The 114688-nt window shown below is 52.6% G+C and overlaps 8 protein-coding genes, 2 long non-coding RNA genes, 3 other non-coding genes and 1 pseudogene across 25 annotated transcripts; 5 read left to right on the top strand and 9 right to left on the bottom strand.

Annotated features, from left to right (window-relative positions):
- Window positions 1-13450: 13450 nt before the first annotated feature.
- On the bottom strand, window positions 13451-13950 carry LOC123578688. The gene is made up of 3 exons (XR_006702454.1): window positions 13818-13950; window positions 13670-13729; window positions 13451-13549 (listed from the first exon to the last, which is right to left on the bottom strand). It is a non-coding gene; the product is annotated as an uncharacterized LOC123578688 (long non-coding RNA).
- Window positions 13951-18276: 4326 nt separating this feature from the next.
- On the top strand, window positions 18277-22952 carry ACP4 (acid phosphatase 4). Of its 2 annotated transcripts, XM_045441706.1 has the most exons (11): window positions 18277-18526; window positions 18598-18702; window positions 18809-18895; window positions 19943-20089; window positions 20434-20532; window positions 20636-20731; window positions 21408-21540; window positions 21624-21706; window positions 22147-22271; window positions 22515-22693; window positions 22772-22952. In XM_045441706.1, the coding sequence occupies exons 1-11, from the start codon at window positions 18428-18430 to the stop codon at window positions 22885-22887; spliced, it is 1269 nt and encodes a 422-aa protein (XP_045297662.1). In that variant the 5' UTR covers window positions 18277-18427; the 3' UTR covers window positions 22888-22952. The 2 variants fall into 2 exon arrangements, with proteins under 2 accessions (XP_045297662.1, XP_045297661.1); XM_045441705.1 differs by having other exon boundaries at window positions 22515-22952.
- A 2035-nt stretch (window positions 22953-24987) lies between these two features.
- LOC123578681 (Friend virus susceptibility protein 1-like) lies at window positions 24988-30136 on the bottom strand. Of its 4 annotated transcripts, XM_045441697.1 has the most exons (4): window positions 28888-29947; window positions 28537-28573; window positions 26766-26808; window positions 24988-26396 (listed from the first exon to the last, which is right to left on the bottom strand). In XM_045441697.1, the coding sequence occupies exons 1-4, from the start codon at window positions 28939-28941 to the stop codon at window positions 25460-25462; spliced, it is 1071 nt and encodes a 356-aa protein (XP_045297653.1). In that variant the 5' UTR covers window positions 28942-29947; the 3' UTR covers window positions 24988-25459. The 4 variants fall into 4 exon arrangements, with proteins under 4 accessions (XP_045297653.1, XP_045297655.1, XP_045297652.1 ...); XM_045441699.1 differs by lacking the exons at window positions 28537-28573; window positions 28888-29947 and adding an exon at window positions 30113-30136; XM_045441696.1 differs by lacking the exon at window positions 28537-28573 and having other exon boundaries at window positions 28818-29947.
- On the bottom strand, window positions 26464-26554 carry LOC123579490. The gene has a single exon (XR_006702795.1). It is a non-coding gene; the product is annotated as a small nucleolar RNA SNORD88 (small nucleolar RNA).
- On the bottom strand, window positions 26893-26989 carry LOC123579492. The gene has a single exon (XR_006702797.1). It is a non-coding gene; the product is annotated as a small nucleolar RNA SNORD88 (small nucleolar RNA).
- LOC123579491 lies at window positions 28426-28516 on the bottom strand. The gene has a single exon (XR_006702796.1). It is a non-coding gene; the product is annotated as a small nucleolar RNA SNORD88 (small nucleolar RNA).
- A 1428-nt stretch (window positions 30137-31564) lies between the features above and the next one.
- Window positions 31565-36998, bottom strand: LOC123578680. Of its 4 annotated transcripts, XR_006702452.1 has the most exons (6): window positions 35850-36993; window positions 35158-35435; window positions 34447-34593; window positions 33047-33178; window positions 32623-32750; window positions 31565-31706 (listed from the first exon to the last, which is right to left on the bottom strand). XR_006702452.1 is itself a non-coding variant. In XM_045441694.1 (5 exons), the coding sequence occupies exons 1-5, from the start codon at window positions 36764-36766 to the stop codon at window positions 32683-32685; spliced, it is 1539 nt and encodes a 512-aa protein (XP_045297650.1). In that variant the 5' UTR covers window positions 36767-36995; the 3' UTR covers window positions 31714-32682. The 4 variants fall into 4 exon arrangements, 3 of the variants coding, with proteins under 3 accessions (XP_045297650.1, XP_045297649.1, XP_045297651.1); XM_045441694.1 differs by lacking the exon at window positions 31565-31706 and having other exon boundaries at window positions 31714-32750; window positions 33050-33178; window positions 35850-36995; XM_045441693.1 differs by lacking the exon at window positions 31565-31706 and having other exon boundaries at window positions 31714-32750; window positions 35850-36992.
- Window positions 36999-37024: 26 nt separating this feature from the next.
- On the top strand, window positions 37025-47310 carry LOC123578684. 4 transcript variants are annotated; one of them, XM_045441702.1, is made up of 6 exons: window positions 37025-37074; window positions 38458-38536; window positions 39344-39544; window positions 45689-45835; window positions 46242-46370; window positions 46562-47310. In XM_045441702.1, exons 3-6 carry the CDS (start codon window positions 39349-39351, stop codon window positions 46762-46764), a joined length of 675 nt encoding a protein of 224 aa, XP_045297658.1. In that variant the 5' UTR covers window positions 37025-37074; window positions 38458-38536; window positions 39344-39348; the 3' UTR covers window positions 46765-47310. The 4 variants fall into 4 exon arrangements, with proteins under 4 accessions (XP_045297658.1, XP_045297659.1, XP_045297657.1 ...); XM_045441703.1 differs by lacking the exons at window positions 37025-37074; window positions 38458-38536 and adding an exon at window positions 38543-38849; XM_045441701.1 differs by lacking the exons at window positions 37025-37074; window positions 38458-38536 and having other exon boundaries at window positions 38886-39544; window positions 46278-46370.
- Window positions 47311-47599: 289 nt separating this feature from the next.
- On the bottom strand, window positions 47600-51859 carry KLK1 (kallikrein 1). Its single transcript, XM_045441704.1, has 5 exons — window positions 51776-51859; window positions 50188-50347; window positions 48672-48958; window positions 48419-48555; window positions 47600-47802 (listed from the first exon to the last, which is right to left on the bottom strand). The coding sequence occupies exons 1-5, from the start codon at window positions 51819-51821 to the stop codon at window positions 47647-47649; spliced, it is 786 nt and encodes a 261-aa protein (XP_045297660.1). The 5' UTR covers window positions 51822-51859; the 3' UTR covers window positions 47600-47646.
- Window positions 51860-52590: 731 nt separating this feature from the next.
- Window positions 52591-64673, bottom strand: KLK15 (kallikrein related peptidase 15). Its single transcript, XM_045441361.1, has 6 exons — window positions 64669-64673; window positions 63558-63666; window positions 55214-55460; window positions 54666-54965; window positions 54409-54545; window positions 52591-53766 (listed from the first exon to the last, which is right to left on the bottom strand). Exons 1-6 carry the CDS (start codon window positions 64671-64673, stop codon window positions 53602-53604), a joined length of 963 nt encoding a protein of 320 aa, XP_045297317.1. The 3' UTR covers window positions 52591-53601.
- Window positions 64674-66170: 1497 nt separating this feature from the next.
- On the top strand, window positions 66171-78899 carry LOC123578499 (annotated as a pseudogene).
- Window positions 78900-90361: 11462 nt separating this feature from the next.
- Window positions 90362-95856, top strand: LOC123578678 (kallikrein-1-like). 2 transcript variants are annotated; one of them, XM_045441691.1, is made up of 5 exons: window positions 90362-90436; window positions 91418-91577; window positions 92830-93110; window positions 93268-93404; window positions 95144-95856. In XM_045441691.1, exons 1-5 carry the CDS (start codon window positions 90391-90393, stop codon window positions 95342-95344), a joined length of 825 nt encoding a protein of 274 aa, XP_045297647.1. In that variant the 5' UTR covers window positions 90362-90390; the 3' UTR covers window positions 95345-95856. The 2 variants fall into 2 exon arrangements, with proteins under 2 accessions (XP_045297647.1, XP_045297648.1); XM_045441692.1 differs by lacking the exon at window positions 93268-93404 and having other exon boundaries at window positions 95144-95256.
- A 7034-nt stretch (window positions 95857-102890) lies between these two features.
- KLK4 (kallikrein related peptidase 4) lies at window positions 102891-111468 on the bottom strand. Of its 2 annotated transcripts, XM_045441688.1 has the most exons (7): window positions 111356-111468; window positions 106966-107076; window positions 106278-106349; window positions 104838-105000; window positions 104170-104420; window positions 103947-104083; window positions 102891-103326 (listed from the first exon to the last, which is right to left on the bottom strand). In XM_045441688.1, exons 2-7 carry the CDS (start codon window positions 107051-107053, stop codon window positions 103174-103176), a joined length of 864 nt encoding a protein of 287 aa, XP_045297644.1. In that variant the 5' UTR covers window positions 107054-107076; window positions 111356-111468; the 3' UTR covers window positions 102891-103173. The 2 variants fall into 2 exon arrangements, with proteins under 2 accessions (XP_045297644.1, XP_045297646.1); XM_045441690.1 differs by lacking the exons at window positions 104838-105000; window positions 106278-106349; window positions 106966-107076; window positions 111356-111468 and adding an exon at window positions 104614-104742.
- On the top strand, window positions 104185-111462 carry LOC123578679. The gene is made up of 3 exons (XR_006702451.1): window positions 104185-104313; window positions 108048-108190; window positions 111358-111462. It is a non-coding gene; the product is annotated as an uncharacterized LOC123578679 (long non-coding RNA).
- Window positions 111469-114688: the final 3220 nt, after the last annotated feature.

Here is a 114688-nt window from a genome sequence, read left to right as displayed (position 1 = left end):
ACATGTGCAACCATCACCACGGTCAATGTTAAAGCATTTTGGCCATCTTAAAACAATCAAAAACCATCAAAACAAAAACAAAAAGCCCTGTATATTTTAGCTATTACCTCCCTATTTCTCCATCCACTCCCAGCCTTAAGAAACCACAAACCTATGGGGCCCTTGGGTGGCTCAGTCAGTTGAGGGTCTGACTTTGGCTCGGGTCATGATCTCATGGTTCATGAATTTGAGCCCTGCATCAGGCTCTCTGCTGTCAGCACAGAGCCCACTTCTTCTTTTTTTTTTTTTTTAATGTTTATTTTTGTGAGAGGGACAGAGACAGAGTGTGAGCAGAAGGGAGAGGGGCAGAGAGAAAAGAAGACACAGAATCCGAAGCAGGATCCAGGCTCTGAGCTGTTAGCACAGAGCCCGATACGGGGCTTGAACCCAGGAACTGCCAGATCATGACCCAAGCTGAAGCCGGACGCCCAACCAACTGAGCCACCCAGGTGCCCCTCAGCTACCCAGGTGTCCCAGCACAGAGCCCACTTTGAATTCTCGGTCTCGCTCTCTCTCTGCCCCTCCCCTGCTCTCTCTCTCTCTCTCAAAAATAAGTAAACATTAAAAAAAAAAAAAGAAAAAACAAGAAACCAAGAATCTATTTTTGGACTTTGTAGATCTTCCTGTTAGGGATATTTTGGACAAATGGAAGCCTGTAAATGTGTGATCTTTTGTGACTGGCTCCTTTGACTTACTGTGACGTTCTCAAATGTCATGGAGGTCGTACCGTGGATTAGCACCTCATTCCCTCTATGGCTGAATAACATTTCGTTTACATGGATATGTCACCTTTTGTTTATCATAATGCTCCGTGAAGAAGTTGACACATCTTTCTGTGGACATTCGTGCCTCTTGGATATATATACCCAGGAAGGGGATTTGCTGGATCACACGGCAACCCTATGTCTATCTAACTTTCCGAGCAGCTACCAGACTGTTTCCCACAGCAGCTGCACCATTTCCCATTCCCACCAGCGGTGTGTGAGGGTTCCAATTTCTCCACATCCTCACCAACACTTGGTATTCTCTGACTTTTTAACTTTAACCATCCTAGTGGATGTGATTTTGATTTGCGTGTCTCTGATGACCAATGATGTCAATATTTTCATGTGCTTTTTGGCCTTTTGTATATCTCCTTTGGGCAATGTCTATTCGGATCTCTTGCCCATTTAAAAATTGGGTTCTTTGTGTTTTTGACATTGAGTTGTAAGAGTTCTTTACATATTCCATTTTTTCTTTGGTTGTTGCTTTGGGGCTTACCATATACATTTTAATTGATCAGAATCAGGTTCCAATTTATACGAACTTAATTCCAATAAGATAGAGAATCACTACTCCTCTAGAACTCTATTCCCTTTTCCCTCTTTCTGTCGTATTATAGTCATACATATTAATATTACAAACCCGACAATAATTATTATTACGGTACCATCCATAGTCATTTCCTTCGCTCAACAGAACTTTCCTCCCACCCACCTCCTTTGTGCTGTTAATGACAAGTATATTACAAATACGTTACATCTCGGGGGCGGGGTGGGGGGGGGCGCCTGGGTGGCTTGGTCGGTTAGGCGTCAGACTTCGGCTCAGGTCATGATCTCACGGTCCGTGAGTTCGAGCCCCGGGTCGGGCTCTGTGCTGACAGCTCAGAGCCTGGAGCCTGTTTCAGATTCTGTGTCTCCCTCTCTCTCTGCTCCTCCCTAGTTCATGCTCTGTCTCTCTCTGTCTCAAAAATAAATAAAAGTTAAAAAAAAAATAAAAAAAACCAAATACATTACATCTCTATGTGTTATAGGCCAGTAATATATACATACCATTTTCTACAATCGATTTTAAAATCAGTTAAGAGAATAATGGAGAAAAATGATGCCTGAATACTGTCTTCTAAGGGGAGCCTGGGTGGCTCAGTCAGTTAAGCATCCGACTTCGGCTCAGGTCATGATCTCGTGATCCGTGAGTTTGAGCCCCACATGGGGCTCTGTGCTGACAGCTCAGAGCCTGGAGCCTGTTTCAGATTCTGTGTCTCCCTCTCCCTCTGCCCCTCTCCCGCTTGCATTCTGTCTGTCTATATGTGTGTCTCTCTCTCAAAAATAAACATTTAAAAATTTTAAAAATTAAAAAAAAAAAAATTAAAAGTACATAATAACCGGGGCTCCTGGCTGGCTCGGTTGGTGGAGCGTGTGACTAACAATCTCCGGGTTGTGAGTTCCAGCCCCACTTTGGGTGTAGAGATTACTTAAAAATAAAATCTTCAGAAAATAAAATAAAAGAAAATGACATAATTACCATAACTAGTTTTTCCTGTGGATTTGCATTCTCATCTGCAATTACTTTGCTTTGAGCTCAAAGAATTTCTTTTAGTATTTCTTCCAAGGCAGATCTGCCGGCAACAAATTCTCTCAGTTTTTGTTTATCTAGGAATGTCTTTACGTTGTCTTCGCTTTTTTAAAAAATGTTTATTTTATTTTATTTTTTAATTAATATTTTTTATTTATTCTTGAGAGAGAGACAGAGACACAGAGAGCAAGCGGGAAAGGGTAGAGAGAGAGGGAGACACAGGATCCGAAACAGGCTCCAGGCTCTGAGCTGTCAGCACAGAGCCCGACGTAGGGCTTGAACCCAGGGACTGTGAGATTATGACCTGAGCCGAAGTCGGATGCTTAACCGACTGAGCCACCCAGGGGCCCAAAATGTTTATTTTTGAGAGAGAGAAAGTGTGAGCGGGGGAGGGGCAGAGAGAGAGGGGGAACAGAGGATCCGAAGTGGGCTCCAGGCTGACATCATCAAGATGGACACAGGGCTTGAACTCACAAATTGTGAGAGCAGGACCTGAGTTGAAGTCAGACGTTCAAGCAACTGAGTCACCAGGCGGCCTTGCCTTCACTTTCGTAGGATTATTTTGCTAGGTAGAAGATTCTTGGTGGTGGGGCGCCTGGGGGCTCAGTCGGTTGAGCGTCTGACTTCAGCTCTGGACATGATCTCGCGGTTGGTGGGTTCGAGCCCCGCGTCCGGCTCTGTGCTGACAGCTCAGAGCCTGGAGCCTGCTTCCATTCTGTGTCTCCCTCTCTCTGCCCCTAACCTACTTGCATTCTGTCTCGTCTCTCTCTCAAAAAAAAAAAAAAAAAAAAAAAAATTAAAAAAAAATGAAAGATTCTTGGTTGATATTTTCATCCTTTGCGCACTTCAAGGGACGCCTGGCTGGCTCAGTTGGTAGAGCGTTCAACTCTTGATCACAGGGTTGTGAGTTTGAGCCACACACTGGGTGTAGAGACTTCTTAAAAAAGAAAAAAAAAAAAAGGGGTGCCTGGGTGGCGCAGTCGGTTAAGCGTCCGACTGCAGCCAGGTCACGATCTCGCGGTCCGTGAGTTCGAGCCCCGCGTCGGGCTCTGGGCTGATGGCTCAGAGCCTGGAGCCTGTTTCCGATTCTGTGTCTCCCTCTCTCTCTGCCCCTCCCCCGTTCATGCTCTGTCTCTTTCTGTCCCAAAAATAAATAAACGTTGAAAAAAAATTTAAAAAAAAAAAAAAAGAAAAAAAAAAAAAGGAAAAAAAGAAAGAAAGGTTTTTCTCCTTGTCTTTATTCCTCTTAGGGGACTGGCAGGGCTGGAGGGGGCCACACGGTGTCTCACCAGCATAACCACTACCTTCCACGCACCCCCTCCTGGAGAACAGTGGGATTCCAATGAAGTTTTAAATTTGTATTGATTTTCTAATGAATGTGGTTAAATAGCCTTTCAGGAGTCTCTGTGGTTTTAAGAGCGCTTGAGGGCTGGCCCCTGGGGGATGGTGGTCTTTGGTCGGTTTGGGAAAGCCCGCAAGGTTGGTAAGGTGGGTTTGAGACCCAGAGGGGGTGCAGTTTCTTGGCAAGGCCAAAGGAGGGAATCAGCATTTCCTTGGGCAACCTTCTCAGGAGAAGGTTGTGGAGGGTGGGCCTGAGCCTCAGATGTTGGGGACTGAAAATCCCTCTTTGATAAGATTTCTATGAGAACCCAAGAAGGCGATTCACACCTTCATTCATCAAAAGGGCAGTTCACAGGCTTTGATCGTGTCCTGTGCACCAGGTCCTGTCCGGAGCTTTATAAACACGTGGACTCCAGAAATCGGCATCTCGACCCGACCAGGGTGGTTTTAAGATCATGCCCATTGCACGGAGGAGGAAGCTGGGGGCTCAGAGAGGTAAAATCAGTCACCAAAGGTCACACACTTGGAAAGACTGACCCCACTAATCCATTCAGTCGTGATTATCGAATGCCTGTGAGCTGAACAGCACGGTTCTAGGCACTGGAGACAGAGCAGTGACGGAGACAAAGATCCTTATTTTGGAGAGACCGACATTCAAGGGAGAGGGGCTGACATTTGAGAGGGAGGGGTGAACCTTCCGAAGGCAGGAAATGAAGTCCCAGGAGGGAGAACTGACACCCCAGGGGAGGGGCTGACATCTCAGGGGGCGGGGTTGACTTTCTGGGGGAGGGGGAGCCATCCTGGGGGAGGGGCTGACACTCCAGGGGAGGGGCTGACATCCTAGGGGGAGGGGTTGACATCGCAGGGGGAGGTGTTGACTTTCCGGGGGAGGGGGCCTCATTCTGAGGGAGGGGCTAACAGCCAGGGGAGGGGTTGACATTCTGGGGGAGGGGCTGACACCCACAGGAGGAGGGGCTGACATCCCAGGGGGAGGAGCTAACATCCCAGAGGGGAGGGGCCGACATCCCAGGGGGAGGGGCCAACGTCCCATATTATTCAGAGCCTACTCTGTCCCTTCAAGTGCTGACTGAGCCCACGGTACAAATCTCTGCCACCCTCTGGATCCTTGTGCCTGAACCAGAACAGGGCCTCTGCCCCCACGGAGCCCGCAGCCTAGGGGAAGACGGTCCTGAAGGAAAAGATCCTGCAGAAGGATATTTACCTCCCAGGCAGGAGGGAGGCAATTACTCGCTCTTAATCACTACCTCTGTTTCTCTCGGCACGGAGAGAGGGGAGGCGGCACCCTCAATCTGGCCTGGTTTGAGATGTTCTCAGCCGTGGGAGACAGACAGACTGTCATCAAATGTCGGGAAATAGCTGTCATGAGACTCCTCACCCCCTGACACCACACGACACCTCTCCCTTCCCGGAGCCAGAAGCCCTCCTTCTGTGACTGCAAAGTCATAGGTTCTATTCTTTTTTTTTTTTTTTTAAGTTTATTTATTTTTGAGAGAGAGAGAGAGAAACAGAGCGCGAGCGGGGGAGGGACAGAGAGAGACACAGAATCCGAAGCAGACTCCAGGCTCCGAGCTGTCAGCAGAGACGCTGCGCTGTGGGGCTCGAACTCACAAACCGTGAGATCATGACCTGAGCCGGAGCGGGATGCCCCCACCGACTGAGCCACCCAGGCGCCCCTCGTAGGTTCTGTTCTTGTTGACTGAGTGCCCAAAGGCTTCCTAGCCCTCGTGCATCCCTGCTGGGGTACAGACCCACTTTGACCGGGGCTCCCAGTGCGGGGCAGGATGCCCAGAGTCCAGAGCCCAAGTCCCCCCGGAGACACACGCCCAGCTGTGTCCCAGGTCTGTGCCCCGGGTCTCCTGGTTCCCATTCTTGTCCATGTGGAATCAGACGAAGAGGGGTCCCTGTGACAGTCTTCCTTCCTCCCTTGTCGGTTTCATTTGCTTGTGTCTCAGGCTCCTGAGACGGTGCCTGTCATGAATGAGATGCTGCCCCGCCCCTTGGGTCGCCTGCTGCCCGAGGCCAGGGTTTATGCAGTGTTCATGATGCACTTCTTTGAAAATGGGGGCCTCCTGCGTGCTCCCCCTGTGGCGGGTGATTCTGGGGACCCCAGAGGAGTCAGACCAGGACACTGATCTCAAAGAGGTGGCAGGCTGGCCACAGAGACAGGACGGACACAGTCAGTGAGCAATGGAGGCGGTTACGTCACGGCAGTGAGCGACCGAGCAGGGACCCGGTGTAAGAGGGAGGCTGTAGAGATGGGGTGGAGGGCTTTGATGGGGCCCGGAGGGGGCGGAGGTCAGGATGAGGGGCACTGGGGAGCCATGGGAGGTGTGTGAGCAGGGGAAGTTGTGGAATCAACACTGAGTGTACAGAGGTCCTTCTGGGGTTCCATGGGGGGGGATGCAGAGAGGCCAGGACAAGCTGGAGGTGGGGGTCCTGGGGGAGAGGAGAGAGCCTGGGTAGGAGCCAGGCCACGGATGGAGAAGACAAGACTGAAGGGCTCGTGTGGACTCTCATCCAGGACCGCCCCTTCTCCCCACCTCCTCACAGGCTGACATTAGCGTGTCCCCAACGCTAACCCCCCCACCCTGTCTCCCACAGCCTGGCCACGCCCTGCAGGCCTCTCCTGCCCATCCTGGGTCCAGACTCCTCTCGACTCCCTACCCCCTTGCCCTTCCAGATGCAAACTCACTGAGTGCGCGGCCTTCAGAGCCCCTCCATTTGTCGGTCTATAAAATAGGTGTGTTAGCTTCTAATGGCTGCTGCAAGTTTCTAATGTTGCCGCGAGTCAGAGGGGAGGGGAAGGGTGTGGGCAAACAATCAGAAATTAAAACAACACGCGAGCATCGCTCTTTCATACTCAAAAGAGGTGACCCTGAGTAGAGACCTGGCCTGGAGGTGGGGGTAGCTGGGAGGTTAAGCAACCGTGGGGACGGTCTTGAGGAGGCCCCAATATGGCCACGTTGATGGTGCGCCCTATCGTTCCCCACTGAATTGTTGATGGGACACCGCGTCCCCCAGCCAGAAAAACGGGGCTCTGAGATGCGCAAGGGATCGCCACTCAAGGAAGGGAAGCGGGGTGAGGGCATGAAGGTGGGTCATCTCTGGACTCCTCGTATAGTGCTTTTTCAGCCTGCCCCGTGCCCTGCAGACCTGGCCACCTCTTTCCTGGAGAACGAGCTGGAGGGGTTGGTGTCTTTCTCGTTGTTGGCTTCTAGCTCCTTCTTCCTCGTTTGTCTCCAGGCCATTAACTTCCCTGGAGGGAAATATGTCCTGAGGCCTCCTGTGGGCCTGGTCCTAAACTGGGTAATATTGGGGACAAAGATAAGAATCAGCTTGTTAGGAAGGGGGGGGGGCAGGGTTTCCAGCCTGGTGCTGGAGACAGTTCTAGCCTGAGGGTTTTAAGGGAATCAGAGGGAGGGAGAGGGGCTGTAGGGGGACTCTGGAAAAAGTCAGGGGGGGGGCTTCCCAGAGGAGGGGGCATTCACATTAGGAATTGAGATATGAGTAGGAGTTTGCCAGGGGGGAGATGGGCTTGGCACATTCATTTACATACATGTCCCGAGTTCTCCGCTGGGCTGGTTGTTCAAAGATGACATTCATTCATTCATTCATTCATTCATTCATTCATTCATTATGTATTGGGGCAAGATACAACAGGTGGGCGCCTGGGTGGCTCAGTTGGTTAAGCATCTGACCTCAGCTCAGATCTGGATCTCAGGCTTGTGAGTTCGAGCCCCATGTTGGGCTCCGTGCCGGGCCTGGAGCCTACTTAAAACGGACAACAACAAAAAGATAATCCAATGGGTGAGACTTCAGATCCTGGAGTCAGTCAACCTGGACTTCTTTCTGAGGTGTTTTATTTACTGGATGGCCAAGTAACTTAACCGTGCTCTATGCCTCAGTTTTCCCCTGGATAAAACGAGGACAGTAACGGCATTGTCCTCACAGGGTTCTTAGAATAAATTAAAAGGGCGCATGTGAAGGGCATAGCACACTGCTCCGTACATTGTTGATGCTTAGTTCCTGCCCTTGACTTAGCTTGAACTCCATCTCAGAGACCCTGCACACAAGGAAAGTGATGCCTGATCCAGTCTGGCAGGGTGAGCAGAAGTCAGAGAAGGGTTTCTGGAGACGGTGGCTCTCGTTTGGGTTTTGAAGGATGAGTAGGAGTTTGCCAGCTGAAGTGACAAGGTGAAGCAAAGTGCTCCAGGATGAGGAGATAAGGACGAAGGCTGGGTGTGTCCATGTGGCCATGAAAGCACGTAGGTTGTTCTAGAGACTCCAGAGGAGAAGGAAGCGGTGAGCTACGCGGCTGGCCGTGTGGGCGGGGCCACGACAGGCAGGGATGCAAATGCTAGGCTGAGGGCTCAGACCTGGTCCTGGGGTGGGGGGGGGGGGACGTAGGAAGGCAGTGCCCAAGCTAACAAGCTATCCTTCAGTTCACAGACGGGGAAACTGAGGCCCATACTCAGACGCTGCTTGGAAGCCCCTCTGATTTCCTGCCAGTCCCAGGATTCCACTTCCTTTCCTAGCCACTTGTGAGCGCCCACATACCCCATTTTGAGTCCTCGGGAGCAGACCAGGCTACGAGTTCCTGAAAGACACCTGCCCCCGAGCTGCTGGTGAGCTGAGGACGATGAAGGAACGGAGTGGGTCAGCAAGCCTGTGAACGGATCAGGACCTCAGTGTGGTTCACTTAGGTCTCTGCTTGGTCTTTGATTTTGAGCAAGGGAATCACCCCCTCTGAGCCTCAGTTTCCCCACCTGAAAGGTTGACCTGTTAATAGCAGCTCCCCCTCCCCATAGGGGCCACCTGGTGGGCTCAGTCGGTTAAGCGTCTGACTCTCGGTGTTAGCCAGGTCATGATCTCACAGTTTGTGAGTTGGAGCCTCACATCGGGCTCTGTGCTGACAGCTTGGAGCCTGCTTGGGATCCATCTGTCTCTCTCTCTCTCTCTCTGCCTCTCCATTGCTTGAGCACTCCTCTCTCTCTCTCTCTCAAAATAAATAAATAAACTTAAAAATAACATAGGAGCTGCCCCATAGGGTTTGCACAGCAACGGTCCCCCAGTCCGGGAGGGGGAGAGGGAGAGAGTCCTCTTGGGGTCTCGGTGGAAGGTGGGCCCCAAGTCCACTTGGGGTCTGGGTGGAAGGCGGGTTCCGCCCTGAGATGAAGGTCGTGGGGAAGTCTGGCGGGGGGGGGGGGGGGACAGGGACGGGACTTGCTATCATGGAGGTTTGTGGGTCCCAACAGCACCATCCAGTTCACGGAGGACCCCTCGGGGAGTCGGTGGCTGGCACCGGCCGGAGCCCTGCGCCTGCTGGGGCTGCGCTCTTCCTCCTCTACTCCCTGGCAACCCTCACCTCTTACCTCCTGGAGGCGGCCGGCGGATGCCTGCCTCCGGGTCTGACGGCTGCCTCCCCTCTCTGACTTTCTACGCCAGTGGCTGCCAGCTGTCCCACGAGGCTGCCCCCGGCTACCCTCAGTGCTCGCCCCCCTGGGTGGGGCAGTCTTCTGGGCCGGCGGGTTCGGGCTCCTTCTGCTGGTCCTGGATGGCCCCGCGACCTCGGGTGCCACGGACCGGGCAGACCTTTGTAACAGGAGCCCCGCTGGGGCCCGGCCCCGCCGCCCTCCAGCCCCGCACCGAAGCAGCCTCCATTTGGCTTTGGGATGCCGCCGGGGGTGCTGAGCCCCTTTCACAGTCTCACGAGGACCAGGCTGCAGCTGGCAAGACTGGGGGGCGCTGTGGGCCCCCGGAGGAGGGCACGTTGTTTCTCTGCTGGCTCCCCTTCCACCTGCTGCTACTGCTGAGTCCGGGGGAGCTGGGGGAGCCCAGGCTGGACGTGGTGGGGGTGGGGTGCTGCTCAGAGTGCTAGAGCTCACCCTGGGGAGGGGGGCGGCGGCTGCCTCAACCCTCTGCCTTGCGCAAGCGGGGACCAGGCCTTCAGGCAGCGTCCCAGCCAGGCCTTCTTGTTCTGCCAAGGGGGAGAGTCTGAGAAGGACACGAGTGAGGGGTCCAGCCATCCTGGGAGCATCTGGAGGGAAATTCCTGGGGGTGGAGACAGTATGGGGGAGGGTAGAGGATGGGGGGGGGCCTGTCTCCTCAGACTCTGGAGAATATGAGACGTGGCGATTCAGTACAAGGAGGAGGCGGAGAGAAAGAGAGAGAGGTGTAGAGAGAGGGACAGAGACACAGCGAGAGGGACAGAGATGGGAGCGGACAGAGATCAGGGCGGAGACACAGAGACCCTGAGAGAGAAGTGGAGGGAGCAGAACAGAGATGGTGGCAGGGGGAGCGTGGAGTCGAGACCCTGAGAGACACAGGAGCACGGACAGCTCTAGAGAAAGATGAAATAGCACGGGCCTCAGCCTGGGGAGAGGGTGGGGAGACAGAGAGACAGGGGGACGGACATGGAGAGAGGGCCGTGGGCTGCATGTAAAGGCAGGACCGAGGACATGGCGTAGGAATGCGGAATGAGGGTGACCAGACGTCCCGATTATCCCGGGACTGAGCGATTCTTGGGATGTGGGGCTCTGGGGGCTAAAAGTGGGAAGTCCCACGCGAAGCAGGACGCCTTGGTCCCCTAGGTGGATCGGAGCACCGCAGGGCAGCACTGAGCCACCAGATTTTCTGGCTCACTGGGGTGCTGGTTCTTCTTCTCTTGCTGCCTCCCAGCGGATGGGATTTTGGGGCGATGGTGGGGTTCGGAGCTGAAGGCCAAGAAAGAATTCTTGAAGACGTCGTTGGTGCAAAAAGGTGATTTTATTAAAGCACGGGGACGGGACCCGTGGGCAGAAAGAGGGGCACTGGGGTTGCGGAGAGTGACTGATTATACACCCTCAGGTTGGGAGGGCCTTAGGGACAGCGTAAGTCTCTAAGGAATTTTGGAAGCCGGGTTTCTAGGACCTTGAGGGGCGAGCTGTTACTAGGAAAATGTCGTTTATTACGGTTTAGTAAAACCTCAGTCGTGAGACCCCTCAGATGTATATCAGGGACCACATGCTTAGAGTATAATGGCCAACATATACTTGGGGGCTAAAGATCAAGGAGGTTTGCAAAGGAATCTTTATGTATTTAAGGAAACTCACAGGATCCTGGATAATATGAAGCCAAGATCGCCTTTTGCCCCTAGCAAAGTGTCATCATTGAGGCAGCCGAGCTCCTAGAGGAAGGTCACTCTGCCTGTTTCAAGGACTTTGTCAATCGGCTGTAGGCGGTAAGGGAAGCTTTCACTGGTCTTTGTTTCCCACCTCACCCCGGCAAGCACTTAAACCCCCTCCATCTTGATAAGCGTGATATTAGGGCTCCAGGAGACAGAGTCTATAGGTTTCTGGAGATTAGGCTCTGGATAAGAGTGACTGTTTCTTGCAGTGACTAGGTCATCCGGAAGCTGAAGGAGACGCCTGTCCTGCATGACTGGGATCTCCATCAGTCAGACACTTGCTTTCTTTCCATGTCCTTGGACAGCCAGGAGAGTCCGAGGGCTATCACACACACCCCACCTGGGGGCGGGGTGCTGTTAGCCTGTACTTTGTCCTCGGTTTCCCCCACGCTCCCTCATCACAGCCACACTTCCAGTGCCCCTTGGTCCGGGCAGAAACAACATAGCTTGTTCTCTTTGGTTTTCAAAACTCCCAAATGTTTCTAAACCAAAGGTTAATTTTTGCTCCGGGATCTGAGTCTTTCGGGAGCTGCCTCAGAAATGCACCAAGCTCCAAGAGGCGGGGTGGGGGGGGGGCGGGTGTGGGGAAATCTATCTTTTCTGTCTTCAGAAAACACATTACAGAGATGTCTCTGACCCTGGCTGCACATTAGACTCTCCGGGGGAGCTTTTAAAATCCAATCGATGTCCAGGCCCCAACCCCGGGGCATTGTGGTTTAAGTGGTCCGGGGTGGAGCTGGGCTCTGGGAGTTTCAAAAGCTCCCCAGGGACCCCCACGTGGCCACGGGCTGAGCCCCATCTATCCCAAGTGCCTGTGGTTGTGGAAATGGAAGCTTAATAGCTCCCAGGGGACTGAGAACCCCAGCACTAAGTGGTTGAAAACCCAGGATTGGTGGGGGAGGGGGGGGGCGCATGCAAAGACCGACTTCTTTGTCTATATTTGGTTGTTTCACAAGCATTAACAGCCCAGACCCAAGCTGGGGGTCCTGTAGGCGTCAGATCCTGTTCTGTTGCACCCCACCCTCAAGCTCCCAGTCACAGCCAGGAAGGATGGGAGGGGAGAGCAGGCAGCCTCACTTGGATCACGTGGGGTTTTAGGAAGCCTTCCAGAGGAAGCTGATGCCAATTTGGGTGGCGAGCACAGCATGTGCAAAGGCACTGGGGAGTGGCATTTTTTACTATCTCTGAGTTATATGTGGTTAAGGATATGCTGGGGGGCGGGGATGTGTAGGAGGTAGGTGCGATTGAGAAAAGAAAAGAAAGGGAAAGCAAAGCAAAGCAAAGCCAAAGAAAGGAAAAGAAAAAAAAAGTAGAAGGAGTCAGGTCGGAATATAGCCTCCAATGTCAGGCTGAGGGGCTGGGACTCTTGTCCTCGAGGAACCTGGGGGACACGGGAAGGCTGTGAACAGGGAGCGACAGGGTCAACTCTGGGTGTAGCAGGATCCCTGTAAGAGCTGGAAGAGGGAGACAGGGAGCAAGGCGAAGATCCCGGGAGAGAGAAACCCTGGGCCGGGAGGGGGAGGAAGCTCTCCAAAATTCGGGTTTTCCCTCACGGAGCCCTGCGGACTGGCTTCTGGCTGGGAACGTGGTCCAACACCGCCCCCGTGTGGTTGCTCCTGGTTTTGCAACCAGGGCCTCCTGTAAGTAAAACTATCAGGCCGCTTCCGAGGATTGAAGAGGGCGTTATTACCACTTACGTTGCAACGGGCCCAAAGTGTTTGCCGTCGGCGAGCCCAAATGGTAGCGAGGCTGTAAATCCGTTCCCAATCAAAATTTGTTAGGCCTTTGCTAAGAAGCCCAGGATGTTCGGCCACCCTATTCAGAAGCTGCCTTTTCAGATGTTGCGTTGAAATGAAATGGTTTACCAGATGAGGAGGAGGGGGAAGCTCCATCACAGGCTGGGGCGTCCCCCAGGGCATTCTGTCTACTGGGGATGAGGCAGGGAGTGGGGAGGAGGAGGGTCGTAAGGGAGCCGGGGACAGACTCTCGGCCTGGAGGTCTGCACACTTCCATAGGAAGGGGCATTGGCATTGGGTACTGAAGGCTGAATAGGAGTTTTCTAAGAAAAAAGCAAGATGTGTTGATACAATACAGCAATGAAGATGATAACTGCCGACTTTTTGCGGCTGACAAATTCGTGTCTTTGATCTCAAGTTGTTCTGGCTGTGGCCTGGGCCCACTGGACAAAGATTTTTACCTTTGTCCGATTGAGAAGAAAACCCAGGTTCAGAGAGGAGTATATCTGAAGTACGCCAGTCTGTGCTGATGCCAGGTGAATGAGCCCTGCTCTCTCTCCTCTCTGTGCTTTTGCACGCAAAGCTCAAATGTCCTTCCTCTTCTCTATTTTTTCCTGAAAGACTCCTACTCGTCCCTCAAAACCCGGCTCAGATTCTGGGTTCCTGGCCTCAAATGGGAGAGTCCAGCCCTCTAGCCCTCTCCTTCCTCAGACCCAGGAGACTGGACCCTTGGCCCCTCCTCCCTCTGACTCGGAGACTCAAATGGAGCCCGGGAGGCTGTGCACCAGCCAGGGTGGTACCCTGGAACAGGATATGCTGATGCAGTCACATTTATTGGGTCTCAGAGGCCAGGGTCATGATCCAGGGTGGAATGCTCTTGGATTAGGCGTCCCATGTCTTCTCATCGCTGAGCCTGAGGGAGGAAGACTCAGAGATATACAGAGGCACGGGAGAGGAGGAGAGGCTAAGACAATAAAGTAGGGGCCGCAGAGTCAGAGATTCAGTCGGCCACCTCTGCCCTCTGCCCACTCACCTTGTTGAAGAAGTAGATGGAGGCAAGGATGGTGATCACGGCCATGGCCAGGGTTACGTTCTGGGGGGGGGGGGTCAGAAGTCAGGGCCTACCTCCTCCCTTCCCTCTCCCCAGGCCTCCCCCCACCCCCTGCCAGCCCCCTCCTCACTTCCTGAAAGTTCATGGCCATGGCCTTGAGCTGCACAGTTGTTTGACCTCCCTCTTCCTTTCCTGGACTCTGAGCCAGAGGCAGCTGATCAGCCACCAGAACCTCAGAGGGGTTGCCTGGGAGACCAGAATGGTGGCCGTGGTGACGAGAGAAGGGCATTCTGGGTAGGGGGGGGCATTGGGCAGATGGTTGAGGGTGGGGGGCTCGGACGCAGAAAAGGACCTGTAGTGTCTGAATTTGGGATCGGGACACTTGAGACTGGAGAATCCAGACCTCCAGCACTGAGGAGTTTGTTCCCCCACCCCCCCCCCCCCGCCCCGGGGTGCTGGGGAGCCACGGGAGGCTGTGAACAGGGGAGACACCCAGTCAGCTCTGAGTGTCGGTGTCTTGGAGCAGGGAGGAGGCTGGGAGCCTGGAGAGGAAGTGAGGCGGCCCAGACAAAATTTCCTCCAGCAGTGGCTGCCGGACACAAGGGTGGGAGAAGCAGCAGTCGGACGCGCATTCCAGAGCTTCGTCACCACCAGTTCTAAGGGTGGGAGCGCCGGCCGCCGCAATTTGCCCACCTCTGGGCCACAGGCCCGCGCCTCCCACCGCCCCCTGGCGGTCTCTGACTTTTACTCCTCCAGCCTCCCCGCTAGTATCGTAGACATCTAACCCTTCGTCCGTGACGCTTTTAGAACTCACTCCCAGGTCACCAGAAATAGGGAAAGAAACGAGTATAGTCGCCCGTCGTTACCCGCGGATTCCATCCTTGCGAATTCGCCTACTCGCTACATTATCTGTAATCCCCCAAACGCAGACCCGCTGCCCTCGCGCGGTCACCCATGGACATGCGCAGAACGGTAACATTTTCAGTTGCTGGATGCGCTCATGTTCCCAGCTAAGGTCAGACGAGGTGGCAGAGGTGACACTGTACCCTTCCGTTTCAGCTCTCAGACAGAGAGATGCCCAGAGGAGGGAGCCGGGCGCGGGCAGTGCAGCGCACGGACCTCCCGCTGGACGAGTTTGAGTCCCAACTCTGGCACTTGCGAGTGGGGTGACCTTAGACAAATTTTCTAGTTTGTAAAATAAAGAAAATAGGACCTCCCAGGATCTATCTATCTATATATCTATGTATCTATCATCATCTATATCTCTATCATCAACATCTATCTATCATCAATTATCGAACATCTATATCTATCTATCTATCTATCTATGTATCTCTCATCATCTATATCTCTATCATCAACATCTATCATCTATCATCTATCTAACATCTATATCTATCTATCTGTCATCATCTATATCCCTATCATCAGCATCTATCTATCATCTATCTATCATCTATATCTATCTATCTATCTATCTAACATCTATATCTATCTATCTATGTATCTATCATCATCTATATCTCTATCATCATCTATCATCAATCTATATATCTATCTAATATCTATATCTATCTCTCATCATCTATATCTCTATCATCAATATCTATCTATCTAACATCTCTATCTATCTATCTATGTATCTCTCATCATCTATATCTCTATCATCAACATCTATCTATCATCTATCTAACATCTATATCTATCTATCATCATCTGTATCTCTATCATCAACATCTATCTATCATTTATCTATCAATCATCTATCTAACATCTATATCTATCTATCTATCTATCTATCTATGTATCTATCTATCATCTGTATCTCTGTCATCAACATCTATCTATCATCTAACATCTATCTAACATCTCTATCTATCTATCTATTTATCTATCATCTATCTATCATCATCATCTATATCTCTATCATCAACATCTATCTATCTATCATCTAACATCTCTATCTATCTATCTATCTATCTATGTATCTCTCATCATCTGTATCTCTATCATCAACATCTATCATCTATCTATCTGTCATCATCTATATCTCTATCATCAACATCTATCATCTAACATCTATATCTATCTATCATCATCTGTATCTCTATCATCAACATCTATCTATCATCCATCTATCTAACATCTATATCTATCTATCTATCTATCTATCTATCTGTCATCATCTATATCCCTATCATCATCTATCATCTATCTATCTATCTATCTATCTATCTATCTAACATATCTATCTATCTATCTATCTATCTATCTATCTATGTATCTATCATCATCTATATCTCTATCATCAACATCTATCATCTATCTATCATCTATCTAACATCTATATCTATCTATCATCATCATCATCTATATCTCTATCATCAACATCTATCATCTATCTATCATCCTATCTTCCTATCTATCTATCTATCTATCTATCATCTCACCTTTGGAGTTCCTGCTGAGGCCAATCGTTATCCAGAGATCAAAGGGCTGGGGTCGGCCAGTGGGTGAAGAACCAGGGTGTTTCCCCATGTTTACTTGCGTGGTTGGCTGAATAATGGCCTTGAAATGCCTTAATCCCCAGAACCTGTGAACACCTCTCACATGGCTAAAGTGACTTTGCAGAGGTGCTTCAGTTGGGTTCTTGACACGGAGAGGGTGTCATTCCATTCATTCTGCTACAGCAGAGTATCATAGAGGGGATGACTTATCAAGAACACACATTTATTTCACACTTTCCTAGAGGCTGGAGGGCCAAGGTCCAGGCATTGACAGATCTGGTGTCTAATGAGAGCCTGCTTGGTGGTTCACAGTCAGCCAGCTTCTGGATGTGCCCTGTGGTGCTGGAAGGACAAGGGAGCTCCTGGAGTGTCTTTTATTACAAGGGCACTGATCCCACTCATGGGGGCTCCTCCCTTAGGGGACAGGACTGCTCTGCGAAAACAACGAAATAGGGTGGGAATAGTGGAGGAGACTTCTGAGGTTAGGCTACAAGAGACACTGCTGTCTCTTGGTCAGTCACTGTGGGAGGAACCAACGGCCATGTGGTGGTGAGTTGAGGCCTCTGGCCAGCAGCTGCCCTGGTGAGCTCAGAAGCGACTCGAGTTAGGGGCGCCCCGGTGACTCGGTCAGTTAAGCGTCCGACTTCGGCTCAGGTCATGGTCTCGAGGTTCGTGAGTTCAAGCCCCGCATTGGGCTCTGCGCTGACAGCCTTTGGATGCTCTGTTTCCCTCTCTTGGCCCCTCCCCTGCCCCTGCGCTTATAGGTTGGGCTCTCTCTCTCTCTCTCTCTCTCTCTCAAAACCAAATAAACATTTCATTTAGAGAGAGACAGAGCATGAACGGGGGAGGGTCAGAGAGAGGGAGACACAGAATCCAAAACAGGCTCCAGGCTCCGAGCTGTCAGCACAGAGCCCGACGCGGGGCTCGAACTCACGGACCGAGAGATCATGACCTGAGCCGAAGTCGGCCGCTTAACCGACTGAGCCACCCGGGCGCCCCCCCAAATAAACATTTCAAAAAAAAAAGTGGCTCAAGTTTCCAAATGACTGCAGCCCCAGCCACAACCTGACTTCAATCTTGTGAAGACCCTAAGCCGAGACCACCCAGCTATGCCACTCCCAAATTCATGACCCACCAAAACTTCAAGAAATAAGTGGCTACTGTCGTAAGCCACTAAGTTTTCAGGTAATTTGTCACACAGCAAGAAATAACTATTTAGTAGTTGGTCCGCAAACCCCTGTTCTAAGTGCTAATATATTTGAACTCGTTAACCCTCAAAGCAACTCTCTGAGATTGTACTCGTTCCCATTTTATGAATGAGGAAACTGAGGCACAGAGAGGCGCAGTAACGTGCTGATGGTTGCACAGCTTGTAAATGGTGGGTGAGGTTAGGGTTGGAACCCAGCCTGTCCAAATCCGGGGTCTGGGTGTTCAACCACTGAGCCCTGCTGGCTTGGGCCAGCTGTGGGCGGCACCGGAAGAAGGTGACATCTCCAAGAAGCCCGAGAGAGCTACAAAGAGCTCCAACATTTAAGGGGTGAGAATAGGAAAAAACCGATTTGTGGTGGTGGGGAGGGAGAAGAAGGCAGAGCATGTGTCTAGAATGCGGGGCTGGGTGGGGGTGTCGCTGCCTTCCTCTGCATCCAGGTTAAGGGCCCCTGGTTCAAATCCCAGTTCTGCCACTCACTGCCTGTGTTCCCTCAGGCAAATGATTTTTTTTTTTTAATTTTTTAAATGTTTATTTATTTTTGAGAGAGAGACAGAGTGTGGGCAGGGGAGGGGCAGAGAGAGAGGGAGACACAGAATCAGAAGCAGGCTCCAGGCTCTGAGCTGTCAGCACGGAGCCCGACGCGGGGCTCGAACTCACGAAGCGTGAGATCATGACCTGAGCCAAAGCCAGAAGCTCAACCGACTGAACCACCCAGGCGCCCCGCTCAGGCAAATGATTTAACCCTGCCGTGCCTCAGTTTCCCCAGCTGCACAATGGGGACGGTGATAACCATATCACCCCCTGCTAGAGTCGCAGAGGAGATTAAATGGGTTAATCCACTGGCTAATCCAAAGGCCTGGGGGTGCGGTGGGGGGGGGGGGGAGTCGATCCCAGGAGCCCGCCTTGGCTCCCGGGACAGGCATGCCGGGACCTGCGTTTCTGGGGGTGCTGAGGCAGGGGTAATGAGTGGGTGGGGCTGCGGCACAGACAGTGGGCTGAGCTCAGCGTCTGGGCTGTGTGGAGATGGCCGGGCCAGGGTTTTGGGGCCTCCCTGCTGGACCTATCCTGCTTCTGCTCCTGCCCCAGGCCCTGCCGGAAGGACCCCTGGTGTTTGTGGCTGTGGTGAGGTGTCCCCCGCCCCGGCCTGGCCCCTCGCCTCTCCCAGGCCGGCCCTGACCTGGTCCCGTCCCCAGGTGTTCCGGCACGGCGACCGGGCCCCGCTGGCCTCCTATCCCACCGACCCGCACAAGGAGGCGATCACCGTCCTGTGGCCCAGGGGCCTGGGCCAGCTGACTGGGGTGAGAGGCCGGGGGGGGGGGGGGGGGGGGGGGGGGGGCAGGCGGCGGTGGGGGGGGGGAGTGGGCGGGGCAGGGAGGGGTCTGCTGACTCCTGCTCTGTCCTCAGGAGGGGGTCCGCCAGCAGCTGGAGCTGGGCCGCTTCCTGAGGAACCGCTATGAGGCCTTTCTGAGCCCCGAGTACCGGCGGGAGGAGGTACTGCCCACGATGACCCTCACCTGCCTCCTGACTTCTGACCTCCACTGACCCCAACACTCACCGTGGGCCTCCGCCTCTGGCCTTTGACCCCCCCATAACCCAACCTGCACCCCAGTTCTGATCGCTCACCTCCAAACCATTGACTTACTCGTGCTGACCTCTGACCCCACCTCAGCATGAATATGCTTCACCTCTGACCTCTGACCTCCGTCAACCCTGACTTTTTCTTTTTTAAGTTTATTTATTTATTTTGGGAGAGAGCGCACGCAATCAGGGGAGCGGCAGGGGCAGAGAGAGGGGGAGAGAGAGAGAATCCCGAGCAGACTCCGCATCATCAGCACGGAGCCTGACACGGGGCTCGAACCCACGAACCGTGAGATCATGACCTGAGCTGAAACCAGGAGTCTGGCGTTTAACCAAATGAGCCACCCAGGCGCCCCAACCCTGACTTTATTTTCCTGCCCTCACCTCTCTCTTCTGACTCCCACCAACTCCGTCCAGATTTTCTGACCTCTGGTTTCTGATGCCAAAACTTGCTGGTTGTGACTTTGACCCTTACGGGTTCAATTTGCCCTCCCAACTTCCCATCTTTGATCTCTGCCCTTCACCAAATCTGAATTTCCTCCCTGTCTTTTGACACCCCCCAAATAGGAGCATTCCTCCTGACCTCTGACCTCTGATCCCTGATAGACATGTACTGAATTCTGGTCCCATGTCCTTCAACCTCCCCTCCTAACCTTGAACTCCAACTTCCAGCCACCAGCAATTCTGATCTTCCTCTCTTTCAATGAGGCCACTGACCCCTCTGGTCCCACATGTTCACCCAACCTCTGACCTCCAACCTGGCTGCTCCTGACATTGACCTCTGACCCTTGATCCCAACTTCCAACACTGAGAACCAGACGCTCCAATTTGCCCTGGGTTTTGACTCCCAACCCCTAACCTTCGACCCGGAACCGAATCTGAAGCTTTTGGTTTGCTGCTGCAGCTGACCTGTGACCCGACCTTGGTCCCCTTGCCTGTTTTCTCCCCGCCACCCCCCAGGTGTATGTTCGCAGCACTGACTTTGACCGCACGTTGGAGAGCGCTCAGGCCAACCTCGCAGGGCTGTTCCCTGAGGCTGCTCCGGGGCGCCCAGAGGCTGCCTGGAGGCCCATCCCTGTACATACAGTGCCAGTCACCGAGGACAAGGTCAGGGGGCTGGGCAGGTGCAGGGGGGTGGGAGGGATGGAGAGAGACAGACACCTCTGGGTGGAGGGAGCCAGTGGCTGAGAGAGGCAGTTTGGCCCAGCTGAGCGGCTCCCCCCCGGGGGGCGTGTGCTGTCTTGGGGCAGTGAGCCCTTCCCCCCGGGGAGAGCTGTCTAGGTGAGGTGACCCGCCATCCCCGTGTGGCGCGGCCAGATCTGGGAGGGACCGCGTAGTTTGAAGAGAGATTTGGACCAGAGACAAGGCCTCCGCAGCCCCAATTCTCCGCGCCCTCTGCTGTGACTGGGGTCCCAGTCAAGCTGTCCTCTCTGAGCCTCAGTTTCCCCCAGCTGCTGAGGTTCCCCACGCGCAGCTGTCCCCGATACCATGAGCTGCTCAGGGAGGCCACGGAGGCAGCGGAGTACCAGACCGCCCTGGAGGGCTGGACAGTGAGCGGGGCCGGCGGGGCGGGGCCCGGAGGGGCGTGGCGGGGAGGGCGGGGCAGGGAGGGGTGAGGAGGTCCGTTAGACTCACCCAGCCCGGTGCACCCAGGACTTCCTAACTCGCCTGGAGAACTACACGGGGCTCTCGTTGGTCGGAGAGCCGCTCCGCAGGGCGTGGAAGGTTCTGGACACGCTGATGTGCCAGGTGAGCCCTCGCCCCACCCACCCAGCCAAGGCCGCAAGGACACCCGGATTCAAATCCCAGCTTTGCCGCTCCCTCCCCGTGTTCCCTCGGGCAAGTCCCCTAACCCTGACTGCCTCAGTTTGCGCATCTGCACAGTGGGGACAGCAGCGCACATATCGACACCTCCTGGGGTTTCTGTAACGATCGAGATCCATGCCATGTGCTTAGAGCAGTGCCGGGCATACAGTGAGGCCCGCAGGGAGGCCGGAGGCTGTGTGTTTGTCATTCCTCCTGTTAGTTTCCTTGCGGGGAAAAGCGCCCGAAACCGACATGCCGGTGAAAATCATCCTAGTTGCACGGTGGGGATAGTTTGCACTGGGCGTGCTCTGGTGTAGATGGTGACGCCACCATCGGACCCTTCTAAAGTCCCAGACGTCTGAAGTTTGAGACACGTCTGGGTCCGTGGGTGAGGGCTCCTGGACGGTGATGGTCGTTGTTAATTAATGATCGTTATCGGCCGCACCATAGCTTTTTGACCAGATCCGGCCCATGAGGGGTTCCGATGAGGGAGCTGGGGGAGAGGGCTGCAGCTAACGGGACAGCACAGGCACTGCAGGGGTGGGGGGGCGGTCTGAGGGGAGCATGGAGAGCTCAGGATGTCCTGGTCACTTTGTCTCCTCTCCCTGTCTCTCTCCAGCAAGCCCACGGTCTTCCCCTCCCATCCTGGGCCTCCCCGAATGTCCTACGGACGCTAGCGCAGATCTCAGCTTTGGATATTGGGGCCCATGTGGGTCCACCCCGGGCAGCCGAGAAGGCCCAGCTGACAGGGGGTGAGGCCATGGGGCTGGGGGGCCGGGAGGCCAAAGTGCCTTCCTCTGGGGGCTTCTCCAGCGCTCTGTTCTTGCCCTCTCAGGGATCCTGCTGGATGCCATCCTTGCCAACTTCTCTCGGGTCCAGCGCCTAGGGCTGCCCCTCAAGATGGTTATGTACTCAGCTGTGAGTCTTTGGGAAGGGGGGCAGTGCCATGTGGGCACAGGGATGAGGGGAGGAAAAGCCGGTGGGGTGGTCCCAATGGAACCTCCGCCCGCTGCCTTGGGTAGCTCATCTCCAAACCATACTCTCAGACCGTTTCACTAGAGGTACACAGTCTGGAAGGAGGGAGGTGATGGTGTTGTAAGAGAGTTTAGCTCTTCTGGAAGGACAGGCTGTTTAACTGAACTACTGCCCGATCATATTTTTGCGTCTACTTGACCGATCTTCATTAAATGATTACCTGCAATTAGTGGGATTGCCTCCAAGGTGAGCAGACTTGGGGGGGGGGGCGCTAAAGGGAACTGCGGGACATCTGGGAGGCAGCTGGATGCACCAGCCTAGAGTTCAGGAGAGACAAGACGTGGAGAGAGAAGCCCTGTCTCAGCCCTGGGATCCACCCGCAGCACGACAGCACTCTGCTGGCCCTCCAGGGAGCCCTGGGTCTCTATGACGGTCACACCCCGCCATATGCTGCCTGCCTCGGCTTTGAATTCCGGAGGCACCTCGGGGACCCGGACGAGGATGCTGGGTAAGGAGGGGGTGGCGCCCAGGAAGGGACAGGACAGAACTGTCGCGGGAAGAGACGTGGGGTCCCGGGCAGTGGGCGTGGCCCGGGCCCGGAGGGGTATTTGCCCCGGATGGCACTTGGAGGTTGACAGGTGGGAGTCAGGAGCCCAGTCTCCCCATTCGGCTCCTCTTCTCCAGATTTAAGTCAGTGGCAGGGGGGCGGTGGGGAGGGGCTCGGGTGCCACCACCTCCTGTCTCCCTCCAGGAACGTCACCATCTCCCTTTTCTACCGCAACGACTCCTCCGGCCTGCCCCTGCCCCTCAACCTCCCCGGGTGCCCGGGCTCCTGCCCACTAGGCCGCTTCCGCCAGCTCACCGCCCCCGCCCGGCCTCCGGCTCACGGGGTCCCCTGCCACGGCTCCCGCGAGCCTGCCACCCCTGCAGGTGACGGCCACGGGCGTTGGGTTGGGAGCGTGGGGGGGCCCGAGTCCCACGACTCACATTCCCGTGTTCTCCCCGCAGCCACGGTGGTGCCCCTGCTGGCCGGGGCCGTGGCGGTGCTGGCGGGGCTCAGCCTGGGGCTGGGCCTGCTGGCCTGGAGACCCGGCTGCCTGCGGGCCTGGGGCGGCCCCGTGTGAGCTGGGAAACCGGGCGCCCCCTTTCCCGCGCTGCCATTGCATCCCAACATGTCTGCTCACCCGCTGCTCTGGCTCCCGTGACTTACTGTGTGCGCCTGGCCCCGTGGGAACCGAGGGGAGGGCTCCCGGGCCCCGGAGCCCCGGGCGGGTCTGCGTGCGCACGCACGCGCGTGCTGTTACCTGTGTGTGTGGGGGGGGGGGCCTGCGTGAAGGGCGGCTTGCGCACACGTATGTGGCACGTGCGTGCACGTGCGTACAGACACTTGTGCGAATGTTTCTGCGCTTATTTGGGTGCCTGTGAGGTGTCTGCATATACGTGTTGGCACAAGAATGCGCGTGTCCGTGTGACAAGGCCTCTGTGCGTGCGTGCGGTGCGTGCGCAGCCTCCATCTGTGCATGTTGTACGCGTGTGGGCGTGCCTGCATGTGCGGGTGTATTTATGCGGGTGCATGGGAGCGGACGGTAGGTGAGTGCCTGCGGGAACATGCATTTGTAGGTGCAGCACGCGACGCGCGCACCTGGCGGGCATCAGAGCCGCGCCTGCTCAGTGAGCCCCTCCGTGGGTCACACACTCCCTTGAGAACTGGTTCCCGGCAGTCACCCAACCTGGCTTTGAGCTGTCACCTTTAGTCTTCTCCACCGCCCCCGGGGGGGGGGGGGCGGGGGTTCAAGCGCAGGGGGACAGCTCACAAGGAGGTGCAAGGGCCAAAGCCACCGGCAAACCTGAGGCTCTGTGACTCCCGGCACGTGACTGGCCTCCGTGCTCCCATCTCCTTTGGCAGAGCTGAGACTCCTCAGACCCCACATCCCTTGCCATTAAACTCCTGCTGGAGGCCAGCAGAGCGGGCGGGGCCGGTGACGTTCTCATTCTGGGGGCTGCAATAGTTTGCAGGGGGTGGGACCTGCCTGTGTGCCCAATGGCTCCCATGGGGCTATTTAAATAAAGTGGAAAATTCAGGTCCCAGCTGCACTGGCCACACGTGGCTGGCCGCTGCCGTACTGGGCACACGGCAGTTTCCATCCTCGCAAATGTAGCACCGGATGGCACTGAAGACTAAAAAATGCTCCTGCAGACCTACTAATAAAACAGCAGGCCCTGTGGGGGCACCTGGTTCCAGGCCCGTTCCGGTGCCCCTGCACTTAACCTCTCAGACCGGGAGGGGAGACGTCACTCTCTCCACCACGTGGCAAGCACTGGGTGGCCTGGGCCGAGACACCAATCCCCTCACTGGCCGTAACCCACATGCGCCACACTGATGAGCATGCCTACATCAGCTGGTCTGTGTGAACCCACCAGCACCACCAGTGGGGAGCCTGGGACGCAGGAGGTGATTACAGGTGGGAGGCGGGTGCTCATAGCAAGAAGCTACTCCTAGCCACCGGGACCCCAAACCTCCCCCCCCAGGGGGAATAAGGTGCAAGCCCCTCGACCTTGGGCGGAGGGTCCAGAAAGGGCTGGGCAGGGTTGGACTGGGGTCAGCAGCCCTGTCTGCACAGCTTGGAAATGCCGGAGAACCCCCTGTCCTTTACGTGGAGACCACCAACAGACCCATCCATAAGGGCACCTCAGAAGGTCTTCATGTATCCCTGGAGAGGCGGGCACTTTCTTGCTTACATTGACTCAAAGAACTTGCAGGTTCTTTGTTAAGTGGCTCCAGCAGGAGGACAGGAGCCCAGCCTTCAGCATACTGAGATGGCCTGTGGAACGATGGGGGCTCCTCTGCGTGACCCCTGCCCTTGCCCCGAGAGGGTTCCGGATGCAATCTCACACCAGGACCACACCACAAACCCTGTCTGTTAGGACAGCCCAGACACAGCGACACGCACATTCAATGGGCGCCCCTGTGCCTAGTGCTGACCATCCGGGTGGTCTGTCCCCACGGAGCTGTGATTCTTGGCCCCAACACTTTCAACCCAGGTGTGACAGACACGGCCCAGATGCCACACATCCAGCTAGAAAGCAGAGAGGACTGACTGCCCCCTCTCCAGGTGAGCCAACAGCAAAAGTCCGCTTTAGAAGGCAGGTATTGCATACGCACATGCACACACACTCGAGAGAAAATCATTCCAAGCCAGAAAGAAGCACCCGGAAAACCAAAGTGTTGTACATGCTTAAGTTATTAGGTAAAAACATTGCATTTAAAAATAGCTTAAGAAAAAGGGTACAAACTTCAAGGTGCTTTCAAGTTGTGGGCTGTGCGGAGATCCCACTTGGCCTGTAGTGCTTTGGGGGCCAGTGGGGCAGGGTGGGGGTGCCCGCCCACCATGCCAATGGGCCTGAAGTGTAACAGACTGAAATGTAATGGGATGTGCCCCTGGGGATGGGGGCACAGGCACCCCAGGGCTACTGGCCGGCTGGCTTCCGTCCACCACTCTGGCTGGTGACACCGATAGGGTGCCAGGGGGCAAGGGCACCTCAAGCACTCAGAGAGGCCTGGGAGTCCAGAAAAGGGCAAATGAACCACCCCTCAGTCCCCCCTGGGGGTGCTCAGGAGGCATGGACTGTCTCTCCTGGAATCTAGCACCACCCACCCCGCAGAGTAGCAGCGGGGAGGCCGTGCCCAGGGGGGGCCTAGTCATGGCGCACGGGTGCGGGCGGCTCCTCCCCACAGGCCTGGTCTGAGTAGGGGGGAGGCGGGGGCTGCTCGTCCCCCAGCACGTAGGCAGGGTGGCCGCGGCTGCGCTTGGCCTCCTTGATGTACAGCTCCAGGAGGACCTTGGTGGGCTGCTTGTCCACCCTCTCCTTGGGGACGCCATGGCTCAGCAGCCAGCCCGTGAGGTCCTTGCGCGTCGGGTTGGGTCCCAACATGAGCTTGGCGCGGCCCGGCTGGCTCTGGCGCCACAGCAGGCCCACGTCGGCGATGGTCTGGATCTCCATCACCGCCTCCAGCACCGTCATGCCCTTGACCAGCAGGCTGACCAGTGAGAGCCGCAGCTCGGAGGGCGCGGCCGTCAGCAGGCGCCGCTGGAGGCCCTGCGTGAAGGGCACGTCCTCGGGCGCCGGCCAGGGCCCCTGCTCGGGCGCGGGGGGTGAGGGCGGCTCGCGGTAGATCCAGTCGAGCATGCCCAGCTCACGCACCAGCTGGATGCCCTCCTCCATGGTGGTCCAGGGGCGGAAGGGGAGCTCGGTGGCCTCAAAGTGCAGGAAGGACTCCCAGCGCTGGCGCCAGGCCAGCAGCAGCCAGGTGAGCAGCGTCTGGCAGCCACCCCGCAGCGTCTTGCAGTGGTAGTTGAAGATGGCATCGCCGGTCAGGTCACCCAGGAGCGCCAGCTCTCCAGAGTTCAGGGACAGGGCCGGGCCCCCCTGGTCATACACTCGCAGGATCCAGGTGATCATGAGCTCGTTGGGGTTCTGCTTGAAGCGCCGCGAGATGGCCAGGAGCTCGGTGTACGTGTAGTAACGGTCCCCCCGCCCCATCTGGGTGGGGGCCAGGGCTCGCTCGGCCATGACGATGGCTGTCCCCTGCGAGGAGCAGCAGGAAGCCAGGAGGGGTGCTGCTGGGCAGGAGCTTCAGGGAAGGGGAGAGGCCGTCAGGTGGGAAAACAGCCACACCCCCCAGCACCTCCCCCCCACCGGGACCCCTCAGATCCCCGGGTGTCAAAGGTCCCGGGGGGCACCATGTCCTCAGGGGAGGTCAGAGCCCAGTGCTAGACATCATGGGGGTCCCAAGCCAGCCCCTTCAGGAGCGCTGACAGGGTCGCTGCAATCTCTCCTGTGTCCTCCCCCTCACCGCCCCACACTTCATCCAGTGCTTAGCACGGGGCCCAGCTCTGGGCAACCACTCGGCATTTGCTTTTGTATTATTACCAGAATCTACATATTTCACGATAGATTTATTGCTATGGTACGGCCAGTAAGGAGCCTCTTCTGTTCTTACCAAGGGCAGGGACAGCGGCGCTGTTTGACTCTGGAGGAACCACCTGCAGACAGGAAGGAGCCGGAGGGGAAGAGCTGGTCAGCAGGACGCAGGCAACCACGGCCCCCAGCCCTCTGTCCCCAGAGTGGGGCCCCCCAGACCCCCTGGGTGTCAAAGGTCCCGGGGGGGGGGGCACCATGTCCTCAAGGGAGGTCAGAGCCCAGTGCTGGACATCATGGGGGCCCTGGTGCCCTTGCCCTCCTCACTCAGGTCACAGAGCCACTTGGCTCCAGCCCTAAGGGGGAGGACAGATGAGAGCTCACCCAGGCAGGACAAAGGACCACAATACCTGGCCACTGGGGTGCCAAGAAGCCCTGATCACGTGTCTTTTGATGCCCCTTGACCAAGCCTCACTGTGGCTTATCCTTGGCCGTCACCTTGTATGATCCGCCACAACTGACTTCGGCACCACCAACCCCCACCCCGCCCAGCTCAAAGCAGTGCCCCACTGAAGACACCCCCACACCTGCTCAGCCTGCACCCCAGGTCTGTCTTCCCTAGCTGCCTCCCAGAGCCTCCAGCTCTGCTCTCCCCTCACATGTCCCTCCACAAATGGCAACTTCCTACCCCATCTTCCCGGAAACGCCCTCCCCGCTGCAGCAAACATTCAGAGCTCCGCAGAGGACGCCTCAGGCGAAGAGCACAGGCCCTCAGACTGAGCACCCCCCCCCCATCATGGAAAGGAGCTTCTCCCCCCAAAGTGCCAGCCAGCGAGAGCGGACACCCCTGAGCTCTCCCAGAGAACATGCCTGCATCCTACTGCACCACGGCCATCGTTCTGTCCACTCCCGACATCCAAGGACCAGGGACAAATCGCCCCAGACCAGAGAACACTGGCTTCTTTTCAGACAACAGGTCCCGTGCCCATTTTATGACTGGGCTCTTTGCAACATTTGTGCAACATTCTCTAGATAAAGGGTCACTTTAAACAATGGTTAGTGTGTAAAGTGGAGGGTAACTTTACTAACTGTATCAGTGTGTCCATCCAAGGACGGCTGTCCAAGTTCAATCTACAAACCCCTCAGTGTGCACAGTGAGAAGTGCTGACAGCTTGTTTCTTTTCTTCTGCTGACTTTGAAAATCAGCTTTAATTAGTCCGTTTCCTTGAAACCCAAATACACGTTCGGTTTTTCCTGCCACAATCCGTGTATTCTCCATCTTGTCCAACCCTTACCTTTAGGTAGGAAATATCACCACCACCTACCCCCAACCGTGCAGAGGATTCGGGCCCATATGCTGCTGGCTGTGCTGTGCCTGCTCTACGGATACAGAAACTGAGGCTCAGGAGACCAGCTCTCTGAGCCCATGAACAGCAGAGCTGGGATTTGGACCCGGCCCAATTCTGGCTGGATTTCCATTGCTATAAATGAACAGGGATTTGCATGTAAATCTCCAGCACAAATGCTGGCACATAAATTAGGTCCCAGAGCTATCTGATGTGAAGTCATCCCAAACGAAAGTAAGGTTATTTTAGATGGGGGGGGGGCGGAAGCAAGAGTTCTCACTGAGAGGGGATGTTAGTGGCCGGTCCCTCTGCTTGAAGACACATGTGCAACACAGGAAGGACTTGGTAAGGGTGGAGGAACAGACAGTCTGGGAGGGTCCAGAGACATCAAAACCAGGGCTCCTCAGATCCCCAGGTGTCAAAGGTCCTGTGGCGCACTGAATCCTCAGGGGCGATCAGAGCCCAGTGCCGGACATCACGGGAGCCCAGGTCCCCACGGCCACTCACCTTCAGGAACAGAGGCCCAACTAACTGCACTTAGAGACTGGGAAGCACAAAATCCACCGGGAGGGTATCAAAGTCCACAATTCTTCCTGTGCAGACCCCAGGCGACCCCACCTCCCCAGTGTCACCGGTCCACAAGGGGACCGTCGTCAAACCCCCTACATGGAGAAAACCCAGTGTCTACCTCCCCTTGCCTAATTTTACAGACTTCTGGCACTGGCTACACCTGCTACTAACCCTTGACAGTGAAAGCTGCTAAGGTCCAAATCCCTTGAAGAACCTACCGGGGTGGCAGGAGGAGGGAGCTATCCTAGGGGGAAAAAACCCTAACCCTAACATAGAAGCAGCACTCACGATGAGCAGAGACCCTTTTCTGCAACCATTTTGGAACAGACCAGAGGAAGACATTTTGGAGAGGGCTCAGGAACCACAGACACAAAGCACACAGGAGACCCCATTATTTCTGATGAAATTAAAAACGTGCTTTCAGAACACCAGGCAGAAATAAAGCATGCATGGCAAAATGTTAAACTTATGTGTATTTCCCCGCACGTGTGAGGATTTTAACAAGTAAAAAAAAAAAGGGGGGGGGGATGAGAAAGGAATACATTGGAAAATGGCGAAAAGAGGGCGCGCCAGTGATGGAGGGAAAAAAAAAAAATCCTTCCACTTGTGACAGGGCAACACTTGGGATGAAGTTCGACAGATTTTCAGGTGGCTGCCTGAAGTGAGAAACTCAGGGGGGATTTTTGCTGGGTCTTGGTGGGGACATAGACTATCAGCTAGCTGCCCGGGGCCGGGCTTCCTCGGCGATGGGGAAATGGATGTCCAAGACCTGAATTAAGGACCAATTAGCTCAGAAGTAACGTTTCCCGAAACTCGTGCATGGGGTGAATACAAAACTCTGGTATTTGGAGGGACCGTGTCCGAATGATTCCTGAGGCTAAAGGCCCCACTTGCTGTCTCCTAAGACCGCACCCATGTGGTTCTCAGAAACCCCGTAATTCATCTAGAGACTCCACACTCCCACTTAACTCTTGGTAAACCCTGAGATCCTGCCTCTACCTCCCCCGTATCTTTATTGCAGGTTGCATAAAATGCCAGCCACGTGGAATGGAAAAAAACAGCGACTTCCTAAGGGAAGCTTATGTAGCCAGCACAGAAGTGGAAAACCTCAGCAAGAAAAACTCAGGGTCACACGCGCTCCCCCCCCCCCCGCCCCCAAGAAAAACGGACAAAATGGCGGAATTCTGCGACGTGGGAAACAGAAATGGCGCAGCCCAGCTGCGGGGCCAAGGAGCGCTGGCCTTGAAAACCCTCATTCGCTCCGGGGGCAGGAGTCCTCCCCACCCTGAGAGCCCCTAAAGGGCCGCCAGCCTCTTCGGACGCCACTGCCCACCCCGCCAAGATCCCCAGGCTCGCCTCGGAGCGCGCGCTGGGGTCTCACAAGGGCCTGACCCCTTCCATGCGACGACGTGGCCGCCCCGCCGCAGCCCCGGGCACATCACGACAGGAGCGACCCAGACCCCAACGCCCGGCCGCGCAGACGGAAAAGAGCCATAAGACAAAGACAGCTCACCCGACCCTCACTCTCTTCAAAGCGTGCGCGGGCGACCTCGCGTCCCGCTTTATAGTGCGCGCCGCTCGTAAGGCCCGCCACAAGCCCCTGCCCGGGCTCCGCCCCGAGGCGTCCAACACACGCGCCGGGGCCGGAAATCCAGCTTTGGTGTTGGGGAAGCGAATAATGCCTGTTCCCTCCAAAAATCTTCCTAAACAGACGATACAATGTTGTCCCTAGAGGCGGAGAAAAAAAAGCAGGGGAATATCAGGGCCCGTTGTCCTCTCATGAGCGTCAGGCAACTCTGAGGACAGCACCAAAGGCGGGCGGCAAAGGGGAAGGACCCCGAGCCGGGACAGAGCCAGAAAGGGAGGCTCCTGGAATTGCCAGCGCGGCAGTGGCGCGAGCTATGGCTGGAAGGGGCGGGGCCGACCCAGACTGAGTCCGCAGGCAGGAATGGGAGGCGGGGCCAGTGCCGAGATCGACGGGGGACATTCTGGGGTAGCGCTAGCGTGGCGCAGAATGAGAGGCTCGTTCCGCGCAGCAAGAGGAGGGGTCGGTGCCTGGACGCCGGGGCGAAAGGCTGGGCTTCTGGATCTATGGGAGGAGGAGGATGGGGGCCAGGACTCCTGGGCTGTGTGAGGGCCGGAAGTGCTCCCTCCACCGCCCAGTTTAGATGGTTTAAGACCTGGGGGCTTGGATTCTTGGTAGGGAGGCTTCAAGCTCTAAGGAGTGTCTTTCAGCTGACTTGATTGTAAACATTCTTTTCAAAGATAAAAAAGGAAACTCCTCTACTTCAAACCCACTCACCAGAGTCGCCACTGTCAACAGTATGGTGTGGACTTTTTATTTTATGGCTGTATACGCACACATGTTATGGGTAGCGATTTTTTTTTTTTTTTTTTTTCATTCCAGTTTGTCCCCTAAATAGTCTCCCCCGGATCAGTACAGAGTGACCTCATTCCTTAAACGGGGGCCAAATATTCCCTTCTGTGAGTGGAACACACATTGTTTAGCTGGTCTCCCTGGTCATTTGGGTTGTTTTCTTCCGGTGAGGAGACGCCTCCCACGAAGCTTATAGTCTGATGTAAAAAGAACATATCCTTATATTAACAAAAGGAGACCTTTCTTCACTGGCTTTTGCCTCACCCAGAGTAAAAAGCAAAGTCTTCACTGTGGCCCACAAGGCCCGGAGGGACCTAGCCCCTGTTCCCCCTCTGTCCCTGTCTCCCTCTCCCTTGCTCAGGGTACACTAGTAATTGGCTTCCCTAATCTTCCTGGAACCTGCCAAGGACGTTTGTAGCTCAGAACTTTTGCTGTTCCCTCTGCCGGGAATCCTTTTCTCCAACCTATCCCCATGGCTCTCCTCTCTTCAATCATGTCTCTGCTCAGATATTACCTTGACATAGAGCCCCTGCCCCTTCCCAGACCCATCTCTATTCCCCTCCTTTATTTTTCCTCATGGCACTTATCCCTAACATATCTGTTTTGCCTCCCTGCGGAAATGTGAAGCCATAAAAACAAGGACGTGTGTCTAGTTTGATCACTGCTATAGATCCAGTCTCTGGCATATAGTTGCAGCTTATTTTCATTAAAGATGAACAAATTTGAGAGCCTTTTGTGGGAGAGAAGCGGATTATTTTAGCAACCCTTAAAGAGCACAAACTAGGTGTTATGTTAAACTCTATCTAGATTGAAGTACTGTCATTACCCCCATTTTACAGATGAGCAAATTGAGACCCAGATGGGTCAATGCCTGGACACAGGTCACAGAGCTAGTAGGTGGCAGAGCCTAGACTCAACCCTTCCAGCTTAACCACTGTGTGAAAGGGAGGTAGAGGGGACCCCCCCCCCAGGTCAAGGGCCTGTAGGGGGACCCAGGTAGTGAGATAAATTTGTACTTGAGTTTCAACCGTGCCCTGTTCAACAAATGACTCTGATAGCAAAAATATGCTACATGGAACAGCCTTAAAAATGGATGGATGGATGGATAGATAGGTAGATAGATAGACAGATAGACAATTTTTAAAAAGAACAGCCCTGTGTTGGAGGAGTTTGGCGAGAAGAAAGAGGAAGTGATGACAGGGGCCGCTGGTAAGGGCGGGAGGTGAGGTGTGGGTGCAGGGAGAATTTACCTCAGGAGGGGCACATTATTGGGGGTCTGGGAAGTAAAAGATGAAGCCCTTAAGGGCTTGGAGAGAATCAGCTATTCAACAAATATTGATTGACACCATTTGTATGTATGCCAGGAACCATTGGCACAGCCTCTTTGTTGACCTTGTGCCTTGCGTCTCTTTCCTCTGAATCGCTTCCCTCACCTGTCCCTCTACCCCAGACGGCCCAAGGGATGGCCCCCGTGAGAGTTGGCATTTCCACAGAACACTTACAAGGTACTGAGCTAAGAGAATATTCTGGGCAAAAGGTACAGATTATTTAAATTATTAATCTGAGTGGGGGGCTTAAGAGGGGACCAAAAAGGGCAAGACTCTCAGTGGGGGGGTGGGGGACTAGAGAGTAGGGTTGTCAAGGGCTTGGCAGGGAGCTGTGGGAGCAGGCCAGCGGTGGGGTCATTCCTGTGTCCTGGAGCGCCATCAAGTCCAGATGGCCTGGAGCGCCAGGATGGACCAGAAGTTCATGTAGTTCAGATAGGAAAGGAAACCTGAAGAAGGAAGAGAGCAGAGGGGGTGAGGTGCAGCATTCATAGCCTACTCCAGATCCTGATTCTTTTCCCAAGCCCAATCACACCCCTACCCTGTCCCCAATCCATTTCCCAACCCAACCCCAACCCCATCCCCTCATCCAGCCCTATGCCCAACCCCACCCTCATCTCCCACCTCAATCCCAGCTTGTCCAGCCCTGTCCACAACCCATCCTCATCCCAAACTCTGTCCCACTCAGTCCCTATCCATATCCCTGAAGACCCATGCCCAAACCCAACCCCAGCCCAGCCCAGACCACTCATCAGGAAGAGAAAGATGCCGGTCCACGCCAGGTAGAAGCTGAGCCCCAGAGTGTAGGTCATGCCTTCCTGCAGGTACTCATGGGCTTGCATCAGGTAGAACAGGATACCCAGTATCATGCTGGCCCCTGCATGAGTACAGGTGTTAGGAAGCTGGGCATCAGGTGTGTGCAGACCCCTGCCCATAGTTGTAGGGCTGCCTGGCTCTTGCTCAATATTCTCCCAGTTCCTTTTGCCTCCCTGTACTTCTGTGCCGCAGGCAGGAAAACAGGCTCTTGATAATGTCATGGTGGAGCACGTTGGGACCATTGGGTTGTGTCGAAAACCATAGGCTTTGCGGCCAACCAGAACAGAGCTCTTGTCCTGCCTCTCCCTCCCACCTTAGGGTAACTACTCCGTCTCTCTGAGCCTCACTTCCTTCATATGTAAAATGGGCATAATCATAGGACTCATCTCCTTGGGCTGTTGTGAGGAGTTGTTGAGATTGGCACAATTCCTGGCACTAAAAATGTTTTCCTGATAAAACTAAAAGCTGTGGTCAATCATTACAAATGATAGGAACGTAATATCCTTCATTTCCAAATTAATGTGCCAACCCATCTCCTTTTCTAAAAAGCGTGATTTGGCAATGCAAATTGAAAACCAGACTAATTCTAATCAATTAGAATTAGCATATCAATTTTGAGACATTTGGGTTAAGTGGAAGGATTATCGTGGTAAGGAATTGTGCAAGGTTAAATACCTCCATCAGGTGCCAACATTTTCTAATCCAATCCTCACTACAGCTCCACGTGATAGGAAATTTCACCCCCACCCTACAGAAACCTGTAGGCTGAGAAAGATTAAGTAACTTGAACAAAATCACAGAGCCCCGGGGACAGGGGGCGGGGGGGGGGAGGGGGGGCGGGTGGAGAAAGGATTCGGGCTGGGTCAGACCTGGAAATGGGTATTGGGTAGAGGTTGAAGTTTGAGTGGTGAGGACAGAGGGTGAGGTGGGGGACGGGTTTTGGTTGAGTTTGAAAGTGAGGTTCACAGGTGATAGAGCTGGGTTGGATTTGGAATGAGTGCTGAGATTTGGAAAGGGGTTGGGGATGGTAGTGGGGATGGTTTGGAGATTGGAAAGAGATAAAATGGGAATGGGGGGGTGGGGATGTGGAGAGGTGGCAGGTGAACTGGAGGCTGGTATTGGGGCTGGAGATGAGGTTGTGTTGTTGGAAGTTCATATTTTTTATTGGGATTGATCAGATATTCGGAGGGAGATAGAACTGGGATGGGCAATGTATGTGAGGATGAGGATAGTGTTGGAATGTGGTGGGGAGGGGGTTGGATATCATCATGGGCACTGGGCAAGGTACTCCTCGCCTTGGTTCCTGAGGGATAAATCTCTCTGCCATGCCTGTCAGGATGCTGATGATGACGTTGGAGAAGTCCAGCACAGGTAAGTTGGAGCTGGTGAAGAAGATGATGTTTATGAGCATGATGCAGAGGCAGAAGCCGGCAATACTGGCGAGGATGAGAAAGGCCCAGGCAAAGTCCAACAAGTCTGGGGAAGGAAGAAAATCAGAACACCAAGAGGCCCTCCGACTGAGCATGGGGGACAGGGTCCCCCATGAGGCTGGGAGTATTCCTGAACCCTCTCCCTTGCAAATTTTTCTTTCTCATTTTAAGAAAATTGAAATTGGGCTGTAGAGAAGGGATATTAAGGCAGATGCCTTTAGCATTGAGGGCACACCTCTGGGTCAGTGAGAACAGTGTCTTGGGCAGTGAGAAGAAGGGTGGGAATTGAGGAAGCAGTTCTGTGTGATGAGGAAAGATTCCTTGGGGTGAAAAAGTCTCAGGATAATGTGTAAGATCCTAGGGTTAAGAGGACTGTGGGGATGGGTATCATGTAATTGAAGGTGAGCATAGGGCAATGGGGATGATCCTGGGGCAATGAGGACCATCTGGAGGAAGGGATGACTATCCGGGGGTAGTGAGAACTATCCCAGAGAAGGGAAGACTAACCCTGGGCAGTGAAGACCATCCTAGAGAGGGCAGAGAAGGGTCCCTGGGACAAAGAAGAGAGATGAGTCCCAGGAAGGGTGAGTATAGGGCAGGCCTTCCTTACAAGCATTCTGGTCGTACTCATGAAGGCAGGAGATGTCAGGGCACTGCACAAAGAAGATGGTGTTGATGGGGATGGTCGAGGGGCCATCAGGATCCCCAGGGGGTGTCAATGGAACCTGGAAGTGGATCCAGGGCTGGCCCAGGGTGATGAGACCGATGATCACCATGCCAGCCAGGCTCAGTGCCAGGCTCACCTGACGGCTGATCTTCTTGGCTCCATGCAGCAGCCGCCAGCCCATGGGCAGCTGTGAATAGCTGCATTTACTCCTTCTCTGACACCTGTAGCAGATCGCCCACCCCCAGTGTCAGCACTGAGTCCAGCCACCCAGCCCAGCCACCCCAGTCCAACTGCCAGACCAGACCATGACCCACCCAGTGTAGCCTTCAGACTATCTTCTCTACGTCCATTCTCCCTGGCCTGTATCCTTCAGGTCCTGCCTCTAGATGTTTAGCCTCTAGGCTCCCTTGCCTCCAGATCTAACTTCCAGACCCTGCCACCCCCAAGTTCAGTTCCTAGGTTGAATTACAGGTCCAGCCTTTATGTTATGCCCTACCCAGGGTCAGCCTCACTTGGGTCCAACCTCTAGTTTCCAGTAGACTGGCTTTGCTTCTGGTTGCTGACCTTTGACTACTGCCCCTCCCCCAGAATCCTAGCCCAGAGCCTGGCCCACTGCCTGGACCCCTGCCTCTCACCCGCCAGAATCCATCTCAGCAGATCTGCTTGATCGTATGCTCTGGATATTGTCTAGAGTACTTGGGTTGTATAGGGAGCTGTCCATAGAGTCTTTGAAACTCTCCTGGGTGGTCCAGATGATTGAATCAGTGCTTTTGACACTGGCCGTGGGGCTGTGAGTAATTGAAGGGGGGACATCGACTTTGGCCCGGATTGGCAATGTGAGGCATTGAGTACTCAAACAAGGGCTCTGACTTGTTGGAAGGTGGTCTTGGCTACTGACTTGACTACTATTGTAGTTAAGGGACTCTACATTGTTCAGGGAGACGTGAGGAAGTAATAGAGAGTTTTGGATGCTGAAGTGGCGCGTTTGGAAAGTTGGTGGAACATCTTGGGTCTTCAAACGGTGACTGTAGGTAACTGACGGTGCATCTTGGATACTGAGCCGATGACCACTCACAGTGGATGGCATGTCCTCAGTACTGACCCAGCAACTGTGGATAATGGGTGGCGCATCTTGGATACTGGCCCAGCGGCTGTGGACTAGTGGAGGGTCTTGGATGCTGACCCGGCGATTGTGGATAATGGACAAGGGTTCTTGGATGCTGACCCGGTGACTGTTGATAATGGGTGGGGGCCCTTGGATGCTGGCCCGGCGATTATGGATAATGAGCGGGGGCTCTTGGATGCTGACCCGGCGATTATGGTTAATGGGCGGGGGCTCTTGGATGCTGACCCGGCGATTATGGATAATGGGCGGGGGCTCTTGGATGCTGACCCGGCCACTGTTGATAATGGGCTGAGAGTCTTGGATTCTGACCTGGGGCCTGTCGGTAATTGGTGGAGAGACTTCGGTCTCATTTTGAGTATTACTGGGAGCTCCTGGAAGGAAACCTGGCTGGGTGCTCTGGGATCCAGACTGGGGCCTCTGGGACATGTGGGGATGCAGCGTAAGACCAGTCCCCAGATGCACTAAACAGTCACCAACTGCTTTTAGCCCCTCTTTCCAGGCACCTCCATGGCCACCTGGAAGTCTGTTGGTCTCCCTCCCAGGTTCAGGCTTGGCCCTTGGCGGTTTGGATCTCTCTGACCCTTCTTCTGTGTTCTCTGGTCTCTCCTGCTGTCCACAGGCAGGCCTCAGGGCTTCAGTCTGGCCTGCATCTGGGGTTGGGGGGGAGGTTCCATGACAGTTGGCGAGATTCCAGGCGGTTGGGACATTGGCCATGGACTCATGCTCTACCCTGTGTGAGTGACATGGGGGCTGGGGCTGGGTCAGAGTGGGTGCCATGTGAGGTATGGGCAGGGTCAGGATTGGGTCAAGAAGAGGTCATGGCTGGGTCTGAGAGATGTCAGGACTGGGCAAAGGTGGGGGAGAGGGGGAGAGAATGATCAGTGTAGAGAAAGCGTAGGGTCAGAGAGGGGCCAGAACAGGGCCAGGGTTGGGCAGGGCTGAACCAGCACTGGGGCACCAGCATTTCTGAGATCAGTTCTTACAGTTTCTGGAAGGCCTGAGATCTGAATTTATAATTCCCTCCTTCTACCTGCCCCTACCCCACCCCACTCCCAGGGACTTTCCTGAATTGATTTCCTCCTTTGATTCCCTTTTCAAGTTCAGTATCTCTCTCCACTGTCTCTGTCTTTCTTCACCTTTTCCTGAGACCTCAGGGACCTCTTCTCTGACCTCAAAGACCCCCAATCCAGGCTTTGCGTTCTCTCCATCCTTTCTTTTGGCTCGTGTGGTAGACTTTTGAGAAACAAACAAACAAGCAAACAAATAAAAAAGAAAGAAAGGAAAAGAAAAGAAAAGAAAAAAGAAAAAAGGAAACCCACAAACTTTTATGTCTTTAATTCCACAAATATCCATCTAACTCCCTCAACTGTCAAAGGAGATAATGATAATTCACAGGATTGTCACAAAGACGAAGTGTAAAAGCATCGAGAACCCATTGTAATAGACACCTGTTGAATTTTTTGCACTTCACAGATACTGATTTTGACCCTCAAAGACACTTTCTCCATCCTCCAAAGCTCGTGCCTGAGTCCTAGACCCAACCTTCTCTGAAATCCAAATTGAGAGATGCCACAGGACAGGAAGGAATTACTATACATAGATAACCATGGATGTGTCTACCGGTTCATACACCCATGCATTCAATCGTTACCATTTTAAAAAATGTTTATTTTCATTTTTGAGGAGGGGGAGGGGCAGGAGAGAGAGGGAGAGAGAGAGAATCCCAAGCAGGCCCCACACCAGCAGTGCTGAGCCTGATGCGGGGCTTGAACGCACGAACAGTGATCATGACCTGAGCTGAAATCAAGAGTGGGATGCTTGGGGCGCCTGGGCGGTTCGGTCGGTTAAGCGTCCGACTTCGGTTCAGGTCACGATCTCCTGCTTTGTGAGTTTGAGTCCCGTGTCAGGCTCTGTGCTTACAGCTCGGAGCCTGGAACCCACTTTGGATTCTGTGTCTCCCTTTCTGCTCCTCCCCTGCTCATGCTCTGTCTCTCTGTCTCCTTCAAAAATAATAAACATTCAAATAAAAAATTAAAAAAAAAAAAAAAGAGTGGGATGCTTAACCAACCGAGTCGCCCAGGTGCCCCTCAGTTGTTACATTTTACTTTCACAACCAGCAAAGGCTCTGTCCCAGGTGATGAAGGTGCGGTGGGAAAAAGAAGAGATCTGTTCTCTACCTTCAAGGGGGTCTGTTCAGTAAGATGGGTAGGGAAAAAGTAGTGAGATAAGGGATGCCAGTGAAGGAGACTTGCGTGTTGCACTGACAAGGGAGCCCTTGGTGGGCGACCTTGCCAAGAACTGAAGTTGGGCTGGGCTGGGGGGGCTCAGGATGGGAGATGTGGGTGGAGTGACGTGGGAGGTGAGATCTAAAGGGTGGCCGAGGCAGTCTGGGCGCAGGTGGGAGAAGGGTGCCCCAGGCAGAAGGAGCAGCCTGGGCTGCTTCTTGAATTGCTGAGGTAGGAAAGCTCGCGGTGTGAGAGGAACCCTGTGAAGTCTCGTGTGGCTGGAGGTAAGTGAGTAGTGGGAGGGACAGGATTTCCCTGCCAGTTGGGAAGTCTGGTAGGATCACGGGGGGCTTGGTGAACGCAGGGCACGCCACTGGCATTTCGTTCTGCTGGCACCATGGGTCTTGGCCTCATGAGCACACTGTGGAACCCACGTCGCAGTTGTCCATGTCCTGGATGGGGATTTGTGACAGGGGTCTAGAGAAGCGGTTGAGGTCAAGGGCAGAGATGGAGCTGGGGTTTGGGGAACAGGGACTGGAGGAGGGGGGTGGAGACAAAACACGTAGGTTTGGGCTCCGAATGGGGTTGTGGGCGAAGGCTGGGCTGGACGTCAGGGTTAGAGATGGGAGTGAGGGTGCATTTGGGATCAGAGATGGGGATGAGGTTGGGATTGGGGTCTGGGTGGAGGTGGAGACGTGGCTGTGGCTGGAAATGGAGACTAGGCTGCAGCAGTGTGGTGTAGGTGGATGTGGACCCGAGGAACTCTACTCTTTCCCAGCGGACATGGTCTCTTCCTGGGAGGAGGACCGCAAGTTCATCCTGCGGGGCTGGTCTCTGGTCTTCAGCATCCTCGCAACCCTGATGATGCTCAGCGTGGTGGATGGACGTCTGGCTTACTTGCAGGGCTCTTACACTGGCTACCTGGGCTTCTGGACAGACTGCAGGAAGTACGAGTGTGTCAGCCTGCGCCAAGTCACCGGTCAGTAGGTGGCTGGACAGACTATGGGGCACTCGAAGTGGGGCATCTTGGGAAATTATCAGGGGTGGGAATCTCTGGGGGAAGTTCTTTGCATGTTCTTGGGGATACATGTTTAGAATTCTCAGGAGGGTCTCTCGAGATTCTCTGAAGGGACTTGTGGAGAAGTCTCCTGGAGTTATACATGGCTTTTGAGGAGACAGGGAAACAGGACTGTCACAGCTCATGGGAAGAGCATTGCAATTCACCGGAAAACAATCTGCCTCACGATTAGATGTTAAAGTCACCATCATTTTCTCCCTCGCTTTTTTTTTTTTCAACGTTTATTTATTTTTGGGGGGGACAGAGAGAGACAGAGCATGAACGGGGGAGGGGCAGAGAGAGAGGGAGACACAGAATCGGAAACAGGCTCCAGGCTCTGAGCCATCAGCCCAGAGCCTGACGCGGGGCTCGAATTCCCGGACCGCGAGATCGTGACCTGGCTGAAGTCGGACGCTTAACCGACTGCGCCACCCAGGCGCCCCTCCCTCGCTTTTTAAAATAGTTTTTTTTTAAACGTATTGTTTACTTTTGAGAGAGGGAGCGCAAGTGGGGGAGGGGCAGAGAGAGCGTGGGGGACAGAGGATCCGAAGTGGGCTCCGTGCTAACAGCAGTGAACCTGATGTGGGGCTCGAACTCACAAACCACGAGAACATGACCTGAGCTGAAGTCAGACACTCAACCACTGAGCCACCCAGATGCCCCGAAAATGGTTCCTTTAAAAAGATGATTTTTTTTTTTAAAAAGGAAATTTCCAGCTCCTTCGGAAACATTTTGCTTTATCTTACGTCTCTGTGTGTGTTTCCAGTGCTTTTGAGCATTGCAACAGGAGGCAGTCCAGAACCTGGAGCCAGAGTGCCTCCGTTTGGATCCTGGCTCAACCGTTTGGTCGCTGGGTGATTTTAGGCACATTCTCTCACCTCTCTGTGCCTCAGTTTCCTCATGTCTAAAATGGTAGTGGTGGGGCACCTGGGTGGCTCAGTCGGTTAAGCGTCCGACTTCAGCTCAGGTCATGGTCTCACGGTTCGTGGGTTCGAGCCCCGCGTCGGGCTCTGCGCTGACAGCTCAGAGCCTGGAGCCTGTTTCAGCTTCTGTGTCTCCCTCTCTCTCTGTCCCTCCCCTGTTCATGCTCTGTCTCTCTCTGTCTCAAAAATAAAGAAACGTTAAAAAAATTAAAAAAATAAAATAAAATGGTAGTGGTAGTAATCCCTATTCACGGGCTGTTGGAAGAATTAGCAAGTTAAAACATGTAGGGGAATTAGAATAGCGCCTGGCGCATATTAAGTGCTACACCAGGGTGGGCTATTATTATGCTAGGGAATTCGTTTTTCAGCCAATGCACCTATCTTCACTTCAGATCTCAAATAAGTTTATGAAACTTCCAGAACACTGTGTGGTATTAATCTTATTTATTTACTTTCAATATCTCTTTCTTGTATACCTCCCAAACTCAAGTTGGTGTAAGCAAGACAAACATGGTTTCAAGTTATGGTAAAGTCCGGAGGCATAGATCTATCCGGTTCAGTTACTGCTGGATTCAGGTGCTCAAAGCCTGTCATTAGGGAATCTGTCTATGAAGGCTTCCTCTGTGTGGGGCCCTCAGGCAAGCTGTGGTAATGGGGCATCAGCAGCACCCAGATGCTGTCCTTTCTGTGAACGACCGTGGGGAAAGGAGAGCAAGTTGTCTTCTGGAGCCCTCAAGCAAAGATCTCAGGATGAGCTCTGATGGGATCAGATTTACTTCCCTGGGATTCTCACTCCTCCCGCATCCGCACTGAACAGGAAGATGTCATGCTGTGATTGGCTGGGTCTGGATCACACACTTTTCTTAAGAGTCAATGGAGGGGTCATTTCTGTCTGAAAGCACAAGGACAGAGGCTGGGCACAGAGTTCCTCTGAACAAAGTCAAGTTGCTGTTGCCAGAAGAATGGGAACGGATGCTGGGTGGACAACTTTCTTCCATATTTATGATACATTAATGGAGCAAAATTATCCTGGGGTAGATGCCCAAGGGTGGAATAGCAGGGTTTCTAAAGGGCTGAGGAGACTTTGTAAGGCTTTGATATGTCAGGATTCTCATGATGAGCAACAGAAGCCAATTAAACCTGGTGTAAGCAGGAAATGGATTTATGAACAATGTTGCGGGAGTTGGAAGAATCTCTGTGTGGCCAGAGAATTGGGCTCCCGGGGCCAAGTGATCGGGAACATGCCCAAAAAATTCCCTGGAGGACTGGCTGGCTGGGCATTCATACTACAGCTTGCTCTCTAGACTTGGACTCCACTGGGGAACCTCTTTGTCGGATGCCCTGGGACTCTGGAGGTAGCAGTGGCCACACCTACCAGAAGAGAGTCCATGCCCACCTCTGGCTGTGAATTCCAAGTCTAGCGTGGCTCTTCTTTATTGGTGGATCCTGGTCACGTGCTGAGGTCTTCGCCTTAAGGGAGGCTGGTTTCCTTACTGGAAAGTGTGGATGCATACATTGGGGAAAATTCCCCAAATGTGGACTGGTTTCCAAAGGTGCTGGGAAGACAAAAAAGAGAGGTGAGTGTTCATTACATTTCCCATTTGTTCCTAAATGTTAACTTTGTGTGATTTAAAATTTTTTCTTTGTTTTAAGATTTAAGTTACTTTTATTTTATTTGAACGAGGAATATATTTATATGGTTCAGCACTTTAACAAGTGCAAGAGTCTCCCTTACATTTCTGTCTCCCATCCCACCCATTCCCCTTCCTGGGGGGTGACTGATGCTACTAAGCCATTAAAAAAAAATTTTTTTTTAAACGCTTATTTAGAGAGAGAGAATGACAGAGTGTGAGCAGAGGAGGGGAGGAGAGAGAGAGAGGGAGACCCATAATCCGAAGCAGGCTCCAGGCTCCAAGCTGTCAGCACAGACCCTGACACAGAGCTTGAACAGAGGAACCTCGAGGTCATGATCTGAGACAAAGTCGGTCACTTAATCTACTGAGCCACCCAGGGCCCTGCTACTAAGCAATTTTTAAGCTCTTATGTGTTCCTCCAGTTATATTTTCTACACATATGAGAAAATGGCTATTCTTAAACGGTATGACCATATAAACCTATACAAACACATACATATACACACACACAGAAGCATGTCTCTGTATATACTGTGTATGTTTATCACTTTAAAAGCACACAAGGCAGTATTATAGTTCTCTTTTTATTTTTATTTATTTATTTTTTTAAATGTTTATTTATTTTTGACAGAGAGAGAGACAGAGCATGAGTGGGGGAGGGGCAGAGAGAGAGGGAGACACAGAATCGGAAGCAGGCTCCAGGCTCCGAGCTGACAGCACGGAGCCCGACGCAGGGCTCGAACTCACAGACCGTGAGATCATCACCTGAGCCGAAGTCGGCACTCAACCGACTGAGCCACCCAGGCGCCCCTATAGTTCTCTTTTTAAAAGTAAACCAGCATTTCCTGAATGCTCATAATGTACAATGCTTTATGGCTGGCATAAAGACACAACATACAGGTTATGAGGGTCTTTTGTTAAGGTGTAGAAATTTAGAATTTTTATGTTCTTATTTATCCAGCTTTGCCTCTGTGACTTTACCAATTGCTTCTCAGCTTGAGGAGTTCTTCTCCCTCTAGATTGTTGATGAACATTCAATTTTGTGTGTGTGTGTGTGTGTGTGTGTGTGTGTATGTGTGTGTTAGAGTTTGTGATTTTAGTGGGTGGTATGTAGGCAGCACTGAATCCTGCACTCCTTGCCAACTTACGGAAGGGATTTGAATTAGTCAGGAGTCTTTGGATCACAAGTAACAGAAGCTCTAACGTGAAGTAGCTTGAGTGAAGGAACTTATGGTCTCACCTAAATGAAAAAGAGTGGGAGTAGGAATGCTTTCAGGCATGGCTGAATTCAAGAGTCCAAGTGATAGTATCAGACACATTACTATCTGTCTGTTTCTTGGCTACTTGGATTGGCTTCATTCTCAAGGCTCCCCCTAGTGGCAAGTCAGGATCTAGTTAGGAAAATAAATCATTCTAGGTGCTTTAGAGGGTAGTAAATACAGGGGATTGATTTCATGGGTAACAGAGTAGCTGAGAAGCTGAGTAGGTAATGGTGAGGCAAAGCAGAGATTAGCAACTCAAGAAGCTGCTACACCCTTTAGCCCCGAAGAACAAAGAAAAGAGGTGGTGTTACCAGAGCCTGGAAGCTGGAGCCATCGGGAAGGCAGAGACTCGTAGTGCTATTTGCTTAGAGGTGGCTAGAATCACAGAAAAAAAAAAAAAAAAAAAAAAAAAAAAAAAAAAAAGAATCTACTGCTAAAGACACCAGCTGAGGTGGGGGTTGGGGAGAGGGAAATAAATACACTGGCTTGTTCTCTTCTTCCAGAGCCAGTCTTCTGCCAGTGCCTCCCATTAGCCAAATGTACTGATAAGCCAGTGATCAAAGGAGGTTGGGAAATGTAGTCTTTGCAACACAGAATAGGGAAGCATGGGCAATGGATCTGAGAGAAGACAAACAGCTGGTAGAAATGCTAACAATGTGGGCTCAGGCCTGGCAGGAAAAAGAACACAAAACGTTCCTGCAAAAGTCTTGTGTGGCTGGGTCACATGAGCACCTCAAACCAAGTATAGCGGCCAGAGCGATGCAATGCACTGATTAGCTTATAACTGGGGCTGAGAGTGGGGAACAGGCAGGAGGGTGAGTCGGAGAGGTAAGCCACAAATGCCTACCTCTGACCAAACCACAAAGTGGGCTCATCTCTGGGTTGACAAGAGCCAGGGACTTGAATGTCATCTCAACTCTCTTTCTCCTCTCGTCTGCTTTCCTTTCTTAGTTTTACCCTATCAGATCTCCTATCCCCCATGAGGCTAGGTCCAAGGCCAGGAAGCTCCAAGCTCATAAACCTCCTGACTAGAGGAACGAGAGCTCTTGGCAGCTTCAGTCAGAGAAAGTCCCAGGGCAGAGCTTGACTGGTTGATTTTGGTCATATGCCCATCTTTGGGCCAATCACCGTGGTCTGGGGTATGGGGCACTGTGATTGACTCAGGTGGAATCATATGACTATTTTGGTGGCCCCCAGAAAGCAGGGTATGTCATGAGAATCCCTCAACCAGGATTATGTGATTGATCCCCAGAGCACTATTGCTATTCTGTATATATGTTCCAGCTTTTGCTTTCTGATTATGTGTTAGAGATATGCAGTTTGCCAGAAACAAAGCGGATGGAGTCTTAGCTCATTTGGCCGAGACAGCCTTGCACTGTTCAAAAGTTGGCAATGTAGAGAAGGGCTAAAAAGAGATGCAATTCTCAGAAGGGGCCAAAACTCTTGTTCTGAAATGTACATTGGATAAATATTCACTGAAACTGAGTGTGGTTCTGTGGTTTTCAAGTATCTGGAAGTTTTTCTTGTGTGTACATCAGAGTGTGTACGCTCTGGGGATCGAGGTGGGTGATTTGGAGAATGTCTGTGGGAGGGCTCTGCGGTGTGAATGGGGGTGATAATGGGGGGAGGTTCTGGGTGTAAAAATGGGATCACCAGAGGACCTTGGGATGTGAATGGGAGACGCCTGAGCAGAAGCAGGGTGTCTTTGGAGACTAGGGGAACTAAAGTGTCTTGGACAATTTTGAGGGTGCTATTGGGGGTATCTGGGTGTGATACTGAGGGCATTACTGTGAGATGCTGTGGGATGCCTTCTGGGAGTATGAGTGGGATGACTTTGGAGGTGTCTGTGGGGATGACTCTAGAAAAGATTGAGATGATTCTGTGGGGGTGACTTTGAGGACGTGAGTGGGGATGGCTTAAGGGTCATCTGTGGGGTCACCTTGGAAGTATGGGTGGGGTGATTACAAGGGTGGACTTTGGAGTAGGTGGGGTGATTGGGACAACTTTGAGGGTATCATTGGGGATGATTTTGACTTTACAGGTGCCTGGGGGTGACTCTGAGGGAGAGAGATTTTAGGATTTCTTAGAAGGGACTTTGGTGGTGGAAGTGGGGTGATGTTGAGGTTGTCTGTAGCCAAACTTTGGGGGTGTCTGTTGGGCTGCTCATGGGCTGTCGGTAGGGTGAGTTTGGAGGGTGACCTTGGAGAGCATCTGGGGATGACTCTGCAGCATTTCCTCTCCCTCCAGTTCTCATCCATATGAGCATGGGCTTCATGATGCTGGCCCTGACCCTGTGTCTCATCCTCCTCCCCTTCATGTGCCTCTCCTTCCGGCCAGTCTTCCGACGCCTTACTAAGATCGACCTTGTCTTCAGTTTTCTCAGCTTCAGCACTGGTAAGTGTCGGCCTGGGGGAAGGGAAGATACCCCCAGTGTCTTGCCCCAGGACTCTCTTTTTGGCTTTGGGGAGGTGTATCTCAAGATTTCTGTCCTGCTGACTCTGTCTTTGAACGTCTCTTGGGATCTCTGCCCCACTCTTTCAGCTCTATTTTTAAATTTCTCAGTCGGGGTGAGTGTCGGGGGCATCTGTCTCTCCTTCCTGCTTCCCTCTTTTTCTTTCTGCTTCTCTCCGGGTGTCTTTGTGTCTGCACAGGAGTTTGTGTGCCTGCGTATGCGCACACACCTGCTTGTCACGGAGGGTGGGAGGGGAGAGGCTGTCTCTGTCTCTCTTCTCTTTATGGGGGTATCCTGGGGTTCCTGTCCAGCCTTTGTGTCCGTCTCTCCGGCCCCACCCCAGTGCAGGGTTCCTGATCGTTCTCAGTCTGACGCTTTTTGTAGTCAACTGTGAGACGCTACACCCGAGGCCACAGGTATCCTACCTGGTGACCACCTACCTGTGCTGGGGCGCCGGCGCCTTGATGCTGTTGGCCGGTGAGGGCGGGACCTCGGGAGAAAGGGGCGGTGCCTCGGTAGGGCAGGGGTCGGGGCCCGGGAGGGGAGAGAACTCGGGGCAGGGCCTGGGGCCGGATAAGGGCGGACCGGAGGGGAGGCCGCCTCGAGGGGTGGCGCGGGGCCTGCGGCGGGGCTCGGAGTTCAGCCGCTCACCAGCCCCCGGCCCCCAGGAATGCTGAACTACTTAAACCACTTGGGCATGTGGGGCAGAAGTTCGCCCTTCGTGGAGCGGCGTCTGAGCTGCCGTCGGTGGGTCTCGCAGCAGAACGCTCGGAGACGCGCGTCCGAACTGCAGTCCGACGCGGACCGCAAGCTCAGCCGGGACCTGTCCAGTGCACTCACCCCCGAGGGGCGCCCCCTCGAGCCTCTCTAAACAGTTGCACCCGAGCTTCGCAGGAAACTGACCGGTAACCGCAGCCAACATACCGGGCCCGCCCCCTCCGTCGTGGCCCCGCTGCCAAAGAACAGGCCGTGCCTTCTGAGGACAGGCGACAAACCCCCACCCCTCGAGCTTGGGGTTTCCCTTTTCGGCTCTGTTCCCGCCCACGGAGTCCTCAACCTGCCTTCCCTCCTACAGCGTGACACCGCCCCCTTCAGTTCTGTGCGCGGCGTGCCGCGCAACCGGCTGGTGTGGCCCCGCCCCTGGGCCTGGCTAGGGCCCGCCCCTGGATGGTTGGCCCTCTTAGGCCACGCCCCGACGTTGCATTCCACGGTCTCGACACCTACCCCTCAGAGGGGGAGCCCCGCCCCTGGATAGCCAGTCGGGACCCCGGGCCGGTCACAACGCTCACGGCCTCTGGATGTAGCTCCGCCCTTCTGCGGAACAGGCCCCTCCCCAGAAAGGCGTGGCCTGCAAACACATTCCCCCTCCCCCCCCACTTCCGGACTTCTCTGCCACAATAAAACCTGGGTGCCTCACCACCTCCACGTGTGACCCTCCGTGGCGTCCTCTCTCCCCAGGGCAGGGTCGGGCCCAGCGTGTGTGAACCGACTGCGAACCGGTCTTGAGTCCCTGCCTGGCCCTTTAGGGTCTGAGCCTCTCTCTGTGCCGGTTTGTCTACACCTGTCTTTACTCCTTCCTTTCCCCCCGGCTCATAAGCTTCCTGGCGAGAGACTGAGAGGGCTGGGCTCTAGACTGGGCGGGGTGGGTCCCCAGCTTCCAGGCGCGCAGGGCCTGGAAGGCCAGAGGACAGCAAACGTGAGGTGAATCTGATGCGTATTGAGTTTACTGGGGTCGGAAACACGATGGGGGCATTCAAGGGTTGGCTGTCATGGTTTCTCTGATCCACTCCAGGTGCGAAATCACTTTGGCGAAGACAGCAGGCATATTGGGGCTGCCACATGGGGTGTAGCCCCAGGACGTGATTCCTTGAAACATGCCATCGCAGATCAGTGGCCCCCCGGAGTCCCCCTGCAGCACAAGGGGGAGAGAATGACAAAGGTCAGCCGTGGCGGCGGGGTTCTGCCTGTGGAGCCCCAGCTCTCACACCTGGGCTCACAGAGCTCGAGACGGTGACTCCCCAGCCCCGGGAGAGGACACGGTTCTCTCCACAGTCCCCTGCCAGAGGGCCGGCGGGATTCCAACAGAGGAGACAGCGGCTGGAGTCGTGGCCAACGGGGATGGGACTTCAGGGTTCAGTTTCTGCACAGGGGGCAGGGTCCAGAACAGTCCCAGCCGACAGGTCAGTGGGAGAGGAGCAGAATCCATCTACCGGACCCTTCTACCTTCAGGACTCCCCTCTGATGTCACCTCTCCCCAGTAGCTTTCTCTGACTAGACAGTAAATATGAGGGAGGGACAGGTGAACTCTGATGTGGTGGAGGGAGGTGCCTGTGATACCAGGATGGGGGTGTGGGGAGGAAATGGGGGCAGGGAGAGGGCGCTGAGGCTTGGTTGGGGGGAGATCCAGTCTGGAAGCCGCAGAGACCGATGCCCAGTTAGTTCTCAGCAGCAGTCCAGAGCCCGAGTCCCCTCCCCCAGCACCTTGAGGCCCAGGAGGGAGGGGAAGGGGGGACAGACTGGCTCACCACACAGGTGTCCTTGCCGCCCTCCAAGTATCCAGCACACAGCATGAACTCTGTCACCTTCTCGGAGTGGGCTTTGGCACACACATCGTTGGACAGGAGTTTGAGGTCCACGCACTGGAGATCGTCTGGGTACGTGACTACAGAACAGAGATGAAAAGACCCCAAGTGGCTCCTCGGCCCCTCCTCCCTCAGACCCTGGAGTCCGGGTCCCCAGCCCCTCCTCCCTACACCCAAGGGTCTGGCCCCGGCATACACTTATCTGGTTCGATGCTGCCCCAGCCGGAGGCGTAGCAGGTGCTCCCCACTTGGGGTTCCTGGGTGGGCAGGTCCAGGACCCTCACAGCATCGGTTATCTGGGCGGGCTCTGCCAGGCGGAGCAGCATGAGGTCGTGGCTGTAGTCCTCTCCCGGGAGGCGGGTGTGGTTCTCCAGGAGACTCAGGTTGAATCCAGGATGTGGGAAGCTACCACTGACCTGGACAAACTGGGCTGTGTCTTCGTGCTCAAACAGGTTGTAGCGACCCAGCCACAGCTGATAATTGCTGGGGACAGAGGGGGCCCCAGGGAATGAGGAGAGAGGAGGGGGAAAGGGCGATGGGGAGCCTGGGGGGGGTGTCGTGGGCAGAGAGAGAGAGAAACAAGGAGTAACCATGGAAAGAGAGACAGTTGGGAAGGTAAAGAGCTATGAAGAAAAGACAGTGAGTGAAAGACAGAAGGATGTGACAAGATCAAAGCCAGAGAAAAAGACAGAGTGAAGAGGAGAGAGCAGAAAAGGAGAGAGGGAATGAGAGGCAGAGGGAAGACAGAAACAGAGCCCAAAGGAGACAGAGACAGAAGGAAGGGTCCCAGGGAAGAAGAAGAAGTGAAGGAACAGACTTGGAAGGAGCAGGGGCAGCAGGCAACGTGACTGAGGGAAGAGGAAGCAAAGGGAGAGAGTGAGGAACACAGGCAGTTGGGGGGGGGGGCGGGAACGAGAGAGAACAGGAAAGGAGCATGGGAGGGGGGGGAGGGGCCTGGGACCTGCTCAGCTGCAGCGGGGGCTGTGGGGCTGGCTCCCCAGGAGCGGGTGGCCTGGCCCCCAGCCCAAGGACGGCGTCCCCCTCCCTCCCCAGACCTTCCCACCCTTTCCTCCTCCTTCTCCCCCTCCTCCTCCTCTTTCTCCTCCTCCTTCCTCCAGGGCTCCCACTAGGCTCCAGCTGAAACCAGCCCTTCCCTGTGTCCCCCTGGGGTGGATCATTGTCCTGGAGGGAGGGGCTGAGCACGTGAGAAGACCCCTCACACAGAGACATACGGGGATAATCCCTTCCTCTTTCTGGGGTCCCATCCTGGGGGGGTGCTCAGCAGCATTGGGAGTGAGGCAGAGACCCAGAGGCAGAGGTGGAGGGTGAGACATACAGTGACAGGGATGCGGCAGAGGGACCCAGAGATGGACAGAGACCTGGAGAGACGCGGAGGCGCTGAGACCAAAGAGAGGGAGACCGAGAAGAATCTTAGTCATACAGACAGACACACAACAGAGCCAGTTATGGAGAGACACAGGGAGGCAGGAGGGGGAGACACAGGAAGACATTTACAAGGAGAGACGAAAAGACACAGTACCAGTGGAGGGCTTTCCTGGGGTTGTCCCTGCCACTCTCCATGACCTAGACCAGGAATGTCTTTCTTTCTCTCAGTCCTCCAGCCTCCCCTGAGGTTAACCCGGGACAGTGCCCACTGTTTATTCCTGTGGGAGCACAGACCGCCCCCCCCCAGACCCTCTGCCCCCACTCACTCATTTATGCAGTGGGCAGCCGTGAGCACCCACTGGGGGTGCACCAGGACGCCCCCACACTGGAATTTGCTGTAATGGTACAGAGCTGCCTGCCAGGGCTGGGAATTCTTCTTACAGTCCCAGCCTCCTATGATCCGGGACTGGATGGGGGGCGCAGCACCTGTAGAGAGGGTGCTGGGTCAGAGCAGGTGGGCAGGTGGCACCAGGAAGGCCTGGGCTAGGAGAGAGGGCTGTGCGGTGGGGTTGGGGGGACATGGGTCCAGAGGAGCAGGGCTGGAGGTCTGGGGAGACGGGCAAGGGGTATGGGAAGGGCCTGGAAGTCTGGAGCCTGCCCTGGGATTGTGGGTTGGTGGCGGGTCCTGGCGGGGGAGACTGCTGAGAGCAGAGCCAACCACAAGGATCAGGCAGGAGACAAGAAGGCAGCATCTGGGGCAGCATGTGGTGTGGGGGTCAGGTGATACAGGGGTGATTTGGTGCCTCTTGACTGGGACTGGGAGAGGGTCCTCTGGGGGTCTGGGGTCCTGGAACTAGGGTTGGGGTCAGGACTGGGATGGGGCTCAGGAGGAGGGAGAGCCAGATGATAGTTCTTCTAGGATTGGGTGATTCTCATGGAGATTAGGGTCACGATCTGAGGGTGTTGGAGGGATCTGGGGTTCTTCTCCTGGGGGTGGTGTTGGAGAGGAAGGAAGGTGGAGACGTGTTGAGGCCAAGCAGCTGTGGGTCCTCCCTGCGTTCCCACTTGGTGTGGGGTTTTAGAATCACATTTTGGGGTCCTGCGGGAGGGAGGGGAGGACAGCTGGGCTCTGAAGGTACTTGGGATCCTGGAGGGAAGTCTAGAAAACCAGAGTTGCACAGGAGGGGTGCATTTGGGGAGGGCTGGAGCGTGGGCTGGAGAAGGAAATTCCACAAGGAAAGGAGTGTGTGGTTAGGGGTTCTGGGTGTTCTTCCTCAGGGAGAAGGCTGGGGGTGCTGGACTGGGGTTCAGCGGCAAAGAGGTGGGGAAGGAAGAGACATCTGTAGAATCCTCATACCAGGAGGGGAAGCGGGTCCACCTGGAGTCATGGAATCTGTTTGGGGAGAAGTGTAGGTGTCTGATGGAACTTAGGGAGTCTTGGGAAGATTTGAGGGAAACCAGATGCCAGGGATTGGAGGACCTAGCTGAGAGCTGACAGCTGGAAGGGAAAAGTCACCAGGGTTTGGAAGGATTTGGGGACTCAGGAGCTAGAGCCAGAGAACCACTAAGGACTAGAAGGGGGCTGTCGGGGTCCCAGGATCTGCTGGGACTGGGGGCACTCCTTGCAAGAGCAGGAGTCCCCCAAAGAGAGAGACAGATGGCCCAGCCTCTGCCCTTTTGGTAAAGTGGCTCAGGGCAGGGGTCAGAGTGGGGAGGAGGAGAAAATTTGGGGGGTTCCTGGGAGGGAGCAGGACCTAGCACAATAGTGGGAACTGTGACCACAGAAGAGGGGCTGGGAGAGAGCCTGGGACCCGGTCTGGGATGGACTGTGGGACAGGAAGAAGTTATTGGGGGTGAGGGCAGCATGAAAGTGGGGTCCACTCTCCCCCTCCCCCTCCCATCCCTCTGTCTCACCAGCCCCCGCCAGGGACAGGGCAAGGCACAGAACCAGGAACCACATGGTGACCACAGGCAGGCAGGTGGTGAGCTTGGAGCTCAGGAGCCTCCCCAAGGAGCATTTTAAAGCCTTCATCCACCCCCTCCCCACCCTGAGGACCCGCCCCTGCCCTGCTGGCATCCAGATGCTGGCCAAGGCCCTGCCCCTGCTGCCTCCTGGGGGCTGGACACCTCCTTCCACCCCAGAGCTGTGGAAGGGGCGGGAGAGCAAGCACCTGTTGTTCTGCGGGCCCTGATTGTGCTGGAAGCATTCCTGGGGCCTGAGGCCAGACAGGGCAGGGCCTGGAGCTCCTGGGCCCCTGCTCTTGGAGACAGAGCCGGTGAGGGGAGTTGGGGGGGGGGGAGGATGAGAAGAAACAGGAGCACGGAGGAATCAATGACCTCCAATACGAAGTCCGATATATACCTGAACCCCAAGGAAGGTCACACACCTGAAGACCCAGGGTATCCTCAGACACCAGCTGAGGGGCTCCGATTCCCTTCTCCCCGCACCACTTGGAGCCAAGACGCCAGTTTCCCAGCTTCAGCTGCCTCCGAAATGTAAGGCTTTCAGAACACCCTGATTCTTGCCCTCCCAGACTCAGGATCTAGGTCCAAATCCATTTATTGTTTCTCTCCGAATAAAATCTCGGGGTACCTACCACCACCATCCTAGTGCCCCCAGATCCAGAAACGAGGTGTCAGTGGTCTCCCTAAAGAAGTCCCCTAGCATTCCAAAATCCAATGTCCCCCCCCTACTCCCAGAACAGCATTGGGATCTCATCACACCCCACCACTACTCCTTGAGCGTCCAAGGAATTTGGGACGCTTCCTTTAAAGTCCCAGGAATTTCAGATTATCTGCCTCCCAAGGTCAAGAGAGGCCTCTCTACAAACTGTAATTCCCCTTCCCCCGGTAGGATATTTAGATCTCAGGAGCCAGGTTCATGTGGTTCAACACTCAGTGACCTTGAAGACCACATTTTGGGAGGAATCTCTGTTGAGAATCAGGAACGAGATTTCTGCAACCTCAATGGTAAACTCATGGGCTTCTGGCACATTCTCTGAGCTCTTCAGCAAAATCAAAGCAGGCCACAGGGTAGCCCAGCCTCCGCTGCCTGTCGGGAGACTGCCTAAGGAAAAGGAGAGCATTTGCCTTTTTGCCTGGCTGCCAGGAGGCCCACAACTGAATCTCGAAGAAAATGAAGTCATTCTTGATCATCTAGCGTGTGCTGGGGGTCTTTTCCGCTGGGGTCCAGAGATATAGTTGCCCTGTGCCAGGCACTATTGGAATGAGTTCATGTAACCTTCCTCATTTCATCCTTACAACGCTGTGAGGTAAGCAACATGAAGATCTCTGTTTCACACCTGGGGGAACCGAAGCTGAGTGGCATCGACTCTTTTCCTCAAGACTGCACAGCTAATCCTGTGTCTATGTGAATGAAGAGCCCTGCTTCAAGCTATTTCTTTTCACCTAGGCATCGGGGCAGCGAGTGAAATGGAGCAACGTACAGTGGCCTTGGGTTCCCCACCCAGTCTCTGGCTCCCACCTCCCTTCATCCCCAGAAGAAAGTCACAGCAACTCCTACAGAGAAACTTGCATCAGCACTGTTATCTCAGTGTTTACACAGGTGACCTTGAGCACCAGCTCTGGCTTGACATGGGACAAATCCTTGGCCAACATGTGCGTCTTGGACAGATGGGGTGTTAAGGGATGGCTCCGTTCTGTCCCAGGTCAGGATGGGGTGGCTGGCCAGCTACAGGAGTTTCTGCTCAGTCAGAGACACAGGTGGTAGACCAAAATAGTCAGTTCCTCTTCATGGTGTCCCTGATCCACCCTAAGTAGCTGCAGACTTTGGTATAAACACTAGGCTTATTAGTAGTGTCACAGGGGATGTCACCCCACGACACGATTCCCTGCAGGACTCCCCCACAGACCAGCCACCCTGTGTGGGGTCCCCCGGAGTCACCCTGTGTGGGGAAGAGAAAGTTTGAGTGGGAAACTTCTGGATCCAGTGCGCCCATCCTTAGCCTAATCACCGGGCCCGATCTCAGTCAAAACCCAATCCGACCCCACCCCATGCAATCCCTCTCCAACTCAACTCAATACAACCCAGTTTAACCCAATCTAATCCAACTCAACCCCAACCTAACACGAGTCAATACAACTCAGCCAATCCATGTTCAATCCCCGCCATGTAGCGCCAACCCAACCCAACCCCCACGTCGTCCCCGTTCAAAATCAAACCAGGCCTATGTCTATCCTTACTGCCAACACAGCCAATCCCAGCTGTTATGGCTTTCACATCCCAGACAAAACTTACCCCATCCGCATTTCAACCCAACGTATTTTCCTTCTAAAATCAAACCAAGCCCATTCCTATCCTCAAATCAAATAAGCCAGGCCATTCCAAACCAACCGCCACATCATCCACCCCAAACACAACGCACCCCTACCCTCATCTCCAACCCCATCTCCAACTCCACCCCCGTTCTAACTGCTCTTCCTTCTCCACCCCCACATCTATCCCTAGCATCTTCTCTGGCCCAAAGCAAGCACAACCCGACCCCATCCCAACACCCAAGCCTGTTCCGCTCCCCCATGGCTCTGACCTCACAGGAGTCCGTGCCTCTGCCTTCTACTCCTGCACACACCGTAGTGCTCATAAGGCGCCCTGGGTAGTCCTTGCTACAAGATGTGGCCGGGATAACACTGATGTTGGCACAATGCAGCATATCTGGGAGACTCCCTGGGGAGGACAGTGGGCTTGGAGTGAATCCATACTTTCAGGCCCTTGTGTCCTTCGCCCACGAACCCTGGAGAATAGGGTCCCTGGAGGCCTGACACCCAGAGCCATCCTTTCACGCACCTTGTGACCTTGTGCTCCCTTTGGTCCCAGGCTTGTCATCAGCCACCAGGCCCCAGCCGGACACCACGCAGGCCTCGCCTGGTTGGGGACAACGCGTGGGCAGCGCCACGGGACGCACTTGCGGGAAGAGGCACGTGGGCCGGGTTAGACGTGGCAACATGACGTCCTGGCGATGGCTGCGCGCTTCGTGGCACGGGTGTGGGACGAGGCGAGCCACAGTCCACAGCACTTCCGGGCCATCGCGCTTGCGCAGATTGTGCTCCCCTAGGTGCATGCTCATGAAGCTGTGCGCGTGCGCGGGTGATTATCCGCAAGGGCAGTGAGGAGCGGACAGAAAGACCGAAGAGCCGGCTAGCTGGGGTCCTTCACCCCTCGGGGAATCTGGGGATGCCATTCCCCTCTGTGTCCGAGGCGCTGAAGCCAATAGTTCTAGCCCCTGCCCCTCCGGGGCCACGGACGTGCGCACACTTGGAACTCAGCCCCCAGGCTCCAGCTCTCTCCTTCTCAGAATCCAAGATTCTCAGATCCCTAGGCCCTTGGCATCCTGCCCCCGAGGACCCTGAGCCCTGCCTTCATACCCGGTGTGGCGGTGGGCAGCAGACAGCATCCGGCGTGCAGAGTGAGGGAAACACCGCAGTTAAAGCGTCCACGCTCCAAGAGGGCCGCTTGCCTCGGCTGGGAGTGGGGCTCACAAGCCTCACCTTTCAGCGTCTTGGCGGAGTGGTGCTGGGCCGCTGGGAGAGGAAGCAGAGGCGGATCCCTCACAACACAGTCTTTTCCCTTGTCGCACCTTGCCTACACCCTGCCCATAGTATGTATTTTTCACCTGTGCTTTCCCCCAATGGCTTAGGACGTCCCCGTCCTTGAATTTCAAGTACTGTCTTCTCTCAGGCTTTGACAACTGCTGCTTGTTTTCTCCAGGACTGTCCCCTTGCCCTTCGCCCTCACCCGTTTATTACAGGATTCTGGGAGACAGGGTATGTGGGGAAGGACCAGAAGGCAAGAAGTCCTCTGAGATTAGAAGTGGAGACAGGGACACTGGATAAGGATCCAGAAAGATGGCCACTTGGGACCAGCCATTCGAGGTCGCCACGCTGCCACAGGCATCAGATGGATGGGATGTGGCCACTCAGTGTATGACACCCAGTCTTGGCTCCAGAGTCCGGACATCTCAGCCAAATGCAGATGTGGCCACACAAGGTCATGGGCAAACATACAGCTGCAGCTGCAGCTTCAAGGATCACAGCACAGAGATTCATAGGTGTATAGGAGTCTGGACAGTGAATGAATAAGAGAGACAGAGAGAGATGTCTGGCTTATTATAGCTGCTTAATAAATACTACTTATTTTAAACAAAGGACACGTAGACTTATTTATGCAGATATGCATGTGGATGTTCAGGTTCTGGACAGAAATTTAGCCAGAGTAAGTCAGCCATATGACCAGGCTCAAATGAAGATAATCAAGGTCAAAACTATGATTCATCCTCAAGTCACTTTGTGGGGATTCAGAGTAATAGACACTGACCCAGAAGGCCAACACTTAGATGTGGCCCCACTAGATCACACCCCAGGGAAACAAGGGACACAGGGCTAGGCATCCAAGGTCAAAGACATAGCCAGAGGCACAAGACATGTTTTCCCATGTCTAGATCTGTCGCCTGGTCAGTCACTTGGTGTTCAAGGTCACTCATTGTGTTTCACATAGGGGACCTGGTTCACACATGTGGGCAGGATGTGGACACACAAGGCCTTGCACACACACACACACACACACACACACACACACACACAGGGCACTGCAGCATTGTACCATGCACAAGGACATAAACAGCGATGTTTCAAAGTCACAAAACCGTGACCCGCTACCGGGCAATGGGGATATGAGCCCTCAAGATCACAGCCAAACACACAGACACCCACACTGGGGCAGGAATTTGCACAGCTAGACAAAATACCCACATTCTGCCTGCCAGGGTCAAGAACTGGGCCAAGGGCCCTGGCAAGGTTGGGAGAATGCGGATGTGGTAGACAGGGGGCTTAACAAGGGAAGGGTGGGGTTGTCCTGCAAAGAAGGACAGAGGGTGCGGGCTGAACAGCTGGGCATCGAGGCTGCATCTGGCCAGTCCAAGCCGGAGGAGGGTGGAGGCCCTGGCTGGGTGCAGCGGCAGGCGGGAGGCAGGGAGGAGAGAGCACAGAGAAAGCCTGAGGGGAGGCTGGCAGCGGGGGGGAGCTTCAAGGGGCCCCCAGAGGCGAGGGTCACGTGGGGACATAATGAAAGTCCACCCTCAACTTCTCCAGGTAGAGGCGTCAGGTTACAGTTAAGTTCTCCATGGGTGGTAGCTGAACATGGTTTGGAGTTTTCCTGCTACCCAGGGTCACCTTGACATTGTGGCCACCCCTCTCCAGCCTCAGCCCTCTTCCCTGTCAAGTGAGGCCGGTAGAGCCCACCCTACAGAGATGTTTGGAGAATTAGATGAGCTGTAGCATGAACCCAGGACTCAGCAGTGCTAACAACACCCTCACGGGGTACTGCCCTGGGCTAAGTCCCTTCTCGTGCCCCACACACAGGACCACATTCAATCCTGCCCTGGGGGCATCAGTTCCTATGTCCACGGTACACTTGGGGATCTCGAGTCGCAGAGATGTTCAGTAACTGCAAAATGGTGAGCTGGAATTCAAACCTGGAGTCTGTACTCTTGACCTTGCTAACACTTGTTGAATGCTTATTATGAGCTTTATCTACATTGTGCTATTGAAACCTCACCGTGGTGGTCATGGGTAGGTGCTGTCTTCTAGAGAAGGCACTCTACGTGGAGAGAGGTGAAGTCATTTCTTCAAGGTCACACGGCAAGGAAGGGGCAGCCCCAGACCTTGAACTCAGGTCTGTGTCATCCCCAGAGCTGATTTGCTGTCGGGAGCAGCGAGAGACCCAGTTGGCTTGGGGACTCCAGAGCAGCCCCAGGCTTCTGAAAGTTCTTGGGATAGGGTGAGCACTCAGGAGCATCGGGTGGCTGGGTGGGGTGGGGTGGAGCAGGGCTGGGGGTGCTGGCAGATCGTAGACCCTGGCTTTGCTCCTGATGGAGCAGAGAGGTACCACACCCCCACAGACCCAGACCTGACCTGGGCCCACCTCACTTGCAGGCGTCAGCAGGAGAAGGTGAGAAGCCACATTATGGAGAAGGGATGAGGGTTCTGCTGAAGTCTGGGGAGGGGAGAGAGTGAATGGAGTTGAACCTGGACACTTCCGCCCTCCCCTGAATCCCTCTAGACACGAACACATCCATCCCACCTGCTGCTTGAGAGACTTCTTTCACCATCTTGGTCCCCCCTCCCCCCACCCCAGACTGCTCTCCCCCCGCCCTGCCCAGGTTCTCCATCTCTGAGGGTTCCTGTTGTTTCTCCAGGCACCAGAACAGGCCCTCAGGTGTCCCACAGCCCGTCAGCCCCCAGCACCATCCCACTTGCCCCTGGATCTCTCTCCAACCCTGAAGCTCTGGTTCAGGATACATTCTCCCCACAGACCCTAATCCCAGCCTCCTGTCTGGCCTCCTGGGGGTGTGTCTTCCCCCCATTTGTCCCTCCAGTCAAGTTCCCACTCCCCTAGCTCCTTCCCCTACATGCCCCCTCAGGGTCTTTCCATGCCCCGAGTTGACCCTGTCTGACTCCTGCCTATAGCCCTCATAAATCCCCAGCACCTTCAGGATAAAGTCCTCGCTCCCCAGCCTCACTTTTGAGGATATGGGGGTTTCTCCCTTTCCAGCCCCTCTGACCAGGTGTCTCATGACCTTGCCTTTCTAGGCATAGCTCATTCTCCCATTTTCCTTCCTGCGATTTCATGCCTCCCTGCCTTTGCTCAGGCTGTTCCTCCTGGCAGGTATGCCATTCCCTTGAAGGTCCACTTCCTCCTTGAGGCCTTTTCTGACCTTCTCTGGTCCATGGTGTCTACCTTACCCCCCAGACTGGGAACTTACTGAGGGCAGGCCTGGCCTGACTGGACTCTGGATCCCCAGCACTGCCCAGTGAAGGGTCTAGTCCATGGGAGGCCCCAGCAAGCTCAGGGAGTGGAGGAAAGCCTTCCTCTCATCTTCCAAATTCATATTCCGCCCCCAAGGCTCAGCCCCCACCTCTTCTGGGAGGCCCTGGGACCTAACAGGTATCCTTTCTGGGCCGCTCAGCCCTGGTTCTGTCTCCATCACATCACAGATCCCCAGACATGCTCAGGCAAGGTCTTCTCTGTGTCCCCAGCACTGCCCAGCCTGAAGCCTGTCACACGGGACACCTTGGGGAGGTTGAGCTGAGTTGACCTGAACCCCTGATGACTCCTGACTTTGTTCTTGGCTCTGATACAAGTGTTTTTGGGGACATCCTCCTGATTCACTCCACTCCACCCCTTCCCTGTCCCCCCCCCCCCCTCCCCGCAGCTCCTTCTTTCATCTCCGGGACATTTTCTTGGTTCAGGTTCAACTTGGAGCCTCAGTAAAGGACACATGAAATTACAGGTGCCCTTGAAACTCAGCTCCCTCAGGGCAGTCCATGTCTGTTCCCGGGGATAGGACACCCAGTGTCTCTTCTAGATAAGGGCAGACCTGTGTCTCCTCTAGTGTCTCTCACCTCCCCCCAACCCTGACTTTTGTCTCAAAAGATCTCACCCCCTCCAGATCCCCCAGCTTCATCTGGGGCAGCTTGGATGCCAGAAGAAGGCGAGCAGGTATCTGAATACTTGAATTTATAAGTTCCCAGCCCCACCCGGGTCTAGGGGGTAGGGTGGGGCGGGAGGTGGTTGAAATTCAGGTTTACAGGCGGGGATGCCTAGGTGGCTAGTGGGGTGGGGGACAAGGCCTAATGAGCATTTATTAGGTTGAAGTTTTTGTCTGAGTCTGTAAGGAAGAATTCCCTGCCAGGGACAGTTCCTCAAGGGAGAGGAAGTAGGAGGGCAAGAGCCCCAAATCAGAGATCAACACATAGGACCAGGAGTCTGGAACCTGGAATTTGGGGTCTAGAGTGTGGAAACTGGATTCTAGAGTCATGCTTCTTGTGCCTGGAGTTGGGTTCTGGATCTTGGATTCTGGATGTTGATCTGGATCCCTGGTTTTGGATTCTGAACCTTGGCTCTCTGATTCTGGACAGTGGATTCTGGATCTGGATCCCCACTTCCTGATCTTGAATTCTGGATTCAGATCTCTGATTCTGGATCGTGGTGCCTGGGCCTCCTAACGCTGGATTCTGGGTATTAGATTCTGGATCTTGGGTTTTGCAGTTTTTGCTGTGGCTCTCCAACTCTGGACTCTGAATTTGGAGGTCTAGAGTCAGGCATTTATGACTTGAAGTATAGAGTGTGTTTGGGTCTGGAATCTGGATCCTAGAGTCTGGTCTTTGAGTGACAGGTCTTAGTCTTGGATCCTAGAAGCCTTTGAATCTGGAGTCCAGACTAGGAATCTGGAATTTGGTGTTTGGAATCTAAGACTTGAGGTCTGGAGCCACCTTCCTTGGTGGGACCTGAGTGGGTGGTGGCGAGGGGAAGGAGGTGAACCCCTGGGGATTTTAATCATCATGAGAACTTCCCTGGTGCCAGGCTAAGCGCTTTCCATCGTGATCGCATGTGTTCCTCCCACTAAGTCACGCAGGCATGTGACACAGATGGGGACCCCGAGGGAACTGACACCTAGCTCAGCCCAAGCTCGCGGGCTCACTGGGAGGGCGCCTGGCTCCGCCTCCGACGCGGTGACGTCTGCGCCCCTCCTCCCGCCCACTCTGACCGCGGCCGACCTGGGCTATCGATCCTAGTTCTCCTGGGCATCTTTCCAGTTGTCCTTCACCTCCAAAGGCAGGCCGAGTCCCGCCCTCTGCCTTGCTCCTCCTCCTCCTCCTCCTGTGAACACTCCCCGGAGCCTTTCTTTCCTCGACTCCTGTGGATCAACCCAGGTCTCTTTCCTCTGACCCTGAACTCCAGCCTCTGGAGGCACACGCTCCTTGGCATCCTCCTGCCCCCAGTGTCCCCAGGCCCTTCTCACTCGCGTCCTAACTCCTTTGTCTCTCCCCACACTCTTCCTCCCTTGTTTTCCATCTCAGGGACAGCTCCACCCACCACCCAGTTCCCCCAGGCACTGTCCCAGCCCCTCCCTTTCCCTTAGGCCCTGCAGCTCCGCGGTCCCCAGCCCCACCCCTTCTCTCTATTCCCTTGGCCTGGGTGCAGCTTCTAGATCCTTGCCTCCAGCCTCCCTCCCATCCATCTCCAGGTGGCCTCAGAAGGTCTCACTACACTGGAGGTCTCTTTAACACTCAGAGTTGACCCCTTTCTCCTCCTGCTCACAAGCCCTTCTGTGGTGACTCCGCATCCCGCTGGACAAGGTTCCTGCCCTCAGTGGGACGTTGGAGGCTGGGACCCCCTTGTCTGAACAAGACTCACCTTGAATCCCTCCCCTCGGGAGACAGTCCCTGTGTGCTGACCACCCTGGAATAAGCCTGGATTCCTGGTGCTGGAAGCTCCCCCTTCCCCTTCATTATGGGACCACTCGAAGGTGGTGTTTCAGGGTGCTGGCCCTAAAGTCAGACAGCCTGGGCTCAGGCCCCTGCTCCCCCATTTGCTAATTTGGGAGATCCTGTTATGTATTTTCGCTTCTTTGTGCTTCTGAGTCTCATCCTTAAAATCTGGTCATCAGAGGACCCCATCATAGAGTTTCGCAAGGAGTATCTAAGAGCTAGTGCATGTAAGGAGCTAAGAGCGCATAGCAAACCATGACTGTTCATTTCGCCCCATTTCACCCAGGAACAGATAGGGGGAAGGGGAGGCCCCCACTGGTTCAAGATCACCCAGGCTGTAGAAGTTGGGAGGGGGGCAAGAGAATGGTCCAAGGGACCCTGTTACCTCTTGGGTGCAAAGTGTCACTTCTCTGGTTATCAGGGTCTTAGTGTGGGGTAGGAGTAGAAAAGGGATGGGGATGATCTCTGGGTTGGATGAAGTAATACGCATGCAGCAGGTGTGAAACCACAAAATTAAGTTGGCGTTTGAAAGACTGGTTAACACAGGGTGTGATTCAGATGTGGACTCCAGAACCAGGGGCCTGGGTTGGAATCTTGCCTCGAACACATAACACATCCTTGGGAAAGTCGCTTGGCCTCTCTGTGCCTCGGTTTCCTTATCTGTAAGACGAGAATAATTGCTTCTGCCTCACAGGAGTGTTTTGAGGCATGAATGCCTGAAACCCGTGCCTGGCGACTTTTGAAAACGTTGCCTCTTTTCTTCTTGTCCTGGGAGGCTCCCGCCGCTAGGTGGCGCCAATGTGCACTTGTCCGCCGGAGGGTTTGCTCCTGGGTCTGACGGAGGAGGGTTTGGGTGAAGGAGCCAGAATCTTGGAACTCTGACTGAAGAACGAGGTGAATCTTGGCGGCTGCAGGGGCAGGTATGGAGGTGGGTGGGGGGTGGAGACCTGTCCCGGGATTTGTCCCTAATTGGTCTACAGGGGTTTTGGGATCCAATCAGTGATGGGACGGGTTTGTGTAGGCATTTGGTTTCCCACAGGGGTGGACTGCCGTGGTCGGTGGACGCAAGGCCGTGTCCCTCCACCCAGACCAGAGAGCTCCCACCGTCCTTCATGGACAGAGGGGGAGGGACCAACATCCAGTCCAGCAGAACATCAAAGGTGGTGGGGATGGTGGGGGAGAGAGAGAATATGGCAGGGAGAAGAAGGGGAGAGAGAGAGAGAGAACAGAACAAAAGACAAAGGAAGGCGGGACAGACCTTTTCCCCAAACCCACCTCCTTCCCATCTGCCCCCAGCAACACCTGTGTCAGAGCTTTGCCCCCCCCCCCCTGCTGCCTTGTCTTTTCACTTTTTAAAAATGTTTGTTTGTTTATTTATTTCTTCCATATTTATTCCTTTCCTGAGAGGGAGAGAAGGACAGAGTGTGAGCAGGGGAGGGGTAGACAGAGAAGGAGACACAGAATTGGAAGAAGGCTCCAGGCTCTGAGCTGTCAGCGTAGAGCCTGACATGGGGCTCGAACTCATGAACTGCAAGATTGTGACCTGACCCCAAGTCGGATGCTTAACTGACTGAGGCACTTAGGTGCCCCTTTTTCTTTCTTTCTTTCTTTCTTTCTTTCTTTCTTTTCTTTCTTTCTTTCTTTCTTTCTTTCTTTTCTTTAATGTTTATTCACTTTTGAGAGAGAGAGAGAGACAGAGCGCAAACGGGATAGGGGCAGAGAGAGAGGGAGACACAGGATCTGAAGCAGGCTCCAGGCTCGGAGCTGTCAGCACAGAGCCCGACGCAGGACTCGAACTCACGAACCAAACTGTGAGATCATGACCTGAGCCCGAGTCAGATGCTTCGCTCAATCGATTGAGTCACCCGGGCGCCCCCTTGCTGCCTTTTCTTGCCACATCCCTGGTGCTGTTCCACCCTCTTTGTGCTTGTCCTTGCTCCTCCCTAATTTTTGCCCTTCTGGGTGTCCCCCAGCCTGCCTCTCTCTCCATCTATCCCTCTTCCTCTCTCTTCCCCTCTGGTTCCCTCTATTTCTTTGTTTTCTTTACTCTTTTTCTTGCCTTTCTGAGTGCTTCCCTTCCTCCCCCGTCTTCATCTCAATTTGGGCATCTCCTTCCTCCTTTTCTGTCACCTTCCCTCCTTTCTGCATGGCCCGCTCGCTCCCATCTTGTTCTCTTTGCGCCTCAGGCCCCAGTGGAACAGAATGTGCGTGCGGGGAGGGTATGGCAACCAGCAGGCGGCTTTGATGACCTCCTCAGTCACCTCCTGCACATTGCCACGCCACAGCACTGGGGGACTGGCTTGGGACACACGACGAGAGCAGAGACAGTGAAGGATGGAGACACAGTGACACTTAAAGATAGGGCTCATTTTCCCTCCTCCAGACCCAGCTGGAGATGAGGCAGGGTTACCTGGGCTGGCACACTTGGGGCGCTGCCCGTGGAGCTGGTGGCGTCGCAGTTGGTGGTTGGTGCTTTCAGCTTGAGTAGCGTGAGGCTGTTACTGCTGGAACGGCTTTCTCTGGTGCGGCACAAAGGAGGACCAGTGGGCAGGTCAGCTTCTGGGCAACCGCTTCATCACGTCCGTCCCCATTGCTAATCTGGCGCCGCCCTCAATCCCAGACTCCTCTTCAATTGCCTCTCCATCCTGGACCCCCAGGATGAGGACCCGGGCTCAAAGACAACCTTCCTGATCTCACGCACTGCCTGAGAGGCTGATTTGGGATTCGGATCCAGAGCTGAAGGAATCTCCCATCACAACAGACTCCTCTCTCTGCCGTACCCTTTAGGTCCTCTTGTCCAGCTTCTAATCATCCCTCCATGCTAAGTCTCCATAGCCGGGCGACCAGCCCTCTCCCGAATAGAGATTTGAACTTAATTCCACGGCCCTCTCCTAGGCCTGCCCAGATAACATCCGGCCTAGGCCCCGCCCCGCCCCCCGGAGGCGAGGCCACGCCCCCATCCAGTTCCTCCCCTCCCCAAGGAGACCACGCCCCAAATCCTGGCCGGGTCCAACTCTTGGAGGGCAGCTCCTGGAGTGAGCTCAAGTTCCTAGAGCAAGGGGCTCGCTGCTTGTAGCACTGCCCTGAAGTGAGCACGCAAGGGCAAGGTCAGTTCTGAGTTTAGAATGACCTACTGGGGCAGGACGGGGATGGGAGAGAGGGGGAGAATGAGGGACAGAGGCGGGTGAAGAAGGCTGGAGGTGCTAAAAGGCCTGATCTGGGCTGGGGCGTAGGAGCAGAGAAGGGGACAGTCAGTGAGAGCCGGGAGGCAGGAGGGGCCAGGCTTGGGGAGGGATGGGTTGGGGGAGGGGAAGTTAGGGGTGTGCCCCAGAGACTGGGGGACTCACAGACCCAGGGGGTGGAAGAGGAAGAGCGGGGCTCTTGGTGGAAGATGCTGGGCTCAAGTGGGGCTTGAGGAGGTGAGAGGCTGGGCTCCCACCTGCGTGTTGTGAGGGGGGGACGTCGTGAGTGTAGATGTCTCCTTGGAGCTGCTCAGCTGAGAGACTGGGGCCGGAGCTCACATCATCCTGAGTCCCGTCTGCCCCTCTCCTCACTCGCACTCGCTCAGCACACCCTGAGGGCTCCCTTTAGAGGTATCAGGAGTGGACCCCTTCTCCCTCCCTGCCTGCACCCCGGCTAGCCCAGTCCTCGCTCCGCCTCTCCTCAGCCCTGTGGTCTGACCCCCGCACAGATGCCTGAGGGACCCGTGAGGTGAGGCCCTGTCCTGCTTCTGCTCAACATCGCCCACGGCCCCTGGGTCCCTCAGAGGAACGGCCGCGTCCTCCCCGTGGTGCCAGGTGAGGCCCCTTTCTTCCCTCTGGCGTCACCTTCCCCCCTCCCCTTGCTCCCTGGGCTCCATCCACACTGGCCCCGCTGACACCCTCACACACACCAGGCCCGCCTCCCCGGCCCCCTCTTCCCCCACGTTCCGCACGGCTCACCCTCACCTGCTGCAGGTGTTTCCTCCCTGTCTCCCCTTCTGCACGCCTTCTCCTCCCCCGTCACACCTGCTGTCTCCCCCAGCTCCACTGGGTCACCTCCTGACATGCACTATCCCTTCTGGGTCAGGTTCACTGTTTCTGCCTGTGCCCCCTGGCACAGTGGGGCCCCAGGAGGGGCGCTGTTCTCTGTCTGGTCCCTGCGGGCTTCTCAGGGGCTAGGTTGGTGTTGGGCACGTGATGGATGCTGAGCTGATACGTGCTGCACGGAGAAGGGGGTGGACTGTGGTGTGGACGGAGGTGCGGGTAGTGCCGGATGGGGTGCGGGACAGGGTAGGGCAGGCGCAGAGGCCCTGGGGGGCGGGGCTACAGCTGGGCCTGGTGAACCCTCCACCCCAGCTCTGAATCTGGTCCCCTCCCCCAGCCCAGGTGGCCAGCGGGCAGGTGTCTTTGCAGTGTCGTGTGCTCTCCTTTGTTGTGTCTCTGGTTGCTTTATGTCACTACTCAGAGTGGTGGTTTGGACCTTCCACTCGGTGTGCTTTGATTTGTTCATTGAAGAAATCCTCTGTCCCGCCAAGCTGTCTCCGTGGACCCCTGGAGACGTTTCTGTCACTCTGTGGCCCGGATTCCTGGAATTCCAAGTGCGCTGACCTCAATACTGCCGAGTTTGAGGGAGGAGGGAAATTCGCGCCCCCCCCCCCCCCCCCGCCCCGACTGCTCCGCCATCTTGACTCCTTTTATTTTAACCATTTTTCCAGGCAGGTGTCCTTACTATCCTCTTACTCCCCGCCACACAGCATGAAGTCTGCCACCCTCGGGGCGAGGTATCTGGCACACAAGTCGTTAGACAGGTTTGAGGTCCACACAGCGGAGATCATTTGGCTTTCTGGCTACGGGCAATGGAGGGAGAGGGGTGCGGGCGACATCATCTGGCTCCTCAGCCCCTCCTCCCGAGGACCGAGAGGCGTCAGTTTCCAGCCTCCTCCTCCTTCAGACCCAGGTGTCCTGGAAGCAGTCGGCAAGGTCGCCCTGGCGTGTATTATTTGGGTCGATGATGCCCCCAGCCCGTGATACGGGTTGGCACAATGCACCACGGAGGAGAGTCGCTGGGGAGGCCGGTGGACTTGGCAGTGGACCCATTAAGTTCGGGTCCCTCCGCCCAGAAGCCGAGGAGTCTAGGCTTCATAAACTGTGGGCATCTGGCTCTTCTCAACGTCTTCCAACTCAGGGTTCCCTGTGACCCCGGGCTCTTCGTCAGACACCAGGGCTCAGCCGGCTGCCACGCGGCGGGCGTCCACAAGGGGGCAGGCGTGAGCAGCACGCCGGGAGGCACGAAAGAAGGAGCAGCGCGGTGAGGCTAGTGGCTGCGAGGGACGTCGTGCGCGCACCTCAGCGCGGTGGTGGCCGACGCCTGGAGCCCCCCACTGGTGCTTTCAGTCATTGCCTTCGCGCTGATGATGCTTGTCCAGGGGCACCGGCATGGAGGCGTGCGCCCGCGTGGTTACCCGCACACCGAGTGAGGAGAGGACAGAACGATCAACCAGTGGGCGACCTGGAGCCCTCTGACCCTTCGGGAATCTGGAGATCCCATTACCTCTCCCCAGACCCCGGGGCACCAGCCCTCACTCTGCCTCTCAGCTACCTAAAAGTCCCAAACCGCTCACGATGGCTCGAGCGGCAGTCAGACCCGCCGTTTTCTTCCCCTCTCCGACCAGGAATCCAGAACCCCGTCCGTCACTTCCCACGAGATCCAAGAGGGCAAACCCTCCAGCCCCCCATTCCCTCAGGTCCCCGATCCGAGCGTTTTGGCGTCCTAGCCCTACCGCCTTGGGACGCGGGAGCCCTTTATACCGTAACGGCAGTGGGCCGCATTGCAGCGCCCCTGTGGGGAAATGAGGGAAGCGCACCGTTAGTGCCCGGGTTCATAATAGCTTCCTGATATACTATTTTCTTTTACTAGGAATAGTTTAAAACTTTTTTTAAATTTATTATCTTGTATTTAAAAATTTTAACGTTTATTTATTTTTGAGAGCACGAGCGGGGGAGGGGCAGAGAGAGAGAGGGAGACACAGAATCCAGCTCCGAGCTGTCAGCACATATCCGGATGCGGGGCTCGAACCCATGAACCTCCAGATCATGACCTGAGCCGAAGTCGGACGTCTAACCGGCTGAGCCACTCAGGTGCCTCGAGATGATTTGAAACATGTCATTTGCTGTTACTCTTTTTATCCCGGAGATTTGCTGTTTATATTTTGTATTTCTTTTCTCATTAGAATAATCAGGTTCATATATAAGTTTACACTGGTAATCTTGTATTTTTTATTAGTATTCTTTAGAAGCTGAAGACCTACAAAATCTTGTCCACCTGTCCCACAGGGAGTCGGAGGGGGTGCTCTCTGGCCATTTCAGACTCTGTCCCTCCCTCCCTCCTGTCTGCCTCCGTCCCTTCCTCCCCTTCCTCCTCCTCCCTCCTCCTCCCTCCTCCTTTCTTTGGGTTCCTCTCTGTCTCTTTTTTTTCTTTTAATAACTTTATTTTATTTATTTTTTGAGAGAGAGCACAAGTGAGCGAGGGGCAGAGAGAGAGAGAGAGAGAGAGAGAGAATCCCATGAGGTGCAGAGAGAGAGAGGGAGAAAAAGAGTTTGGAGCCTGGAGTGGGGCTTGAGCTCACCCAAAGCGGGGCTTGAACTCATGAGCAGTGAGATCATGCCCTTGGCCAAAGTCGGATGCTTAACTGGCTGAGTCACCCAGTTGCCCCTCTGCCTTTCTATGTCTGTTCCTTTCTTTCCTCGGTCTTCCTCCCTCTGCCCAGCTCTGTTTCAGTTAGATCTCTCTCTCTCTGTCTTTCTGGTTCTGCCTCCTTTCTGACTCTTCCTTTGTCCATCTCTCTCTTTGATTTTCCACCCATGTCTCCACCCCTTTGCATATTAACAGACCTGCCTTACCCACCCCCTCCCTCGTGCCCTGGCACCAACAGGAGAGGCTGACAAAGAGCCCAAGGACTTGGTGGTGATGAGGGGCCAGGCCCCGAGTTCCTGCTGTTTTGCACACCTGGAAGTCAAAAGGCAGTAATGAGAGAGGCAGAGTTCCGAAGGAAGAAGTTGGGAATCACGGTGGATGGGTCAGAGTGACCAACATCCAGAAATAGCAGCTGGGCGCTTGCCACTGAAGTCTGGAGCCAGAAACTTGGGACCAACAATCTTGGGTTTGTAACCTGGACTCTGGAGTTTGTAACATCAAGTCTGGAGTCCAGGGTCTGGGCCTGGGGTCTGAGTGTGGGAAGTGGATTCTGGAATTTGCTATTGGAATCTGAACTCAGAAAAGAGGACAAAGGGGATGGCTGGCTCTGGCTGGCTCGGTCAGAAGAACATGCGACTCTTGATCTCGGGGTCCTGAGTTCGAGCCTCACAGTAGGCCTAGAGATTACTTAAATAGATAAAACTTTAAAAAAGAAAAGAAAATAGGGCTGTGGAAATGGACTGTGTTCTCCAGAGGCTAAGGTCTGAGTCTTGGGCCTGAAATCTGTATTCCAGAGTAGTGGTTCTCCAAGTGTAGTTAGTGGAACCTTGAAGGGGTTCCTGAGACTGTTATAGGGGGTCTTGTGAGGTCAAAAACTAGTTTCCTGTTAATCCTAACGCACTATTTACCTTTCTCGTTCTGACTTTCATGAGTGCATAGTGAAATTTTCTGGAGCCTACATGACAAGTGATAGCAAAGCAAATTAAATGCAGAAGCAGATAGGAGAATCAACCCAGCTGTCTTCTGTTGCCACATTTTAAAGAAACTTGCAAAAATGTAAAAACATTGTTACCTTCTCAATAGTTTTTTTGTCTCAGAAAATAGAGTTATTTTTCATTAAGATACATTATTTATATTGACATATATTTGTTATTGTTTTATTTTTTAATTTTTATTAAAAAAATTTTAATGTTTATTTATTTTTGAGACAGAGAGAGACAGAGCATGAATGCGGGGAGGGGCAGAGAGAGAGGGAGACACAGAATCCGAAGTAGGCTCCGGCTCCGGGCTGTCAGCACAGAGCCCGACGCGGGGCTCGAACTCACAGACGGTGAGATCATGACCTGAGCGGAAGTCAGACGCTTAACCGACTGAGCCACGCAGGCGCCCCTGTTATTGTTTTAAAATGAATCAATGAAGGGCATTTGGGTGGCTCAGTCGGTTAAGCGTCTGACCTGGTTCGGCTCAGGTCATGATCTCACGGTCCGTGAGTTCGAGCCCTGTGTCGGGCTCTGTGCTGACAGCTCAGAGCCCGAGCCTGCTTCGGATTCTGTGTCTCCCTCTCTCTCTGCCCCTCCCCCACTCATGCTCTGTCTCTCAAAAATAAATAAACATTGAAAAAATTTTTCTAAATGAATATTTTAAAGATGTCTCCGTTTTAATTCCTAATATGATAAATATTGGTACATACAATCCACATAAACAAAAATTTTAAGTGTGTTAAGGTGTTCTAAGATGAACATGTTTGCAAACCTCACCTGAAGCCTAGAGTGTGAGAGTTCTAGACCCAAAGCTTGGATTCTGGAGTCCAGAATCTGGGATTTGGAGTTAAGCTGTGAGGCTTGGCTTCAGTGCTGTGGGGCTGGATTCTGGAACACAGATCTGACATGCTGGGTCTGTGCTTTGAGCCTTGCTGTCTGCCTGGAGTTCTGGAATCTGGCCTCAAAGGGTCTGGAATCTGGAGTCCGTGGTCTGGTCTGAATTCTATTATCTCTAGCTGAGTGTATCTATTCTGGGTTCTGCTTTCTAGAGCCTGTGATCAGAAGCCTGGTGTCTGCAATCCCAAGGCAGAATTGTGAGGCCTGGAGTCACAGATCTGAGTCTGTAATCATGGGGTCTGGAATCTAAAGTCTGGAATTTTTAGCTTGGGACGTGGAAGACTAAAAAGTCATGCTTGGATTCTTCTCTCTCTCTCCCTCTGCCCTTCCTTCTCATGAGCACATGCTCCCTCTCTCAAAATAAACAAACATTAAAATAAAATTAAAAAAAAATACAGAAATAAAAGAGCAAACAACTATAATAGAATTCTTTTTAATCATAAAAATAGTAAAACAAATGTATCCAATAAATGGGAAAACATACATAAGGTCGCTACATGAAACACAAAATTTGAATGGATTACAATCATTAAAGATATTCAAATAACAATCTGAAAAATGTTGTGACCAAACTCTCAAGCAACAGATAATTCTTGCTTATACGAGTTCTTCTAGAAAGAAGGAGAAAGGCAGGAAGCTGCAATTTATTTTTGAAGTTCGATTTATTTTTTGAAGTCTGGATAATGATAGAATATGACAACTATAGGCTGGTTTCAATTTGCATATAGATGAGAAAAAAAATTAAATATAAGCTAACCAAATCCAACTGTGTGTCTTAAAATGATACATCCTGGGGCGCGTGGGTGGCTCAGTTGGTTAAGTGCCCAACTTCTGCTCAGGTCATGATCTCGGGGTTTGTGGGTTCGAGCCCCACATCGAGCTCTCTGCTCCCAGCACAGAGCCTGCTTAGGATCCTCTGACTCCCTTCTCTCTGTCCCTCCCCTGCTAGTTCTGTCTCTCTCTCTCTCTCTCTCTCTCAAAATGAATGAATAAGCTAAAAAAAATAAATAAAAAACAAAATGATACATTCTGATCAAGTAGAGCTTGAACTTGCGAACCGTGAGATCATGACCTGAGCTGAAATCATGAGTCTGATGCTTAACCGACTAGCCACCCAGGCGCCCTGTTTCCGCCTTTTATTTATTTTTTTTTTTTTCAACGTTTATTTATTTTTGGGACAGAGAGAGACAGAGCATGAACGGGGGAGGGGCAGAGAGAGAGGGAGACACAGAATCGGAAACAGGCTCCAGGCTCTGAGCCATCAGCCCAGAGCCCGATGCGGGGCTCGAACTCACAGACTGCGAGATCGTGACCTGGCTGAAGTCGAACGCTTAACCGACTGCGCCACCCAGGCGCCCCTGTTTCCGCCTTTTAAAATTAATGTTCTTGTGTCTTTGTCTTTATTATTTGCCTCTCATTAATCTTTTTAAGAGAGCTAATATTTGGTTGAGAGAATTATCTCAACATTTTTGCTGTTGTTCTCCGTATCCCCCTTGATTTCCACCCCTCTTTCGATTATTTGCTAACCTATTGGTTCTTTGGGTTTTTTCTATGCTGTCTTATGAACACTCAGCTCATTTCTTTTAAGGCTTCCTTCTAGGGGCGCCTGGGTGGTGCAGTCGGTTAAGCGTCCGACTTCAGCCAGGTCACGATCTCGCGGTCCTTAAGTTCGAGCCCCGCGTCGGGCTCTGGGCTGATGGCTCAGAGCCTGGAGCCTGTTTCCGATTCTGTGTCTCCCTCTCTCTCTGCCCCTCCCCCGTTCATGCTCTGTCTCTCTCTGTCCCCCCAAAAAATAAATAAACGTTGAAAAAAAAAAAAGACTTCCTTCTAATTGTTACTTCCACTGTTTCCCACAAATTTTTACATATTTTATTGTCATTCGTTTCTAGGAATTTCAAAATTCCTTTTCTGATTTATGTTTAATTGAATAGTTAATAAATAATATGCTTACCCATTTCCAGAATGTGAGCTTTTTTTTTTTTTTTTTTTTTTTTTAACATAATATAAGGGATTGCTAGCAAACCTGCCTGACCTTTGCCCTGGAGAGAGATATTCTCTTTATCATCCTGGACCACAAACAGACTTGCTCTGGAGGGACATATTTGCTATTCTGACAGCAAACAAATCTGTTGTAAGGGAGACCTTATCTTCATTATCTAGGACAATAAGACAACCTGCTCTCAAGGAGATACTATCTCACAAGCCTGCCTCTATCCAAACATCCTTGAAAAGACAGTCCAGAAAAAAAAAAAAAAAAGCATGAATACCTTTGCCAAGAAGACGTGCAAACACCTGAAAGGCCCTGAAAGGCCCACGGAGAATTGTCTGTCAACACTGGTCAGCCTCAGGACAACCACATCATTCCATTGTTAAACACTATCTACCACTCGCTGGTTCCCCCTGCCTAACCTGGTTCTCCCATCTCCCATCTAGTTCCTGAACATGTCAGAGATTGGTCTGGCCATATGCAAACACAGACACTTGAGCTGAGATGCTTTCCCCAACACTGTGCTTTCTGCAGCACACTGTGAAATTGGGGATGAGGGCAAGGCTCAGGATCGTGAGGTGGTGTGGTTGGAGATCAAAAATCTTGGGTTTGAGTGGGGAAGGAACCCAGACTCCTGGGTTCTTTTTTGTTTTGTTTTGTTTTAATGTGTGTGTGTGTGTGTGTGTGTTTTTGAGACAAAGAGAGACAGAGCATGAGCAGGGGAGGGGCAGAGAGAGAGGGAGACATAGAATCCGAAGCAGGCTCCAAGCTCTGAGCTGCCAGCACAGAGCCAGATGCGGGGCTCGAACTCACAGACTGTGAGATCGTGACCTGAGCCAAAGTCGGACGCTCAACCGACTGAGCCACCCAGGCACCCCTCTTTTTTTTTTTTAATTTTTGTATTTATTTATTTTTGAGAGAGCGATAGAGTGTGAGTGGGAAGAGCAGAGAGAGAGGGAGACACAGAATCGGAAGCAGGCTCCAGGCTCTGAGCTGTCAGCCCGACGCGGGGCTCAAACCCATGAACTGTGAGATCATGACCGCAGCCAAAGTCGGACGCTCAACCAACTGAGCTACCCAGGCACCCCCAGATTCCTGGGTTCTGATGGAGGATGAGGCTGGAGGTCAAGGTCCTGGGTGAAGAGGAGTGTGGGTTCCTTAATCTTAGGTCCCCGAGGGATGAGTGAGGAGACTGGGAAGGGCCCATCCCCTGAGGTTCTCATGTGGGAATGGCCTAGGGGGTCTCAGAATCCTGTATCCTGAGGAAGGAAAGGCTGGAACTTGGCAGTTGAGCTCCAGGTGTGTGTGGCTTAAGATTCGTTGGTCCCAGGAGGCTGGAACCATTGGCTCCAGGGTCAGGAGGAAAGGTAATGGGATATCCAGATTCCCAAAGGGTCAAGGGAATAAGAGTTGCCCATTCTTTGATCTTCCCATCTACTCCTCATTCCACTTGCAAACACTCACCCCCCTGCATGAGCAGACCCATGAGGGTCCACTTGGTTGAGTACAATCTGTGTGTGCGAGGTGTCCCAGCACAACTGTGGTCGGTATCCCACATCCTCCAGCAAATCCATTACAAGGGAGGGCGTAGCCACCGCCAAAATGCCATGCTGCTACCACTAGCCTGTGCACTTCTCCAGTCATGTGCCCACCACTGTGCACTACTCACATCCACCCCTCTGTGTGCATGGGACCTTAGGGAGCTGAGGGTTGCCACATGCTTTAGATTTGGGCCTTTCAGGATGTCTCAAGGACTTCTGGACAGAGTGGGCAAGGGCCTGATCTTATGAGTTTGCTCCAAGTCTGTGTCCTTCCCGGTGAGTCTCCCAAATATGCTACATTGTGCCAACATCAGCCTTATCTCAGCCACATCTTGTGCCTATCCAGGGCACCCGAAGGACACCAGAGTGTGTGCATGTGTGGAAGGTGGAGGCACAGATTCTTGTGAAGTCAGAGCAGAGTGGATCATGGTGGGGAGGGGAAGAGGAATATGGGAGGTTTTAAGAGTTGGAATGCAATTGGGTTTGCCTGCATTGGGCAGAGAAAATGCTAGGTGTAGGTTTGGAGATAGAATATGACAATCATGGGGCGCCTGGGTGGCGCAGTCGGTTAAGCGTCCGACTTCAGCCAGGTCACGATCTCGCGGTCCGTGAGTTCGAGCCCCGCGTCAGGCTCTGGGCTGATGGCTCAGAGCCTGGAGCCTGTTTCCGATTCTGTGTCTCCCTCTCTCTCTCTGCCCCTCCCCCGTTCATGCTCTGTCTCTCTCTGTCCCAAAAATAAATAAATGTTGAAAAAAAAATTAAAAAAAAAAAAAAGAATATGACAATCACTTAGAACAGAGGGTGGGGCTGGAGTTGAGTTAGACATGGGGATAAGATTGTGCTTGGGTTGGGTTTGGGATTGACGGAGTCGGGGTAGTTTAGGAATAGCATGAGTTGGACTGCGATCGGAGGTGGGTTTGGTTTGCGGATAGATGGAAAATACGTGCACACTGAATTGGGAATGTAGATAGGTTTGGTTTGGGATATGAAAAGCATGGAGCTAGGTATGGGGTTGTGTTGACTGTGACAATGGATAAGGGGTGGGCTTGGTTTTAAATGAGTGCAGATGTGGGGGTTGGCTTGGGTTAGGTTTAGTTGGGTTGGAGACGTCAGGTGCAGTTGGATTGGATAGTGTTAGGTTTGGGCTGGGGTTGGGTAGGCTGTGACTGGGTCAGATGTTGTTAAATTGGATTGGGCTGAGTTGGGTTAGTTTAAGTTCGGTTGAGTTGAGTTGAGTTGAGTTAGGCTGAGGGTTGTGTGGAGTTAGGTTGAACTGGGTCAGGCTAAGTTTGTTTGGGTTTGGTTAGGTCAGGTTTTGATTGGGGTTGTGAACAGGGAGTAGGATGGTTTAGAGGTCTTTGGATCCCGTGGGTTCTCATGCAAGCTGAGGCAAACTTCCCTTCACAGGAGAGTCTCAGGGAATCCTTGATTCTCTTCACAGGAGAGTCTCAGGGAATCCTTGATTCTCTTCACAGGAGAGTCTCAGGGAATCTCTGTGTGGGAGAGGTCAGTCCACTGGCTTAGTATATATCTTAACTTAGACCTCATGGTCTTAAATTGTGTTTATTTGAGTTCAGTTATTTGAGCTCATTATACTGGAGTTTCTCTAGTTTCTCACCTAGGAAAGGGGGAAGATTTTATAAAATTCTTTTTATTTATTTATTTATTTATTTATATTAAAAAAGTTTTTTAATGTTTATTTATTTATTTTTTTTTTGAGAGACATTGATAGAGTGTGAGCAGGGGAGGGGCAGAGAGAGAAAGGAAGACACAGAATCTGAAGCAGGCTCCAGGCTCCAAACTGTCAGCACAGAGCCTGACGCGGGGCTCGAACCCATGAACCGTGAGATCATGACCTGAGCTGAAGTTGGGTGCTCAACCAACTGAGCCACCCAGGCGCCCCATAAAATTCTTTTTTTTTAATGCTTATTTATTTGAGAGAGAGAGAGAGAGAGAGAATGGGGGAGGGGCAGAGACAGAGAGAGAGAGAGAGATTGAGAATCCCAAGCAGGCTTCATCTTGTCAGAGGAGAGCCCAAAGGGGGCTTGATCTCATGAATCATGTGATCATGATCTGAGCTTAAATTAAGAGTCTGACACCTAACCAGCTGAGCCACCCAGGTGGCTCATTTTTATCAAAATCTTGAGACACAGTTAGAGGTGGACTTATGTTAACTGCTGTGGTTACTGAATATTTGAAATAACCTACTTCTTGGAAATAAATGGAATCTTATGGGGTTAATAGTGGATGCTGCAAGGGTCTCATTCCTGATTCACTTCTGAAACTCAAAAGATAATTTCCAGTGCCACTTAACCTTGAATTGTCTGAGTCTGGCTCATGAGATCTAAATAGCTTCATTGGGGAGGGGGAATTGGATTTTGTGTGAGGATGTTCTTGATTTGGAAAGGGCACATCAACAGGAATCATTCCTGGAGCGTTGAGTGCGTACATCTGGAGAATGAGGACTGGGGGGGGGGGGTGGTCACTGTAATCTCACATTATTTGAAGGACATTGGATTTTGAAATGCTAAAGAACTAAATGAAATAGTTTTGGTGGACTCCTGGACTGTCATGGGTTAGGACGAGCTAGGCATGTGGATCTCTGGGACTACAACAGGATTTTATTATGGGAGGAACAAGAGATTTGGGGAACTAGATTCTGGGTGTGAGAGTGCCAGAATCAGAGAGTTCTGAATGCTGGAGCTTTGGTATCAGGAACTTGAGAAGTTAAAGTGCTGACAGTTTGGCTCATAGCTGTGCAGGGATTTGGGAGTCTCCTAGCCCAGTGGTGCTGGCGTTTCAGAACACAACACACTAGGTCTTGGGGTGCGAAGGACTTACTTGGAGTTTAGGCATTTGAAGCTTGGTATTGAGAATCAGCGATTATCCAGCCCTCTTTTCCTGTTTATGCTGGGCCTCTCCTCTCTGGCTCTGTCCCCTATATCAAGGTTCATGAGCTATAGGAGCTCTCCCCCATCTGCCCTCATTCCCTGGGAATGCATCCAGGGTGATCTACTAGTGACAGAACAACTTCCACAGCTCTGGGATTGGGAGGAGGTTGTTCAGCCTCCGTCAGCCTTCGGCCAGGGGGGCAGAAGTGGAGCCTTCAGTGGATGAAGGCTTTAAAAGCCTCCTCAGCTCCAAGCTCACCACCTGCCTGCCTCTGGACACTTCTGTCACCATGTGGTTCCTGGTTCTGTGCCTTGCCCTGTCCCTGGTTAAGATTGGTGAGACAGAGGGGTGGGGGATGCAGAAAGGGGAGTGCTCAGTGACTTTCATGCTGCTCTCACGTCCCCAATAAGCCCTTTCCCTCCCATCCAGCACCCCAGCCTATGCCGCTCCAACCCACAGTCCACCCCAGACTAGGTTACCAGTCTCTCTTCTATCTCTCCTAGCCCCTCCTCGTTGTCATGTTCCCCAGCAGAGGACTGTGGGTCTCTCCATGTCTCTGTCCATCTCTGGGTCCCTCTGCCATATCCCTGTCACTGTATGTCTCACCCTCCACCTCTGTCTCTGGGTCTCTGCCTCACTCCCTCTCCTCCATCACTGCCGAGCATCCCCCAGGACGGGACTGGGGGAGACCCTGGAGAAAAGGAAGTGATTGTCATGACATGTCTCTGTGTGAGGGGGTCTTCTCACGTGTTCAGTCTCTCCCTCCAGGACAGTGATCCACTCTAGGGGGACACAGGGAAGGGCTGGTTTCAGCCGGAGCGTAGTGTGAGCCCTGGAGGAAGGAGGAGGTAGGGGAGGAGGAGGAAGAGGTGAAGGAGGAGGAGGAAAAGGAAGAGGAGGAGGAGAAAAAGGAGATGTAGGAGGAGGGGGGAGGAGAAAGAGGAGGAAGGGGAAGGAGTGGGAGGAGGGGAGAGGGAGGGAGGGGGGTGCTGACTTTGGGCTTGGGACCAGGCCGCCTTCTTCTGGGGACCCCACCCCACAGCCCCAGCTTCACCTGAGCAGGTCCCAGGCCCCCTCCCCCGCCCTTCCTGTCCTCCCTCCCTGTTCTCTCTCTTGCTGCCCCCCCACCCCCACCGCCTGTATTCCTCACTCTCTTCCTTTGCTTCTTTGTCTTTCTGTCACTTTGTCTGCTGCTCCTTCTCCTTCCCTGTCTGTTCCTTCACTCCTGCTTCTTCCCTGGGACCCTTTCTCAGGGTTGCTGCCTTTTCTTTTCCTCTCCTGTCTCCTTTGTGCTCCTTCTGGCTCACTGTTCTTCCCTCTGCCTCATTCCCGCTTCTGTTTCAAGCTCTCTCTTTTTCACTGCTTCTCTTTGTCTCTGGATCTGCCCTTCATGCTGTTACAACCTTCTGTTTTCTCAAGGTCTCTATTTCTCCATGACTCTAAATCTTTCTGGCACACGGCCTCTCTCCATGTTTACTCCTGTTTCTTTCTCTCTCTGGGACCCTTCCCCATGCTCCCTGGCCCCATCTCCCTTTTCCCCTCCTCTCTCCTCATCCCCTGGGCCCCCTCTCTCCCCAGTCATTACCAGCTCTGGCTGGGTCGTCACAACCTGTTCAAGAGGTAAGACACAGGCCAGCTTGTCCGGGTCCGTAATAGCTTCCTACTTGCACTCTGCAACTTGAGCCATGTGAACCACATCCTCAGTCTAGGGGATGGTCGAAGTCACGACCTCATGCTGCTCCGCCTGGCAGAGCCCACCCAGATAACAGAAACTGTGAGGGTCCTGGACCTGCCCACCCAGGAACCCTAAGTGGGGGGGCACCTGCTATGCCTATGGCTGGGGCAGCATCAAACCAGGTAAGTGTACTCCAGGGCCAGACCATGCAGCCTGGAGCCCAGACTCTTGAGTGTAGGGAGGAAGGGACTAGGGACACCCGGACTCTGGCCACAGCCCTTTTTTCTCTCTGGCATGTAGTTATACACTCAAGGAATCTCCAGTGTGTGGACCTCAAACTCCTATCCAATGATGTATGTGACGAACTTTACCTTCAGAAGGTGACAGACTTCATGCTGTGTGTTGGGTTCTTGGAAGGTAAAAAGAACACCTGCCTGGTGAGCCAGCCTTTCACTTCAAGGTTTTGAGGTGAAAGAAGGGAGGTGACCACGGTTCAGGGCTGGAACCTGAAAGCTAATCCATCCCCTTCGTTGTGACTTATGCAATATGCCATGTTGACCTTATTCCTCTCTTGATCACCTCCCTTCCATGACTCCTCAGGGGGGGCATGTCTGGTCAGAGAAAGCTTCCTGAAGAGGTGACATCTGAGATGACCCCTGCTGGTAGGGGTCCTGTAGTATGGTCCTACTCTTCCTTCCTGCTGACCCATCTGTTGGGACTGTCCTTCTGGACTCTGAAGTCCCACCTCTAGTAGCCAGGACTCGAGTCATTGTCCTCTGTGTTGGAATTCCCACCTGCCTTCTGAGAAAGGACTCAGGCAACTGTTTCTTTCCCCATTGCTGGGAGTCGCTGTGTGTAATATGCAAACCCAGGTTTGAAAGCTTGGGTTCCCCAGGCAGAAATTAGGCTGACCTCTGTCACTCTCTGTCTCTCCCTCTTTTACTTTCAGGGTGATTCAGGGGGTCCCCTGGTATGTAATGGCATGTTTCAAGGTATCACATCATGAGGCAGTAAGCCATGTGCCAGATGTAAAAAGCCCACCTTGTACAGCAAGCTGATGCCTCATCTGAAGTAGATCAAGGATGCTATGAGGGCCAACACCTGAATGTTCTTTTCCAACCCTCTACCCCTAATAAAATTGAGTATACATCAATTTCTGGCATCATCTGGTCTTTTCTGGACACAGGGCACCTGGAAGTTCAGGACCCACCTGGCAGAAGCTAGAACTTTCCCAATCCCCCTGACTTGTGTCCTGAGGTGTGGAGTCAAGGACTAGGAGGGGAAGGAAGGGACAGAGACAGGTGGAGTCCAGGGATTGTCAAATGGGGGCAGTTTTGCACCCACCTGCCCAGAAATGTTGGCAATGTCTGAAGACATCTCCCATAGGTTCTGCAAGGACACACACAAGGAGATGGATGTCTGCGTTCTCCGTGGTGACGCTGAGATGGAAGAGGGCTGTGTGTCCGCCTTGAGAGAGAGACAGGGACACGTGGTAGATGCTGTCCATGGAGCAAGAAACAGAAGGTGTAAGCACGGCGCACCAGACACACGTCAAGGATGAGTTTAGAGCAAACAACCCACTTTGTCCTGGGGGCCCTGGGAAACCCTAGAGAAATCGTGACTAGAGGAGCGGTAGGGTCAGCATTGTTTCTTGTTTATGTTTTTTAAATGTTTGTTTTTGAGAGAGAGAAAGAGAGAGAGAGCAAGCAGGGGAGATGCGGGGGGGGGGGCGGGGAAAGAGGATCCAAAGTAGGCTCCATGCTGACAGCAGACAGCCCCATATGGGGTTCAAACTCACAAACTGTGAGATCATGACCTGAGCCAAAGTTGGATACTCAACCAACTGAGCCACCTGGGCACCCAGTAGGGGCAGCATTATGTTGTGAGGGGACAGACTAGGGGAAGAGGCTGGAGTCCCTGGAAGCTGCCTTTCTATGGGGAGTCTGTTGGGGGTCCCCCAAAACACCCTCAGATTTAATGATTTGCTAGAGGATTCAGGAACTCAGAAAGGCTGTTATATTGTGGTTTATATGGTTTATTACAGTGACAGGACACACAATGAAATCAGCCAAGGAAGCAGGTGTATTGATTGAAGTGTGGAGAAACCAGGGACTGACCTGCAGTTTTCTCTCCCGGTGGAGTCATATGAGCAACACTTGATTCTCCCCAGAAACAGTGTGGGACAAGTACAAAGTATTTCTCACCCAAGCCTTGGTGTCCAGAGTTTAGAGTGGAGGTCAGTAGAATTGGGGTGCTTGCACAACTGACCTTAACTACTCAGTCACCAGTCTTTCCAGAGGTCCAACTGATACAGCGTGGCCCAGGCCCCAGGTGTACAAAAGCATTTATGTTCACCATAAATCACATTGTTAGCACAGACTCTCTGGCATGACTCAAGACGCCAGGTATGCTAAGGCACTCTTCCCAGGCAGGATATTCCAAGACGTCAGATATTACCTCCCAGCAGCCACTCAAGGGCCAGTCCTTTCTTTGGACTATGCGTGGTTTGGGCACCACAGGCCTGCTAAATTAATGTAGTAGTTGTAAAAAGTAAAAACAATTACAGATGAGTAGCAGAGTGGAATACAGCTGAAGAACACAATAATGACTTATCAGACCAGAAGGAAAGAGAAAGAAAAATTTTAAAGAAATGCTAAAAGAAATGGAGGCTCTGGAGGTACAGATGCTGACATTAAGGTCTCAGAAAGAGAAAAAAAAAATAGCAAAAGGAAATATGTGGCAAAATGCGGGAGATACGGCTTATAGAATTTAAAATGGTTGAAAGAGGGGCGCCTGGCTGGCCTCAAAACTCTAAACCTGGCTATCCTGGGTGTTTTGCCTTTCCATATAAAGTTTAACATTGTTTTTTTTAACGTTTATTTATTTTTGAGAGAGAGACAGAGCGTGAGTGGGGTCGGGGCAGAGAGAGAGGGAGACACAGAATCCGAAGCAGTCTCCAGACTCTGAGCTGTCAGCACAGAGCCCAACGCGGGGCTCGAACTCACAAACCATGAGATCACCATCTGAGCTGAAGTCGGCCGCTTAACTGACTGAACCACCCCTTTCCATACAAAGTTCAAAATCAGTTTGTCATTATCCACAAAGTAACCTTCTGGGATGTTGATTGGGATTTCACTGACTCTGGAAATCAAGTTGGGAAAAACTGACATCTTAAAGTATTGAATGTCTCTATCTGTGAACATGGAATATCTCTCTAGTTATTTAGACTTTCTTTGGTTTCTTTCATCAGAGTGTGGTACTTGCCTTATATGGACCTTACACACATTTTGTTAGATTTGTTCCTAAGATCCCCATTTTTGTGAGTGCTAATGTAAATGGGATTGTGTTTTTAATCCCAAATTCCAAATGTTCATTGCTGGTATATAAAAAGACAATTAACTTCTATAGATTATCCTTGCATCTTGCCACTGCAAAAACTAATAAAAGGATATTTACAATAGTGTCTGGGTCCAGAAAGTGGAGCTCTTACCCTCTACCATTTGTCAGTTGCAGATCCCAACAAAAAGAGATATTCCTTGCACTTTAAGTAGGAAGAAGCCTATACTTTAATAACACAGTAGGAGAAAGAAATATTTTCTCCTTTCCAGGCAACAGTCCCACCAGTGAGAGACTGTCACAACTCAGCCAATGAAAAGCCACTACACTCCAAACTCCCAGTCACTCCAATGGGCATTTTGTTTATAACAGACCCTCCCACTCTTTCATTTCCTCTATAAAAGACTGTTTCCCGGGGCGCCTGGGTGGCGCAGTCGGTTAAGTGTCCGACTTCAGCCAGGTCACGATCTCGCGGTCCGTGGGTTCGAGCCCCGCGTCGGGCTCTGGGCTGATGGCTCAGAGCCTGGAGCCTGTTTCCGATTCTGTGTCTCCCTCTCTCTCTGCCCCTCCCCCGTTCATGCTCTGTCTCTCTCTGTCCCAAAAATAAATAAACGTTGAAAAAAAAATAAATAAAAGACTGTTTCCCTTTCGTTCTCTGGGTTTGCATATGGTTGTGCCATAGCTCTCTTATCTTGAATTGTTCTGTTGCTCTTGAATAAATCCATCTTGCTGGTAACATGACTGACAGTTTTATTTTTAGGGTTAACACAGCCTTATTATCATTGCTTATCAATTCCAGGAGTTTTTGTAAAAAAAATTTTTTTTGTGTGACTTTACAAAGACAGTTATGTCATCTAGGAGCAAAGATCATCTTATTTTTTTCTTTTCTAATTTGCATACCTTTAGTTTAGTTTAGTGGGGTTTTTGTTTTTTTTTGCTTTTGTTTTCATTTTTTTTTTTTTTTGTCTCATTGCATTAGCTAAGACTTCCAATATAATGCTGAATAAGAGTAGTTGAAAAAGACACCCTTTCCTTGTTTCCACTCATAGGGGGAAAGCATCTAGTCTCTCACTATTAACCAGTGTGATCCGTGAGATTTTTGTTCTTTATCGAGTTGAGGGAGTCAACCATCTCTAGGTTTATGCTGCAGACATAGTATTTTGTACCATAACTGAGGAAACCGAGCTTAGAAATCCACAATCTTACCAGCGGGCTGGAAGGAAATCTTCTCAATCTTTGCTCAGGAGAGAGATATTATCTTTATTAATCTGGGCTATAAACAGATATGCCCTGGAGACATATTTATTGTTTGGACAGCAAATAAATCTTTGTGAGGGTGGGGCATTATATTTATTAGCTAGGACAATAAACAGATTTTTCTGGAGAGAAGTTTTTATTGTCCTGGACAGTAAACAAACTGCTCTGAGGGAAATAACCATTTAAGACTGCTTGCTAGACCAACATCCTATCCAAGCAAAATATGTTAATTCTATTGCTCACGAGACATGCAGAAGCATGAGGGTCCATGGAGAATTCTACCCCAGCACTGTTCACAGCACACCCTCCATCATTACTCATCATTACTTCAGGACAACCTCGTCCATTCTTCCATATGTCTTACTTACCACATCCATGTTCCCCCAAGCTGCCCAGACAGAATGTGGTCATTTGACCTGTATGTGCAAATCCTGCCTAATGTATATGTCTGTGTGTATGGCTGTGATCTTAGGAATATATCTGTGGACACTGAAGCCATGACACCTATACATACACACACACACACACACACGCATGCACACACAAGTCTATAGCAAATGAGGTCAGAGGAGGTGGGGGTAAATTCTGGAAAAATAAGCAGCAGTTGTAAAACCTAAAGAAAGAATATTGCTTAAAACAACCCAGGGGCTTCTGGAGAAGTTGCAGGAAAAGCATACGTGAATAATATGTAGGTAGAGCAGGGCACAGGGAAGTGGTAACAGTAGAGGGGAAGTTTCCTGTCCTCAGGGATTTTCCATTTACTTGCCCAGAAACCCAGTAAGGTGACAAGTTCCTGGAAGGTGAGGAGGGTGAGCTCCACTCCCAGCCCTGGCAAGTGACCCTCAGTGTGTGGACATTTAACTGGGTTGCTTCCCTCCTCTCCCCACACAATAGGCTACATGGGGCCCACTGACAAAGGCTGTGACAATGCAGGGCTTGTGGTCCTGATGAGGCATGACTGAATAACTCAGAACAACAGGATTCTGGATCCGGGGATGGAGAGGTCTGGGGGTTGGCTCCTGGATGTTGTGGGAAGTAGTCTAGAGACCTGGACTCCAGGGTTGGGGAAAAGGCCTTTAAGTGCTTTGCCGCCTTTTCCATACTTGCCCTGAAACCACACTTAAGAGAATCCCAAGTCCCTCCATTACCTCAGTCCATGACTTCCATTGTCTTCAGAAACAAAAGGCCATCTGCACTCCATCCCAAGATGACTGTCGCTCACCTCTCTCCTCCTGAGTGCAGTCCACCTTGACTCCAGCCCTGTCCTTGGGACTCCTACTCCCTCTTAGAATACCAGCAGCTCATAGGAGACACTCCCAGCCTTGACCCTCACTCTCCCTATCATGCCGTGACCTGGGAATACCCAATTCTCTCAGCCCTCAGCCAAGCTGACTGTTTCCAACCTCAGTCCTGGAACCCTGCTCCCAAACACCCTAAGCCCATCCAAGATGCTCTTCTCAGCCCACCAGAACTATCACCTAAGTCAGTGATCTTCTACAACCTCCAAAGCTCACTCCAGGCCTTATAAGTTTCTCCAGCATGGGACTCACTAAAACTTTCCTCTCTCAGCCTCTCACACTCTGAGCCCCTTATCCTGGGTTTCTGGAAACTCTTAATACTCCAGACCCCACAGCCTCCCATGCCCTAGTGTGAGACCTCAAATCACCCAACCCTTAGACCACTTGCCTTCTTGTCTACTGCCTGATCCTTGTGGTTGGCTCTGCTCTCAACATAGTCTTCCCACCCAGGACATGCCACTAACCCACAATACCAGGGATAGTTCTAGAATTCCAGATGCTTCCCAACAACCCTCACACATTTCCCCAGAACCCCCTCTGCTCCTCTGCCCCTATGACCTGAGCCAAAATCGAGGGGGATGCTCAACCAACTGAGCCACCCAGGGGCCCATGAGATTCTTGATCAGAAGCAATGTTGTGTGGGATACCATGGCAGTGGGTAAGGCTTTCTGTAAGTTCATAGATGGCTCTTTTGGCAGAGTCATTGTATGTAGTGATGGGAACTCCATAACCAGAGTAAATGACTCTTCCAGTAAGAAGAAAACACTTGCCCTTTTATGATGAGAGTGGTCTAATGTCATCAACCTGCCAACAGGAGGCTGGGTAGTCACCCCTAAAATGGTGCCTTATGTGTTGGTTTTTGTTGCTGGCAGATTTAACCCTCAACAGTGACTGAGTGATGAAACTTTTGGATCTCTTGGTTCACACAGACCGAATGACAGTGCAGCTTGTATGGCTGACTGGACCTGTTGCTGAGCCTTCGTTTGTTCTGAGGTCCACTGCCAGCTAATGGCTTTTCTGTTCACCCGTTAAATGGACCAGAGTAGCAATCCTAGATAAAGAATATGTTACCACGTGGGGGCACCTGGATGGCTTTGTCAGTTGAGCATCCAACTCTTGATTTTGGCTCAGGTCATGATCTCACGGTTCGTGGGATGGAGCCCCTCATCAGGCTCTGCGGTGACGGTGTGGAACCTGCTTGAGATTCTCTCTCCCTCTCTCTCTGCCCATCCCCCCATGAGTGGCCAAATTACAATGCCAAATGAAATCAGCCATCTGGGTGATTGTTGCTAAAAGGAAGGCATGATTGGGAAGGAAGAACATCCTGAAGTCAGAAAGGCTGCATATGGGGAAACCCTGACTAAAGGGAGGATAATGTGGAGAGGGTCCAAATAGAGATGTGGTCTGAGTTACAGCCTCGGGCATGGAGAAGATCCAGGGAGCAAGTGTGATATGGCCTGTGTTTTCAAGCACCTGGGGTCTGTCCTCATGCCTCAGGGAACAGTGTACTCGCCCCAGATAGAGAACCTGGAAGGAAGAGCTCTTTGCAGAATGGGGAGGGACATGAGATGTGAAAGGAATTTTCTCAAGCAGCAGGTGGAATGAATTTGTGTCTGGAGGAATCCATCTGGGAGAAGGGTCCAGCTTCTCCACAGCTTACAACTCTCCCCCAGAATTCAGCTCAGTCCTGGTCTGTCGTCCACCATGCTGCTTCATGCAGCAGGTTCCCTATCCACCCCAGCTCCATCTGCCCAGGTGGTGCCTCAGTGCCTAGCTGTTTGTCAAGAACTCTGAGGAGTGTACGATTTTCTTGACTTGCAAACAAACATTGGCTGGCCAGTTTCATGAGTACTGGCAGAACACGCCAGATCCTGGGTCAGAGGCAGGATTTCACTCTTCATGGCGCAGCAGGTAGCATGAGTTTTACATTCGCTTCAGTTTGCCTTGCCCCCCGAGTCCCATGGAGGTGATCAGAGGAGCATAGGTGGATTCTGTGCACACAGTGGTTTGTGCCACAGCCAAGGAAGGACTGGAGCTTAGAAACTTTTTTTTTTTTTTTAATTTTGAGATAGACCAGAGACAGCGCTAGTGGGAGAGGGGCAGAGAGAGAGAGAGGGAGACAGAGAATCTCAAGCAGGTTCTGCACTGTCAGTGTGGCCCGACGCAGGGCTCAAACTCATGAAACCATGAGATCATGATCTGAGCTGAAACCAAGAGTTGGAAGCTTAACTGACTGAGCCACCCAGATGCCTTTGGAGTTTAGGAATCTTTAATCTTAAGGATAAGGGGTCTGCAGGCAAACCTGCCCAAAATTTGTCCCTGATGGAGATATTATCTTTATAATTCTGGGCCATATGCAAACATGCTTGGAGGGACATACTTTGTTTAATGTCCTTGGCCGTAAACAGATATTATCTTGGTTATCATGGACAGCAAACAAACCTTCTCTGAGGGAGATACTTTCTTGAAAGGCTGCATGATGGACAAACAAACTTGATAGACAGTCTACAGTATAAAATGTATTTATTCCTTTGCTCTGAAGACATGTGACATACCACTGGAGAATTTCTCCCAACATGAGCCAATTCTCACCCTGTACCTTTCCCTGTAAGACAACATCACTCTGTTTTCCTCAAGCACTTCATCCACTACATCTGCTGCCCTGTGGTCACCAGAGTTCCAGATCCAGATCCCACAACAGGGGGATTAGCATGGTCATTGGATCTGTAGGATCTATATCAAATCCTGCCCCAGTGTTGGCACCTGTGTGTGTGCATGTGTGTGTGTGTGTGTGTGTGTGTGTGTGTGTGTGTATCTATATGTGGCAAGAGTGCAAAGCCCTACCTGTCTCCTACTTGCCTGCAATTGTGAACCTTGTCATCATATGTGAAACCCAATGAGAGACCTTGAATATCAAGCATCTGGCTTGGAGGCTGATGTAGATATGGGTAAATATGTCCGGTCCTGGCTGCCTGTATCTCCGGCTATGTCTCTTACATCTTCAATGCCCAGCCCTGTGTCCAGGTGATGCCCCGGAGTCTGATCCACTAAGGCCACATCTGAATGCTTGGCCTCTGTGTTTGTGCCTGCAACTTTGAATCACCACTAAGTGGTTTGCAGATTCATCAAGTATTTTACCTTGGCTATCTTTTTGGGGTCTGCACATATGTTTGACTTTGACCATATTTGTGTCCACAACTTGAATATCCAAATATATGCCCCATATATATCATGTATCCTTGATTAAAGTAACTAATATTTATTAAGCAGTCGTTATGTTCTAAGCATTGTGAAACACACACACACACACACACACACACGCACGCACACCTACTTAACCTTACAACAACCCTCATTTAACAAATGAGGAAATGGAAACACACCTAGGTAAAATTCTGGATATAATACCATTTTACAGATGCATGTTTGTGAACATGTCTTTAGGGGCCTGAGTGCATATGGATGCCTCTGCCCTGTGTATCCTTATCAGGACCCCAGCTTGTATGTCTAGACCCTGTGTACAAGTGTGCGCATGTCTGACACTGGATGTCCAGATCTCCATTGGAGACTGTGAATTTAGGTGTGATTTTGTACATCCAAAGCTTTGCGTATGTGTGCATATGCACTTATGTCTTAACTACCTACATCCATATGCACATATGAACACCTGCTGTGATTCTGGCATCACATGTATACGTCAAGTGAATTTCAGCTTCAAGTGCTGTCCATATCAGTACTTAAGTCTGATTCTCATGTGTGCACATTCCTGAAATAGTATGACCACATTCATCACTTTGTATGACATAGAGTTTGGCCAAGTCATGTGGCCCCGTTAGTCACATGTACTGCATGGCACTGCCCATGACTGCCCCCTTGTAGATATGGTCTGCTTGGGTCTGACTTAGGCCTTTGTGGGATAAGGAGCTCAGAAACCCTGGAAGGCAGGGGGTAGCAAGGTGCTTGAGAAGGGTCACAAGGCTGCTATCCAAAAGCCAGGACTCGGGTTTGTTGGCAGAGGGATCAGAGGCCTGATCTTATGGGTCCACTCTAAACTCACTTACTTCCCCAGTGAGTCTCCCTGACACATTGCATTGTGCAAGGACAGTGCTATCTTGGCCACATCTTGTAACAAGGACTCCCCAGGCCCCCTGCTGGACACCATGTTGTGTGCAGGCAGGGAGAGTGGGAGCACAGACTCCTGTGGGGTCATAGCCTAGAGGGGATCATGGGTGGAGGAGGGATGTGGGCAGGCTTAGGAGTGGGATGGGGTTAGGTAGGGTTTCCCTTGCCCCAGAGAAAATGCTCTGGATAGGGTTGGGGATGGAGTAGGAAAAGCAGTTAGAATGGATGTGGAGCTGTGGTTATGGTTTGTACTGGGAACAGGGTTGGATTGGGTTGGATAAGCTTTGGGCTGGATATTGTGAGGGTTGGTTTTATTTTTTTTTATTGTTATTTTTTTAATGTTTTTTTTTTTAACATTTATTTATTTTTGAGACAGAGAGAGACAGAGCATGAACGGGGGAGGGGCAGAGAGAGAGGGAGACACAGAATCAGAAGCAGGCTCCAGGCTCTGAGCCATCAGCCCAGAGCCCGACGTGGGGCTCGAACTCACGGACCGCGAGATCGTGACCTGAGTCGAAGTCGGACGCCCAACCGACTGAGCCACCCAGGCGCCCAAGGGTTAGTTTTAGATGGCGTTGATAGCGTTTGGAATGGTTTTGGTTCGATTTGGATGGGAAAGATGTGGGGGTTGAATTGGGGATGGTGGGAGATGTACTGGGGATGTAGAAGATCTGGAGGTTAAGATTGGGTTGTGCTGGATGGGAGGACGATGTGGGTTTGGTTTGATTTTGAATGGAGAACATGTTGGGGCTGTGTTTGGTTAGGCTAAATTGGGTGGGTTCGTTTGCCTCGGGTTGGACCTGTGTGGGGTTGGGGCTGGTTGGGTTGGGCTGTACTGGGATTGGGTTGAGGTTGTGTATGAGGATTAGGATGGGGACTGGGGCCTGTATCCAGAGGCTCCTTACTCAGTCTGAGGCATACTTCTCCCGTAGGGTGACACTGATCTGTGTGGGGGGGAGGTCAGATCACTGACTAAGTATATTCTTTTACCCCAGCCTTTATGGTCTTAATTTGTGAGTGTCTGAGACCACTTCTCTCACTTCCTATCTTGGGAGCTTCTCATGTTCCTCAGCTCAGAGAGGGGGAAGATTTGATCAAGTGCTTGACATGGCAGGGGTTGGACCTACATGTGTCCCACGGGTGAGAGCCTGCTTCATGGCTCATAGATGGCTGTCTTCTCGCTGTGTTTTAACATGGCAAAGGGGCAAGGGGTCACCTTTATGACATAATACTTCCCCAAAGCTCCATTTCCTCCAACTGTCACACTGGGGAGTAGAAGGTCTGTATATGAATTTGAGGGGACACAGATATTCTTTCTAGAGCCCCGAGGAAACCTTGCAGGTCAACATTGGAGGTCATGAGGCTCTACCTTTTCCTTCTTTTCTGAGACTCCAAAATGTGATTTTCTTTTTTTTAATGTTTATTTATTTTTGAGAGAGAGAGACACAGAGTGTTAGTGGGGGAGGGGCAGAGAAAGAGGTGGACACAGAATCTGAAGTAGGCTCCACGCTCTGAGCTGTCAGCACAGAGCCCAAGGCAGGGCTTGAACTCACAAGCTGTGAGATCATGACCTGAGCTGAAATTGGACACTCAACCAACCAAGCCACCCAGGCACCCCCCCCCAAATGTGATTTTCAATGCCACTTAATCCTGAGGTTCACTAGCTCGGTGTCCCCCGAGATCTAAACATTTACTGGAACGGGGCCACTGGATTTCCTAGAGGATACTCTTGACCTGGAAGGTCAGGTAATCTGGGTGTCCTGGGTCATCAGATGCCCAGGGAGAGATTTGGGGAATTGAGACGGGTTGTGATGTTGGGACCCCAGCATTTGCAGAACGTTGGATTTTGAGATGCTAGGAAACTCGCCCCAGGAGACCTTTGGGATTCCATATCTCAGCCTGGTAAGCCCTGGGATTGTGGAGCTCTGAGATCCCAAGAATTGATTTTTAGGGGAACAATGTAATAGGGGAACTAGTTCCTGCATCTGGAAGTATAGGAATCAGGGAGTTCTGAAAGCCAAAGCTCATAGTTCAGGGATGTGGGAAGTTGGGGGAACAGGTATCTTGGCTCAGGGAGGTGCAGAGATCAGAGAGCTCCAGAGACATAGTGCAAGTATTTGAAGGTACAATGGGCTTTGGTGTGCAAAATCTCACTTGGGGTTTAGGCATCCGAGGCTTTGTAATGGGCATCAAGATTCTCCAAAGCTGTGGATTCTGTCTTTCTGGGCCTCCCCCTCACTGCGAGCAAGGCAACAGAGCCACAAGCCCTGGCCCCTTTGGTCTCAGACCCCGGAATACATCCAGCATGGTTAAGGATAAGCATGGTTAACCATAACTATGGATAACCATAAGCACGGTTGAGGACCTAAGAACGGCAGGTGCTTACTCTGTCATCCCTTCCATAGGGCTGGGGGTGGGGGGCTGGGGCTGTCCACACCCAGAAGGAAGGGCAGGCCTTGGCCAGCTTCTGGGTGGCAGCAGAGTAGGGGCGGGGCCCTGGGGGTGTAGGTATTTAAAGCCTCCCCGAGGTTGCTCCCCAGCTACTAGCTCACTGTCTGCCACCTCTTGGACACCCCTGCCACCATGTGGTTCTTGGTCCTGTGCCTGACAATGTCCCTGCGGCTGACCGGTGAGTATAGTGGATCTGGGAGAGGGAAAGGGGCCCTGACTCTCATGAAACCCTCACCCACCCCCTGCCTGCATAAGGCCTTCCCCTCTCACCAGGCAGTGCAGCCCATTTTTCCAGCCCTCAGTCCAGCCCCGACAGGGTACCAGGGGCCTCCTACCTCTCCCATTCTCACCCCAAAACCTTCCTTAGCTCTCCACACTGCTCATTCCTCACAGTCCTTACTGCCACACTGGCCTCCTGCTTCCTCAGACAGTTACCAGACAGGCACAGCCTGGGGCCATCTCTGTCTCTGTCTTTGGGGTTCCCCAATTCTTCCAAGGAGTGCCCCCTCCTCACCGGATCCTGGGATCCTAATCATCCCCTCCCTCCTCCTAGTTCTCTAGGGTTCAGTGCTGTGGTTCCTGACCCCCTGGGTGACCTTTGCCATCCAGCTGTTGGCTCTCTGCCCCATCCCTTAAATACTGAAACCTTCTCAGAACCTGAAAGTCCCATCCTAGGCATAGAAGTATCTAAGCCTGAGGCACCTTAAGACCCCCCCTCCTCCCAAATTCTTCCCTTCTGATCAGCGACCCTCTCTTTTGGGGTCCTTAACACTGGTTCCTAGAACACTTTCCTCCTCTCTGAGCCAACACCTCCACCAAGGCCACCTGTCCCCCAGGCCAAGACCTCCAAATCATTCCCAAACACCTGGCCTCCACATCACAAGTTGCTCCAGATGCTGCCTTGTCTCCTACCTGATCCATGGGATGGGTCTATCTCAGAAGAAAGTCTCCCCACCTGGGACCGGCTGCCAACACAATTAAGGGATGGATGGAGAATTCCAGACCCTTCCCACACCCCTTGCCATGTCCCCAGCCCCCCAGTCTGCTCCTTTACGACCAAGGTCCCTTTGACCTCAGAGCACTGCTCTGTCTTTTAGCCCAGGACCTCCCAGCCCCAGGGTCCCCTCCTACCTGCCCTGACCTAGCACCCCTTCCACAGGTACTGTGCCCCAGATTCATCCCCAGGCCATGGGATACTGGGGCTGTGAGAAGAATTTCCAACCCTGGCAGACGTTTGTGTACAATTTCACCGATAACAGGTGTAGGGGCATCCTAGTGCATGCCCCGTGGGTGCTCACAGCTGCCCACTGCATAAACGAGTAAGTGGGGCAGAGGGTCTGGGGAGGGGGCAGGAATGAAAACCAAGCACTGTCCCGGGTTAACCTCAGGGGAGGCTGGGGGGCTCAGGGAAAGAAAGACATTAATGGTCTATGTCATGGAGAGTGGCAGGGACAACCCCAGGAAAACCCTCCATTGGTACCTGTGTCTCTCTGTCTCTCCTTGTCACAGTGCTCCTATGTCTCCCCCTCCAGTCTCTCTGTGTCTCTCTGTAACTGGCTTTGTTGTGTATCTGTGTGACTAAGATTCTTCTCTGTCTCCCTGTCTTTGGTCTCTGGGCCACTGTGTCTCCCTGTCTCTGTCCATCTCTGGGTCCCTCTACTGCATCCCTGTCACTGTATGTCTCACCCTCCATCTCTGTGTCTCCTGGTCTCTGCCTCACTCCCTCTCCCCCTTCACTGCTGAGCACCCCCCAGGATGGGACTGAGGGGGACCCCAGAGGAAAGGAAGAGATTGTCCTACCATGTCTCTGTGTGAGGGGGGTCTTCTCACGTGCCCAGCCTCTCCTTCCAGGATAGTGATCCACTCCAGGGGGATACAGGGAAAGGCTGGTTTCAGCTGGAGCCTAATGGGAACCTTAGAGGAAGGATGGGGGGGGGGGCGGAGAGGAAGGAAGCAGAGGAGGAAAATGAAGAGGAAAAGGAGGAGGAAATGTAGGAGGAGGGGGGAGGAGAAAGAGGAGAAAGAGGAAGGAGGGGGGGGAGGAGAAAGAGGAGGAAGAGGAAGGAGTGGGAGGAGGGGAGAGGGAGGGAGGAGAACTCTGTCCTTGGGCTTGGGACCAGGTCACCGTCTGCTGGGGACTCCACCCCACAGCCCCAGCTACACCTAAGCAGGTCCCAGGCCCCTCCCCCGTCCCTCCCGTCCTCCCTCCCTGTTCTCTCTCTTGCTGCCTCTCCCCCCCAACCCCCCCCCCACCCCCACCTTTTCTCTTCCTCTCCTGTCTCCTTTGTGCTCCTTCTGGCTCACTGTTCTCCCCTCTGCCTCATTCCTGCTTCTGTTTCAAGCTGTCTCTTTTTCACTGCTTCTCTTTGTCTCTGGATCTGCCCTTCATGCCGTTACAATCGTCTGTTTTCTCAAGGTCTCTATTTCTCCATGACTCTAAATCCTTCCTGCACGGCCTCTCTCCGTGTTTACTCCTCGCTTCTCTCTCTCTGGGACCCTCCCCCATGCTCCCTGGCCCCATCTCCTCCCCCTCCTCTCTCCTCATTCCCTGGGACCCTCTCTCTCCCCCAGCTATTACCAGCTCTGGGTGGGTCGCCGCAACCTGTTTGAGAGGGAAGGCACAGCCCAATTATTCGACCGAGTTACAAGCTTCCCCCACCCTGGATTCAACCTGAGTCTCCTGGAGAACCACACCCGCCTTCCGGGAGAGCACTACAGCCGTGACCTCACGCTGCTCCGCCTGGCAGAGCCCATCCAGAAAAGAGAAACTGTGAGGATCCTGAACCTGCCCGTCCAGGAACCCGAATTGCAGAGCATCTGCTATAGTTTTGGCTGGGGCGGCATCCAACCTGGTAAGCATACTCCAGGGCCAGACTGTGCAGCCTGGAGCCCAGACACTTGGGTGTAAGGAAGAGAGGGCTGGGGACCCGGACTCCATGGTCTGAGGTAGGAGGGGCTGAGGAGCCACCAGGAGTCTGGCCACAGCCCTTTTCCCCCCCCGGGTCCTAGTCACATACATAGGCGATGTCCAGTGCCTGGACCTCAGACTCCTGCCCAGTGATGAATGTGCCAAGGCCCACTCCCAGAAGGTGACAGATCACATGTTATGCGCCAGACCCTGGGAGGGCAACAGCGACAATTGTCTGGTGAGCCAGCCTGTACCCTTGGGGCCATGCATGGCTTGGCGGGGGGGGGGGTACCAGATTCAGAACTGGGGTGGGAGGATTCACCAGGCATCTGTCCCACTGCGGGGCCCAGCTGTAGCCCCGCCCCCCAGGGCCTCCGCGCCTGCCCTACCCTGTCCCGCACCCCATCCGGCACTACCCGCACCTCCGTCCACACCACAGTCCACCCCTTTCTCCGTGCAGCACGTATCAGCTCAGCATTCATCACGTGCCCAACACCAATCTAGCCCCTGAGAAGCCCGCAGGGACCAGACAGAGAACAGCGCCCCTCCTGGGGCCCCACTGTGCCAGGGGGCACAGGCAGAAACAGTGAACCTGACCCAGAAGGGATAGTGCATGTCAGGAGGTGACCCAGTGGAGCTGGGAGAGACAGCAGGTGTGACGGGGGAGGAGAAGGCGTGCAGAAGGGGAGACAGGGAGGAAACACCTGCAGCAGGTGAGGGTGAGCCGTGCGGAACATGGGGGAAGAGGAGGCGGGGGAGGCGGGCCTGGTGTGTGTGAGGGTGTCAGCGGGGCCAGTGTGGATGGAGCCCAGGGAGCAAGGGGAGGGGGGAAGGTGACGCCAGAGGGAAGAAAGGGGCCTCACCTGGCACCACGGGGAGGACGCGGCCGTTCCTCTGAGGGACCCAGGGGCCGTGGGCGATGTTGAGCAGAAGCAGGACAGGGCCTCACCTCACGGGTCCCTCAGGCATCTGTGCGGGGGTCAGACCACAGGGCTGAGGAGAGGCGGAGCGAGGACTGGGCTAGCCGGGGTGCAGGCAGGGAGGGAGAAGGGGTCCACTCCTGATACCTCTAAAGGGAGCCCTCAGGGTGTGCTGAGCGAGTGCGAGTGAGGAGAGGGGCAGACGGGACTCAGGATGATGTGAGCTCCGGCCCCAGTCTCTCAGCTGAGCAGCTCCAAGGAGACACCTACACTCACGACGTCACCCCCTCACAACACGCAGGTGGGAGCCCAGCCTCTCACCTCCTCAAGCCCCACTTGAGCCCAGCATCTTCCACCAAGAGCCCCGCTCTTCCTCTTCCACCCCCTGGGTCTGTGAGTTCCCCAGTCTCTGGGGCACACCCCTAACTTCCCCTCCCCCAACCCATCCCTCCCCAAGCCTGGCCCCTCCTGCTACCTGTCTCACCCAGTGTCCCTCCGTGTCCATTACCTAGTTCAACCTATGTTTGCACTTGTCCTGACTGGACCCTCACCCCAGCCTTCTTCACCCACCTCTGTCCCTCATTCTCCCCCTCTATTCCATCCCCGTCCTGCCCCAGTGGGTCATTCTCATCTCAGAACTGACCGTGCTCCTCCCATGGCTCCCCAGTGCCCTGTGGAGGGGTATCCTGTCAAAAAAAAAGCTGTTTCGGAGAAGTGACATCAGAGATGAGTCCTGAATGTAGAAGGTCCTGTAGATGGATTCCGCTCCTCTTCCCCACTGACCTGTCAGCTGGGACTATTCTCCTGGACCCTGCCCCCTGCACAGAAATTGGACCCTGAAGTCCCATCCCCAACGACCAGGACTTGAGCCACTGTCATCTTTGTTGGAATCCCGCTGGCCCTCTGGCAATGGACTCTGGAGAGAACTGTGTCCTCTCCTGGGGCTGGGGAGTCGCTGTCTCGAGCTCTGTGAGCCCAGGTGTTAGACCTGGGGCTCCACAGGCAGAACCCGGCCGCCACCGCTGACCTTTGTCATTCTCTCCCCCTTGTGCTGCAGGGGGACTCAGGGACCCCACTGATCTGTGATGGTATGCTTCAAGGACTCACGTCCTGGGGTCACATCCCATGTCGCTGCCCCGCTACGCCTGCTGTCTACACCAAAGTGATGCCCTACGTGCAGTGGATAAAGAGACCATATTGGCCAACCGTGGAATGCTCCTGCCCTCCCCCTCCCCTTACGCAAATCAAGTACACATGAAATTCTGGCATCCTCTGGCTTTTCCAGATGTGGAGGACCCACCCAGCCTGTGTCCCGAAGTGGAAGGGTGTGGGAAACAGAACACCACAATGACCAGAGGCGCATATTCATTCAGGCTCCAAGATGTGAGAGAACTCGAGATCGAGATTGTAAGGTTAAACGCAACCTGAGAGGACCTGAGTGAACCGCCCTTGGGAAATGTGGTCTGTTCTTTAGTACGCACATCAGGATGTTTTGTTCAAAGGAAGCCAGCTGTATATAGCACCGTGCGTTCACTCCCTTCTTTGTCTTTGCTTCTGTCGTAAAGACTCTTCTCAGAACATACGTATCTGCTAGACTGCTCTCCTACGCAAGATATGTACAATAGCTGAATCAGATGTACATTGTGGACATGCTTTGCTAAGTGTCTGTTAATCATTGCTGATCTGTTTTTCCTGAAAACGTATATAAGAAGATGTACAATAAACCTTGGTGCCTCGGGCTGTTGGCTCGGGGTCCCCTGTGCCTCGCTACACCGTCATCTCTTTTTCTCAGTTCCTTCGCCGCCCCAGGTCCACGGCCCTTCGCCGCCCCAAGTCCACGGCCCTTTGAGGTCGACAGAAGGGGAAGACCAGTGGTTTTGCAAAGGGGGCAATTCCCACCCACTGCCACCTCCAGGGGACCTTAGGCAATGTCTGGAGACATCAGGTTCGGCAGAGACACCCTTAAGGCAGGGGTGGCCGTGTTCTTTGTGGGACATGTGCTAGACCATCCCCATGAGGCCCCGAGCGGAGTAGGAAGTACAAAGCAGACGCATGGACACCAAGGATGCAGTTTAAAAACAGCCATGAGTGAAAATGCAAGAACACACCATGAGTTATGGAGCATAATAGCTTTACATAAATTACAACGTGTGCTCACAAATACTCATTCTGCAGAGCACAGTCAAGTCACGATGTCCAGTGAAAACACTAGCAGGGGTGCCTCTCAGGCGTGGGGAGTGGGAGTGGATTATGGGGACAAGAGGGAATGGTCAGTGGAGGGTGTGAGTCGGTGAAACGGATATAAACACAGTGGAGGGGCCGGTCACGGATGCTGAGTCAAAGGTCCGTGAAGCAAGGAATATAGTTTCCTCAGCCCCCTCTGCCCATGAGACCCCCAAAGAGAGGGGATCAAGAGGGAACTGAGGTTGAAGGGGTGCCTGTGCACAGCACTCGAGGCAGACCCCCTCAGACACCACTGGGGGGGTCACGTGATGCAGGACGCTTGGGCTGTCGCCTAGGGACAGGACCCAGGCTCAGAGACACGGACTGGGGACAGAGCTGTTAGGGAGAGACAACCCCCCCCTCCCCCCACACGGGCACATGGGCGGCGACAGTGACTGAAAAGCTCACTCTGGGACGTTAAGTGCCAGCCAGACATCAGGTGGCTGCTGCTGACCGAATCCTGCCCTGTGGTTGCTGAGTTCCATCTGTGGTTGGTGAGCATGAGGTCTGGCTGGCGGGCTCTTGGTGCGCACCAAGGCCGTGAGGACCCAGCCTGATGCTGTAGGCTGCTGTGGGTGGGCACACCGCTCCCCCACACCCCCACCCAGCTCGTCAGGGCCCTGGCAGCCTCCCCCGCATCTGCGCTCCCACCCGAGATGGCCCATCTCAATTCCATCCACAAGCAATTCCGCAGCAACCCATCCCCAGTCTCAACCCCTCTCCCCCTCTGACATCTTTCCCCAGCTGAGGAAAAGTGTTCCCTCTTCTTCTCAGGGCCCACCCCAGAGATGAAGCCCCGCCCCCAGCCCGACGCGCACAGCCAAGAGGACCCAACCCACCGCGGGATGCAGTGGAGTCCTTCTCCCTGCAAGATGGCTCCCTGCCAGGGTGGTCTGCGCTGTGTGCCATTAGAGATGGGGCTTTGGCCACCGTTGGCCTGGACTCCTGGAGGCGGGGTCAGAGCACAGCGGAGAGGAGTCAGGGCTCAGGGTGGGGCCAGAGCTCAGGGGGCGGGGTCAAGACCAAGGAAGGTTCTGGAGGGTGAAGCCTGGACAAGGTCTCCCGTGAAGAACATTAGAGGTTGGCCTGAAATCATTGTTACACTGTATGTTAACTAACCTGGATTTAAATTAAAAAAAAAAAAAAAGAAAGAAAGCTAGAGATTGGAACCCCTCTTCTGGACCCTTCTGACTTCACACTTCACCTCTCCCCAAGACACAACAGGTGCAAACCTACCTGGGTGCACACATCATCTCACATTTGCAGTCTCCCCCTGGCCAAGACGGGTCCTCTCTTGCCCATGCAAGAGTTGTGGGAAGTCTCTGGGTCCGTCGAGTCCTCGGGTGGGTCTGAAGCCATTAGCTCGGGTCTGTCCACCCTCCCTCTCACTCCGTTCTTCCACTGTCTCCCAGGAGATGTCTGGGCAGGGAAGGGCGGCAGAAAGGGCATTTCCTCCTGACCCTCAGACTTCAGCCCTGAGACGCAGAGCCTAGAGACATTGAGACAGGAGTGGGAGACAGCAGGGAGACAGAAAGAAAGTGTCAGCGACAGTTCTGAACAGTGGCAGCAGAGGGAAGATGGCATGACAGTGACAAAAAAAAAATCAGAGAAAGAGAAACACAGCGTGAGATTCAGAAACGTGGAGATGCGGGGGTGGGGGGCATAGAGAGAGAGAGAGAGAGAGAGAGAGAGAAGGCAAGAGTGTCAGAGCTGGACCGAATCAGGTGATGGAGATACAGAGCTGGACAGGAGAGCTGATGAGTGTTGTATCTGGAGGATACAGAGGCAGAGGGACGGAGGAGGAAAGAGGTTACTGAGCCGGAAATACAGACTCAGAGACTCACAGATGGAGAGACAGAGACATCAGAGACCCAAAAGTTGACATGGGGCCAGAGAGGCAGGATGCAGAATCCACCCATCACTCACTCACCCGGCTAATCTGGGCTGGACTGGCCTCGAGTCTGCCACTGTTTCCAGGAGCTACACTGAGGCTTACAAGCTCCCCTTTGCAGGGCTCTCCTACCCTTATGGCTGGGGAACACGTGCCTTGGGGTCAGATACTGCCATCTTACAGTCCACCCCCTCCCAGCCCACCCACCTCCCAGACCCCAATCAGGGTGTTTAGAGCATGATCCAGGGATGATCACTTTGAGAGTGACTTCTGATCCAGAGCCCCAAGCTGCTTTCACCTCCAGCTAGCACCCCCTTCTTCATTTCTGCAGGTTTCCCTACCTCAGTTTCCTTTGAGTTAGGGTTATTCACTATTCTTTGTCAACACCTTGGGTCCTTTATATTCATCCATTCCTCTTTTTCTTTCCTTTTCCTTTTCCTTTCCCTTTTTCTTTTTCCTTTCCTTTCTTTTCCTTTCCTTTCTTTCCTTTCCTTTCCTTTCTGCTCCTTTCCTTTCCCTCTCTTCCTTCCTTTCTTTTTTTATTTCTTATATTTTATTTTTAATTAAAAATTTTTATTTTAGAGATAGAGTTCAAATGGGAGAAAGGGCAGGAGAAGAGACAGAGAGAAAGAGAGAGAGAGAATCTTAAGCAAGCTCCATACTCTGCACAGAGCTCTGAGGGCTCAGTCTCACCACCGGGAGCTCATGACCTGAGCCAAAATCAAGAATTGGAGGCTCAATTGACTGAGCCACCCAGGCACTTAAAAGATTTTATTTTTGGGGCGCCTGGGTGGCGCAGTCGGTTAAGCGTCCGACTTCAGCCAGGTCACGATCTCGCGGTCCGTGAGTTCGAGCCCCGCGTCGGGCTCTGGGCTGATGGCTCGGAGCCTGGAGCCTGTTTCCGATTCTGTGTCTCCCTCTCTCTCTGCCCCTCCCCCTTTCATGCTCTGTCTCTCTCTGTCCCAAAAAAATAAATAAAAAACGTTGAAAAAAAAATAAAAAAAAAAGATTTTATTTTATTTATTTTTTTTTTTTTTAAATTTTTTTTTTCAACGTTTATTTATTTTTGGGACAGAGAGAGACAGAGCATGAACGGGGGAGGGGCAGAGAGAGAGGGAGACACAGAATCGGAAACAGGCTCCAGGCTCTGAGCCATCAGCCCAGAGCCCGACGCGGGGCTCGAACTCACGGAGTGCGAGATCGTGACCTGGCTGAAGTCGGACGCTTAACCGACTGCGCCACCCAGGCGCCCCAAAGATTTTATTTTTAAATAATCTACACACCCAACATGGCGCTCAAACTCACAACTCCAAGATCAAAACACATGCTCTACTGACTGAGCCAGCCAGGTGCCCTTAATCTAATTATTTAAAGCTATAAATCTGCTCCGCACAAGTTTTCAGGTCATATTTTTTATTGCTTAAAGTTTGTTTATTTATTTTGAGAGAGAGAGTGTGTGTATGTTTGCATGAGAGAGAGCTGGAGAGGGGCAGAGAGAGAGAGGGAACGAGAGAATCCCAAGCAGGTTCCTTGCTGTCAGTGCAGAGCCCGATGTGGGACTTGATCTCATGGAGAGATTATGACTTCCTGAGCTGAGATCAAGAGTTGGACTGAGACATCCAGGGGCCCCTCATATGTCATATTTAATTTATCATCCAGTTTGAAGGTGTAAAAATTTTCCACTATGACTTTTTCATCCATTTTTGTCCATTATGATTTCATTTTTATCATGAATTACTCAGATGAGTGGTTGAGTTTTAACTTCTGTTTGTATTGGTATTATGTCGATGTGTATATTGAATTGAAATTTTCTTTCATCCTGGTTGGAGAATGTGGTCTGTGTGATACCAAATCCTTTGCATGATAGTGATGTTGAAATCTCATACATCCATTTCTCCCTGTATACTTCTACTAATTTTTATATTAAGTGTTATGAAGCTATCTTATTAGAAATATTCAAATTTTGAATTGTTGCATTTGTTATACAAATTTTTATGAAGAATTATTACTCTGTAGTGACCTGCTCTGTTTAGTGATGGTTTTAGTATTAATGCCTAATAGGACTGACATCAGTAAAGCTATACTATCATTCTTAGGGGTAATATTTCTTGGAAAATCTTTCCTGATCTTTTGCTTTCAATTTTTCTATGAGCTTTTGGTGCGTCTCTAATAAACGGCACAGAAAAACTTTTAAAATTTGTTTTTTTAAAAATTTTTATTTATTTTTGAGAAAGAGAGAGAGCACGCAAGCAGGGGAGGAACAGAAAGAAAGGGAGATACAGAATCTGAAGCAGGCTCCAGGCTCCCAGCCATTGGCACGAAGCCTGATGCAGGGCTCAAGCCCATGGACCGTGAGACCATGACCTGAGTCGAAGTTGGACACTCCACCGACTGAGCCCCCAGGTGTCCCAAGCTGTGGGTTATTTAGAAGCGTATTTCGAAAATCAAAACATGTGGGGATTTTCTGCATAATTATTTTTGTCCCGCTTTCTGCTGTAATTACCTTGCGGGGTCAGACAACATACTCTGTATATTATAACTTTGAAACTTGAGAGTTGAGACTTGCTTCATAGCTCAGTATCTGGTCACTTTTTGTAAATGCTGTGTCAAGTTTTTTATGAAGCTATAATTTTTTTATTGACATATATAGAGTGTAATATCCAGGTTTCAAGTGTATACAGTTCAATGAGTTTTGACAGATGCATGAACCCTGTAGCCCTCACTCCTGTCAAGTTCTAGAAAATTTCCATCACCTCAGAAAGTTCTCTCACATCATTTCCCACTGTTTCCACATCTACTTCTCCTTCTCATCCCATGGTTAGTTTCATCTGTGCGAGAATTTCATGTATAAAAGGAATCATACAGTGTGTGGTATTTTGTATCTGGCTTCTTTCACTCAGCATAACGATTGTGACAGGCACCTACGTTGTTGGGTATCTCAATGGTTAATTTCTCTTTTATTAGTGAGTAGCATGCTATTGAATGAAGATGTCATAGCTTGCCTATTCACCCTTTCATGGACATTTGGGCTGTTTCCACTTTGGCTATTATGAGGAAAGTTTCTATGAGCATTCTTGGCAAGTCTTTTTGTTTTGTTTTGTTTTTTTTTTCATTGCTCTTACATAAATACCTAGGGGTGGACCTACTGGTCATGAGGTGGGCATACGCCCATCTTTCTCAGAAATTGTCAAACTGTTTCCCAAAGCAGTTTACCATTTACACCCCGTCATCAATGTATGAGAGTTACAGCCACTCTACACGTTAACCAACACTCGGTACTGCGATTCTTTTTAATTTTAGCCATTCTGGTAGATATGTGTGTTTTGGACGGATTGTGTATTCTTCAGATACGGGGTGCAATGTTCTATATGTAACAATTAAATAAAGTTTTTTTTTTAATGTTTATTTTTGAGAGGGGGGAGAGGGGCAGAGAGAAAGGGAGACACAGGATCCGAAGCAGGCTCCAGGCTCTGAGCTGTCAGCACAGAGCCTGATGCGAGGCTTGAACTCACGAACCATGAGATCATGACTTGAGCTGAAGTCTGATGCTTAACTAACTGAGCCACTCGGGTGCCCCTAAATAAAGTTTGTTAATCCTATTGTTCAGATCACCTGTGTCCTTATTCATTTTTATCTTGTTTGTTGTATTTGCTTCCTTCCTTCCTTCCTTCCTTCCTTCCTTCCTTCCTTCCTTCTTCCCTCCCTCCCCCCTCTCTCTTTCTTTCTTTCCTTCTTTCTTTCTAAGGCTCCATGTCCAATGTAGGGCTTGAACTCACAACCCCGAGATCAAGAGTCACATGCTCTACCAACTGAGCCAGCCAGCCCCCATTCTACTATTTTCTAAGAGCTATCTTTATTTTTTTATTTTTACTTTTTTTAGAGAGAGAGCAAGAGAGAGAGCGAGCATATGAGCAGGGGAGAGGGGCAGAGGGGGAGGGAGGGAGGGAGAGAGAGAGAGAGAGAGAGAGAGAGAATCTTAAGCAAGCTTCACACTTAGTGTAGACCCCAGCATGGGGTTTGATGCAAGCCTTGGGATCCTGACCCAAGCTGAAACCAAGAGTCGGATGCTCAATTGATTGAGCCACTCAGGCACCCCTGAAAAACATCTTTAAGTCCTTTTTGATGAGTGGGGATGGTTTTTTTTCACTTTTAGTTATTTTACTCCTTACTCTATATATTTTGAGGAATATCTCCAGATGAATAGATTCCCAAATAATATACTTATGAATATATTCTTGAATAGAAATTCTTAGTAGTATGTTCTTATTAATATAATTTATCAGGAAAGAGTATGATAACAATTCCTTGGGCCCTCAGTCCCCCCCCTCCCATCTCTGCCCTCAGTCTCCATATCTCTCCATGATTCTTCTCACCATCCCCTAGTTACAGCAGCAGGGTTCTGAGGCAGATACAAATGAAAACTTCCTAAAATGCACTTAGGAAGAAAAAACCAAAATAAGTCAACCATAGGTAAATAAACTAAGCAAGGAAAAAACCTCATTAATTTGCCATTTGCTGACTTGACTTTTTTGAAATTGGGTAACATCCACAGAATCAGATTCTCTTAACCTCTCAAACATTATCTCCTTCTTTGGGAATCCAATGGCCCTCCAATAGCCCAAGGAGGAAAAGCTATTTGCTAGAATCCTTTGAATTGGAATGGGAGCGAGGAGGACAGTCCAAACAGAGCCTGTGTTTCTCTTAGACTTTATTTTTGGGCTTAAGAGAAGGGACAAAAGTGAAACACCAACTTTCTCCGCCACTGGTAAGGCTGGGTCAACATTGTGCCACTAGGGGGCACTGAGTACAGGAAAAGATTCTTGGTGGGATTGGATTCCTGGGGCTAAGGGAGAAGGGGGTTGGGAACCTAGACTGCTGGGCCTGAGGGAGGAAGCTACTGGGAATCCAAATTCCTGAATCCCTTCTGCAGCCTATATTTAGGGGTTGAGTTTCTTGGGTCCAAGTTCTAGAAGTTAATTGTCCTGAATGGTTTTCTGTATCCAGTCAGCGAACTTGCAGAGGTTGGTGTAGACGCTTGGCACATAGGGTTGGCCACACTGGACTTGTCCAAAAGACACGAGGCCCTGAAGGGACCCGTTGCAGACCAGGGGGCCCCCAGAGTCACCCTGTTGTTGGAGAGAGAGGGAGAATCCAAAACACGGAGAGGTGGAGACAGATTGAAGTCAGAAGGAAACCAGTGACACCAAGAGACTCAGGGAAATAAAAGATAACCGCACACACCTCAGAGGTCCCTTCCAGAGCCCTGACCGTAGGGAATTCTGCTCCCCTAGGTCCCAACAGCCGCTCGATTCTCCTGGGTTTGTCGTTATTCTGTTTGTTTGTTTTTTAATCTACCCCTATGGCTTGTTTTTCTGTCTCTGACTCCCAGAGTCTCTATGCCTCTCTGCATCTCTTTGCATATTCTGGTTTTTTTTAAATCCCCTATTTCTCTTTGCATTTCATCTCTATGAGTCTCTCTCTCTGTTTCTCCCTGAGGTATTTCTGTGTGTGTGTGTGTGTGTGTGTGTGTGTTTGCCTCCACTATCTCTGTCTCTATTTCTCATTCTCTCTTTGTTTATTTTTACTCTCATGTTTATTTCTGTTTCTCCATTCATCTCCCCGTGTCTGTTTCTCCCCTGTACCTCTGTGTGTCTCTGCCTCCCTCCTTGCTCCATCTCCCCCACACGTCCCCTCCCCTCCTTCCCCTGTCCCCCCTCCCCTCCTTCCCCCGTCCCCCATCTCTCACCCTGCAGGAGTCCTTCCGGTCCTGTCCTCCACCGGCACAGAACATGCTGGGGTGAAACACGGAGGCATAGAACGCGCTGCAGATCTCCTCGGGCACCACCGAGATGTTCACGCACTGGAGCACTTGGGGCTGCCTGCCTGCGACGCAGAGCCCAGGGTCAGCCCCTCTGGCCGGGAGGAGAACCCCTCAGAGAGGGCGGACACACGCACACTCGTGAGCTCACCATTCATCAGCTGACCCCAGCCAGAAACGAGGCAAGAATCCCCAGCGGTCGGGCACTGGGAGGCGATGCTGATGTTCTGGATGGCATCCGACCCGGGCACCGACTCTTTCAACTTGATGAGCATGAGGTCGTTGGCGATAAAAGGTTTGTTGTATTCTGGGTGCTGTATGGAGAAGCTGGCCTCCATCATCAGGCTGCCTGGTTCTTGGCTGGCCTCAAGACTGTGCAGTCCCAGACCGATGGTGTAGGACCTGAGGGCCATGGGGGACGCATTAGTTTTGTGGCAACACCGTTATCTCCACAACCCCATCTCCCCGCCCCCCCCCCCTTTATCCCAACCCCATCCTCCTCGCTAAGCGCGGCGCCTGGAGCTACCCATCTGTGATTTCAAATCCTCGCCCACACACCCAATTTACCCAGCGACAAGAATTTGTCTTAACTCACTGGTGACTCAGCAGCTGAGCTGGGATTTCGCTCTTGGGCTGCCTGAGTCTTTCCAAAGCCAACAGCCCCCACTTCCCTTGCAGAGTCTTGCTTTACAGAGGTTTCCGCTCTCAGCACCGAGGCTGAGCTAAAGTTACTTCCAGGCACCCCTCCTCCCCACCCCCGCCACTCCATCCACCCTGCCCCAGGCCCTTGCCTCCGCCCCCACCCAGGCTGGCACTCACTTCTGGAAACAGTGTGCGGCTGACAGCACCCATTGCGGATGCACCAGGACGCCCCCGCAGAAAAATTCGTCTTCCGTGAACAGCGCCGCCTGCCAGGGCTGCGAGTGCGGGATGCAGTCCTCGCCGTTTATGATGTGGTTGCCGCCACCCGAGGCCTGGGATCCTGAGGGCGGATCAGGGATGGGGGCGGGCTCCGGGTGGAAACCGGGCTCCCGGGCATGTGGCCACGGGCTAGGGGCGTGGTCATGGCTTCAAGGGTCTCGTCAGGACCGGGGATGGTCTCAGGGTGGAAACAGGGCTCCTAAGCGCAGGGATCGATGCGGGGGCGTGGGCCCGGCTGGCGGGCAGGCTCAAAAGGCAGGACTAGAGCTCTTGGGGGCGGGGGTCACAGTGCAGGGGGGGCGGGGGATCACAGCGCAGGGGGGCGTGGCCAGTGCCGCGGGGCGGGGATGAGGGCGGGGCCAGGACCTCATGGGTGGAGTCAGGGATCCCAGGGGCCGTGTGAGGAGCGCGGAGGCCGGCTCAGGAGGCGGGACTAGACCTCCCGGGGGCGGGGTCCTGGTGCAGGGATTTTCTGGGCCAGATCAGGCTTCCTGGGGTGGGATACGACTCCGGAAGCGGAGATCAGAGTGAAGGAGAAGGGTCTGTCTTCCAGGGGAGTTTCAGCTTTGAGCCAGTCACACCCATCTCCAAGACCCACCTGCCATCTCCTCTGTCTCTCCCTCCCCCCGCCCCCCGCTCCCCGACAAGTGCCACACTAGCCTCGTGCAGTACCCGGGGCCACAGTCCCCTAGCGTAAGCAGAATCCCTCATATAGGGTGCAGAGACGAGGATGACACAGTCAGACGCTCAAGGAAGCAGTGTCGCTCTTGGTGGCCCTCAGAGTCACTCCCTCCCCGGCTCAGCCTCCTCCACAGTCGCACCAGCGACAAGCCGGCTCACACAGAAACCCCGGGGCGACGTGGGCCCCTGGGAGTCCGTGGATCAGAGACCCAGGAAGTAGGCACAGGTTTCCGGCAATGGGCGACTCCCCCAGAAGCACGACCTCCCTGTCAGTGGCACCCTGGGCTTCCCGTGTCCTCACAGCGTCATCCACCGTTGTCACTCCGCAGCATATTCCGAGGCCCAGACCGTCTGACCTTCACCCAGTAACACAGTGACTCTCACGGGTTTGACCACACAGCCCATGCACCGTGTCACACACAGAGGCGTGCAAACCACACACACACACACACACACACACACAGTACACCAATGGCACACACAGAAACTCCCTATGATACAAGGAATCCCATGTGTGTAACCAGAGAGCAACGGTCCCGGTTCTGTCACACAGGCAGCTTTAGTCATACCCAGGAGGACACTGAGTCATGCCTGCACAGTGGCAAACACTGTGCCCTCAGGCACAGACAGCCACACCCACAACACACACTCAGATACCTGTGACACCAAGGATGAGGTACCCCAGGAACCAGCCCCAGGGGTTTCCTGCTGTGGTCATCACGCCAGCACCTGGACAAGAGGGTCAGTCTCTGGTGAGTCTGGGGGACTCACAGCCCACATCTCTCCGTCTTTCTCTGTCTCCCTCTCTTACTGTCCCCTTACGGATATTATTGGTCAGACAAGGACCTATGTATGCCACCCCTGCCCTCCAACACCCCCATCGTGGTTTGGAGATCCTAGCCCTGAGCCCCAGAACCCAGAGAGATTTAGAGAGGGAGAGAGAAAGAGGGAGAGAAAGGTGGAAAGAGAGAGAATTAGGTGGAGGGGAAGCGACGGAGGAAGTGTCCCTGTGTCTCTAAACTGGAAGAGTAGGAGCATGGAGACGTGGCCCGCGGGTCGGACTTGGGACAGAGACAGAGCACTTGCGAGAGATAATCAGAGACAGACTGAGAGCCAGAGTCACGGACAGAGATATTCAGAGAAACAGAAAGAGCAGAGCCAGAGAGAGTGATGAAGAGACATTCCTAACTAGAGAGCGCGAGAGACCTTTTTGGAGAGACCTAGAGACCCAGGGTCTGGGGGCTGAGGTTCACAGTGACGCGGAGCTGTAGGGAGCCTGCGCCCTTAGGGGCGGTGGGCGGGGGGGGGGGGGGGGGGGACGCCCTTAGGGCGCGGGGACGCTCACCTCGCTGCCTCTGGGCTCCGGTATCTTGCGCTGGGCTGTGCTCCCGCCTGCTGCCTCCTGAAGGGGCCCCCATGGGACTTATAAGCATCCCTGGCTGGGCTGGCCTGCCCCCTGGGGACACATTCCTGGGGTCAGGTGCCGCAAGTTTCCATCTCGAGCTCTCGGGGCTGCCCTGGTGTCAGGCTAAGGTCAGGGGGCTCGAGGGGCTGGGAGCAGCGACCCAGAGGGGACTCAGAGCCTCACTTCTTTCTTGGTTCTGTGTCTCATTCCCTCGTATCCGTATTCTCTCCTGTTCTCTCTCATTTGCTCTGTCTCATGTTCTCTTATTTTCCCTCTTACTATCTCTCTCTCTCTCTCTCTCTCTCTCTCTCTCTCTCTCTCTGTCCCCTGCTGTGCTTCCCCAGCAAACCTTTCTGGGTTCAAATCCAGACTGCATCATGGTTTACCTTTGAAACCCTGGGGTGACTGAATCCCTCTAAGCCTCCATTTCCCATCTGTAAAACAGGGGCACTGTTATTCCTCGCTCCCCAGATACCTCCAAAGACATAGCGCAGGGAAAGTGCCTTGGCATCGTGTCAGGCATATCGTAGGTGCCCAGTAAGTGGGAGTAAGACGAAGCCCTCGCTCGGTAAAGAGCAATTGCACACCTGCCATGCTCTGAGCTCCTGCTGTCCCGACTTGAGACGCAGGACGGAGCAAGCAAATTCTGGTGCTCGCGGGGCTCACATCCTAGTGGGGGAGACAGACAAGCAGAAAAAGTGCAAGGCAATATCTGGCAGTCGTGTGTGTGCAGAGAACACAGGTGACCGTAGAGGGACGGGGGCGGGGGCGGGGGACCTTCTGCGGACAAGATGATGGTTGGGGAGACAGAAGAAGGGACGTTTAGGTTGACAGCCGCCATGCCATGTGAGCCTTGCAGGAAAAAGAGAGAACTCGGGGTATGCGAGGCAGAGCAAGGAGAAGGAACGGGGCAGATGATGCAGGGGTGTAAATGCTGGGGAAGACATTTGGGGTTATTTTAAGGGCAATGGGTTTTAAGCACAGGGGTAGAAGGGAGTGACACGATCTTATTTACTTTTAAGACACATCCTGTGTGGAGAAGAATGACCGTAGGGTGAGAAGGGAGCAGACACCGACACGAAGGCGGAAGGTGACAGCAGCCCAGGTGGGCGATGCTGTGGTCCAGGGAGAAGAGGAATGAATGGGCGCAGGGCTCATCCCGGAGGTAGAGTCGACATGCTGACCGACAGGTGGGAAATGGGGAGGGAGGGGAAAGGAGGCGCCCACGGTGTCTCCGAGGCTTGGTCTGACCACTTGTGGTGCCATTTGTGGAAGCGGGCAAGGAGGTGTGGGGGCAAGGGCTGAGCCGGGGGTGCCTGTCGGGAGCCAAGCGGTTGGATGCATGGGCAGGCAGAGGTCAGCGCTGATGAGAAGCAGTGGGGAGTCAGAGCGGAGAAGTGGTGTTTAGAGTCACGGGGTTGTGTGAGATCACCTAAGGAGCAGGTGTGGACAGCACTGATGAGGGGTTGGGCAACAGATGATGGTGGTGATGAAGCATCAATGTCTGCGCTCCTCTCTGTCTCTCTGACCCCGTCGCTCGCCTTTTCTTGGTGCCTGTCTGGTCCTCTAGCTCTGTCTCCAGTTATCTGCTTGTGTTCAGTCTCCTGGTGGCACAGAGTCTTACTGGGCACAGAGAGAATTGTAGCCTGCTCCACCCTGGAGAGCCACAGGAAACGTATCCTGACCACATGCACAACGGCAGGATGGCTGTGGGCTGTAGGGACCACCATGGGGGACATGTCCCAGCCCCCCTGCAGCAACAGGGTTTGAGAGGGACCTCAGCAAATACCAAAGGAGCAGAAGTTAAGATGGAACCCCACGCACCAAAGGCCTGGACACTCCCCCCCCCATTTTTCTAGCACCAACCAAGTTGAGTTTTCTGTCGCTACCTTGCAGAGGAGGACAGGAGACCCCAGAAGTGACTGAGCATTTCCTGCCAGGTGGATTTAGATCTGCCTGGGTTTTAGACCTGCTTCACTCAACACAGCAGCCACCAGCCACAGGTGGCTATTGAGCACTTGAAACGTGGCAAGTGTGGTAGAGCAACGAGCTTTGAACTTTTATTCAATTTTAACTAGTGTATTTATTTTTGTTAATGTTTATCTCTTTTTGAGAGAGAGACAGAGACAGAGTGTGAGTGGGGGAGGGGCAGAGTGAGAGGGAGACACAGAATCCGAAGCAGGCTCCAGGCTCTGAGCTGTCAGCACAGAGCCCGACGCGGGGCTCAGACCCACAAACGGTGAGATCATGACCTGAGCCAAAGGCAGACGCTTAACCAACTGAGCCACCCAGACGCCCCCAAATTTTAACTAATTTAAGTGTAAGCATTGAATCCTGATTCAGTTTTTGAAAAGGTCTTAAGCACATCTGGAACCATCTGGCTACAAGAATCTACTGTTTCAAATCTAAGTTTTATAGGCTCTGCGTAGACATCAATTATTTCTAAATTTTTAAAAATTTATTTTTGAGACAGAGAGAGACAGAGCATGAGCGGGGAGGGGCAGAGAGAGAAGGAGACACAGAATCCGAAACAGGCTCCAGGCTCTGAGCTGTCAGCACAGAGCCTGACGCGAGGCTTGAGCTCACAAACTGTGAGACCTTGACCTGAGCTGAAGTCGGACGCTTAACCGACTGCGCCACCCAGGCGCCCCGACATCAATTATTTCTGATGAAAACTTAGTATTTGGATGGGGATGCTGTTGCAGGTGTAAAGTACTCAGTGGATTTTGAAGACTTGGTATAAAAGATTGTAAACTATCTTATTAATTTTGTATTGATTACATGTTGGAATGATCATAATTTGGATACGTTGGGTTAAGATAAAAATATTACTGGGGCGCCTGAGTGGCTCATTCAGTTGAGCATCTGACTCTTGATTTCTGCTCAGGTCATGATCCCAGGGTCATGCAATCAAGCCTCGCATCAGGCTTTGCACTGAGCATAGAGTCTGCTTAAGATTCTCTCCGTTCCCCCCCCCCCCCCGCCACCTCTCTCCCCTGCTCACACACTCTCTCTCTAAATTAAAAAAAATAGGGGCGCCTGGGTGGCGCAGTCGGTTAAGCGTCCGACTTCAGCCAGGTCACGATCTCGCGGTCCATGAGTTCGAGCCCCACGTCAGGCTCTGGGCTGATGGCTCAGAGCCTGGAGCCTGTTTCCGATTCTGTGTCTCCCTCTCTCTCTGCCCCTCCCCCGTTCATGCTCTGTCTCTCTCTGTCCCAAAAATAAATAAACGTTGAAAAAAAAATTAAAAAAATATATTACTAAAATTAAACTTTTGCTTGCTTTTTTCCCCCCTTTTAGAATGTGACTCCTAGAAAATTTTAAATTACATATTTGGTTCATCTTCTATTTTGATTGGACAGGGCTGATTTGGAGAACATAGGAACCAAATCAAATAGATCAAAGCTTAAGTGGTATTAAGTGATCTTTTTAAATTTTTTATTATTTTTTTTAATGTTTTTTTATATTTGAAAGAGAGAAAGGGAGAGAGGCAGAGAAAGGTGGAGACAGAATCCAAAGCAGGCTCCAGGCTCTGAGCTGTCAGTACAGAGCCCAATGTGGGGCTCGAACTCATGAGTTGTGAGATCAGAGCTGAAATTGGACGCTCTACCCACTCAACCACCCAGGCACCCTGGTATTAAATGATCTTAAGTGGAAACTGCCAGAAGCACTTTTTAAACTGGTTGTGGAGGTAGGGGAGGGGATGCAGTAACATTTTTCCCCCCTGTTTTTCTTGGTCCCCAGAAGAGTCACTGATCTCTAATAAAAAGTTCTAGAAAGAGCAGATCCTTGGCTGGGCTGATCTACAATGGCCCTCGGCTGTAAAAGAAAACTAACGTGCAAACTTGGTCTAAAAGACTTGTGATCACACTCAGAGTAGAAGCTAGACTTTTCACCATGACACAAAGGCCCACACATGCTCTGTCCCCCTTTGTTCTTGCTTTGACTTCATCTTTCTCCTTCTCCCCCTTGCCCATTCCAGCCACACCTGCCTCCTTGCTGCTTTTTAGATATGTAAATCATGTCCCCACCTCAGGACCTTTGCACTCGCTGCTGGCTGCTGCTTCTACCCAGAATGCTCTTTGTCCACATATCTACCTGTCTCTGCCCTTATTCAAGTTTCTTCTTAAATATCCCCTCCCCAGAGGATCCTTCCCTGACGGCCCCGTGTCTAGAGTGGCCCCATTTCTTTATCCTTATTAACAGTATATATGCCCTGATTATCAGTATAAGACTTATCTATATATAAATCTATGTCAATTTCTTATTGCTGCTGTAACGAAACATCCCAAATTTACTGGCTTAAAACAACACCGATTTATTCTCTTACAGTTCAGAAGGCCAGAAGTCCAAAGGCAGTCTCACTGGACTGGTTCCTTCTAGAGGCTCTAAGGGTGACTCCATTTCCTTGTCTTTTCAGCTTCTGGAGGCACCTGCATTCCTTAGCCCGTCTTGCCTCTTGCCTCTCTCTTGTAAGAACCTTTGTGGTTTCATTGTGCCCAGCAGCATAACCCGGCATAACCGCCCCATCTGGAGATCTTTAATCAGACCCGCAAAGTCCCCAAGTAAGATCGCATATTCACAGGACACCCTTGTGATGGGGATTATTTTATCTGCTGCAAAATCACATGACGCGTTAATGTTTCACCTGTTCATGGTGTCTGTCTCCTCCGCTGGAACACAAGCTTCTCCATGAGGATAAAACATCCCTGCCAAGGTCACCATTGTATCCCCAGGGCCAAGAACAATGCCTGGCGCGTGGTAGGTTGTTAGTAAAGACTCCCTGAGTGAACAAATGCCCTCGAGGAGGGAAGAATTAATGCCCTTTCCAACAAATTGATTTACAGACACAGAAACAATTTCCCAGCTGATTGCACACTGATGAAGAGACAGCCTCTCAAGGTTCAAATCTCAGGTCTGCCATTCACTAGGTCAGTGACCGTGGGCAAGTTACCAAGCCTCTCTGTGCCTCTGTTTCTCATCTGTGAAATGGGAATAAATATATTACCTGTCTCATGGAATATTGAGAACATTCACTTAGTTAATACCTGTAAAGCAGTTGGTGTGGAGTCTGGTGCACGTGGGAAGTACTTCCTAAGAATTCACTTTCATGGGGCGCCTGGGTGGCGCAGTCGGTTAAGCGTCCGACTTCAGCCAGGTCACGATCTCGCGGTCCAGGAGTTCGAGCCCTGCGTCAGGCTCTGGGCTGATGGCTCAGAGCCTGGAGCCTGTTTCCGATTCTGTGTCTCCCTCTCTCTCTGCCCCTCCCCCGTTCATGCTCTGTCTCTCTCTGTCCCAAAAATAAATAAACGTTGAAGAATTCACTTTCATTATTAATATTAATATTACTTTGCAAACACCTGAAACAGTATTTCACGAGATGTGACGCTAACCTAACGTGAGACTCAGATTTCAATTCTTTTGAATCAATAGCCAGAAGTGGGATTCCTGATCATATAGTAATTCTACTTTTAATTTTTTGAGAAACCCCCACACTGTTTTCCACAGTGGTAGCACCATTTTGTATACCCGCCAACAGTGAACAAGGATTCCAATATCTCCATAGTCTCACCAATGCTCCTTACTTACCTCTGTTGTCGTTGTTGGGTTTTTTGCTGTTGTGGGTTTTAAATTTTTTAAAAATTTTTATTAAATTTTTTTAACATTTATTTATTTTTTGAGAGACAGAGAGAGACAGAGCATGAACAGGGGAGGGGCAGAGAGAGAAGGAGACATAGAATCCAAAACAGGCTCCAGGCTCTGAGCTGTCAGCACAGAGCCCGACACGGGGCTCGAACTCACAAATCGGGAGATCATGACCTGAGCCAAACTCGGACACTTAACTGACTGAGCCATTCAGGCGCCCCTTGGATTTTTTTTTTTTTTTAATTGCCATCCTAACAGGTGCAAGGTGATACTTCCTTGTGGTTTCCATCTCCGTTTCCCTGGTGATGAGTGGCATCATTGTTTCATATACCTGGTGGTCATTTCTGTGTCGTCTTTGGAGAAATGTCTGTTCGAGTCGTTCACTCATTTTTAAATCCGGTTATCTGGTTTTGTAGGGTTTTTTTTTGTTTGTTTGTTTGTTTTGCTATTGAATTGAAGGAGTTCCTTATATAGTTTGGATATTAACCCCTTGTTGGTTATATGGTCTGCAAGTATTTTCTCAAACTCCATAGGCCACCTGTCACTGATGATGGTTCCCTTTGCTGAACAGACACTTTTTAGTTGATGTGATTCCATTTGTCTATTTTTGGCTTGTGTTGCCTGTGATTTTGGTGTCGTATTCAAGAAATCATTGCCAAGACAACCCCCCTATTTTCTTCCAGGAGTTGGACAGTGTTGGGTCTTCTGTTTATATCTCTAATTCATTTTCAAAAAATTAAAAAAAAAATGTTTATTTACTTTTGGGAGGTGGGGGAGAAGGACAGAGAGAGAGAGGGAGACATAGAAACCAAAGCAGGCTCCAGGCTCCGAGCAGTCAGCACAGAGCCCAACGTGGGGCTCGAACTCACAAGCAGTGAGATCGTGACCTGAGCCGAAGTTGGACACGTAAGTGACTGAGCCACCCAGGCGCCCTCTTTAATCCATTTTATTTATTTATTTATTTTTTTTCATTTTTTTTTTCAACGTTTATTTATTTTTGGGACAGAGAGAGACAGAGCATGAACGGGAGAGGGGCAGAGAGAGAGGGAGACACAGAATCGGAAACAGGCTCCAGGCTCTGAGCCATCAGCCCAGAGCCCGACGCGGGGCTCGAACTCACGGACCGCGAGATCGTGACCTGGCTGAAGTCGGACGCTTAACCGACTGCGCCACCCGGGCGCCCCAAACAGTATTTATTTTGTTCCGGGCACTGCTCCAGGTTCTTCACAAACGTTAACTGGCTCAATCTCCTCAATATCCTATGAAATCGGATCTATTATCCCCCCCTCCCCCCACTGTACAGATGAAAAATGAGGCACGGAGAAACTAAGAGCTGTTTACCTGCCGACCAAGTTGATTAAGTGGTAGAACTGAGATCTGAACCCTCATCCCCACATCGCCCACCCTGTGTGAGCCTAACCACTAGGCAACACTGCCCCCTTGTGGATTTGGAGGCACACAGGGAAAGAATAAGAGGTCGAAGGGGTGAGGCACAAAGGAAGGATTCCCAAGTTCTCCTGGGTGGGCGACTGTGGGTCTCAGCACCCAGTTCTGGTGCTAGATGGGGACAGAGGTGCAAGCAAACTCCTTGCAGACAGGGAGAGGGAGCCACCTGAACCTTGCCCTTGGCGAGCTCAGGTCCCGATCTTGATTGATCTTGGGTCTCTCAGGTTCTACAGGGAAAGGCAGGGAGTGTGGCCTGTGGGGTCAGACCCGCTCCGGTGAAGACCCTGGGCAAGAGACTAAGTATTTCTACCTCAGAGCTCAGCCACTGCTAGTTCCAAGTATTGCTACCAATGTAATGATTTAATAAGTTGGAGAAATTACCATCCTGTCTGTTTATTCGTGAGTCGTGGTGACCCCGGTTGTCTTCCAGGACTATCTCCTCCATGCACCCAGATACCCACCTAAGATCATGATAATAATAACAATAATAATGATATAATAAATAGCTCACATGCCTCGAGCAATTATAGTCACTATTTCACTTGTGTCGTAATTAATCTAGTGGGATAAA

Source organism: Leopardus geoffroyi, chromosome E2, assembly GCF_018350155.1.
Source record: "Leopardus geoffroyi isolate Oge1 chromosome E2, O.geoffroyi_Oge1_pat1.0, whole genome shotgun sequence".
In the NCBI taxonomy this organism is placed as follows: Eukaryota; Metazoa; Chordata; class Mammalia; order Carnivora; family Felidae; genus Leopardus; species Leopardus geoffroyi.
The sequence above is the reverse complement of the archived record's forward strand: the minus strand, read 5'-3'. Positions and strand labels throughout refer to the sequence as shown.

Coding starts and splice junctions, on each gene's coding strand:
- ACP4 (XM_045441705.1), top strand. CDS start 18,428: ATGGCCGGGCCAGGGTTTTGGGGCCTCCCTGCTGGACCTATCCTGCTT. Junction 18,527..18,597: donor CCCTGGTGTTTGTGGCTGTG/GTGAGGTGTCCC, acceptor TCCCGTCCCCAG/GTGTTCCGGCACGGCGACCG. Junction 18,896..19,942: donor CCGAGTACCGGCGGGAGGAG/GTACTGCCCACG, acceptor GCCACCCCCCAG/GTGTATGTTCGCAGCACTGA.
- LOC123578681 (XM_045441696.1), bottom strand. CDS start 28,941: ATGTCTTCCTCTGGTCTGTTCCAAAATGGTTGCAGAAAAGGGTCTCTG. Junction 26,809..28,817: donor TCCCTCCTCCTGCCACCCCG/GTAGGTTCTTCA, acceptor TCCTGTCTGCAG/GTGGTTCCTCCAGAGTCAAA. Junction 26,397..26,765: donor CGCCGCTGTCCCTGCCCTTG/GTAAGAACAGAA, acceptor CCTTCCCTGAAG/CTCCTGCCCAGCAGCACCCC.
- LOC123578680 (XM_045441693.1), bottom strand. CDS start 36,766: ATGTCCCAGAGGCCCCAGTCTGGATCCCAGAGCACCCAGCCAGGTTTC. Junction 34,594..35,157: donor TGAGTACGACCAGAATGCTT/GTAAGGAAGGCC, acceptor TTCCTTCCCCAG/ACTTGTTGGACTTTGCCTGG. Junction 32,751..33,046: donor CTTTCTCTTCCTGATGAGTG/GTCTGGGCTGGG, acceptor TTCCTTCTTCAG/GTTTCCTTTCCTATCTGAAC.
- LOC123578684 (XM_045441700.1), top strand. CDS start 39,013: ATGTCCTGGATGGGGATTTGTGACAGGGGTCTAGAGAAGCGGTTGAGG. Junction 39,545..45,688: donor CAGCCTGCGCCAAGTCACCG/GTCAGTAGGTGG, acceptor CTCTCCCTCCAG/TTCTCATCCATATGAGCATG. Junction 45,836..46,241: donor TTTTCTCAGCTTCAGCACTG/GTAAGTGTCGGC, acceptor ACCCCAGTGCAG/GGTTCCTGATCGTTCTCAGT.
- KLK1 (XM_045441704.1), bottom strand. CDS start 51,821: ATGTGGTTCCTGGTTCTGTGCCTTGCCCTGTCCCTGGCGGGGGCTG. Junction 48,556..48,671: donor CAGCATCGAACCAGATAAGT/GTATGCCGGGGC, acceptor TCTGTTCTGTAG/TCACGTACCCAGACGATCTC. Junction 47,803..48,418: donor GCGGCAAGGACACCTGTGTG/GTGAGCCAGTCT, acceptor CTTGTGCTGCAG/GGGGACTCCGGGGGGCCACT.
- KLK15 (XM_045441361.1), bottom strand. Junction 55,461..63,557: donor CCCCAAGTGTGCCAGCCCAG/GTAACCCTGCCT, acceptor GGCAGGGTGTAG/GCAAGGTGCGACAAGGGAAA. Junction 54,966..55,213: donor AGGGCTCAGGGTCCTCGGGG/GCAGGATGCCAA, acceptor GCGGATAATCAC/CCGCGCACGCGCACAGCTTC.
- LOC123578678 (XM_045441691.1), top strand. CDS start 90,391: ATGTGGTTCTTGGTCCTGTGCCTGACAATGTCCCTGCGGCTGACCG. Junction 90,437..91,417: donor AATGTCCCTGCGGCTGACCG/GTGAGTATAGTG, acceptor CCCCTTCCACAG/GTACTGTGCCCCAGATTCAT. Junction 91,578..92,829: donor GCTGCCCACTGCATAAACGA/GTAAGTGGGGCA, acceptor TCTCTCCCCCAG/CTATTACCAGCTCTGGGTGG.
- KLK4 (XM_045441688.1), bottom strand. CDS start 107,053: ATGCTTATAAGTCCCATGGGGGCCCCTTCAGGAGGCAGCAGGCGGGAG. Junction 106,350..106,965: donor CGGAGCCCAGAGGCAGCGAG/GTGAGCGTCCCC, acceptor CCTCTTGTCCAG/GTGCTGGCGTGATGACCACA. Junction 103,327..103,946: donor ACCGGAAGGACTCCTGCAGG/GTGAGAGATGGG, acceptor CTCCAACAACAG/GGTGACTCTGGGGGCCCCCT.